The sequence below is a fragment of the Electrona antarctica genome, assembly GCF_951216825.1.
Source record: "Electrona antarctica genome assembly, chromosome: 3".
NCBI classification, from domain to species: domain Eukaryota; kingdom Metazoa; phylum Chordata; class Actinopteri; order Myctophiformes; family Myctophidae; genus Electrona; species Electrona antarctica.
In genome coordinates this window covers 30685081-30815080 of record NC_136808.1, presented here as the reverse complement: position 1 = coordinate 30815080, position 130000 = coordinate 30685081, and the positions used below count along the sequence as shown (strand labels likewise).

The following is a 130000-nucleotide window of genomic DNA, read 5'->3' as shown; positions in this document are numbered from 1 at the left end:
TGCTGTTAGTCTAAGTGCACTACCACTAGTCCCCAGACCCTACTCCTTATGGAGATTCGTCCTTCCTTTCCTGTGTGTGTGTGTGTGTGTGTGTGTGTGTGTGTGTGTGTGTGTGTGTGTGTGTGTGTGTGTGTGTGTGTGTGTGTGTGTGTGTGTGTGTGTGTGTGTGTGTGTGTGTGTGTGTGTGTGTGTAGGCCTACAGTATGTGTGTGTTTGTAAGAGAGACAGGGACAGAGAGAGCAGGGACAGAGAGAGCGAGAGAGAGTTAGAGATGACGCCAGAGATAAAGTACGTGCCTGTTCCAGCACGCTTGTGCATTTAAGAGACAGATTGTGAGAGAGGCTTCATGATAATGATGTATGAAATGTAAACTAGAGGTCATCTGTTCCAATAAAGCATCCTGTCCCTCAGCTTCCTCTCATGGAGGGGGACCAATAAAGGGCTTGCCTTGTTTCATAGTCTGCTCTCTCATTTCACTGCTACATGGGCCAATGAAATAGGATTGCCTAGCAATATGTCTCCCTCACAGTGAAGACACATTGAAAAATAAAAGTGTGGAAAAAGTAGAGTGCCAATAAAGATAGCAGGAATAAAGATAACAGTAATATAATAGCGAGGTTTAGATAGATATCGCATGAATGAGAGATATTGAGGAAGATAGAAGAGAGAGAGAGACAGACTCCAGGTTTCTGATAAGTCTGAATTGAAACAAAACAAGGGATAAATTGTTGGGAATTCCAGCACTAAAGCATTACTGACAAGTTCTGCTGGATTAGGAGATGAGAGGAGAGTATAGCATAGCTCTATACTGAGTGGACTCTCTATTTCATCTCCAGCAGCTGAGCTGCTGGGGGAATGGCAGTGGGAGGACTCACCAGGAGGTCTGGCAGTTTTGATTTGCTGCTGGAAATAATTGACCTTAGCAATGACTTTACCCTCGGCTGTTGGTAGCTTGCACACCAGTGAGGAATACATGTGTCATCATTGGTTCGATATTTAGGGAGAATCATCGGTATAGATATTGGATATTATTATTATTTCTTTTTTTAAAGATATTCTTTGGGGGCTTTTTGCCTTTATTGATAGATTTATAGTATTTTGACAGGAAAGGGGGAGAGAGATGGGGCGACGACACGCAGCAAAGGCAGTCGGGATCGTGACTCTAACCCACAACATGTTGTCAGGCTGGATTACCAGCCTAGGTGCCTGGACCGTTCGGCCGGCCCAGGCCTGGATAACCAGCCTAGGTGCCTGGACCGTTCGGCCGGCCCAGGCCTGGATACTATTTTGTTATTTGGTTTGTCACTGTGAAGTGAAAAAAAACCCACAGTGTTCCGTCACAGTTATTACTTATTACCAAGACTTTTCTGTTTATTGATGTCTTTGATTAACCCAATGAGACATGGAGCTTAAAGAGCATAGTTTAAGGAATTGTTTGGTTCATTTAAATAAAAAATATTGTAACTGGAAACTCCAATTCAGTGAAATAAGTTTGTTATGGACCTATTTCATTAATAGATTCCTATCTACGGTATTAACAGCCCGAAATGCAGTAAAATCAAGATGCACAATTCAAATAACATCAATTCCAACGGATCGATCCCATAAATTAACATAATGCTATGCTTGGTCATTCAGCTTGCCTCTAGAAAGCAATTCCACGACCACTAGCAACATTTGTTATGGGGTTGTCTTAAAAACCCTGCCACAAGAAGTTATTATGTTGCCTTGCCATGGTGGGGAGGCATTTAAAACAATGCAATGACTGCCTGGGGAGCAATTATACCTAGGTCAGGCCTGATTTATGATCCGTTTCAATGACATAACAAACTCACTTGTAGGCACACACTTTCATATATTGACATGCACAAGCACACTCTTTCCACATCTGAAAGTACGACATATGCCTTTTCTTTTCTCGAAGACTATAGCGGACCTCGATCCCATCATAACTGCACAGCACACACTTTGAGGCATGTCTCCACTGAGGTAGTCGACAGACCTGTCACCCTCTGCACTTCTCAAAACAACTCTTGTGTCACACAGCTAACACATGATACCATCCGTTGATTGATCCGGACAGAGGAAACAGGCTGACTTATCGTCTGTCTGAACTTCTGTTATTCAAGGGTCATTGCTCGTGGCCTTGAGGAGTCCAACTGTTTACTCTTACTCTCTGTATATTATCACTCTCTCCTACACTGAGGGGGGAAATATTGATTCACTGAGAAGTTTGCAGGACTGCAAGACGAACTGTAATGCTTCACCAGCATTTTACATGGAACCACAGAACACAGTATATAGTCTAGTGAGTTGAATACGGTTTACGATTGGATAAAAACAAACAAATTAGCTTTAAATATATATGTAAAACTAAGAGCATTGTCTTTGGGCCATGGCCCAAATTGGTTACTACACCTAAACTTGACTTATCCATAGCTGGTGACTTGGTGAGCCCATACAACAGGTGGACAACGCCAAATTGCTGGGCATCGTCCTTGACAGTCAACTATCGTGGACTGAGCATGTAAATACAATAGTCAGCAAAATGGGCAGAGGTATTGCAGTCACAAGAAAGTGACATCATGGGTCAAGTTTGTAAATCGTTAGTTTAGTTGGATTATTGTTATGGTCATCTACGTCTAAAATTAATCTAGCTAAATTACAGGTTGCACAAAATAGGGCAGCCAGACTTGTTCTGGGCTGTTCTATAAGAACTGTATTGTAAATATGCACTCCAGCCTCTCATGGCTCACTACATTTCCTCAAGTTTGGCCACATTTTTCTTTTGTGTTATTAAGTCAAAGATGCCTTTGTTTTTGTTTGAACAAATAGATTATTGTCAAGATAGGCTACACACCCACAAATACAAGGCATGCTGTTAATGGGCATATCGCTGTACCTAGTTCAAACACAAACGAAATGAAAAAAAAAACAGTAATTTATAGAGCTATAGATTTTTGTAACAAGTTAGCACTAACAAATAATAAATCAGCCTTTAAGAAAAAGGTAAAGAGTTATTTACTTGAATGACCAGTTGAAAGAACAACTTTAGGCTAAATACCTTTAAGTTATTCTATACCAGTGTTTGTTTTAATCTGTTTTATACGTAATTGAGAATTGATGTATGTTATTTAATTGTGTTTACTGATATTGATGAACTGAATTAATGCAATTCATGTTGTAGTTTTCTTTCTTTTTTTTAATGTGTTTTGTAATATGGAAGACAAGCTGACTGCCATGGCATCAGCTAATGGGGATCCTTTTCAAATAAACAAATAAACAGTCCATAACTTGTGGTACAAAACAGCTGAGACAAAGGTCAGGTAGGTTAATGGGCCAGCAATGTTTGGATGTTTGGATCTGACAACTGACAATGAGCATGTGAATATTAAGTTAATATGTCAAGATATCACAGATGTCTCTAGGTAGGACATGAGGAGACATCAGGCTATACAGTGATTCTGACCACAGAAGCATGACCAATGCGTTTGGTCCACCTCTCCTTTCCAGGTGATGTTTGGATGACAAGAGCTTTTGTTTCCCCTGTGTCCCCTGACATCATTTATATCACATTATTTATGCAGTACCCATATATTGTAGAATGCAATTTTCCTCAGCAGTTTGCATCTGCTCCAACTTGCTAAATCTGTAATTTAATTAACAGTGTGCTACGATGAAGGCACAGCTGATTCTTAAAAGGTAATGGGAGCCAGTGTTTTGATGTCCAAAACACGCTAATTCAGAGCGCTTAGCAATGTGCGCCCAGATAAGGTGCTGTCATTATAAAGGTCTATCTAATCTGTCTACTAGCACGTCATGCACACTCCCTGTTTTAGATTGTGTACCTAGATCGTCTGATCGCATAGGAATGCCACCAAAATGTGGAACGCCCTACCAACAGTCATTAAGACATGCAAATCCCTTGACTCCTTCAAAACCGCTCTCAAAGGGCACCTACGGACAGATGCAATTCGAAAAATCTGAATCCCCCCCACCACCCACCCCTTTTTCCCTCCTTTATGATGAATTCCTGTTCTGTTCCTTGGCTATATAGGAGTGTCTATTTGTACGTCTCTAAATGTTTAGATGAATTGAACAAGGTGGACCCTCTTGTAAACAAGTGTAATGCTTTATTGGGTCGTCTACTCACAGTTAACAGTCTTTGTATTGAGTTTGTGCTTGAAATGTACTGTAATTCTGCAAACTGTTAATAAATATTTCAATCAATCAATAGGGCCCTTAGTTTTTATTTACAGACATCACTGCTTTTACCAAGTGTATCTGTCATCCACTAGCTATCCAGTTTGTGCAATCAATGTGCTGTTTTCATACAGCACACTGGAGTTGGTATAGCCATTGGGTAAAATTCATTACAATTCAAGCAAGCCCTTTACTGTGACTTGGGTAGTTAATGTGTCCAACATTAACTACCATTAAATATGATCATTATAAAGAAGATGATCATATTATTATCATGGCAAAGAATGTTCTCCTGGCAACAGTTTATGACATCAGCAATGTCATGCCTGGAGTGTGATTAATACTTGATAATGGTTCAAATACACGAATAAAGTGTACTTTTCATTAGGGTTTCCAAAGCACCCACAACTATATGTCTGATCATGTTCCATAGCCTCGGCAGCCTTTGTGATATAACAGCAAAGCCTAAACTTTAAAAGAGAGGCTTCTATGTTCCCTCCGAAAACTGCCAAAGGGCATAAACTTCTACTCGGTATAGTGGTAGATTCTTTAGTTATGTTGGAAAGAAACAGACCTGGCTTTGGATCTTTAAGAGTAAGGTGACGTTGAAGACTTAATGGGCATGTGATTCATTGACTTGGGTTTCATTTTAGGCTTTCTTTTTTGTGTAGGCTACTCAATACTGTACAATATAGCTTTAGGATAAAATGTATGTCACATTGCTCTTTGTCATGCATGTTCATTATAGCACTCATGGTTCTGAAAGTGGGGTCCGGAGACCCCCAGGGGTCCTTGCGGGGGTTCCAGGTGGTCCCTTGCAAGATTAGTTAGTATTATACAGCGGCATCAACCCTATGTTATAGGCTACTTTTACAGGGGTCTCTGGTAGTAGTAGGCACAAACTCTTTTCAGTTTGGGGGTCCTTGACATGAAAATGGCAACTTCAATGTAATGCATTTGTCTTGGTATTTTGATTCCCATCAGTTTTAATAGCATTGCTACAAAAGTCTATTTTGCACCTTGAGTTGTGCAATATAAAAAAATATAGCTGCAAGCAGTGATAAGACAGTGTTAGGTGTTAGTGTAAGTCTGTCAACGCTGTACTTCTGCAGCCAACCATGCCCCTAAATATGAAAACTGAACTATTCCTTTAACAACATACAACTCCCTTGTTGAAATTGTTAATTTACTGTACATGCATAAAGAGTTACAGTAAATCCATTTTAAAGAATATTGTACGCACAGATACAACAGTGAGCCATTGTTAGGAGAGCTAGTGCGGAAGCTCCTAACGGTCTTTCATCCCAGAGATGAGTCAGTTGTTTGTGGCATGTGCCATGTGACTGTCATTAAGGTGATAGCTTGTGGAATGAAAGAAGAGGAGAGACGTAAGATCAGACTGCTTTGCAGAACTGCCAGCAGGGTTTTTTTTTGTCAATTCTGGGGGCTGTATTTTTGGGAAGCATAAAATAAACTAACCAGTAACTCTCCAAAAAGCAATATCCACTCTACCTTAATTAAGTGGCCTTATTGAAATGCAAAACCACACTCCCTCAGTTCCTCACGAAAAATCTGGAGTGATTAAAAGGAAAATACATTATATGCACCATTACGCTACCTAAATCGCATGTTTAAACACCGCCAGGATTTTACAACATTATATAATTATTATAGGCATTATTGGTGTCATCATGAAATATTGCATGAGGCTACTGAAGCTAGGTAGATTAATTATGTGAAATATAACCTATAAAACAGGCTGAGGCTTGCCTCTCTCTCAGTATTCCACTCGTATTCCAATCCATCGATTGCCTCCGTGAAATCATTTCACTGGTTTGTGTTTGGACTAGTAAAATAAGACCATAAGTGTGAATCCTAATGACTTTGACATACATGTTTTTAAGCCTCACTAAGTTCAGGATATTGGGCGTGCATCCTCATATTAAACATTTTCAGATGTTGCCTTACAATATACTATGCATGAAAGTATACAATATCCAGATTATTTGCCCAAATCAAGTGAGATGTTGCTGCATGGGATCATTGAAAACGTCTTTGTCTTCTCTTAAAAGTGCAGTAGCTAGCAATTAGTTTGTATGAACCATCCATATCATGACCTTGAGAAACTAGACGTCAAAGAAGAAAATCTGGATAATTCGAATGTGCCCAAAAAGGCCCTTCTCTGACTATAGTACTAAGATAAGATTGGATCTCCGGGTCCAGGGCCCCTATGCACAATGAAATATAATACCAAAGCAGTATTTCACAGGGATAGAAATATGTAACCACATCTATCATACGAAATGGAGAGGGCATGACTATAAACACTATCTTGTTCCTGGGTCTCTGTCCTGGGGTTTTATTTCATAGGCTTGGATCTCGGTCGTTCTTTATAGCTTGTCAGATAATCATCAGCTCAGTGGAGGTTAAGAAGTACTCCACAGGGAAATTTACATATGCCATTTGTTGTTTCCTAATCAGAGACATATATTTCCATGGGAATGGAAATCGTATATCAATTGGGACAATACTGCTTTGAGCTTCTAATACCGGAAAGCACTTGTAACAGAAATAATTAACAGAAACACAGACTTATTAGAAGAGCGCATATCAAATACACTTTTGAGAGAATTTGAGAGTACACTTAAAATTAAGCAACTCTGAGCTGATAATCATGAATTGCACAATGCGTTTTGAGAGAGAGAGAGAAAGAGAGAGAGAGAGAGAGAGAGAAAGAACATGGCCATTTAGGTTAAATGCAGCGCTTTTCAGTGATTCAGATGACTAAATCAAGTTTTTGTGGCCCAATACACACGCACGCGCGCGCGCGCGCGCACGCACGCACGCACGCACGCACGCACGCACGCACGCACGCACACACACACACACACACACACACACACACACACACACACACACACACACACACACACACACACACACACACACACACACACACACACACACACACACACACACACACAGATTTTATATATATAATCAGTTACTGATTTAGTCAGTCAATCTGAATCACTGAAAAGCTGCATTTAACCTAAATGGCCATGTTCTTTCTTTTCTTGTTCTTTCTTTCTTGTCTAATTTGCCAATTTGTTTGCTAATCTGCCGAGCACATAATTAACACCTGCCCCCTGTACAGGCCGACCTCTTCCACGTGGGACCAGAGACAAGGGCGTGGCTACTCGATACTGAGTTGGACATTTGAGGATGATGCACGAAAGAAGAAGAAGCTAATTTAGCCTTTGTTGAAACCAAAAGCAATTCATGACAGAAGTCCACTCTATTACAAAACATCAGCCACAGCCACATAGTAGTTAGTAGCCACAGCTAACTACTATGAACAAAGCTTTTGACAATTATACTGGTTGTTAGCATTAGTGTTATTTATCACATTAACGTATCTATTCATGCCCCTAAAAATCTATCAACAGAACCTATTTTACTAAATATTAGGTAAAAAACGTAACGATCATATAGGTCATTCACATGTAGTCCTATAACCTTTTATACCATGGTCACGATTTAATTCATTCATTCAATTTTGTAGTACACTAGGATGTCCAGTTGTTCCAGTTTGAGTGTATTTATTGAAAGAAGTTGAGCAGTTGAAATGAACATATGCATAATTGTGTAGCAATTCTATGTTCTCCTCTCTGTCTGTCTCTGTCTGCTTCTGGCTGCTGGTAGGAACAGTGTGAGCTCCCCATTACCTGTGTCTAGCCCAGCCCATCACTGACCCTCTAAAGTTTAGAGGTGACAGCACTGGGTGTGTGTTTAGAGTCTAAACACACACCCAGTGCTGTCACTCTAAAGCCCGCCACCAAGTGTCCAAAATCAGACCTGTGTGTGTCAGATCAGTGTGTGTGTGTGTGTGTGTGTGTGTGTGTGTGTGTGTGTGTGTGTGTGTGTGTGTGTGTGTGTGTGTGTGTGTGTGTGTGTGTGTGTGTGTGTGTGTGTGTGTGTGTGTGCGCGTGCGTTTGTGCATGCGTGTGTGCATTTGTGCGTGTGTGTGTGTGTGTGTGTGTGTGTGTGTGTGTGTATGTGTGTGTGTGTGTGTGTGTGTGTGTGTGTGTGTGTGTGTGTGTGAGAGAGAGAGAGCGACGCTGCACAGTGTCATCCAGTGGTATTGGTGAGGTGTTTCAGCTTTCTGTGCTCGGACACAGAGACAGCATAGGCAGCGTAGACATAGGGACACACATTGCTGTCTATAGGAGTGGCTAGCACCACTCAAAAATAATACTGAAAATAGTCTAATAATAATAATGTCACCATCCTAATGGCTCCTATACAAGCACTATAACAAGTTGCAAGGTTGCCAACAAATTTAAAAACTGTGCTTTGAGGTTATCAGTGATTGTCATGTTATCACGGGGGAATGTAATTTAAATACAGCTTTGGTTCAAAAAGTAATAAATATCTATATTCATATTCTATTATGCAAGAAGATCTTTTCAGCTTTTCAAACTGTCTTTGCTAATCAATGACATTAATGAACCCTTGCACCAAACTGCAGTGCAACATCAATCTAAAATGAAAGCCCGCACCTCAAGGCTTCATAATTGAAACTCACAATTCAATGAGCTAGAAAATCAGAAGAACTGGATTACTGTTCCTTTGCTTCGATGGTGTGAGAATGGTGCATTGGCAAAGCTGTCACAATGATAGGTTCCCAACTAATTCACTACTTCCATCTTAGACTTACTCCTAGAGGCTTTGGGTTTGGGTGTGTCCGACTCCTTAGGTTCAGGTGAGAGGGGTGGCTCACTGGGTGGGCTTGGAGCACCATCTACATCAGACTCTGGCCCGAGGCGTAAAGATGTGGTTCCTGTAAGACAGAAACATTAGGGTTGGGACATTTTACATGACGATACCCACCGATACAGTAGACACCCACCTATTACAAAAACCAAAACAAATACTGTACATTTCAAAATAGTAGCCCTACTAGCCACCCGGTTCCTTTTAAACGGGTGAGGTCCAAATAAACACCCCGGTCCGTACAAATGCCAGGACTATTATTTACAGTTTCTTCAGCCTAATTTGGGTCTGTGCAAACGCCGTGTCCGCCTGGTTTGTTTCATGTGGCCGAGGTCCAAATCAATTTTGCGTATTAAACGCCCGGGCTACTATTTGGAAATATACGGTGTCAACATTCCAGTCTTTGATAATATAAATTATATTGTGTTGATCAGTTCAAATAGTACTGCGGTACTAAGCTAACAGACACAGATGTTATTCCAGAATACTGCACCTGGTATAACTTGATGATCTTGCTGGAGACATGTCCTAGCCCCGTTTGGAACCTCATCCTCTGCTATTAGCTCCGAGAAGAGGTTCTGTGTCAGGATATCCCTGCATACAGGTAGGTCGAAATGGGTAGAGCCCGTCCAACTGCAGCTAAAATCAGGCTTAAATAGCTTATTTAGTCATCCTGTGGCCTGTCAACCCCTATCCACATGCACAGTACTGCTTCCATAAGAATGCATTGGGAAAACATAGCACTGGCTGACTTCATAAGCTATAGCGGTTGTTTCACCCCGCTTCAAAGGTTTTACTTTCCAATAAAAAAACTATCATCTGTACTCTGTAGCTCTCAGGAAATACCTTTACTTTTTGATACGATACCGCAAAAAGGGTTTTCTACACTGCAGTTGGACGGGTTCTACCCATTTCTACCTATGAATGGGTATCCTGACACAGAACTTCTTCTCTGAGCTAATAGCAGAGGGTGAGGTTCCAAACAGGGCTAGGCCTGGGCTGGCCCATGCTCTGATTGGTCCCAAGGCGGGCACCAGGACTTTTGGTGACAGCTGCTTTATGTGGTTTTGACTTGGAATCCTTGGCTGGGTTATTCCCCCCATGACTCTCTGCCACCTGCAGGGCAGCCCCCATCTTCTGAGCCATATCTATCAGCTGTCAGTGAAGTGAACCCTAACCCTGAACAGCCAGAATCAAGATTATGAACTTACTTCCAGCAGGCTGGATGAAACAATGGAGGCAAAGGACTGTCAACAACAACATTATACATTATATATATATACACACATTATACTCATCTGCTGGACACGTGACTTTACATTTACACTGGATCTGACAAACATTTGGATCAACAGTACCTCAGGATCAAACTCCACATTGCTACTACAGAGTCTCTGAGAATGTTGACTTTGCTCTCCATCTCCTGATACTGTTCCAGGGCTCCTTTCTTGTCCCCGTGGTTGTAGAGCAGGATGTCAAAGTTCAGGTTGACCAGTGAATTGGACCTGTAAGACAGATCAGCCAGAGAATCAATAATTCATTGTAACCTCTGACGGGTTTTTTTATGCAGTTTGCTAGTGGGTGTTGTGCTGTGCTGTGACTTTATAATATTTGGTTTCGACAAAGGCTAAAATAGTACACGGTCATATAATGCGTTCTAGTATAAATGTAAATTAAAGACAAAAAAATGTGTGCCAATCCATTTGTCACATACTGTAAGTTCGTCATATGGCTAAAGAGTTTGTTATTGTTATAATTTTAAATACATAATGAATGTGTTCTGATAGCTATGTTCAATTACTCTGGATACGTCAGTACCTGGCTGCTAGCAACATGTACAGCTCTCCCATGGGTAGAGGCTGATGGCTGCTGGAAGTGGAAGAATCATATTGTCAAATGCACCTTGGGCTAAAAACGACCATAGCCGTCATCACAAAATGTGATGGTTGGTTATCACAAATGGGCAAGTTTCTATGGCTGTTTTTAGCCATCATTGTCATCCCCTCTGGGATGAACCTGCCTGTATGTACCAACATACAATGGGCTATTTTTCTACGCCACTATTATGAAGGTATTATGAAGTATAAATGTATAATAAAGTATAATATCATGTCAATTCGTTGATTATAAGAAATACAAGTTAATAATAATAAAAAATTAAAAAAAACTTTATTTGTTATTGTTTCTAAATATCGGTTTTGATATATTTTCGGTTCATTTCGGTTCAGGTTCAGCCATACGAGAGCTATACAACAAATAATGCTGTGGTGTCTCTCTGGCATAGGCTACTGTCTGCTATGATTGAAGATGGTTGAAGGTTTATCATGGGACCACTTCCATGGGGTCCTAGATGAATGAAGTGAACACTATTACTCACAGCTACATATTTCTTCTTCCAGAAAGGCGGTCTCTCTGGCACAGCGCAGGCTGCCACACAGTACTTGTTCATGGCCACATCAAAATCTCCATGGGTCTGTATCGTACTGGCCTAGGAGTAAATTGGGAGAGAGACTGGAGCAAGGATGTCACTTTGAAACTTAACAGATCACATCACTGACTGCGCTGCATTGTTACGGCATGGCTCAAGACTAGCCGTCTGTAGGGGTGTTCTGTCTTGTTTTTCTGTGTGTGTGTGCGTGCGTGCGTGCGTGCGTGCATGCGTGCGTGTGTATGTGTGTTTGTGAGCTAATCTCACAAACCACTGGACCGATCAGCATCACATTGCTTGTGCACATTGCCAGTAGGCAACAGAATTACATGCACTACTTTAATTTTATAATGGAAGACATTGTTCAGACTAAAACCTCAGACGTCATAGTTGACTAATGTCACAGGCTGGCCACATGAACTCCCAGATCCACATGGAGCCACACCATTTCCATGTGGATCTCCACATACATTTTTGGGGTTAGTTTCGAATTGCAGCCGTCCGTAGGTGCCCTTTGAGAGTGGTTTTGAAAGAGTCAAGGGATTCGCATGTCTTAATGACTGTTGGTAGGGCGTTCCACATTTTGGTGGCATAGGAGCGAAAATAATTTAGTCCCTTGTTTGTGCCGAATCTGGGTTGCACATGGTTTGTTGCACTCCCTCTGGTGTTGTGGGTGTGGACTTCGTTAACATTAAGGAAGTATTTAGACAGATACATGGGTATCTTGGTGGTGTATCGAATCTTGTGGACCGGACCCATTGCAAGATGCTGTACTCTGTCGTCGACCCTAAATTCCAGCCTGTCAAAGTGGGCAGGGGTGAGGTGGGTTCTGGGGGTGAGGCCAAGTAGGAGCCTGACCAGTTTGTTTTGGGAGGTCTGGAGCCTTGTTTTAAGGGCCTTTGAGGTGCTGTGGTACCAAGAGGTGCATGCATAGTCGAAGAAACCTTGTACAAGGACTCCTGTTAAGGTCTTCAAGGTGTTTTTGTTGACCAGTGAGGAGAACCTGTAAAGGAATCTTGTTCTTTGATTGACTTTTTTTATTACGTTGGTGGCCATTTTATCACCGGAAAGATTAGCCTCCAGGATGGAACCTAGGTAGGTAATTTCATCTTTTCGTGTGATAATATTGTCACCCACTCTAAACAAGAAGCCATCTGCCTGAGATTACTATTTGATCCGAAGAGAATGGATTCAGTTTTTCCCAGGTGTAAGGATAGTTTGTTATCAGCGAGCTAGGTGCAGATTCTACCGAGTTCAGAGCTGAGGGTCTTTTCAACCTGCAGTTTGTTGATACTAACCAGAGCCTGGAGTCTCCTGGCTCCACAGGTCAAAATGACTAGAGGCCCTGTTCACACTAGTGAGTTGTACAAAGTGAAGCAAAGTTCTACAAATTATGTGCAACTAAAAGTAAGAGATGTGAAATGGAAAATTCCTCAACAGTGCTCAAAGGCTTTTTGCTATTTCCCAAGCTGAAAGAAACAGAGTAAATCATTAATTCCTGTTCTAATGCTTATGTCTACATCAACTGTTTTCAGAAACATCACTATTATATGGCTAATTCTTGTACAACACTTACAAGTACGGTACAGTATGTAACAGTATGTTTCACGCATCCCTTTTCACTACCAATCCAATGTGACAAAAATGAATGATAATTAACAAACCTGTAAAAACAGCCAACCCAGAGTAGTCAGCACTTCAGTATTTTCTGGGGAGAACCTGAATAGAGCATACGATAGCACAAGAATTTGACTAACTATGCATGTCATTACACCAAACACAATTCAGGGGCTGATTATTCAGATGGGCTTTAATTTAGCATAACTGTGGAGTTTTAATTATCTGTTGTTGGGGAGACGAACATGGCTCAAAGAAAAATACTGGTGAAGACAATTGGATGAAGAGTAAAAGAGGGAAAAACAGACAAAGGTGTAAGACGCTCAGGGATTTGGGTACTTGATTCATTCATTTAAACACAACACCCTTGTGTAGATTCCTTTATTTACAGCACTGCAGTATGGATGTCACCAGAACTTTAGGATCAATAATGTTTTTTTCTTACTCAATATGGGACTAGAACCATTACAAATCTTAACTGTTAGTGTGAATTAAAATAATAATTTGATGATTTCCAATGATATCATATTCACGCTCTACTTACTCCACGGCACGCTTATACACTTCAATAGCTTTGTCAGTATTCCCGGTAAGGAAAGGAAAGGAGCCAGCTTAGGTGGTTCAGGCATCTGGTTAGGATGCCTCTCGGGCGTCTCCCTAGGGAGGTCCTCGAGGCACGTCCCACTGGGAGGAGACCCCGGGGCAGACCAAGGCGCAGTTGGAGGAAACACATCGACTCTGGGATCCCGCAGGAGGAAGTCACTAATGTTGCTCTGGAGAGGGAAGTCTGGAGCTCTCTGGTGGAGCTGTTGCCCCCGCGACCCGACTACGGATCAGCGGTTGAAGATGGATGGATGGATGGATGGTATTCCCAGCTTGGTGGACCTTCCCCAGCATCATAAAGGTCCGGTCATGCTTGTTCGTCTGGAGAGCTATGTTTAGATGCTCTAGTCTACAGCCTAGGAGAGTCAGGAAAGAACTGCAGTCAAACCACTAGGGCATGATGATGATGACCTTTAAAAAGGGTATACATTGTTGATGAACTCAGCATACTTGCACATTCAGGAAGGAGTAGCATGCACCTAGATTGTGGCTGATCTCCTGTGGTAGGAAAGGGTCAAATTATACCTGAGGCATTGGCTCATTTGGACTGCATAAGGGACTCATACTGTATTTGACTACAGAATATGGGTAAGTAACATAACTGTGATAAGCTACATGGTATTGGCTCTGTTTCAAAAGGTGCCACTACAACTTTCATCCTTGTAGACAAAACCAAAGTGCCAACACAAACACAACCAGTCTTACAGAACATATGCCACACCATCATTTCACGGCTTGTAGTACCTGTATGTGATTGTGAGTGACACTGAAAACCCTCTTGAATCGTGAATCAACAATAAAGTAATAGTATACAATGTAATTTAGCCATCACATGAGTGATCACCTGTCCTGTCTAACCAGTTCAACACATATAGCTGCCATTCCTGGTTATGCCTGACTGCATGCAAAACCCACAATGATGGGGAGAATAATGTTGCCATTGTCTCTGGCACGCAATGTTAATAAAATCTGTCACGCACTCTGAACTGGAGTGACAGAAGTGTGAATCCTCAGTGTTAATAACATTTTACCCATCCCGTAAACATTTCTTAAACTTGATAATGTACCGTGTAAACAAAAATAATACATTTATTGATTAACAACAGTTAATCAATTTAATCTAACATAAAGAATATTAGATTTTAATAAAATGCGACAGTTATAAAATAAGGCTTGTGGTAAATCAGAATAATTGTTTTAAACAATTTAAAAACAAATGTGAATTCATTGAAACACTTCAGCTCAGAATGACCATTAACCATTTATTGCAAAGCTATTGCATTTAGTATGGCGGTATGGCTCTGCTCATATGATATCATATCATAATATCATATCACATTTGATATCTCAGATTATCTGTGAACCGAGACACAGTTCTGATAGAGAATGAAGGGGGGTTTATATATTAAACCTTCTGCCTTCCGTGTCTCAATGAACTATCGCTGCGCTGGATTTGTTCTATTCTACACGCTTCTCAATTATGATACTTATATGATACAAATATGCTTTGTTTCCCCAAGGAGATCCGCTCAGCCCGTTGCTCTTCGCAATCGCTATTGAACCGCTTGCCGAGGCAATCAGACAGTCTGCTCTGATCTCTGGTGTTCGAATCGGTGAAAGGGAGCACAAAATCACACTCTATGCAGACGACGTGTTAATTTTTATTTCCAGACCTCATTCCTCTATTCCCTGTCTAACTCAAATGATCTCTAGGTTTGGCGCCTTTTCGGGGTACAAAATTAATTTCACTAAGTCTGAAGCCATGCCACTTGGTTCTCTAACATCTATCCCAGACCTGTCCGAACCCTTCCCTTTTAAATGGTCACCTGCTGGTTTCGTTTATTTGGGAGTGACTATAACACCTGCTTATGATACACTGTTCAAGGCCAACTTCCCTCCTCTTTTAGATATTATAAAAGCAGATTTGGAACGTTGGGCCCCCTTACCCCTCTCTTGGCTAGGTAGGATAGCTCTTATAAAAATGAATGTTCTCCCCAGAATACTTTATCCATTGCAAATGATTCCTGTATTGTTGACAAACAAGGTTATCAAGGTACTAGAAGGCTGGTTAAGTACTTTCATCTGGAGTGGGAGGAAGCCTCGGCTGAAATTGGCCAAGCTGCAAATGGATAGCGCAGATGGTGGTCTAGATCTGCCCAATATAAGGCATTACCAACTGGCCGCGCACCTCAGGGTGCTTACGAATTGGCTTAAATCGGATCCTTCCTCGATTTGGCTTGATATTGAATCTTCACAGTCCAAGTGCCCTCTTTGGAATCTATTATTCATAAAGGACCTTAAGTCTATTAGGAAATGTTGTTCTAACCCCATCACGCTATGTTCAGTCAAAGCCTGGAGGTCTGTGCGTACTATTGAAGGCCGTGCTAAATTGACATCTCCCCTTACTCCAGTGGTAGGCAACCCCGACTTTGGGCCGGGACATTCGGGTGTAGGCTTTAGGACCTGGCATGAGAAGGGCATTACCAAACTTGGAGACCTGTTTGATGGCCAGACCTTGATGTCTTTCACACAATTGCAGCAGCGTCATGGGTTGCTAAAATCTGAATTCTTTAGGTATTTACAAATTAGACATTTTATTACTGAGGACACTTCACTTGTAACCAATAGTTCCGCTTCACAGGTAGAACGAGCCCTCTCTTTGCAATTTTCCAAGAAACAAATTTCAATTTTCTGTGACGTATTGAATTCCTACTCATCTATATCCTCTCAGGTTACTAAGCAGTCCTGGGAAAAAGACCTGGACGTCTCTATTCATGATGAGGACTGGGCAGATATGTGGGCCTATGCAAAACAGATTTCAGTTTGTAACCGAACTAAATCCATCCAGTTCAGGATATTACATCGTATACATATAACTCCTGCTCTCAAGAATAAAATGGATGTCAGTGCGTCCCCATTTTGCTTTAAATGCAAGACAGAGATTGGTAATTATGTTCACTGTCTTTGGTCCTGTGTGAAGCTTCAGAACTATTGGTATGACATTGTATCAGAACTCTCTGTTATTTTTGGTGTCCCGATCGATTTAAACCCGTTGTGTCTTTTACTTGGTCTCCCGGATGATCATGTTATTGATGTCAAACATAAGAGGTTGTTCAGCTTATTGACGTTTGCTGCTAGGAAAAATATTCTTTTGTTTTGGATCAAGGATGTTGCTCCATCAAAGAAATCATGGCATAACATTATAATGGACTGTATTCCTTGTGAATACATTACATGCATGGTGCATTCTAAATTGGACACTTTCTACAAAATTTGGGACCCTTATTTAGATCATATTGGACCAACATTGTCTGCCACAATACTTGGAGGTTTTCCGTGCCAGCCTTAGATATCTTATATGCCAGCATTCTTCCCTAGTGTGTGCTCTGCTTTGGGGTGGGGGCTGGTCTGCCCTTTGGGTATGGGGGGGGTGGTCGCCCGGGCAGGGGTCTCGATGCATTGCGTCGGGGCCGCTTCTTGGGGCGGTGGCCCTGCCGCCTGGAGGGGGGGGGCGGTTGCCGCCTTTGAGTGGAGTATGCATGGGTCTGCTCTTGTTGTGATGTTTTGTGCCTATGATAACTGTGTTGTCTGCCTTTTTAACGTGTATTTGTATGGATGTATTTCCTGAATGGGAGTCTATCGGAACTCAGAGTCGTTGTGGTTCATTGTCCTTGCCATGTCTTTGTATGTTCAATCTCTTTTTATTTATAGTGATGTTGTGCCTGAGCTGTTTCTTTTTTTTTTTTTATTGTTTTACTTTTCTTTTGTTGTTTGTTATTATGTTCTTGTTGTGTAATGTCTGTTTGTTGTCTGTAATGTTGTGTAATGTCTGTTTGTAAAAACCAATAAATATACTTTATAAAAAAAAAAAAAAATATGCTTTGTTTACTTAATTGCACAGGGGTTACAGGGATGCTGTGATTACGTGACTGACACAATAACTGAGGCCCCAGTGGGCCCAGATAAAAACAAAACTTGAGCTTTTACAAAACTAAGTACATTTACTCAAATACTTTTTTTTTTTTTTAAATACTCCAGTATTTCAATTTTTTGTAATTTTTCTTCTACTTTTACTTAAGTAATGTGTGAGTACTGTACTTTTCCACCACTGGCTAACTGACCCACGTAAATGTGGCCTTGTTGTTAAAACCTTGACACTTTTCTCGTATAAATGGGAAAATAAACGTGTGTCTAGGCATTGTGTTCTATAGGCATCATGATGCACATGGAGGTCAATTTCCCTCCCGCATTTAGAATGCTATATGCCAGGAGCCTTGTTGATTTTCTCAGATAAATTGTACACAACCTAATAGAGGATTGATTTCTTTCGCTCAGCCAGTCTTTCTCATTGAGCCTCGCAGCTTCATTATAGACCTCAATTGCCGCCCTGTGCTTTCCCAGCAGAAAACTAGGGGGAAGAAAGTTAGACAATAAGTCAGCTTATTATGCGGCAATCATGAAGCTCATAGACAGCTCATAGAAAGCTGAATATTTGGCAACTCCACTCATCTTATGCATCAGTGACAAACACAATCATTGGTGGTGGTGTGGTGGTGGTGGTGAATGGGGTCATTTAAATTGCAACATTAACTAAACTAAAAGCTATCAGTGGCTTTCTGTTTTCTTGTCATCATTGTTTTTCTTCATGTGTGCCTTGTTACAGCATATGATTAAAGACTGTCCACACAGAAGTCTGTGTGGACAGCACTCACAGTGATCTTGCCACTTGTTTAAGGTTGTCAGCACTGCTGGGATTGAGGGCACAGCTCTGGAACAGCTCCAGGCTCTTGCTGGATCTTCCCCTCCAGACACAAGATTAGTGCCATGCAGGCAACACAAAGGAGAAAATGAAGGGCTTTTCATCTGTACGAGGAGGAGTTAAACCAACACATTAAAACTGAGGCACAGCGGGGGTCTGGAGAGCATATTTTGGAGGGGCAATGATGCATTAGAAAGCTTGGATGCTGAAGGCGTGGTTTTGGTGTAAGACAGCTCTATCCTCTATGTGGTGCATTTTGTTAAATATGAGAGCTGCAGCCCCAGTTTAGAAGAACACAGTTGGTGTACCTTGAACATATAGGCCTATGGGATATTCACACATCCCATATGGGTCTCTTGCAGTTACAGAAGCTCTGTAACTGGGTGAAACATTAGGGAAACATTACAGTGTTTAGTCACGTTGTAATTTGTATTATCAGAAACAATACTCTCTCAATGGATTATACTTGCTGGCTTCTCTGAACTGAAATATAGTATCCTGCATGCTCTTAGGGTGACGTTGCCCTTCTAAAGCGGTCTTTTTACACTGTCTATAGGTTGTGTGAAGATATTCCCAAGATATTCTCCTTGTTGCCGAGGTAACAGTGTCTCTAGCAGGTCTATACAACAGGTATTGAAAGGTGTCTCAGCAAGGAGCAGAACAAAGGCAGCTTTAGAAGGGCAGAGTAACCCCAAGAATAATGACACAACTCTAAGTCTCGCTGCTAGCAGGATATTATATTTCAATTTCACTTCAGAAGTCAGAAGCTTTTATAATCCTAAATTGAGTTATCTTGCACCTACTACCTTTCTCTGAAGTGACAAAAAATACCTAAATCTATTTGAGATGAAGCAGGTTTGAGCCTGCAACCGATATTGCACAAGATTGCTGATGAACTCTTGGCCTACAAATACAGCATGATTTACACTAAAGCTTGTTTTGTGTTTTTATGTGCCAGCCCTTAGACCAGGCCTCCACTGTTTCACAGCCAGTACCAGAGCTGGAGCCATGTTCCAAAGCCCTGACAAAAATCCTCTCCATCGCTGAGTAGAAAGCTGCATGGTTCTCGCAAATATTTGCTGCATCAAGATTCGGAATGGCCCCTATTTGAAGTGACTTAATCCGCTTTCCTCCTGCTGAGACAGCAATAATATTCTTGTCTCTGCGTTTCAGCTGTGGCTCTGTGGCACTCCAAAGTCCACAGACTCCACACATACAAAGCAGGGCAGATTTGTCGAAAAGTCAGGGATACATGTGTGACATGTATTCTAGCGACAATAAAAGAGGGATAGAAAAGCAGCAAGGAAGCACAGCATGGGATCTCACAAATATAGCCTGTGAAAAATGACATCCAAAACATGGTGGATTCATTGTTGGCTATTATGATCTGGCTAATTCTGAGACACATTCTCCCCTTTCCTTTCCATACAAATAGCTGTAAAAAAGTGGAAAAGAGGAGAGGTATGTAGAGGAGATATACTGTACAGTATGTATCTACGTATATGTACTGTATACATGACATAATTTAAATAGATACATAGATGAGAGGTATGCTTGTCAAAAATGGTTGAAAATCACAGCTAGTGCCGTAAAAACCTTCTCTTATGGGGGTCCTTGGCATATATTTTCAAATGGGGGGTCCGCAGGCTAATGAGTATCATTTTGGGGGTCCTTGACATGAAAAAGTTTGGGAACCACTATAGAGCATAGCATACAGCTGGGGCCCAGGGGCCACATGCACATGCTATGAATTTTCATGTCGGGATACCAATTTTATTCAAACAGGAGGGAACAATATAAAAACGAAGCAGACAGATAGTCTCTCCTGATTGGCTGAAATTTGGCCACCCACCTGAACATGTTCTGTATTAAAGAGCTGAGAGGGACAAATGAACAAACACGCTAAATAGCCATGATTACTATCAGAAATACTGTAGCTTTAACCTTTGAAAACGTTTTGTTTTAACCAAAAATATCACTTTACCTATATTTAATTACTGACATAACATCATAACATTACTAAATGCATGTGAATATTAATTTATCGAATAATTTATCATCAGCCTTTCGTATGCCCTTTTGACATATGGTTCATATTTAGTTATATTAATACTTTTTTATGACTTGATTTAGTTGTCTCCACCAGGCCGAAGGCATGGGGAGAGAGTATGTTTTGCACTCCGTCCGTCCGTGTGTCCGTGTGTCCGTGTGTCCGTGTGTCCGTCCATCCATCTGTGAACAGCTAATCTCCGGCACCGTTAACCCGGTCGATGCCAAATTTTGCACACACACTCCCTGGATGCCAACGATGAACCTCTGCCCCAAAAATTCCAGAACGGCCTGTTATAGTGCCACCAGGAGAACAAGTTTTTGGACAGTACACCTACAGATTTTGTCCAAACATCACGCAAATTGGTACACAGTCTCTCTAGAGCCATTCAACGAAATGGGCCTTTCAGATTTCTCAGACTCCATCCTGATTGGCTAACAAAGTTCGCAGGAGTGCTCAGTTTCAAACAAAATGCTGCAAATCATGAACACATCGTGTGATTTCCGTGAAATTGTGCACGCACATTCCCACTAGGCCGAGGAAGAAATGCCACATGAACATTTTCAACTCAGCCTCATGGTGGCGCTATAACTGTCCAAAAAGTGTTTTTTACCTCTAACTGCACGGATCTGTGGATAACGTTGTATGCCAACTCCCTAGAGGCCAAAGAAAAACCTTTGCCTGGAATTTTTCACATCTGCTCTTTATAGCGCCACCAGGAGGCCGACATATGTAAAACACATTTTCTAATATTACTCCTTCAGATTTTATCCAAATCGGTACACATGCTCTCCATAGTCATGTGATCAAGACTGGTTTGTTTGATTTCTCATAATCCACCCTCATTGGCTACGATTGGCTTCTAAACTTTTCAGGAGTAGCCCGCTTTGTACCCGTTTTGTACAAATCGCCACAACTACTCAACGCTAGCCTGGCTAATAAGCCAGACCGAATCAGCCAGCCAGGCTAACTCAACGCAGCGTCCGATTGTGGTGAAACTGTGCATGCATATTCCCACTGGGCTGAGGAAGAAATGCCACTTGACAGTTTTCAAATCAGCCTCATGGTGGCGCTACAACAGGCCAAGCATCACACACACTCCTATCCTCCTGGTGGAGACCTGTGCCCAGAAGGGCACTTTTTCTAGTTATACAATATAATTGAGTGCTTTTTAAAAACATCATGCCAAATATATCCGTTCATTTGGTTGTTTCTTGAGCTGAGTTTTAAAATATTAGTATTAGTATTTATTAAAAAACATTACAGACTTCACTCATCACTAAACCTGACAGCACATATAATATGAATAACTGCAAAAAGACACAAATGTACTGACAGAAATGTTCATAGCTGTCCACAGGTTAGGACAAAGGCTTAGGGCGCCCTCTGCAGGATCACTGAGACAAACCCCATCCCACTGAAAAAGATGAATGAGGTAAAGCAAAGCAAAGTTCTTTGTTTACCCAGGGTGAATGGACTAAGCTCGAGATGCTTGTTTACAGCCAGACCCTGCTCATAGAACATTTCATGGTAGGGGTTCAATGCCTTGCTCAAGGGCACTTCAGCGGTGGTAATTTTAACGTGCCGTTCCGGGGATTCGAACTGGCGACCTTCCGATAACAAGACCGCTCCGCAAACCGTTCGGCCACCACTGCCCCCAGGTAACAGTAACAGGGTGGTATGAAGACTGGTAGCCAACTGCGCCACCTGGGGAGTTGCGCCACCTGGGGAGTTGCGCCCTAGGAAGCGAGCATGGAAATGCTGCTGGGTTTGCGTAAGGACGCGCTGTGATTGGCTAGTGCACTTGTGCAAGGATGCGCTGTGATTGGCCAGTAGCCACTTTGAGTGGCAGTCGGGGCAAACGCTCTCGCCAGAACATGATTTACTATTCTGTCCATATCGGCTCGCAACTCGAACAGGGCTGAGTCGGCTAAGCGAACTTCGCAACGTTCGGCACGTGGCTCAAGTTTGCTTGAGAGAGCGCCCCTCCGTCGTGGTCTAAATCTGTACCTTATCCCGTGCTACTAGTAGGAGGGGGCGTGACCATTTACGCAAATCCGGCACCATTTCCATGCTCCCCCTAGAAAATATGGATAATGTAAGCCTACTTCAACTAAGTGGTTCTCAACCAGTGGTTGAGAACCATGTCGTTTTTCAAGTTTTCAAAAAATATAAAATATACAAGCTCACCCAAACATAATAAATACAAGAACACTTATCAATAAACATTTAGTTTCTGCTATTGTTTCAGAAATGCTTACAGGGCATTGTGAATATAATAGGCACGTAAAGACTAGTACAGTCAACTTTTGACAATATTGATAATTTTAACTTATTTACATAATGTGTTATGAAAACAACTGATATTGTAGTTTAGATATGACGTATAGCCTACTTACAGTATTTTAATTGTCCATGAAGTGTTGCTCTGCCTTTTAACTAGTCTATGTTTAGAGTCCAGAGTCATTGAGTTGGCCCTGTGCCAGGCAACTGGACACACTTCACTGTTTCAGTATGATTGGAACTAAATGTATTAGTTTCCAGGTCTGCAAACGTCACATGCATTTATGCCATTGGAACATGAAACAAGGGAGCCGTTGCACTAACCAACATGGACACAGTCCAAGTCTACTCACTTCAGAGACTCCAGTCCAGAGAAATGCTTCAGTCCAGACGTCGACAAGTCTAATTCTCTCAAATGAGAAGGATTAGAGCTGAGAGCTGAGGCCAGAACTTCACAGCATCTCTCTGACAAAGAAAGTTCATCCGTCTAAATGAGAAATAAAACACTGGACGTTTGATTGTCTTCTATGAAAAAATTAATCTTTTTTTTTTTTTTTTAAGATATTTTTTTGCGGCTTACGCCTTTTATTGGTTTATTTTGAAGGGACAGATAGTAGGCTGACAGGAAACGGGAGAGAGATGGGGGAAGACATGCAGTAAAGGCCGTGTCGGGCTCGGGAGTCGAACCTGCGGCACACTGCGACTGGATTACCAGTCGGGTACCCAGACGGTTACGCCACCGCCTGGGCCAGTGTAAATTAATCTGACTTTAAAGTCTCCAGTCTACAGTGTGGACTTCTCAGTGCATCACAGAGCACGTCCAGTGAATCCTTCAGGTTGTTTGAATTTAAATCCAGGTGTCTTAGATGAGATGGATTAGAACTGAGAGCTGAAGCCACAACTTCAATGTATTCCTTACCGAGTTGACAATCAACGAGTCTGTAATTACAGATTAAATGTAAAATCAGAGATGATCACTGTCACTGTCACACACACACACACACACACACACACACACACACACACACACACACACACACACACACACACACACACACACACACACACACACACACACACACACACACACACACACACACACACACACACTTTGATTATAATGTAGCACTCTACGTAAACATAAACAACATAAACAGCTGTGTGCAGATGCAGGAGGGATCTGATTGGCTGCTGCAGGTCTGGTGGTTATCCAGAGGAGAGCTGAGGGGAGCAGATTCCCCTTGATGAGGTTTGTCAACAGCACGTCCACTGATGATGTCACTGTGACATCAGAGATGATGTCATTGTTGTGGAAGTTCAGTGAAAACCTGCTTTCATCGAGACCATCAAAGATGAAGCCAACTTTCCAGACAGCGAGCTGCTCTTCTGTGACCTTCTTTAACGTTGGATGGAAAACATGGATCAGGTTGAGAAGACTGTACTGCTTATCTCTGACCAAGTTAAGCTCCCGGAAAGAGAAGGGAACAAGGAGAATGATGTCTTGATTCTCCAAACCCTTTGCCCAGTCCAGAGTGAACTTACGCACAGAGAATGTTTTTCCGATGCCAGCGATGCCGTTGGTCAGAACTCTTCTGCTGGGTTTGTCTCTGCCAGGGAGGAGGGTCTTAAAGATGCGACAGCACTCGATTAGTTTGTCATGGAGGGTCTTCTTCTTGGAAACTGTCTCAAGCTGCCACACCTCATGTTGGTTATTAACCCCTTCACTCTCTCCCGCTGCGACGTTGAGCTCTGTGTAGATCATATATGTCAAACTCAAGGCCCGGGGGCCAAATCAGGCCCGTGAGTGAATTATCTTTGGCCCGCGGAATGATATTTAATTAGTATTAGAACTGGCCCTCTGGTATACTGCACGGACCACCATAATACTACAAGTCCGACAATGCACTGCGAGTGACACATACTATGAAAGCAGTGCTTGGTGAGGATCATAGAACAGGAAACTGAGCTTAATAATAATGCATTTTCAGTTTTAAATGCATACTACATTTTTGCTGTTTGCCTGGGACCGCGGTGCCCGTGTGTTGAAACACAGTCCGGCCCTCGACCTCGACCGATTTCTTTATTTTGGCCCACTGTGTATTTGAGTTTGACATCCCTGGTGTAGATGCTGGAGAGGGAGGGTGTGATGTATGTGATGTATGTCACACGATCAAGACTGTTCAAACTGATCTTATAATCCTCTAACTCCTCCTGAACACTGACATCTGCAATGAGAAGAGAATTCATAGATTTTAAACATTCAGCTTCCTCATTAATACATTTACATTCTTACAGCTGTGTAATCAAATTATTAATGTGTTGAATCCTACCATAGGAAACACTAAACAGCCAGGAAAATAATACTGTGTGAATTGTTTAAGTCTAGAGTTGACCGGTGTTGTTCTGCCATTTAAACATTTAAGTCATGAATGAATTGTTAATTAGTGCAAATTCTGTCCAGTCTTACTTTGTCCACAGCTGGTTTGACCGGTTGTCTTCAGTCCAGGTGTGGTTGTGAATGTCTCTCCTGAACACCTGGACGTCTGCTCTGTCACAACACAACTACTCCTCTTCCTCTTTCTGTGTAAATGAACAACATTGCTCTGACTTTAGACTTCCATAGAATCCTGGTAACCTAGGTTATGATTCTGATACTGCTTGTGTGTGGAAGACAACTTGAGTTGAATCACTAAAAAATAGATCACTACAGCTGACAGTGAGATACTGTCTACATCTGTGAGCAGATACAAGACATTGTCTGTGTCTTCCCAGTTGCTCATTTTATTGGTTAAAGGTATATTCAGTGATTTGACTTAATTCAAATATCACTTATTTTTTCTTTTTTTCTGGATAATTCTCCCTACTATAGAGTGTGCTGACCATATAAGGAGTTCCTCCCTGTCCCCAGTGAGCCCCTGGGGTCAAAAAACCCTAGTTTCAGTTTTGGTGGTGGGTGGCAAAGCCTTCATCCAATCAGGATGAGAGGGGCCTTCCTCCAATCATGATTGAGTGGGGGCGGGCCTTGGTGCACATGCTGTTGGCCTGTTGCACTTCCCCCCACTGTAGAGCGTGCATGTGCACATTTTGTTACCGGGGCGGACTGGGTGGTTCTCCAAATCACCCAAATCACTGAATGCTCCTTTAAATATTGATATAACCTAGAGACAGATATAAACACCACCTCCATTTTGTTCATGTCATTACTCATTAGGTGTGACATTTTAAAAGAAAATAGCAGCTCTACAAGTTCACAACGCATCATGATGCAAAGTATCGTGAGCTTGTAGATTTTTGCATCACACTAACAGGTGTCACAAGCCACTGTTTTCATTTTCTAGTTCCTCTGTTAATTTTCAGACCAACAACCTTGACCTTGAGTACAGTTTAGGGCTACTCTACCTCTGTGCATGTCCAAGACAGCCTAATAATCACTGAATCAAAGAACACTACAGCTGACAGGGAGATATTCTACTACTGTCTACATTGACAAGACATTGTTGTTTGTGTCTTTCCAGTTGAAGGTCACAGAGATCAGTGATCTTACTTTGTGTCTGGAGGTCCAGGTTCATTGCTGAGGTTAGGAGGTTGTTGTAAAGACCAGTCACTCTTCATAGACACACAGCTGGGTGTTGGAGACTCTGGTCTGTGGTAAACTGTCAGGATCTGCCTTCTGTGTGTTGTTTTTGTTGTTCTTGGAACTTATTCTGAAGTTATGCTATGGTGTTCTTGAATCTTATTTTGAAGTGATGCTTTGTGTTTCCTGTTTTCCTTTGTAGTTGGTTCCTGCCTTGTCTCACCTTCCCTGATTTTTGGTTCTTTGTTTCACCTGTGTCTTGTTTTCCCCCAGCCAATCCTGTTGTTGATTTGATTTGAGTTCACCTGTGTCCTGTTAATCTTGTGCCTATTTAAACCCTGTGTTTGGTTGTGTTCTGTGTTGGATTATTGTATTGTCACCTGAGTTCCTAGTCTGTTTTATGTTTGTTTGATGGTGTTGCTCTCCTGCAAACCTCTGTTTAAATAAACTTCCACTTGATTCTGACTTCCTCGCATTTGGGTCCTACTTGGAAACCACCTCCTGACAGAATAATCCAACCACCATTGGACCCAGCGGGAAGAGTTTTGTTTTTGATTATTTTCAAGATGCCAGCAGTTTGGAGCAAGCCGCTAGTGAGCCCAGGTCTGTCGGTGTACACCCCTGTGACACATGCCTGTACTCTGCCATCTCCTGCCCATGCCTTGCCCACCCAGGGGCTCCACGCTCCTCACCCTGAGCGTTATGGAGGTAATCCTTGTAGTGTTGGCCCAATAAGCAGCTGGAAATGAGCACAGAGTCAGGAGGTAGAATGCAGCCACATCGTGATTTATTTCCAAAAGAAGGTTTACAGCATGGGAAATGGCATCACACCAGCAGCAAACAGATAGGACATGTGGGTGTGCAGCTCCACCATGTCCTCTCACTGATTTTAACACTGAGTGTGTGTGTGCGCGTGCTGGCAGCCTTTTATAGGCAGCTGAACCAATCAGTGCAGACTCTACCATATTACCGGTCAAACATGCAACACTTCTGAACCCCACATAACCCACATCACATAAGCCTATAAATCTATATCACTACACAGGTAAGTAAATATCAATTATGCCCCCTATTGCAAGATAAACCACATATCCCATTATCATTAGCAGCTCCAATGCATAACTCAAACACCCCTGGCCATTTCACTGTGGTCCAGTCCAGACCAATATATGGTGCTCTGGTAGCCTGGGGACTCTTTTGCCCGAACACACTGGAACAGACAGAACAGAAGCAGTAAGTATTCAATTACCCATAACACAGTCTCATATTACATTACGTACTTATATTGCCCTGACACATATTGCATTCTTAACTGTATTGCACTTGCCCATCATGACCAAACATCCCTCTGTTTCCCCAGGTGGTACTGTCCAATGCTGAGTGGCCATCCTGCCGGATAGGAAACAACTCCCATGTTCATAATACTTTCAATAAACCAGTTCAACTCATGACTTTTCCTTTGTGTGCAAATACAACTGACTAAAGTGCATATGCTGTGCAAATATAAATACTTCAATCAAACACTGGTACAATATGTGTGCAAAATAAGCATAAATGTGCCAAATATAAGTAACGGAGGACCACTTCGTTACATTTCCCCCCTCCTCTCAATGCTCCTCAATCTTCATGGATGCGGGAGAGGCAGTCAGCCACCACATTGGACTTCCCTGACCGGTAGTGAACAGTAAAGTCATATGGCTGTAGGGAGAGGTACCAACCCGCAATGCGTATGTTTGCATCCTTCATGCGATTCAGCCACTGCAGTGCACGATGGTCAGTCTCTAGAAAGAAGTGTCGTCCTAACAGATAGTATCTGAGGGTGTCAATGGCCCACTTCATCGCCAAACACTCTTTCTCCACTGTTGAATACCTGGTCTCTCTGTCCTCCAGTTTACGGCTCAGGAATGCCACTGGCTTCCTCTCTCCATCCACCTCCTGCAACAACACCACTCCAAGGCCCACTCCAGAAGCATCCGTCTGCAGGGTGAATGGCTTGTCAAAGTCTGGAGTGTGAAGGACTGGATGGGTGCAGATTGCTTCCTTGAGGTCTTTGAATGCTTTATCACACTCATCAGTCCATCTCACTTTAGTGGGGAATGAGTCTCTCGTGAGGTCTGTGAGCACTGCTGATCTCTCTGCAAAATGGGGAATACATTTCCTGTACCACCCGACAAGGCCAACAAACCCTCTCACCTTCTTCTTGGTGGTTGGAACAGGGAAGGACCGGATGGCTTCAACTTTCCCAACCTGTGGTTTGATCTTGCCATAGCCAATTACAAACCCCAGGTATTGCACTTCTCTTTGTGCAATAGCACACTTTCGAGGGTTGATGGTTAGGCCAGCTGCACGAATGCATTCCAGAACTTGTTGTAGGTGGCCCACATGCTGTTCCCAGGACTGGCTGAAAATGATACAATCATCAAGGTAGGCTGCAGAGAATTCAGACACATCCCTCAGTACATGATCCATTAGTCTCTGAAATGTGGCAGGTGCTCCATGGAGCCCAAATGGCATGACACGAAACTGGTACATACCAAATGGTGTCCTGAATGCTGTCAGTTCTTTACCGTCTGGTGCCAAGGCCAGCTGCCAATAGCCTTTGCTCAGGTCCAGAGTGGTGATGTACCTCGCTTTGCCGACCCGCTCCAACATGTCATCTATCCGAGGCATTGGATAGGGATCAAAAGCAGATACAGAGTTAAGGTACCTAAAGTCAATACAAAAACGTAATGAACCATCTTTCTTCGGCACCAGAACAACCGGACTGCACCACTCACTGCTGGAGACCTCGATTATGCCTCCCTCCAACATAGACTGAATCTCATTCTTCAGTTCGGGGACCAGCCGCTCAGGAATCCTGTAACTCCTCTGACGAGCTGGAGCCTCCCCCTTCAGACGAATCTTGTGCTGTACAAGAGAGGTGAAACCTGGAGTCTCTCGGAACAGCTTTGTGTCCAGGAGGGGCTTAATGTCCTCCTGTTGAGAAAGTGACAGAGAAGACAAATCCACTGGGGTGGACTCAGCAGCACTAGTGGGCAAAAACTTCTCATTCACCTCCTCATCTTGGACTCCACGTGCAAACAACTGCTGCACTGGCTCTGGTCGAACCTGGAATTCCTTCAACAAGTTTACATGGAAAGTCTGATATTTTTTAATTCGCTCTGGCATATGCAGTTCATATGTGACTGTACCCATTCTTCTAGTGACCTCATATGGTCCATGCCATTGTGTAAGCAGCTTACTGTCACTGGTGGGAAGCAACAGAAGTACCTGCTGACCTGGGCTGAGGACCCGCTCTCTGGCCTTCTGGTCATACCATGTCTTTTGGTGGTTTTGCGCCACCTTCAGGTTCTCCTGTGCCAGTGCCGACATCTGCTCCAGCCTCTCCCTCATTTTGACCACATAGGCCACAACATTCTCCCCCTCTGGTTCAGACCTTTCCCAATAGTCTTTCAGTAGGTCTAGTGGCCCCCTCACTTGCCGACCATAGAGTAGTTCAAAAGGGGAAAAACCTGTTGATGCCTGTGGTACCTCTCTGTAGGCGAACAGCAGGTATGGCAGCCATTGGTCCCAGTCAGCACCTGTGCTGGAGACAAACTTGCGCAGCATGCTTTTCAGTGTCTTGTTGTATCTTTCCACAAGCCCGTCCGTTTGGGGGTGGTAAGGGGTGGTCTTAATACCCTTCACACCTAACAACTGGTAAACTTGCTGCAGCAATTTAGACAAAAATTTGTTGCACAATCTGTCAAAATCTCCCTGGCTATGCCAACTCTGGAGAATAGTTGTAAAAGGCAATTAGCAACCTGTCTTGCCTTGATTGACCTAAGGGGAAAACTTCAGGGTACCGTGTTGCATAGTCACAAATAACCAATATGTAGCGATGGCCTGATGAGCTCTTCTCTAATGGCCCCACAATATCCATAGCTATTCTCTCAAAAGGTGTCTCAATGATTGGCAGAGGTTGTAATTGGGCACGTGCCACCCCCCTCCCAGAAGTCAATTGGCATTTCTCACAGGAGCTACAAAACTGAGCAATTTGAGTATACATGCCCGGCCAGACAAAGTGACTAGAAATCCTACACAGTGTTTTGTGGGAAGCCATGTGCCCTGCCCATGGAATTGAATGGCCCCATTCCATCACTTTTTGTCCAAACTGCTGTGGTAGTGCTAAGGCCTCAAGATTTCCCTTTCTCTGGTAGAGTATTCCCCCTTTAATTATATAGGTAGTCTCTTCCAAACAGCCTGCCGTGCCCTGTTTAACTCCCTCTATCTCAGTCACCTTCTCAAACCAAGGTTTTAAAATAGAGTCCTCTCTTTGCAGCCTACCTACATCTGGTGGAATTTCAACATCTAAAGGACATTCTGGTGTTGAAAGCTCTTCTACACCCTTTTTGGCTGTGCCAAGCAACTTCTCTCTCCTTCTCTGGGACTTTGATTTTAGAGGCTTCACTGGGCCCGCCTCCAATTCTACCTCAGCGAATGGCAACTCTCTGAAAACTGTCTGAGCTCTCGTGGTAACCACATTGCAAGGCTGTACTACTTTTGTAGCTGGTTTGCCTCCTTCACCTGAGCTCTGTACCTTGCCGGTCTGTACTGGCTGGTGCACAAGGTCTAGTAGAGTAGGAACATCATTACCTAGAATGACTGCATATGGCAAAGTAGGAGCTAGCGCTACCAACAAAAAAAATGTCTGGCCTCCTACTGTCAAATAAACCTGTGCTGTGGGATACTCATGTTTATCACCATGAACACAGCTAATTGTGGCCTTCTCTTCATTCCACCTTTCTCTTGGGACAAGACTGGACAGTACTATTGACTGAAAACTCCCTGTATCAAGTAGGGCTTCCTCCCGCTGACCATTAACCAAAACAGGTACAGTACTGGCTTTCTCCTGACATGTAACTATGTTGGTTGCTCTAGGGACTGCAGTGAACAGAGCTGGTTTATTGTCACCATTTGCTGGGCAAAAATATTGGGTGTGGCCTAGACCATTACATAGATAGCACCTAATGTCTTGTTTTGAGGATCTCTTAGAATTAGCTGAAGGAAAATTCCTACCACTAGAACCCCTCCCCAGACCAGAGCCCTGTTCACCCCCATTGGACTTACTGGACTGAGCGTTGTGGTTCTCGCGGCCAATGCTGCTCCCCTTCCTGGCTGATGTAAAGACCTCAGCGAGGCGTGCTGCTTCCTCTGCCGTCTTGGGATCGTGTTCGCGGATCCAAACCTCCAGGTCAGGCTGCACCATCCTCAGAAACTGTTCAAGGATCAATGTCTCTGCAATATTTTCCTTTGTAGATTTGTCTGGTTTGACCCATTTTCCAAACAGGTCTTTCAAACGTACGTACAGCTCTCTTGGCGTCTCTCCCCGCTCGATGTTCAGAGACCGGAACCTTCTGCGGTAAGTATCAGCTGTTATTTCATACTTTGACAAAATGGCTTCTTTCACTTTGGTGTAGTTGTCAGAGTCGGCCATGTCCATTAAGACATACGCACTACGTGCTTTACCCGTAAGTAATGGAACAAGGCGAATAGCCCACTCTTCTCTGTGCCAGCGGCATACGGTGGCTATTCGTTCAAATGTGGTCCAAAAATGTTCAATGTCATCCTCTGGAGATAATGGAAGCAACTTGGGTTCCCTGTGGGAAGGCGGCACGCTGTGGGCTGTGGAACCACGCCCCCCACCGGCTTGCCCATCAGGTTCTTCCTCCTCCTCCTCCTGACTACTGGCCTCCTGGTGCTGCTCATGTCCAGGGCCTTCTCCCATGTCATTGATCTGCAGCTGGAGCTGCTGGAAGTGGTGCTGCATACCCTTCCATCTCTGCTCCATCTGCTCGTCTCTAGTCTTCTGTGTCCGGGCAAGACTCTTCACCATCTCTGTGAGCTCCTCCAGACCTGTCCCCGGCTTAGCCGCTGCCATGACCCCCGGGTCAGCTGACGAGCCCACGCCATTCTCTGGTGCCTCCTGGCCGGCATCCTTCTTTGCTAGTTTGGGTGGCATGACTCTGTTCTCTGGTGTGGGCCCCAACCACTGCCACCAATTGTAGTGTTGGCCCAATAAGCAGCTGGAAATGAGCACAGAGTCAGGAGGTAGAATGCTGCCACATCGTGATTTATTTCCAAAAGAAGGTTTACAGCATGGGAAATGGCATCACACCAGCAGCAAACAGATAGGACGTGTGGGTGTGCAGCTCCACCATGTCCTCTCACTGATTTTAACACTGAGTGTGTGTGTGTGCGTGCTGGCAGCCTTTTATAGGCAGCTGAACCAATCAGTGCAGACTCTACCATATTACCGGTCAAACATGCAACACTTCTGAACCCCACATAACCCACATCACATAAGCCTATAAATCTATATCACTACACAGGTAAGTAAATATCAATTATGCCCCCTATTGCAAGATAAACCACATATCCCATTATCATTAGCAGCTCCAATGCATAACTCAAACACCCCTGGCCATTTCACTGTGGTCCAGTCCAGACCAATATATGGTGCTCTGGTAGCCTGGGGACTCTTTTGCCCGAACACACTGGAACAGACAGAACAGAAGCAGTAAGTATTCAATTACCCATAACACAGTCTCATATTACATTACGTACTTATATTGCCCTGACACATATTGCATTCTTAACTGTATTGCACTTGCCCATCATGACCAAACATCCCTCTGTTTCCCCAGGTGGTACTGTCCAATGCTGAGTGGCCATCCTGCCGGATAGGAAACAACTCCCATGTTCATAATACTTTCAATAAACCAGTTCAACTCATGACTTTTCCTTTGTGTGCAAATACAACTGACTAAAGTGCATATGCTGTGCAAATATAAATACTTCAATCAAACACTGGTACAATATGTGTGCAAAATAAAGCATAAATGTGCCAAATATAAGTAACGGAGGACCACTTCGTTACAATCCTGAGTCCTGTGACTCTTTCCTTGCCCAGTGTTGGGCAGTTTTTGAGGACCAGGCACCTGCCTTCTCCACTGAACATTCCCGCCTGGCTTATGTGAGGTACATGCTCACAGGAGAGGCCCTATCCTGGGCTATTGATGTGTGGGAGGAGGAACAAAGTTTTTGCTCCAGCTACAACTCTTTCACAACAGAGCTGAGAAGAGTTTTTGGTTCTCCAGTATCTAGTGTTCCTGAACCTGTGCTGCCCAGCAACACCAAGTCCATGCCTGTGCTGCCCAGCGCACCCCAGCTGCCCAGCGAACCCGAGCCCGATCTGCCCAGCGAACCCGAGCTGCCCAGCGAACCCGAGCTGCCCAGCGAACCCGAACCCGAGCTGCCCAGCGAACCCGAGCTGCCCAGCGAACCTGAACCCGAGCTGTCCAGTGCCACCGAGCCTGTGCTGCCCAGCGCCACCGAGCCTGCGCTGCCCAGTGCCACCGAGCCTGCGCTGTCCAGCGCCTCCGAGCTGCCCAGTGTCACTGTGCCCGGTGCTGCTGACACTCTTCTGCATGGCACCTCGTTGGCCGTCCCTACACCTGCCTGCTTTGTGAACTTCCCTGATCTTGTCTGTAATGACTCGGTACCTGTCTATCCTGAGCCGACTCCAGCCCAAGACCAATTTGAGGGGTCTCGTTTGGTCGTGTTCAGGGGAACCCGTGGGACCTCCAGAAGGGGGCGTGCGCGACATGGTTCCCGACACCGCCAACGCTCCCTGTTGCCCAGCGTCATGTATTCTTCGCTGCCCAGCGCCTTGGAGTCCTTGCTATCCAGTGCCCAGTGTGTATCACTGCCCAGTGTTCAAGAGGCTCCACTGCTGCCCAGTGCTACAGTGACTCTGCCCCAAGTTTTGCCTGATATTGTGTTGGCTGGTCCCGCCAACACCCTGCCTAGTCCCGTCAGTGACCCGTCCGTGTCCTCGTCTGTCCCCGCCTGTGTCCAGTCTGAGTCCTCGTCTGTCCCTGCCTCTGTCCAGTCCGTGTCCTCGCCTGTCCCCGCCTCAGTCCTGTCTGTGTCCTCGTCTGTCCCCGCCTGTGTCCAGTCTGTCCTCGCCTGTCCCCGCCTGTGTCCAGTCTGTGTCCTCGTCTGTCCCCGCCTCTGTTCTGTCTGTGTCCTCGTCGGCTACCCCCGCTTGTGTTCCACATGTTTACCCGGCCGTCGCCATCACCAACGTCGTGCCTGCATAGCCAGCGGACTATGCCGACTCCCGGCCAGACGTCCTGTCAGCTGTCTCTGCTGACAGTCTGCCTGAGACCCTATCCGTTTACCCTGCTGACACTCACATTGAACATTCTGAACTGCCTCTGGTTGTCGCTGTTGAACCAAACCCAGTTTCCCCACAGCCACCCTGTTCTGCCCTCTCAGTGTTCCCCCAGCCACCAGACTCCTGTTCTGTCCTCCCAGTGTACCCCCAGCCACCAGACTCCTGTTCTGTCCTCCCAGTGTCCCCCCAGCCACCAGACTCCTGTTCTGTCCTCCCAGTGTCCCCCCAGCCACCAGACTCCTGTTCTGTCCTCCCAGTGTCCCCCCAGCCACCAGACTCCTGTTCTGTCCTCCCAGTGTCCCCCCAGCCACCAGACTCCTGTTCTGTCCTCCCAGTGTCCCCCCAGCCACCAGACTCCTGTTCTGTCCTCCCAGTGTTCCCCCAGCCACCAGACCCTTGTTCTGTGCTCCTAGTGTCCCCACAGCCACCAGACCCCAGTTCAGTCCTCCCAGTGTCTAAACAGCCATGTGAGGCCTGTTTTGTTCTCCCAGTACCCCTTCAGCCACCTGACCAATATTCTTCTCTCCCTATGCCCCCGTCTCAGTGTCCGCTACCCCAGTCTCTGTCTCCATGTCCTCCTGAGCCTTTGTCATTTTGTCCCTGCCCTCTTCAGCCTCTTTGCCTTAGACCCAGCCCTGCCTATAGTCCCGTTTCTAGCCATGTCCCTGGCCACCTTACTTCCCCAGTTTTGCAGCCTTTCTCCCCTGTATCCCAGTATGCCAGCCCCTTTGTTCCCCAAGTTACTTCCTCTTCCCAGCCTCCTCTGTTCCGTTCTAGAATGTCCTGCCCTTTGGTGGAGGGTTCACTTGGTCTACCTACTGCTCTCCCTTTCTGTTTGTCTGCCTGTCTCCCTCTCTGCGTGTCTGCTAGTTTGTCTGCTAGTCTTTTAGTCCGTCTGTCTACCCCCCAGTCCTCCAGTCTACCTTCTGACTTTCTTTCCCGCCAGATATGTGAGATCACCTGTTTGTCCGCTTGTCTGCCAGTGTGCCAGTTAATCTGTTTGTCTGTTGGTTTGTCTGAGTTGATGCCTGTCTGCTTGTCTATGTGCCTTTCTGCATGTCTGTCTGTGTGTTTGCCTACTTGTCTTTCAGTGTGATTCCGGTTGTATGGTTGTGCCTTCCGCTGTCTCTCCATGTCTGTCCTGTGTCTGTAGCCTGCAGTGTTTTTCTGGTTTCTTGTAGTCTTTCAGCTAGTTGTGTGATGCCTGTTGTGGATGTCTTTGTCCTTGTGTGTGTCTTCTTGATTGCTTGTGTGAGTGATTCCTATTCTCCGTCTTGTCTCTTTTCTGCCTGTTTCTCGTCACCTTTTCCTTGCTAGTGTCCTCTGTCCTCTCTGTTCTGTATTGGTCAGTCTTCCCCAGCCCCTCTCCACCCTGCCTTAGCCCCCAGCCCCTGGCTCTTTGCTCCAGTCCAGTTATTTTCCGCCCTGCCCCCTCTGTCTTGCCCTGTCCCTCCAGTTCAGTCCTGGTCCCTCCGCCGGACCACTTCCCGTTTGTTGTTTTTGTGGGGCGTCTGGGGATCCGCCCCTTTGATGGGGGGTATTGTCAGGATCTGCCTTCTGTGTGTTGTTTTTGTTGTTCTTGGAACTTATTCTGAAGTTATGCTATGGTGTTCTTGAATCTTATTTTGAAGTGATGCTTTGTGTTTCCTGTTTTCCTTTGTAGTTGGTTCCTGCCTTGTCTCACCTTCCCTGATTTTTGGTTCTTTGTTTCACCTGTGTCTTGTTTTCCCCCAGCCAATCCTGTTGTTGATTTGATTTAAGTTCACCTGTGTCCTGTTAATCTTGTGCCTATTTAAGCCCTGTGTTTGGTTGTGTTCTGTGTTGGATTATTGTATTGTCACCTGAGTTCCTAGTCTGTTTTATGTTTGTTTGATGGTGTTGCTCTCCTGCAAACCTCTGTTTAAATAAATTTCCACTTGATTCTGACTTCCTCGCATTTGGGTCCTACTTGGAAACCACCTCCTGACAGGTCTGTGGTAAACACTTCTGGTCAAATAAAAAAAACGTTTATTCAATTACCATACACTGACCATGATGTGTGTTGATGCATTAGTTAGCCTACTAGGTTGACCATTACAGTAAATAAATAGACCATTTTTACATGCATACGACAGTAGCCTACAATTGTTGGGTTTCAAGTCCTTCACATTGCACCAACAAGAAAATCAGAAAATGTCAATAAAATAAATATAAAATAGAAATACGTAAGTTTAAAAAAATAATATTACTAAAAATACATCACAGTTTCTTGGTTAGCACTTTAGATGTATGTCCTGGCCTGTTCCACGAAACTTGGATTAACTAATCCAGGATTTAGGCCAAAACCAGGCTTTTTAAATCCTGGTCTTTACAGCCTGGTTTATTCTGTTCCACTAAAGCCAAGCGAGGCTTAGAATGGGCGGATTTATCAAGCCAGGATCATAAAGCCTGGCTGAATGCAGAGCCTGGCTTTTTGTTTCTAGACCCATTCGGTGGAACACAGTTTTACTGATCCTTCTTCTTCATGGGGTATTATGGCAGTTTGCATCATTAATAGTTGCATTACTGCCCCCTTCTGTATATCTCAGTATCATTACTAATCTATTCAAGACTTACTGATACAAGGATTTAAGCTTCTAAAATAAATACTGCTGCTGTAATTAAAGAGAGAACATACTCTCAACAGTGGATAGACTGAATGATTAACTACCCCAAAAATATAGTTTACATTTTACCACTACTATTAACTTAAAACAGAATTCTTAATATTGTAAGCATAATGATATTGTCGCATTGTGATATTTGGCCATAACTCCCTCCTCTGAGGGAGCTACCTTTGGGGAAGGGGGTTGTTGTCCAGACAGGGGCCAGACTGGTGAACTGTGGGTCATGGGTTCAATAGTGGGTGAAACGTTACAATGGTAATATGTTGTAAAACAATGAGTAATTTTATTTAGTGGTTTTCACTTTTACAAAAAAAATTAAAATATAATATAATATAATATAATATAATAATTCTTCTTAACCGTGCACTTGCACGACAGCAAACCTATTCTCGGGAACATTCACCAAAAGCAGCTGATCTACAAGCTCACAAGCTGTCATGATGTTGTGCAGCCTATATATTTTGTTTTTTTGATTTTATATAGTGCTTAAATTAGTCCTTTAATGCAGACCGCTAAAAATAAGGCAACATAAACCTATAATAATAACCTATAAGAATAAGTGTGGAAAACATCATTGGTTTGTGATCAATTTGACTGCTTAATGAACAGTAAAGACATCAGGATTAGGTTAAACCTGGCTGTTAGCCTGGTCCGGAGCAGGCTAAATCCAAAGCATTAGTTTCCATGGTAACTAATGTAGCATCACTTTCATGAAACCGAATCAAGCCTCAACATATCCAGGTTAACTGGTTAAATTAATCTGGCAAGATTAACCAGCTTTCATAAAACCGGTTAATCGCTGATCCAGGATATATTAAACCAGGATATCTGTTAAATCCCGGCTTAATCTCTAATCCAAGTTTCGTGGAACGGGCCCCTGTTCTAGTGAATATTGTATAGGATTTTTCACATACATTGTGTGTGGAGGTCCAAGTTCATTACTGAAGTGTGGAGGGTCATCTTTAGACACACAGATGGCTGTTGGAGACTCTGGTCTGTGGATGTGATGTTTGTCAGGTCCCTCCTCCTCTCTCTCTGCACACTGACTCATCTTTGGTCTTTATTTAACCTGTCGTATTTACAGACAATACAATAAGCCGGAAAATAGGAAATTAAATTATGTAAACATGTGCACCAGGCACAGGCAAGCGCACCCTCTCTCTCTCTCTCTCACACACACACACTCTAGGTGCTGCCACACGGTCGAAAGAGCTGCGCACGTTCTCGGCTGCGCGCAGCTTAAAGCTTGAGTTTTTAGACAGCTGGTGGATGGAAATTAAGCTCCACCTCCGCTGAATTCTTGCGCGACGGCCAGATTCCCGGAAACGCTCTCCTCCGCTCAAGTCTTCCGCGGAGGTGCTGCCACACGGTCGAAAGAGCTGCGCACGTTCTCGGCTGCGCGCAGCTTAAAGCTTGAGTTTTTAGACAGCTGGTGGATGGAAATTAAGCTCCACCTCCGCTGAATTCTTGCGCGACGGCCAGATTCCCGGAAACGCTCTCCTCCGCTCAAGTCTTCCGCGGAGGCGCAGCTTAAGAAAGTTTTGCGCTATGGTGTGGAGACAGGTACACACACACTGAGTGAGTTTTTAGACAGCTGGTGGATGGAAAAGAAGCTCCACCTCCGCGGACTTTTTGGGCGGAGGAGAGCGTTTCCGGGAATCTGGCCGTCGCGCAAGTATTCAGCGGAGGTGGAGCTTAATTTCCATCCACCGGCTGTCTAAAAACTCAAGCTTTAAGCTGCGCGCAGCCGAGAACGTGCGCAGCTCTTTCGACCGTGTGGCAGCACCTACACGCACGCACGCATACACACACGCATGCAGTCATGATGTTTATTTTGTATAGCTGTTCTACAAGTGTTTTTATAGATTTATGAGTTTCTGTAAATGCATTGTTATACATATTACATGTTAATGCATTATTGTACATGCTATGTAGCAGGAGTGTCATGGCTGAACAGCTGAACAGTAAACATTGTCCAAGGGAGTAGCCTATTTCTGAGAAATGGCCAGACCTTCTCTCTCTCTCTCTCTCTCTCTCTCTCTCTTTGTGAGCAGTAGATCTGCAATTTCCCCCCAAAATGTAACTGTTTGACAAACTTTTAAAGGACAACTTTAGTTTTTTTCAAACAAGATCATGTTTTAGGTTGTTATTAGAGAAAGTAAATGAGTGTTCATTTTTTCATTTGTTGCTTTCTTTCACTTTTTGACAGGGGGGCGGGGGCATTCGAGCATGGGTCTAAATATGTATTTTTTTTTTTACACATTATTATAACGATTTATTTTTGTATTATTTACTATAGTCCTACTAAACCCCAATAAATTACATCTGGCCACAAAAGATCACAGGATCTACTGAATGTGAAGGTAAAGATACTAGGAGGGATGCATATAGTGTTGTAGGCTCAATATGTCAGTTTGACACATTCAGTAGATCCTGTGATCTTTTGTGGCCAGAAGTAATTTCCTGGGGTCTAGTAGGACTATAGTAAATAAAAAATAAAAAATAAATCGCTATAAAATGTTGTAAAAATAAAATACATGTTTCATGCTCAAATGCCCCCACCCCCTGTGAAAAGCAGCTAAAATCCATAAAATGATAGCAAGCAGCATATTTTACTTTCTCTATAATAACAACCTAAAACATATGAACCTGGTTGAAAAAAACGAAAGTTGTCCTTTAAAGATATTTGTACTTTTACAACATAAAAGAATAGGGACGCTAGGTTTAAAGTGGTTAGGACTTCTTCTAGTAAAATTCAAAAAATATTACAATAACTATTAGAAGTTATAGAGGTATATTATTGTATTACAACACTTACCCTACATTAGACTTTATGTGTTGGTTGGTTCTCAGTTCTCTTACGTTGCTGTCTGTGTCAAAATGGAGCTTTTGCTTTTGCTTAAAGTTCTACACAGGGTCCTACAACCGTAAGGAACAATCCTGGTCTTATGCTGCCATCTACAGGTTGCATGTACAACAACATGCAGAATTGAGGTAAACTGATAGTTTTGACGAGCACAAACAGGGCCCTAGGATGTTGGTTCCCCTCCCCTGTACAGGTATAGTATAGGCCATAGCAGTAGGAGTGGTCTTCTGGTTCCACTGAAAAATCGTGTATTCATTTTTCCCATAGAGATTTACAAAATGACTTATATAAATGATTTTAAGCCTAGAATCAAGCCATCCAGGAATCAGATAGGCCTACTGGTGAATCATGATCATAAAACCAGTATTAGGGGCAGAAGAATACGAATACGAACGTTAAGGCATGTGGTGACGCATATGTATGCATTTTCAATTGAGTGCTATAGCGCCACCCTTTGGCTAATAGTTGTGGCCTTCGCGTCCTCACCGTTTGGCATATAGCCCTCTAATATAATGCCAAGTTTCACGAAAACTGATTCAGATAATGGTCCATAGATTGTGTGTAGAACATTTCACGCAAATTGCTCAAAAATCCCAGCAGAAAATCAAGTTTAAGCATTTTTCAAACTGCTCAAAATGGTGGAAAATCTGAGGGCGGAGCTTACTGATCAAAGTGACAGATGTGTTCCACATGAGTCAAGGCACATGTGTAATCAAACAAGTTCCATGGCTTTTGGTCGAACGAGGCATGAGTTATGCCTGTTCAAAGTATTTTTTTTTTTAAATGATTGCTATAGCGCCCCCCTTTGGCCAATTGGAGTAAGACTGGTTTCAGTGCTATTTGGCATTACCCTCTACCATACAGTAAAGTTTCATAAACATGTAACGCTGCATGTATGTATGTATTAGGGGCAGAAGAAGATTTTTCATAAATCAATCATCAATCATTAACTATTTTCACTGTTTTTAATGTTTTTATCCCTTAGCTTTATTTTTCCTAATAAAGATGTTTTAATTTGTTACCACCTCTGCCCCCATGTAAAGCGACTTTGGGTACATAAGTTTGATTTGTTATTATTATTATTATTATTATACAACTGCAACTTTCATTGGCTCATAAAACCTTATTTTTTTCAGTTAAAAAGATGATAATGTTTAGGACACAAAAAACCCTTTCCTGGGGTTATTTATGTGTTTTTAGAAAAAAACACATAATACATAAATAAATCCAAGGGTCTCTAAGTGAAAGGCTTTTGCGTACAGGTGAGTTTTCAGCTGTGACTTAAATCTCACAGGCAGCCAGTGAAGGGAGGCATGCAGTTTGCATGCATGCAGTTTGTTCAACAAGCTTCTTAGGAGACAGACTTTAGGGTTTAAGGAGTTCACAGTAAATCCTTTTTCCACAAATAGGCCTAATTACAGGTACGCCAACAACAGCTTAAGTAGCCTATGCGTGTAGACTACAAGCGCCACACACGTCGTGCGTGTGTCTGCATGGGCATGGGGACGGGAGAGGCGTCTCATTTCAGCACCCTGGACAGCGACCAGCAGACTGCCTGAAGCCATAACAATCTGAGCTTGGAGAAATACTTCAAAGCCTCTACATTTTGTCAGGCTATAGACTTACCTACAGACACACATGGAACTGGATTTTAATAATGGTTAAATCCTAAAAACAATAGTCTATTTTAACTGGTTTGTTTGGGGAAAAGGTAGGCAAAGTTTACATACAAATTGTTGTTAAATCGAATGATTTCCCAGAAAATAGTGGTCCGACAACTCCAGTCCAGTCTGCTAATTTAGATGGTTTAAGTGGTTACATTTTACTGTATTGTTTTTATTGATGTGTTTATGTATTTGTGGCACTGGCAGTAGCCCGATGATATAAAAGTCTAATATCTCCACCGAGCCATATAGGGAATTCCCTTTGGCTATAGTGGATAATATGCTTTCCACGTGGGAGAGGGAAACCTGGGTTCGAATCGTGGGCGTTACATTTGTGCCATGACCTGGGGACCAGGTTTCCCCGTGGGGGAGGGTAAAAGGGTGCTGAGTGTAGCAGAGTGGCTCACAGCCTCAGCCCGATGATGTAAAAGTCTATTCCTCTCCCACTCCCCCGAGCCATATAGGGAATTCCCTTTGGATTAGTGGTTAAAATGTTGGCTTTCCACACGGGAGATCCCGGCCCATGTGTATGTTTATGTTATGTATGCTTCCCCCTCCCCTCTGTTTTGTTTTTGAGAGGTGCCTAACCGTGTGTGTATGTCTGTATGTTTGTTTGTTCTTTGCAGAAACGGACAGACGGAACTACTTTCGTCACTGTCAGGAATAGGCCTAAAACGTTCTGCGGTGCTGCTACATGGGGAAAGCATTGCATTAGTCGATTTTTGTCATTGCCATTCTACGAAGGAATCCCACGTGTTTCTTCTTAAACCATGAATTCTTTCAACGTTACCTCTAACTTCACGGCCGGTAAAGGCTACGGCTTCCCGCCGCCGAAAGAAGAGCCGATCTACAAACAGTACAAGCCAGTGTCCAGGGACCTGATCGATGTGCCCAAGCCCGTGTTGTACATGCTGATGGCCGCGGCGGTCGTCGTGGGGGTGGCCTACGCTATCGTCGGACACCTCATCAAAGACCTGGCCCTGGACATAGCAGGTAGACTATGATGATTGATATGACGCCCAGTGGTGATTTTTGTTTTGTTTTTGAGTGGTGCAACCACTCCTATAGACAGCTATGTGTGTGGCTGTGTCTGTCCCTGTGTCCCTGGCTGTGTCCGAGCACGAAAATAGCGTTATAGCGTTTGTTCACCACCAAGTGTCACTGTTGCACAGCCTAACACAAAGACACAGACACACACAGGCCAGGGAGGATGGCTTGTACAGATGGCTTGTACAGTACAGTACAGTACAGTACAGTACAGTACAGTACAGTACAGTACAGTACAGTACAGTACAGTACAGTACAGTACAGTACAGTACAGTACAGTACAGTACCACTCACTTCAGACGGGTCTGATTTTTAGTAAAAGCATCAATTCTACAATGTAGAAATACTGGATGGTATAGGTACAGGACCAAACATTGGATATGGCAATATAAAAAATATAAGTCTGCACACTGTAACTTTGTAAAGCTCCCAGTCAAATGTATTTATTTATTTATTATAGATTGACGTTTCGACACAGAGTCCTCGTCAGATTCTGTTGAACACTGTGTCCAAATGTTATGCTATAGGTACATTTGTTTACCTGGTATTATCCTATAGTTTCTATTTCAATCCCCCGGAAGTTCCAGACCCACAAGAACGCGGACAGGGTGCCGGCCCAGTTCCGGCGAGCAGTCCCACGTCCTAAACGGTTGAGAAATTACAGTTACCGTGTGGGGGTCACCAGGTGGGCCCTGTACTGTACTGTACTGTACTGTACTGTACTGTACTGTACTGTACTGTACTGTACTGTACTGTACTGTACTGTTCTGTGTGTGTGTGTGTGTGTGTGTGTGTGTGTGTGTGTGTGTGTGTGTGTGTGTGTGTGTGTGTGTGTGTGTGTGTGTGTGTGTGTGTGTGTGTGTGTGTGTGTGTGTGTGTGTGTGTGTGTGTGTGTGTTAGGCTGCGCAACAGTAACACTTGGTTGTGCAAACAAACCAAACGCAATTTTCGTGCTCAGACACAGCCAGCCAGACAGCCAGACACACTATAGCTGTCTATAGGAGTGGTTGCACCACTCAAAAATACTATGTTAAAGCTGTAAATCTCCTCTTCTATCCCGGATTTGAACACGGTTTCTACCTGCTTTCTCAGGGGATAAATTGAATCTTGAAAAATGTGTGTCAAATCCACTGCCTGACACAATCTAAATGTCTCAATAGAAGAGCAGGGAGACAAAATACAACCACCCCAATTGTATAAGTTAAATTGTATTAACATTCTCTACCATCCAGATTGTTTAAGTTATATTGTATTAACATACTCTACTCTCTACTCTACTCTACTCTACTCTACTCTACTCTACTACTCTACTCTACTCTATGATTGCTATAGGGGTTCCAAATGGACCCTTACAGTACGTTTTAACAGCGGGAGACCAACGGCGAGCATCGCTTGAATTTCATTGGCTATCGCCCAATCGCCCACTATCGCCGGGCGACGTCGCCCAAAAGATGAATTATTTTTATCTTTTCAGCTGACGTTCCTCCACCCACTTTTCGACCATCGCCTGTTCGCCTGCTATCGCCTCTATCGCCAGTAGTTGCCGGGTCCCATTGACAAATAATGCACTTCCGGAAAATTCGTCTGGCTGTCGCCCGCTGTTAAAACGCTGTTAGTCTGTAACTATAAGAATGTACACATGGAACCAAATAGACTGGTCCATTTTCTTTCATTTGTACACTCTCAGAGTTCAAGCTTTATTGGTCGTCCACTCACAGTTAACAGTTTTTTGTATTGAGTTGTGCTTGAAATGTTCTGTAATTCTGCAAACTGTTAATAAATACTTCAATCAATCAATCAATCAATCAATCAATCAATCAATCAATCAATCAATCAAATTGTATAGGCCTAGAGGTGAATGGAACCGATTCCCGATTCCTCAATGTTGGATCCTGGTTTCTGCGGTTCCGGATCCCAACCCCTAGTCTTGACATGGAAAAATATTGAAAACTAAAATCTCTTGCAGACTGCGTGATAGGCCCAGTGGACGACGGTGACATGGACAAGAACCCGGGTCCGGCCGCGCCCCGACACCCCCCGCCCTCCATGCAGGCCAACGCCTTCCACGTGTGGGACCAGGAAGGCATGGTTCATGTCCCCCTCCCCTCCCCAGACGAGCACTCCAGCTGCGAAAGCCCCCTGGCCATGGCCGTGCAAGCCGCCATCCCGTACATCCACTCCATACCGTCCATCCCACAGCGCGCCTTGCATTATCACTCGTACCCACAAAGCCCCACCAAGCATCCACTCAGCCCTACTAAGCATCCGCGCAGCCCCTTCAAAGACAGCCCATCACACGCCGGGGAGTTCAATTTCTGATTCCTATAGGTGGATGGTATATGAGGAGGGGACTTTGGGTTTAGGGGCCGTATTTGTCGAGGCTGAAATGTACCTAAGTTAAGAAACAGACCACAAAACACACATCTACAGCTAAAACATAACCACAACACATAATATTGTATAGGACTTCGTAATATATGAGAACTGTTGGTGTTATATGATAGCCTATATAGGCTTCATAATGTTTGTCATATGGAGACATAAATCACATCATCACTAAAACATGTATGTGAACTGCACTGCACTAGTCTATCTGTATTTGAATGTATGTCTTTTGGGGTAAAGTAAAACAAAGATACAGTAAGAAATACAACACACACAGGTGACAAGTGACTCAAAACTCAAACAGTATAGTTAAAAAGAGAGAAAAAAAGAGAAAAGGAGAGAAGGATCCGGGCACACAAAGTTAACAAATGAGGAACGCCTGCCCTGATGAAGACCTTATAGGTCAAAACATGTTGGCAGTTGCCTTTTTAATTTAATAAAGGCGTTCCTCATTTTTTAACTTTGTGTGCCCGGATCCTTCTCTTTTTATCTATGTCTTGATCCCGTTTTTGATCCGTGTGAGCACCTTTTTTATCATTATCACGTTTTGCTATCTCCGTTGAGCACCTGGTTAGTTTTTTCTCTATAACAGTATAGTGTTGGGTCACCACAAGCGACCAGAACAGTTTTCAATGCACCTTGACATACAATTTACAATTTAGGCATTTAGCAGACGCTCTTAACATATAGTCCAAGTCTCTGGAACTCTATGAGGAATGACGGTCTAACATCTCCCATAGGCATAGCCCATAGGTCTTCAGTATAAATATTAATCTGTGTATATATTAATCTGAAAATGGAAAATGTATTCGTTTTTTCAGGTGCTTAGATGTGACATGTAGAAGTCATATTAATGTGATGAAAGGTCCATTGCACCGGTTGATCGACACCTGAAACCTTGTATTTATTTGTTACATTTATTTTATAAATGCCAAATATATAATCTTGCTCTGATAATGATGTACTGTGCATGTTCAATCAAATCAAGTATGTCATTCTTTATTATTTTATTATTTTATAAAGAAATAACGTACCATTTTACCTTGAGGTGCCGACAATGTTTAGATCGCCTACTCAACATGTATCCTGATAAAAAAAACGCTTTCTACTGTCTACATACACAGCTCAACTGTAGCATCTGCATCCCAGAGCCATCTAATAGAAGAGCCCCATGAAGTGAACGCAGTTTGCGTAACTATCTGTCTACACTGTATATCTAAGGCTCTGCTGCATCCCTGCTGTCAGATTAGACGGCAAGCACAAACACAATGGCTCTTTTTGCAACAGTGCCCTCTGTTGGATATTTTATGACACGACGTCACCGGCTCAAGTAGCCTACTCTAAGCACTTGCTGCTCGTCTCCACACAATTTACAAACATGAAATTAAACAACATGTAGTAGCCTATAATAAACCATTTGTCCATTTCCGAAAGGTTTCTAAGCTCGTCGACAGGGTGTCTAAATGTTGGTGGTGCTTTTAGGCAGCGTGCCATATGTGTGATTTTTTTTTAAACAAGCTATTCCCTCGCAAATGCAAAGTCTACAATTGTTCCTTTGTTAGTAAATATCCACTAATTCCAGCTCCGAGTCCATAGCATGGAACGGGGGGCTAAGGGCTTTTATTTAATTATCGTGATATTTTCTACGGTGTATGTAGGCTATACTGTTTCTGAAACTTAGCCTATTCAAGTCACACTGAGTTGCTGCTGTCAGAGTTGCCAAGCCCTCCCCTCTCGGTGTGGGTTCAGCTCATATCGCAGGCAGCATCTATCTGGACCGCTCTCAGGTATTATACCGTATAGTGCTGCGGGAGCCTGCTGGAGGATACACGCGCTGCCTGCTACTGGGAACGAATGGAGGAATAAGCATCGGCATGGCGGACAGAGAGAAGAGAAAACCCAGCCCTCCCCGCGGTCGTCGTAGCGTCCAGGTTGACTCGCCGGCAAGTTTCAGGTAGGAGGCTGTTTCAAATCCGTCTTAAATAGGAGATGGCTGTCCCTAGCTGCAGGCTGCGCCGGAGATTTTTTTTTGTTGCGTTATCCGTGGTCAGAGATTTCTGTCTGTGAATGAATGAGAGATCAGATACTGCTGCTCTGCAGATGGGAAGGAAGGTGCTGATGGTGGTGCTTGTTGATATAGCAGCAGCTTGACTAGGGGCTTTTTTTCCCTGTCGTTTGCAACCGTGGATACTGCAGCGGCACGGGAAGATTTGCTCAGTGAGCCCAAAGCATGAAATCTTAATTTGTTGATCCGTCGTCGCCACATGTTATTTAAGGGCGTGTCTGGCTCCCTGTTTGTTGTCACCGCATTTATAAACGCCTTTTGCAAAGCAGACAAGCAGTGACTTGAAGAACACAACACTGAAAAACAATAAATATAATTCTCGCTCTACCAAACATTGTCTTTGAGAAATAATACGACATATTATAAATGATTAATTATAGGGATTTTAGTAGGCTATTTGCTACTATATAATATAATCCCAAGAGTGCATTTTGATCAGGCCTATATAGCAAGTTCTATCTAATGCTGTAAAATTCCTTCTTACTCAATGTAGCCTGAACAGTAACACAGACAGAAACAGTACTAGGCCGATGTAAAAAAATAAATAAAAATAAAATAAAGAAAGAAAGAAAAAAACTCTCAAATAAGTTAGCCTACATGCAACTCTAGTCTCTCACTCAATGTGTTTATTAGACTGGTGGGTGCTGCATGCTGGTGTGATTGCATCGCAGGCTCGCAGCTGCAAAACATTTTCCTTTAACTTATTTATTTACACCACTTAAATTCTACTGTATAGTAACTGTACATGCAGGGAATGGCGCACACGCACGCACACACACACACACACACACACACACACACACACACACACACACACACACACACACACACACACACACACACACACAGCCTACTACATTATGAGAGATGCATGAAGAGATACTGTGATTAAGTGCTATTAATGAGTGAATATGGATGTGATCAATATTCCCCAGCGAACTGCTTATTATTACCCAGCCGGGCCAGCCCCATGCAGTTCACTTCACCATGTCTATCCCCGTCCTGTCTGCAGTTGGCTGACACCACTCTCTATCTTCACTTCATTAGGCTATAAACCACGCTGAGCCACAATCACCTCACTATAATATTGTATTTTAAAGCAAGCAATAGTTGTACTAACATCAAACTACTGACAACTGTATTAACAACAGAGTAATATGCCTATAACAATTAGCCTGTGATAGAGTGACTCTAACCCAGGGGTGTGTGTGTGTGTGTGTGTGTGTGTGTGTGTGTGTGTGTGTGTGTGTGTGTGTGTGTGTGTGTGTGTGTGTGTGTGTGTGTGTGTGTGTGTGAGAGAGAGAGAGGGGGGGGGAGTGATATGTGTGAGAGAGAGAGACACACACACACACACACACACACACACACACACACACACACACTATAAAGAGGCTAGGAAGGTTTTATTCCTTCCTATCCTCTCTTCCTCTCTACACCCAATGTTCATATTTCTCTTTGCCCTTTATTCCTCTGAGATCATACCCCTGCTGATCTCCCCAGCCACTGGCCCAGGACCAGGGCAGCCATATGCCGTGTTGTTTTTGAGGGGCGCTAGCCCCTCCTATACACAGGTTTAATGTTTGTCTTTAGTTCAATGTTTGTTTTGTAAACGCCATTGACAATGAAGGGAAAATTTACGCCATAATGTGTCATTTACGTCATATTGTCTCTTTATTGTTAATGGCGTTTAATGTTTGTGTTTGCACCGTTTGTTTTACATCACCATTAATGATTAGGTGATTAGGTGATGACCTAATCAACACGAGTTAGACTTTAACATATTAGCGCCCCTCACTTAACACAGGTGTGATTTTTTACTCAGGTCTGACTATAGAGCCTTTAAACACCATTATTTTATTTTTTATTTTTTTGAATGCTCATAATGTGCTCTGTGCTCAAAGTGAGGTTAGAATTAGCAAACGTTTTGGTCCTGGGACTTTCATCAGTAGGCCTACTATCAAACTCCTAAAGTGTATGACTTTAATTTGGCGTAATGTCGATTTAGGCATTTAGGCCGATAGGCATTTAGGCCGATCGGTTTAGGCCCTGGTTTGCTTCCAGATGATGGTAGAGAATACAGTGGGAAGATGGAGGCAGCTCATCCAGTTGGGGACTGTGAGAGTGTGAGTTCAGAGAGGGTACTCGGTTCACTGAAGATAGCTCTACCATTGGCATCAGGGAAGGTATTATCAGCCAAAAATATACCAACATGCTTCACTGCACTGCCACCAGAGGGCATAGCTTCTCCAGCATATGTGTTTTGTGTGTAGTACAGTGTAGTGTGTGGCATGTGCAAATATTGTGTACACATACACTGTGTGTGTGTGTGTGTGTGTGTGTGTGTGTGTGTGTGTGTGTGTGTGTGTGTGTGTGTGTGTGTGTGTGTGTGTGTGTGTGTGTGTGTGTGTGTGTGTGCGTGCGTGCACGTGTGTACGCATCACATACAGTATGTGCGTGTGTGCCTGATAGAGGTAGGATGCCAATGGTGGAGCTGCATGGTCCCCACCACAATGCATCATACTGTAGATCTATGAGTTTTGAATCGATGACAAATGTGCCTGTGACATGTAAACTGAGCTCCCTCTGAGGATTAGAGCAAGCTCTGGTCTGAGCTCTTCACTCTTTTTCTTTCACTTGTTCTCTGATGGTCCCCCTCACTCATTCTCACTCACTCTTCCTCCTCCACCATCTTTATTCACTCTCAATAGCCAGGTACCAATACTCAAACTATCATACATCCTTGCGTCCTCCACTTGCATCATATCATCATAATTTTTCGACCACGGTCGAGATCATGGATTTCACAATGCCATGCCAGACTTCCCGGTCCTTCATTGCCATCCCCAGTTTCTGCTTACTGATGCATGTGTCCCTAGCGATGACATCAGGGAACGACAGTTTTCTACCTCTGGTCTGCTTTCAGGCAGGACTCCAGAGAAGAAGGGAAGATATAACCTCATTTTCAGCTCTGTAGCAGTGGCCGGCAAACTGTGTTCTTCTGGATCGGACTAGTGAAGAAACACAGGGAAGGTTTCCGTATATTATCATATTATCATATGCATCATATACTTGCACCTTCTCCCTGCCTCCGAGAGAGAAGGCAAGGAGGAGAGGCGAGGACAGCCAATCAATCGGGTTCACTTTAGTGCTCCTCGCTCAGTCAGCATCATTTTGAAGTGACGGCAGTTACTTATGACGTGTCACACAGCTGCATCGCTGGATTACTGCACACAGTGAGGAGGGTTGTCATGTGAAGGAGGAGAATTTGTATTACACGGCATTCCGCCAAAAGAACTTCCGCAAATGCTCTCGATTCCTCCAAAAACAAATTAACATTTGGAAGGCGAACGATTTCCGGGTCACACTGGCGGACAGAGGAGTCCAGGGGGCATACATTTGAGTACGCGCTACACTGGGCGCTACACTTCCTCTGCCAACCTGGGGGGGGCAGCGGACTGACCTCATGCCCACCTTCCATGCATGAGGAGTCCAAGCTACTTCTTTTCACCTGACAGGGGAGAGTTTCCCCTGCCGGACGTAGTGCGTGGAAGGAACACGTTATTCCGACCAGTTCCTTTCCCCTCCAGCAGGAGCCCCAGCTCAGATTGATGTTGAACATCAGCAAAACAAAATTCATGTTGTTCTCCAGAGCCAAAAAAACTCCTATAATGACATTCGCATATCTTCTATGAATGGAGCTGATATCGAAAGAGTCACAGAGTATAAATATCTTGGTATTTCGATTGATGAGAGACTTACTTTTAAACACCGTGTAGAGGTCCTTGCTCGTAAATTGCGACAGAAAAGTGGCTTTTTGTATAGAAATAAAGCCAGCTTTCCTGCCATTAGCAGAAAGAGGGTAGTTGAGGCAGTGTTCCTGTCTGTCTTGGATTATGGAGACATATGGCTCCATTTTCGTTACACTGTTATACATAATACACTGTTTGGGGGATTTAGCAGTGGGGAAGGGGTGTTCCCCCACTAAAGTTGGTATTTTGGTTACCTGTCTAAATCCCTAAAACACCTCCGTTACCCGTTACATAAAGCATAGGTGTGGTTTGGGCGTTACAATAATTAAACCAATCACCGTGCCACATGCCATTGCCTTTAAGAGATCCCTTATCCGTTGCCCGTTATGCCCAGTTCTATATTGCTTCATAGCCTTGCGGTCTATAGCCCATGGAAGAGTGATGTGTTGCTGCCTTGAAGTCTCACTCGTGCTGCACCCGCCAACCCGCAACCCAAATATAGACACAGGGGAGCCCAATTATTTTTCCCCAGAAGTTCCAGACCCACAGGAACACGGCCAGGGTGCCGGCCCGGTTCCGGCAAGCTGCCTCACGTCCCGAAACAGTAGAGAAATTACAGTTACCGTGTGGGGGTCACCGGGGGGTCCCTGGGGGTCCCCTGAACATCCAGACCCCCAGGAACGCGACCAGGGGGTCAGCCCGGTTCCGGCGAGCCGCCCCGCGTCCGGAATAGTTGAGAAATGACAGAGTTACCGTGTGGGAGTCCCTCTACTGTACTGTACTGTCGCTGTACTGTATTGTAACACCCCAGATCATACAGTTAATGTGTGTGTGTGTGTGTGTGTGTGTGTGTGTGTGTGTGTGTGTGTGTGTGTGTGTGTGTGTGTGTGTGTGTGTGTGTGTGTGTGTGTGTGTGTGTGTGTTAGGCTGCGCAATAGTGACACTTGGTTGCACCACTCAAAGTGGTTGCACCACTCAAAAATGGGAATGTTGTAGGACATGTAAGAAGACATGTAAGTCTTATTGTTGGTGTTGTCAACACAGATGTGGTGACTGTTGACAACTTTTAGGACACGCTGAGTAGACTGCACACACATGTTGAAGTGAGAAATAGAGTACACACCACATGTAAAAAACAGATTATGAAAAAAGGCGGATGAGGGAGGTGCATTCTGCTACGGAAGAAAAGCGTGTACAGTAGCTTACAGTATATCTATGTGTATTATTATTGACCCTTGTATTTAATCCTCAATTCACCTTCAGATAGAGAGAGGGCCAGAGATAAAATGAGCAGATGCACATGAAGGGTATGGAAATGGAACTGAATTAGAGTTTTACAGCCAGGGAATGGCTAGTAATTGCTGTGATTCCATTTCTGTTGAATATTGACTGTCTGCTAGTTTCTGCTGATGCAAGGAAATTCACGCAATTCCCCTCCCCCATTCTCACACACGCACACACACACATACAGTCACGCACGCACGCACGCACGCACGCACGCACGCACGCACGCACGCACGCACGCATGCACGCACACACACTCTTTCTCCCACACATTTTTACACTATACAATAAAGAAGGGTTGAGTGTCTTTTGTGTGCGGTTCCTGGAAGGAAATAGTCAAACAGCCTCATTTAGGTTTTCACCTTCTTATTAGATACACTTGCTCCAATTGGACTTAACAACTGTTAGAACAGCAAGCTTCTAGCACCATTTCAATGATACTCTAGCTATATTCTAGTTTCGAGACACACTCAACTGTGCTATGTAGGAGTACCATAGTAGGAGGAGTAATATGTGTACAATTTATGCAGTTCATTTTATTTATTGTTTGTATTCACTGAATGTTTTAATGAGGCACTGCACTGTCATGCAGTTTAGCGCCACACCAGGTCAGTTACATCATGGCCAACGATCTGCAGGAGGTCAAAAGCGGAGATATAAGGACCAGCTCAAAACGGCACTGAAAAGGTGTGGAATACAGCACACCCAGCTGGAAAGCTCTGCCTCAGAACGCCCTTTACGGAGGCAACTTTGCCATTCTGGACACCACATACTTAATACTGTGAGTGAGATCACAGCAAATCCTATCTATGGTATTGTTATTGTTTTGTTAAGTTGCAAGATTGCAACACGTTGTGAATGACCTCTAATGACACTGAGTGCACTGTGGACACTGTCCCTTTTCTTTGCATTGCACTGCTTGTACTGCTGGTACAGTTTGACAGCAACCCTTTTTTGTTGTGAGAGTACTGTAATCATTTACAAAAATCTTAAAAGGTGAATGCAGGAGATACAGATACAGGTTTCTGCCTGACAGCAATGATATTATTAAATTATTAAATCATTGCATAATGGCTCATATTGCCAGTTTACCGCCCGAGAGATCTCCAGAGAGCTCCATCAGGCGCCCCGGCTGACATGTGGGAGGGGGGACCAGGAGAACTCCACACAGAAAGGCCATTTCGCCAACCCCACCTAGGGTATGGGTTACGCGGAGAACCCGGCCACAGCGTCCCCGGCGAGAATTGAACCCAGGAACTTCTAGCTGTGAGTCAACAGCGCTACCAACTGCACTACCGTGCATGCCCCTCCAGATTCATTTCTAAATGAACATTTTCTGTAGAGTTCATTCAGCCTCCCTTCCCCTTAATCCTCAGTCGTACAATGGTGTCTTGTAAACACTCTACTCTAGCCTCAAAGCACTCCATGGATGGAGGAATACTGCAATGGAGATTTATTTGAACCAGAATAACACTATACTTAGTAAAATATATTAGATGCACTTTTAATATTTTATTTTACACTAGTTTGCTCAACTGGCATCAACTGGTTGTCTTGAATTTGTCGTGCAAAGAATACAGGGAAAACTATACACACGTGCAGAGCCTGGAATATAGGCTATACAGGTTGATTTGTTTCCATTTTTCCTCTACACATGTTCACAATCATACTGTATGGAAAAGGCAGAGAAGCTTGTGGCATATAATTTATTCAATATCATTTCTTGTTTTCATGCTGGCTGTGGCTAACCAAATCTGGACCAAATGTCACAGAATCCTCCTTCTAATGCCTGCCTCTTTGTCGTCTACACCTTATCGTCTTATTCTCATATTCTCTCAAAGTGTGCCCTGCCTCAAGCGGATAGTTCTGATTTGTGTAAGAATAATCAGTTTCTCCCTCTCTTTCTCTCGCTCACTCTCAGTTATTACATCGTTGTTGCTGTGTGCGTGCTTGCTGTTCTAACATTAATTTTGTTAAAGGGGAAAACCACCCATTTTCAACATTTTACTATTTCATTAATATACCTTAGAGCTGTTGTGTGGAAATAATAAAAAAGTCCCCCCATTCTGTGTTTCCCAGAACTGTAATTATGAAAAAAATCTGATTTTTTTCAGACCTCTAGTTCTAGGAAACACAGAATGGGGGGGACTTTTTTATTATTTCCACACAACAGCTCTAAGGTATATTAATGACATAGTAAAATGTTGAAAATGAGTGGAATGCCCCTTTAAGTCCAGTGTATCTAATAAGAAGGTGAAAACCTAAATGAGGCTGTTTGACTATTTCCTTCCTAGCTATTACACACAAAAGACGCTCAACCCTTCTTTATTGTATGTGTAAAAAGTGTGTTTATGATGGGGGGAGAGTGTGTGTGTGTGTGTGTGCGTGCGTACGTGCGTGCGTGCGTGCGTGCGTGCGTGCGTGCGTGCGTGCGTGCGCGCGCTTATTAAATTATTAAAGGGTACAATTCAGAAAAATGGTGTACTAAGGGGGTACACCTGGCTGACAGATGAGCATTGTGAGGTTTAGCAAAATAACAGGAACAACCCAGACAGGCCTTCTCTGCAGTCAGACTTCATCCTGGTCTTTTTTATAGTTTCTTTCTTTGAAGAATCAGAGAGTCACATCTAAAATAAATAATCAATCTTTAAAACTGTTATGTTGTAGAAAGTTAACCAGTAAGACGCCCTGAGGGCGAGAAAGTCACGCATCCGCCTGGGTGACGGCAGACGGCAGACTGCTGGGCGAGCGCTGGCACGGCTCCATATATGCAGATATAGCTCCAGTATTCTCCATGTATGGTTATCCAGGGTTAGACGAGGTCAGTGTCGTGATCTTCATATTATGGAGACGGCCATATATGGTGGCGTGACGTGTCACGAGGCGTCATGACACAAGGCGTGACCATATATGGAGGTGTGATGTCACGAGGCGTGACCATATGGAGGTGTGACGTGACACACGTAAATGCTGGTTTTCATAGTAAATTGAACTATGAATTGTGAATCATCTATGGTTCACTGGATACTTGTTTTCCTGATTTATTTATTTAATTTATTTATAATTTATTCTTTTTTTTTTTTAACTTTTTTTTTATCCCATGATTTTGTAACCCCTTTTTTCACTCCTGTGTCAATTATCTAATGTGATCCTGGGCTCTACACACCCTCCGCCAACCTGGGGAGAGCAACGGACTTGAATTCATGCTTCCTTCATGTATGAGTGTCTAAGTTGCTCCTTTACACCTGACAGGGGGTAGTTTCCCTGGTTGGACGTAGCGCGCGTTCCTTTCCCCTCCATCAGGCGCCCCGGCTGGCCAGGGGGAGGTAGTTTAGAGACCAGGATTACTGCATGTTTTTTGTGAGGGTACCTACCCTAGGGCACACGGGGAGAACATGCAAACTCCACACAGAGGGGCCCTTTCGCCAACCCCGCCTCGGGTAGGGGAACTGATGACGCGGAGGAGAGAGCATGCCGCCAGCACCCACAGCATCCCCAGCGGGAATCGAACCCAGGACCTTCTAGCTGTGTGGCGACAGCACTACCAACTGTGCCACTGTGCCCCCTATTTATTTTAATTCTGTCATAAATCATACCGGCTTAGCGGTCCAGGCACCTGGCTGGTAATCCAGCATGACAGTGTGTCGTGGGTTCGAGTCCCGATCCCGACAAACTTTACTGTGTGTCTTCCGCCCCATCTCTCTCCCTGTTTCCTGTCCTATACTATACATCTATCAATAAAGGCATAAAGCCAATTCCTAAAAATGTTATCAAGCTACCATAAAACAGTCTATACTCACAGTTGTGAGTATAGGCGTGAAAAGGAACCCAGAAGTTTCTGTCTTCCGGTCGTTCTATTGGCTTAACATGCACAGCCGTAGCAGAGCACATACTGTTGCATCCTTTATTAAACAGGCTGCATGCTGTACAGTATGTGTACTGAGATGTACCTCCCAGTTGCATCTCATGTGGACTACAGTTGCAGATACAGTATGTAGCTAAAAATAGGTCACACACACACACACACACACACACACACACACACACACACACACACACACACACACACACACACACACACACACACACACACACACACACACACACACACACAGGGAAGTGCAGGAGAATGCAAGAAGAGAATGTGATCTCTGGATCTGGATGCATGCAGCATTTATCTCAACTAAACTAAACCTCAACTGTCATGCAAATGAAGCCCATTAAACTGAAAGAGAGAGAGAGAGAGAGAGAGAGAGAGAGAGAGAGAGAGAGGGGCTGTGGTGTGGGTGTGTGTGGGTGTGTGTGCTCGTGCGCCAGGGGAAAAGATGAGAGGGTAATTCTAGCGTGATTGATCAACCTTGTGAATAATTGAGCAGCGCTGTGTTTTTGGAGAGAGAGAGAGAGAGAGATGGAGACAGAGACAGACACAGAGAGAGAGAGTCAGAAGAGGAGTGTCCTCCCTGTATATGCTGATGTTTCTGCTCCTGTTTGGGCTCGTGGACACCGCAATCTACCCACGCCAGCACTTTCCTGCAGTGCTGTATAGTAAACCTGACGCGTGCGCACAGCAGTGTAAACACCGTGGAGATCAGAGGAAGACAGTAGATTATATAACGCGGTACTGTGGGTATAGGTCGCAACTCGCTCCTACGCGGCTCCTACCGCTGCTTACAGAACACACGCTTCCCTTCACTTGCTGTCTTGGCTGCAGCAGCAGGCGGCGAGCAGCGAGCAGGTGCTGCGTGTGCATCGGACAGACCTTTCCCATCCACCCCCGGCTGTTAGTCCTCCTCCTCCTCCTCCTCTCTTCCTGCCCCTCCTACCTCCCTCCCTCTGTTTCCCTCTGTCTCCGCTCTCTATCTCTCTCCTTCGTCTCTCTCCTCTGTGGATGCCCTCCACACTTACAGCATGGACTCAGGAGGGGAAGGAGAAGAGGGCTGGATGGAGGACCAGTGGGAGAAATGGTAGGGCATCTTTCTGTCACTCTTAGCATGCAGATTGCAGACGCGTAGTGTGGTGTGCGTGCGTGTGTGTGTGTGTGTGTGCTGTGTGGATGCTATCTGTCGCTCTCAACCGTAGCGTTGCCTTCATCTTGCAAGCCCGGGACAGGGTTGCCCTTGAAGCAAAGGGGGCGCATGGTGTGTGGGTTGGAAGGGGCGAGATAGGGGTGGTGATGTGTGTGTGTGTGTGTGCGTGCATGTGTGCGTGCATGTGTGCGTGCATGTGTGCGTGCATGTGTGCATGTGTGCGTGCGTGCGTTCCTGCATGCGTGCCTGCGCGTGTGTGTGTGTGTGTGTGTGAGTGCCTGTGCGAAGAAAAGAGAAAAGAGACTATATGAGCCGTAGAAAAGGGAGCTCATACGAGGACCATAGTATTATTGTGTGTGTCATGAGTGGTCATGCTGGCTGTGTTTGCATACGGTTGGTGAGGTGGGGGTGAGGTGGGGGTGAGGAAGGGGGGGGGGGGGGTTCTGTCAGGTGACGCATTTTATTGGACCGTCCTGTCCTTGCCACACTTGAGGATATACGGTGGGGGCCCATTGATGGATTGCTGGCTCTGTGCCACCTAGTGAACACACATTGGGTGCTAAAGATGTGAATTATCATAGGTGGAGTATAACATGCACACACGCACGCACGTACACACACACACACACACACACACACACACACACACACACACACACACACACACACACACACACACACACACACAATAACGTCAACAGATGGTTCTGTGTACACTTTAGAATAAACATGGGAGGATGGGAGTCTGTATTGTGTGAGACAGCAGTTACTTACTGTATCTGGGTGACGTGGAGTGTGACAGCATGCTAAGCAAAGGATTCATGATGCAATATAACATCTAAACACATTGCAGGTAAACAAATATAAATCCAGGCATTATTACTGATGTAACTTCATTTACACAGCAGAATCCTGAGTTTTAATTGAAATGAAAACGGTATCTTTTGATTATTAATATTATTCTTTTTTTTACTGTGCACTTTCACTGCACACTGGCTCTTTGTTTCTCAATTGCCATCACGTCTCACTGCCTGAACTTATCTCATCTCATGAAAGTGCTTCTATATTTGACCTTGCAGGCTGTTTGGTTATTAAAAAGACAAAGAGCAGTAAATAATGTCCTGTTGGAGGCAGGGGGAAGACTAATGTGGTTTACAGAGTGCTGGTCTGATAGTGAGGTCAGACCGCCCTTCATCCAGGGAGAGGAAGAGATGGAGAGAGAGTCACAGGGACGGACGGACGGACGGATGGACGGACGGACGGACGGACGGACAGACAGACAGACAGACAGACAGACAGACAGACAGACATGAGAAAGGGAAAGGGGTGGACAACGTTTGTCAAGTGGTAAATCATTGTTGCGTGACCTGTGTGAACCCAATTGTAAATGGGGGTAGTTTTGTGTTTCTCCTTAAGATGAAATTGAATTTCCATTGATTTCTGAGGGGAGATTTGGTTGTAATAGGATACACGACACGTTACATCAACACAACAGAAGGAGTTGGGTTCAAGCAGTGTGTGTGGGTAATATATAAAATCTTAAACAACATAACAGACAAATCCCCAGATAATTAGATACAACTGCAGTTGTCCAGTGTTCCTCGGTGCTGAGTGTTCATTTAACTGAAATGTAAAATGCGACCCGCAACTGTGGCAGCGAGAGGCAACTGTTTTTATACCCAGGGAGACAGTATAGGATGGCATGGGGGGTCAGATCAACATATGGAATGAATTCTGTACTGGCCATATATGGAGCGTGTCTTGAGTGTACACGGGTTGATCAGGTCAGATCAACATATGGAATGTCAGAACAGGTCAGCTCCATATATGGAGATCTAAGGGTGGCAGCGGGGGGCAGTGTCTAGTGTACAGGGTTTGATAGGGCCAGGTAGGGCCTTAATTTTCAGGCCTGTTTTTGCCGGCTGCCTATTAACTTTGGGGCAGGCCCTTCTAGAGTTTGAATGGACAGGTATCAGTCAAAAGGGAGACATCGTAGGATGGGGAAGCATCAACATATGGAATGTCAGAACAGGTCATGGGTCTAAGGGTTTGAGGTCAGATGTAGAGTTGCTGGCCAATATTGATGGGCATTCCCATATATGGGCTTAATATTGATGACATCAGGGATGCCTGGGGTGACCAACCAAACAACTGACTGACTGACTGATGGGAAACGCACGATTTCATAGTAAATGCAACCTGCAGTCGCAACAAGGAGGATTAACCACTTAAACCCCAGCGTCCGTATTGTAGGGAAAGCTTTTGCAGAAAATAGCCGATCGACAAGCATGTCGACCGGCTATTTTCTGCAAAAGCTTTCCCCACAATACCAGAAAACAGAAAAGGCAGTGGTTACAAACAAACTTTTAATAAAAGGTTATGAAACTAAACATTTTCCACGGACATTGTTAATAGCGTGGAGTGAAATGTGCACAGATTCAATCTTTAATCTTCAATCTATTGTTTATGTTTCAATTTGTCTGTAATGCATTATAAACATTATTGATTAAATTACATTTATTCACGTTACTTAAGCACCCAATGACCACAGTGACTTAGAATCATATGATTATAATGCATTTTCACCTACAGCATGATATTTATAATAAAAGTATGATCCTTACAGGAAATATGTCTTGTGAGTGTCCAGCAATTTTGAAATGACGTTGGAAGTCATAAAATGCTTTATTATGATAAGATCCCATGGGCCATGTCTATAATGTATTATAGACATGGGATCTCTATGGATCGTGTTCGACCACTGAAGCTCAATTATGGAAAATATTGAGCTTTCCAATCATGGGCTATGAGTGGATTGTCATCACGAAATGTGATTTATATTGATAAAATCCCCAGTACTTTTTGCAAAAAAGAGCGACTGATAGTAAGACTACAGTATGTTTGCTATAGCCATGTAGATGTGTGTGGATACTAGTAATGCTATAGCCTTGTAGCAGTATAGGGATGTAGCAGTATGTAGAGGGATGCACAAGGCTGTGCAAGGGAAGCAAGGTCAGAGTGATGTCACAGTTAGATGTTACTATGACCACACTGTGTTGCTCACGTTTCACTTGACAGTGAGTGACACAGACTCTGGGAATCCCTGTGACTGACCTGGACTTCAGATATCTGCTGACTGTGCTGAGTCACCAGTCTCCTGATATGCTGTAATACAGTGTGGGCTGGGCAATTAACTGGAAATATATTGAAATTGGCATTTAGAACCAATAACTGACTTAATCTTGCTCATGTAGGTTAATTAAAGAATCGAGAAGTAGGGATCCTTTTTCATACAATGAATGTTTTTACATTTGTTATGAATCAAGATATATGGTATGTGAATGTTCCCGGCAGAAACTCGCGCTGCAAACATAGCAAATGGTGCCATGTGTGGAAGTGTGGACCCCTTGGGTCGCCTGGTGTCATTCAGTATAGTAGAGGAGGAGGAACTCAGAAAAAAAACATATCGCAGATTACATCATCCTCCTGGTCGAGCAACTCTATACAAATTAATTAGGGGGAGGGGATTTCCGGTGCCCTCTCTATTATTGTTTAAGGGGGGCCTATATTCAGCTCTTAATGTAGATTTTCGTCTTACACAAACATTAAATTCCCATTGACAATGAATGGAGAATTTTACGTCATAGTGTCTGAGCAAATCGGCTTAGTGACTATTTTTGAGTGGTGCAACCACTCCTAGAATCAGCAATGTCTGTCTGTCTGTCGAGGGGCTCGTATATACAGCTTTTGTCCCCACAAAATGTCCGCAACACAAACATTAAATGCCAGGGATGAAGGGAAAATGTACGTCATCTTGTCCTCACAAGTCTCATATTTGCCATCAACAATGAAAGGAGAAATTGGGTCAAATGTCAGCCAAATATGACGTAAATTTGTGGCAACAGGCAACAGGCATTATGATTGGCCAGTATGAGATGATGCATGATGATGTACGATGATAAGAGCGCCCCTCACTTCACATAGGTGTGATTTTTAACTCTATGACCCTATGAACCCAATACTACCTTAAAGGACCACTTCACCACTTTACAACCTACCTTCATATAATTGGTCCTCAGACTCCTCACTAATATTCATGATAAAATGCCACATTTCTTTTCTACTCGGTTTGTGTCTGATAGGAGGGCTGTGGGCAGTTCAGAACTGCTGTGAGCAGTTCAGAAACCCGTCCAACAGTGACATCATCGATGGGGAATCCAAGCTAATAGAAACTGCTGGCTTGGGGGGCACGGTGGCACAGTTGGTAGTGCTGTCGCCTCACAGCTAGAAGGTCCTGAGTTCGATTCCCGCTCGGGGCGCTGTGGGTGCTGGCGGCGTGTTTCCTCCTCCGCGTCATCAGTGCCCATACCCAAGGCGGGGTTGGCGAAAGGGCCTTTCTGTGTGGAGTTTGCATGTTCTCCCCGTGTCCCCTAGGGTAAGTACCCTCACAAAAAACATGCAGTAATCCTGGTCTCTAAACTGCCTCCCCCTGGCCAGCCGGGGCACCTGATGAAGGGGAAAAGAACTGGTTGGAATAACGTGCTACGTCCAACCAGGGAAACTCCCCCTGTCAGGTGTAAAGGAGCGACTTGGATACTCATGCATGAAGGAAGCATGAGTTCAAGTCCGTTGCTCTCCCCAGGTTGGCGGAGGGTGTGTAGAGCCCAGGATCACATTAGATAATAGGGCATGCAAACCTCGCACCTTTGGGGTGGGGTGCGCCATTTTGAATGTGATTAACCTGGCCAACGGATAGGCATATATATAGCAGAACAACAACAGTGCATCAAAAGTATTAAGCCAACAATGTTATGAGAAAGCTTCAAAAACATTTGTCTTTAAAACAAGGCATGTTACTTGTTACTGTTCATAATAAAGGAACACACCCTAATATATATTATATAAAACTAGTCGCTACAGCGAGAGCATAACCTCAGTCTGTTATGCTGTATGCATATGTAGGCTATTAAGATCTTAATAACCAATATAACATTTGAACTCTGTTGCTTTTCTGTTCTAATATGTGTAAAAGAGTCAAAGACTGAACTCGCAAGGCTTGGAAGTCCGATGAGGCTGTGTGTGTGTGCGTGCGTGTGTGCGTGCGTGTGTGTGCGTGCGTGCGTGCGTGCGTGTGTAAAACATAACTCTATGGTTAAACACGGCTCGTTAAAAGAACGCGTGCGATGCGCGTTCGCCACGCTGGCAATGTTTACAACAACTGGACGAGTGGAGTTGGACCCAGTCAATGCATTAAGCTCGGCTATAGGTGGCTAACAACAAAGTTTGCCTGATGATTAGTCACTCTTGTGGTGTTTTCCCCTCTCCCCCTTCCATAAGGATACGTCCACGTGGGTTCCGTGTCGGTCGGAGATATTAAATAATGAAATGACCGCGTGGTTGTTTCTGTTTGACACTGACAGACAGATGGAGCAGCAGCAGGTAGGAAACAGGTCGTAGTACTGCAGTATGAATCGGCCCGTAACGTATAACGGTGTGTGTGAGATATGAAAGAGAGAGAGAGAGGAGTTCTTCCCAAAATTTGAAACAAATTTCCCAGAATTCCGAAGTATGACAGAAAGGGAAAAATTACCACTCCTTCTGGGGGAACAGAAAGAATGTGCAGTTTTGGCTGCAAAATATGTCAATTCCTGTCACAAGAAAAGGGACAACCAGTAGGACACACATACAGTATGCCATGTTTTATTTTCTGCACCACCTGCTTTATTTTATTTTATTTTAATTTATTTTTTCATGTCATTGATATTATGTTGTTATGTTGTTTGTCATATCTGTGATTGTGCTTTGGCAACATTGCAGCTGTACGAAAAGGCTTGAATTATCCTCTTTCTAGTTTTTGTTTCATGAAAATCCACCATAGAAACGTTATGAGCTACTTTCTGTCAAGAAATGCCCTGCATTTGATTATTTTTCCAAGTGTCAGAGTTTGGAAGTGCTTGTTTTCAATAACACAACATTTTGCTGCCTCCTGCATTATGTGACATTTAGAAACAGGTGGTACGCAGGACGGTTGAGTGATTTCCAACAAGCGCTTCCAAACTCCAACACTCCATGCTGCTCAATGTTTTGCCACTCAGTCTAGATGAGGGGGGCGTGTCCTGATGGGAAAATCATGCATGTGCATACTCTCTATAAAGCCTGTTGAATTGAATTGAATTGAATTGAATTGAATTGAATTGAATTGAATTGAATTGAATTGAATTGAATTGAATTGAATTGAATTGAATTGAATTGAATTGAATTCAGAGAGAGAGAGAGTGAGAGAGAGAGAGAGAGAGAGAGAATAAACTGAAAGAGCTCTAGCACTGTGCACTAAACACTCAAACACCAACTTTATACAATTGATGCAGATCTAATATGTAGACCATCACAATCAAAATGGCGCCGGTAGGCCAGTAGGGCTACCGTGACGTCATCCTTGCATTCCCTATTGACACAGGGGTGGGCAAATCGTGGGATAAAATGTTTATTTTTTTAAAGAAAAATACATTGTAGTATTTTATCATGAACATTAGTGAGGACCTATTATATGAAGATAAGTGGTGAAGTGGTCCCTTAACCTTCGGTGCTTGACGCACAAAATATAAATCACCCTATCAGAGATTAAAATAGGGTGCATTTTGCATTAAGGGACGCAATAAAACAACGACCTCTGCATCCACGGGATGCACTACTGTACTACTGTACTGTTTTTTATTCTAGTTTATTTTGCAGCTAGCTTTAGTTATAATAGTAATTTCTTCTTCTGTTTTCTACATGAATATAACCACATTATAACCATATAAAATGAAATGGGAGTTAAATGCTGCAATTTGTAAAAATGGCAAAATATGACTCCTAACGTCGTTGAAGTGGGACTCATAAAATGTCCCTGCGACTCATTACATTGAAAACCTATTTACATTACTGCCTTATAACCATATTGCACTGCAGCAGTGGGGTTACTCTGTCCTGTCCCATGTAGTCATGAGACTCGTTACACCTCTACCACCCGTTCAAACCATACAGTGTGTGTGTGTGTGTGTGTGTGTGTGTGTGTGTGTGTGTGTGTGTGTGTGTGTGTGTGTGTGTGTGTGTGTCTCGCTCTCTCTCTCTCTTGCTCATCCACCTTTGCCTCCCAAGTATGAAATGAGTGCCTCTCCTCTCCTGCTCCTGCCTTCCTCCCTGTAAGTGATGCTGAGAGGAGAGGGGACTTTAGTTTGGATCATATTGATCTGATCCTCCACACCTTTTTCCACGGCTCGGGCCTGCCTGTATGGTAATGAATTCGATTTGTAGGGGATATAAACGCTTACAGTTGTTGTTGTTGGTGTTCCGTAAAAGCATCTCAGGGACCTGCACCTGCTGAAACGAATCCATCTCTTGGCACGACATTATGCCCCACTGGAACATTGTAAACCCATGCTGATGCCCGACTTCTGTCAGGACAAAACCTGGGAGGGAGTCTTGTCAGATTTATTTGCACAGAAAATTTCAAGATTTCATAAACTTGGTCTGTTCCACATTCAATGACAAAATACAGTAAAACTCACGCACGCACGCACGCACGCACGCACGCACGCACGCACGCACGCACGCACGCACGCACACACACACGCAAAATAAAGTATGGAGCAGAGTAGATTTCAACTCAGCTTTGTTGATTTTGAAGTTCTTATAAAGCTCTATAAGACAAATCCTAAGACATCATTTGATGTGTTGTCTGAGTTGACTGTGTTAAAGGACCACTTCACCACTTCTCAACCTATCTTCATATAATAGGTCCTCACTAATAATAATCATGATAAAATGGCATGATTTTTTTCTACTCAGTCTGTGTCTCATAGGAGGGCTGTGGGCAGTTTAGAAACCGTCTTCCAGTGACATCATCATTAGGCTTTTTTTACAAAAATGTTTAGATTTTCATTATCGTGAGAACGATGGCTTCCATTTTCGCATTGCAACTTTTCAGGACTAGTAAGCCTGCAGTTTCTATTAGCTTGTATTCCCCATCGATGATGTCACTGGAAGACGGTTTCTGAACTGCCCACAGCCCTCCCATGCGACACAGACAGAGTAGAAAAAAACTGCGCCATTTTTTCATGATTATTTGTGAGGACCTACTATATGAAGATAGGTTGAAAAGTGGTGAAGTGGTCCTTTAAGGGCCTTGCAAACGGGGACCGAGGAACGCAGGCGTTGTTGCCTGGATCAACACAGGTCTCCTCGTTGAACGTAACGAGCATGCGCGCAACAAATTCACGGGACTTTCCACAGAATGTTTGCCTATTATTGCCCATTGTTTGCCTGCCTGTCATGAATAGGGTTCATGTGGTTAAGTGTCTAGATGGGTGTCTACTGGGGTGGGTGGAAGAGGGTGAGGCTGCTATCTGTGTGTGTATGTATGTATGTATCTGTATATTATTGTCTCCACCAGGCCGAAGGCATGGGGAGAGAGTATGTTTTGCACTCCGTCCGTCCGTCCATGTGTCCGTCCGTGTGTCCTTCCGTGTGTCCGTCCGTCCGTCCGTCCGTCTGTGAACAGCTAATCTCCGGCACCGTTAACCCGGTCGATGCCAAATTTTGCACACACACTCCCTGGATGCCAACGATGAACCTCTGCCCAAAATTTTCAGAACGGCCTGTTATAGCGCCACCAGGAGGCCGCTTTGTGCAAAATAAGTTTCTGGACAGTACACCTACAGATTTTGTCCAAACATCACGCAAATTGGTACACAGTCTCTCTAGAGCCATTCAACGAAATTCTCAGACTCTCAGATTTCTCAGACTCCATCCTGATTGGCTAAGATTGGCTTCCAAAGTTGTGTGCTCAGTTTCAAACAAAATGCTGCAAATCATGAACACATCGTGTGATTTCCGTGAAATTGCGCACGCACATTCCCACTAGGCTGAGGAAGAAATGCCACGTGAACATTTTCAACTCAGCCTCATGGTGGCGCTATAACTGGCCGAAAAGTGTTTTTACCTCCAACTGCACGGATTTGTGGATAACTTTGTATGCCAACTCCCTAGAGGCCAAGGAAAACCCTTTGCCTGGAATTTTTCACATCTGCTCTTTCTAGCGCCACCAGGAGGCCGACATATGTAAAGCACATTTTCTAATATTACTCCTTCAGATGTTATCCAAATTTCACGCAAATCAGTACACATGCTCTCCATAGTCATGTGATCAAGACGGGTTTGTTTGATTTCTCATAATCCACCTTCATTGCCTACGATTGGCTTCTAATCTTCTAAACTTTTCAGGAGTAGCCCGCTTTGTACCCGTTTTGTACAAATCGCTGTGCATGCATATTCCCACTAGGCTGAGGAAGAAATGCCACTTGACAGTTTTCAAATCAGCCTCATGGTGGCACTACAACAGGCCAAGCCGTGTCACACACACACACACACACACACACACACACACACACACACACACACACACACACACACACACACACACACACACACACACACACACACACACACAAAACATGTTTATATTACTCCTAAACATTTTGCCAAACATCACACACTCCTATCCTCCTGGTGGAGACCTGTGCCCAGAAGGGCACTTTTTCTAGTCTGTATCTGTATCTGTGTACTGTATCTTTCTATGTATTTTGTTCATGATTTATGGGTCGTCCTTGAAAATGAGATTCTGCATCTCAAGTGGCTATAATACAAATCTGAAATCATTTCAGCTTCACTTCCACTAAATCTTAGACCTCTATCTGAGTCTCTCTGTTTCTCTGCATTCTCCCTCTTGCACCCATTTGGACTTTCCACTCCATCTCCTGTGTCCTCCAATAGCCCCTCCTAGGCTTCATTATTATTGTGGTAAACAGATGCTTCCTCCCAGGCCATCTCCGTCGTCCGCGGCCCCTACACGTGACAGCTCTAGCTGCAGCAGCTCATTTCAACGTTGGCAGTATGGAGGCAGAGACTGTGCCATTTTGTTCTATCATTTTTTTATTGATGTATTGATGTGCGGCAGCACAGATGCCGAGCCGGGAATCAAAAGCAGGATGTGTATACAACACGACGTAGCCTGAGTCCTGTGGCTGAGTCATCAAGACTCACCAGGCATTGTTGTTCAATTCAATTCAATTCAGAAGGGCTGTATTTGTAATAGTTTTACATTGCCAAAGCAAACATGAAACAAAACAAACAAGAGTAGTTGCATGGCCCCATGATGTTTTAAAATGTCATTCTCTCCTCTCCTCTCCTCTCCTCTCTCCTCCTCTCCTCCCCTCGCTCTGGTGTCTTGCTCTTTATCGCCAAGTGCTACTGATGGTTGTCATGATCATCTTCTCTAATCACATTTTGAGCGGTGCCTCCGATCCATTACGGAGCTACAGTATGTCTGTCCGTCCGTATGTCTGTCTCTGTGTCTGTATGTCCGAGCACGAAAAGCTGCAACATGGTAACTATGTCATTTCTCGACCGTTTCGGACGCGGGATGGCTCGCCGGAACCGGCCCCCCTGGGCGCATTCCTGGGATTGTTCCAGGGACCCCCCGGGGAACCCCATACTGTAACTCTGTAATTTTTCGACGGTTTCAGACACAGGGCGGCTCACGGAATTGGGCCGCCCCCCTGGGCATGTTCCTGGGGGTCTGGATGTTGCGGGGACCCCCGGGGACCGGTTCAGTTGCACCGCTCACTTAACACAGGTGTGATGTTTGCCTCTCTTTGTGCCTCCCATGTGTCTGTCAGCCCCCCCCTCCATTTCTCTCTCTCTCTCTCTCTCTGTCTGTCTGTCTGTCTCTCTCTCTCTCTCTCTCTCTTTCTTTCATACAGAACATTCTCTTTTTTATGTGCACTCTATATGTCTCGTTTTTGTTTGTCTCTAGCTGTCTCTCACTTTCTCTCTCACTTTCTTTCTCTCTCTCTCTCTCTCTCTCTCTCTCTCTCTCTCTCTCTCTCTCTCTCTCTCTCTGTCTGTCTCTCTCTCATTCTATTTCTGTCTCTGTCTGTTTCTGTCTTTTTGTGTGTCTCTATTAGCCACAGGATGCAGCAGGATAAAGAGATAATTATGGCCAGGGAAAATGAAAGTGTTGTTTTCTGGCCTAATTGAATCCAGGGGAAGCCGTCTGGATGATATATTCAGAGTAATGAGCAGCAGTACTACACACCCACCTTATCCTGGCTCACTCAAACCTGATTCTACACGTTGAAATGAGACGTTTTATTGCTCACTTAGCTGCAATATGTGCAGTGAAATACATGTTCTCTGTAGACCATTATAAGTACTATAAAAGTGCTTTTTACAGGGTTTTTTGAACTGGGATGGATTGAGCTTTTATAGTCATGACACAGAGACAGGCCCTGCAGGTGTCCTCCAGCACTGTCATAGAGGCTTAAGTCAGAAGAGCTAGAGATAAGATGAACATGACAGTCCTTCTCCCCCCAAGTCAGTCCTATATTGTTCCAGTGTTATAGTTTAAATTTAGACCCGGAACACCTATACGTTATTATACCTTTCAATCCAGAAAACCCCTTTCACATTTTTTTGGAGGGGTAGCCCCTCCTATGCCTAGCTTTGTGTGTTTGTGTGTGATGATTTGATTGGCTGAGCAACGGAATGTGATGTATGAGTATAAGAGCGCGCCCCTCACTTACACGCACGCACGCACGCACGCACGCACGCACGCACGCACGCACGCACGCACGCACGCACGCACGCACACACGCACGCACGCACGCACGCACACACACACACACACACACACACACACATATACATGCCTGACCATGTCTCTTCTCCTTTCTCTGTCTTCCTCCCTCTTTCTCCTTCTTCTTCTTGTCCTCCCCCATGCGAGCAGGTTGACCCATGACATCAGCCTGGATGAGTTTGAGGATGATGACCTGTCGGAGATCACAGAGATCACAGACGAGTGCGGGATGAGCCTCAACTGTAACGGCCTGGATATCAAGGTAGGGTGAAGTGTCACTGGAGCAAACGAAATACACAAATAAATACATAGACGAAATATACTTACGTTTTAGCCGCAGTATTGAGGCGATCTATCGTTTTAACAGCGGGAGAACAACGGCGAGCGACACTTCAATTTCATTGGCTAATCGCCCACTATCGCCGGGTGACGTCGCCCAAAAGATGAATTATTTTCATCTTTTCGGAGCCGTCTTTTCTCCGCCCACTTTTCGACCATCGCCTGTTCGCCTGCTAACGCCAGTAGTTGCCGGGTCCTATTGACAAATAATGCACTTCCGGAAAATTTGTCTGGCTGTCGGCGCTGTTAAAACATACTGTAAGGATGGCAAGTTGGTCAAACCTTTTTGGTCCAGGTGTGTGTGGCTTTGTCTATGGACTTTTTATGTTTGCTTTTGTGCGTGCCCCCTGTGATGTGTGTCCAAAGGCACCCCTCACTTCACACAAGTGTGATTTTTATTTGTGATATGGTCAAGTATGGGACCTCAGTTGTACTTGTTCAGCCAGACTAGGGAGGGTATTTTTAAATCTGTATCCATAAAAAGTTGCCTGGCCACAGTGTCCTATCATGGTTAGTGAATGGAGTGACTTGCTCAAGGTTACCTCAACAGTTGAAGTGCCCATATCCATATACATGGTCCCAACTCGCCAAGCCTCTGCTCTACTTTTCTCAGTTTGCTTTGCTTTTCAACCTCCCCCAGAGGTTATCGTCATAAAGCAGTGGCCCCATGAAAAGTGGCCCCATGAAAAGTTGAAAACAGCCCTCTGTGCACTGATTCATTTTTCATTTAAAACAGCTAGGTTACGTTTGTTGAGAGGGCCTCCTATGTATATATACAGGTTTAATGTTAGTTTGTTTTAAAAACGACATTGACAATGAAGGGAAATTTACATCATCTAGTCCCTAACACAAACATTAAATGCCATTAACAATAAAGAGAATTATATGTTTGTTTTTCCACCGTTTGTTTTACATCACCATTACATCACCATATCAACATGAGTTAGTGATTTGTAATGGTTCAAGTCCCTATTGTATGGGTCTTTGATTGATTTAATATTTTTTGAGGGGCGCTAGCACCTCCTATGTGCAGCTTTTATTGTGTGTGCAAAAACGTTGTCCTACTCAAACATTAAATTCCCATTGACAATGAATGGACAATTTTGCGTCATAGTGTCTGAGCATTTTACGTCATGATGTGACGTGTAGGATGATAAGAGCGCCCCTCATTTCACACGGGTGTGATTTTTTAACTCGTGACAGACAGAGATTCCATGAATTTATAATAGGATAATGGGCGGCCGTAACAGTATTCACGGTTCACAAGCTTCTCCCTGGCTCCTCCTGGCCGATGTGTCCTTGAGCAAGACACTGAACCCCTAACTGCTCCCGATGAGCAGGTTGATGCCTTGTATGGTTTCCTCCGCTATCGGCGTGTGAATGTGTGTGGATTGTAAAGCACTTTGAAGGGTCGGAAAGACTAGAAAGGCGATGCTATATAAATGCAATACATTTACCATTCCATGGTCTCCATCCATGATTGTGTCTGTCTGTGCATCGCTAGTGGGGATTGTCTGACCAATCAGCAGTCAGCAGCGTTACACGACACCATTTGGCGTTGGTTTAGCCCCACTTGGCCCGCACTATTGTCACCAAATATTGTCAGTGCAAATCAACATTGTTAAGAAAATAACTGCGAAGCGGTTCTGTTTGTAAGTCATACGTTTCAAATTAAAATGACAAGGAATGGCCACTAAAAATATTTTCTGGAGAAAAATATGCCATGTGGTCAATCTACAATACAGTATGGCCTATATTTGGAGAATCTATTTTCAGGCTTTCGAACATGTCTTTTTTTAAATATATTTTATGAATATGAAACATCTATTATTGGTACTCGTCCTCTACAGTACAGAGGACTGGGACATATCCCCAAATAGATTTTTCTATGTCTGTTCTCAGTAATAAGGGGTTAGACTCTCATCCTTGTTATGTTTTGTCCTTACAGGTGTAGTATACTATACACCAGTGCTTCACAAACCTTTTAGCCCCTGTCCCAAGAGAGAAACTAGTGTAAAATAGCAGATTTTCACTACTGCTTAAATGTTTGTTTTCCATTTTTTCTTAGATTTTTCAGGGGCACCAGCCCCTCCTATACACAGGTTTAATGTTTGTCTTTATTTCAATGTTTGTTTTGTAAACGCCATTGACAATGAAGGGAAGATTTATGTCGTCATATTGTCTCTTTATTGTTAATGGAGTTTAATGTTTGTGTTGGCACCGTTTGTTTTACATCACCATTACATCTCCTAATCAACATGAGTAAGACTTTAATATATTAGCGCCACTTCACACGGGTGTGATTTTTATTTTATTTCTTCCTGAAATTACTGAAAAAAATAATTGAAATATAGCAGAATGGCGGCATAAATGTGGTCGGTGCTCCGTGTGTACTCTCCCAATAAATAATTCCAAAGACTTGGTAGTCAGATATGGTCCTCAACTTTATCCATGTGAAAGTTCTGGCATAAAATGTTTGTTTTTTCAAATATCTCCACTTTTTCACGAGCTGCACCTGGACAACTTTCTCTCCGGTCAAAGGGGCCCGGAATGACCGATGGACCGAATTTAACAAAACTTCCTTTGGGAAGCACACACGTCATCACCAATTGACATGGGAAACACAAATGTTTGGGGCACACAATTGACAGGTGTGTTGTGATAGGTGCTGGGTAATTAATCACACCACCTGCCAATTGTGTGCCCCAAACGTTTGTGTTTCCCTGATGACGTTTGTGATGATCAGAGGAAGTCCAGCTGCCAGCTCGTGAAAAAGTGGAGATATTTGACTAAATTATGCCAGAACATTCACATGGATAAAGTTGAGGACCATATCTGACTCCCATGTCTTTGAAATTATTTTTTGGGCGAGCACACACGGAGCACCGACCACATGTATGCCGCCGTTCTGCCGCCGCAACCATAAGTCTATGGAAGTGTTCTATGGCTCTAATATATGTGAAATACTACTTGCATGTATGTAACAACAGAGACATTCTAGGGCTACTTCGGCGTATGCTCCAAAAGTAATTAAAGGACCTATAACATAAAATTCATTTTGTGTTTTTGGGGCTCCCATATGTGTTTTCTATCCCCACAAATCCCCCCCCAATTTTGAACAATCAGGCTTTCATAGCATATAGGTGCTTTAATGGAAATTGCTCTCAGGAACAGCTCAACTGATTTTGTCCTCATCAATGTCACCCTACTTTGTATAATTCCTCCTCTTCTTCAGTCTTCAGTTCCAAATTTGCATTTTCACTTTGTTTACAATGTCCACCATTGTTGATTTTCCAAGCTGGCATGGAATGGAAACAAGCCTGTTTTATCTAGCATCAGTATTATAATGACTCAAATATTAAATAATCTGCATATGAGCAGGACATTGTGGTACTGCAGCTAAAACTGCTTTCAAAGTCCAGAAAGAAATTAGAAGGACTGGTTATATCAGAGTGGTGATTGAGGCTCAAACCATTAGAAATAACTTTGAGGGACATAGACAATATGATATTAAATATTAAAAGCAGTTTTAAAATACATGTTATTTGCGCATTAAACAATACCGGCAGTGACCGTGGCTTGTTATATTAGGCTATTACGCACGGAATGTGTTTCATGCATGTTTTATTCAATTGTTCAATTTAGCACAGAAAAAGGACCAGATCGATAGCAGAGGCAGCAAACCGAACCCTGGTCACATTCAGAGATGTCTGCTCCATACAAAACTAATCAAATGTGATTACTACTGCTGCATCATGGGTAATAATAAATGACATAACAAAATAAATAACAAAATATATTTGTACAGTATAATGCCTTCTCAGAGGACATGTAACAAGATCAAATGAGATAAAAAAAGAGAAAAATGTACAGACAAATCTAAATCTAAAATCTAAAATAACCTTTTAGATGAGTTAGAATAGATTCACTGTGAAGATGAAGTTGAGGCTGTTTACTCTCAAGTCCAGTGCAAGTGGATTTAAAGATATGTTCTTATCAAAGTAGGGAGTAAGATATGCCACCAGCCCACTTGCCCCCCGTTTAGCGGACTCTCTGACGCATAAAACACGAGCAGGTTTAAAAATGGAAACTGGAGCGTTGCTGGAGAGACACACAGGAAGTAAACACAGAGGTGTGCACTGTGCAGCACAATGAACACACCCCAGAGAGAGAGAGAGAGAGAGAGAGAGAGAGAGAGAGAGAGAGAGAGAGAGAGAGAGAGAGAGGCAGAAACATCAGTGGAGGGGGTCAGTGAGTATACAGTATGACAAGATAATTGAATTATTGTCAGTTCTCTCTGGCTCTGTTCCCAAGTCCCAACAATGCCATTATCAGCTCCTCACCTCTACTCGGGTAGCCATGGCAACCTCACCCCTCCCCATTTAATAAGAGCCAAGACGCAGACATTTACTTTTCTGTTACTCCGCGATGTGAACTGTGACCCTGTGAGGAGTAGAAATCGACTTTATATGTGAAAGAAATAATCATGTCACAGAGAGTTAGAAAGTCTAACCTCTCCATCTTCCCCATCCCTTTTACAATCTCTGCTCTCATTCTCATACTGCCTTACTATCCAGGGAGCTAATTATAGCTCAGATTAGAGCATATGACAGCTTTCTGCTGGATGTGTGTGTGTGTGTGTGTGTGTGTGTGTGTGTGTGTGTGTGTGTGTGTGTGTGTGTGTGTGTGTGTGTGTGTGTGTGTGTGTGTGTGTGTGTGTGTGTGTGTGTGTGTGTGTGTGTGTGTGTGCGCGCACGCGCGCACAGTACTGTATGTATTTGCATTATGTATGTGCACACTGTGTTATGAACATGCACGTGTTTTACTCTTTTGTACCTGTACACACAATGTAACAATAAAGTACAACCTTGAGGTGGAGAGGCTGCATGTGGATTTCAATAGCCTTTTTCACATGATAATGTGGCTATTGAGGTGAAGGCTTGTGTGGCTTTTGAGGTGATAATGACTGCTGGCAATGCCTGTTACTGACAAACAAACGCTCTATTGCAATGAATTTTTAAAGATATCTTGTTTAAAACAATTGCCTAATGATGATGTCACTGGCGCCGCCGTGCCAATTATTCTTTTAATTTACAGGAGGTGTCGCTCAACAGCTGTTGTTCCACAATTTTGGCTGTGCTGTTCAGGCATGCACTGTGGTGTATGTTTCTTGTTGATCAGCCATCAACATTAAATCCAAAATGGTCTAAATAGCGTTTAAATTCAGTTCAGTGTGTCCTGTCGTGCAGGGGTCATCTGCTTTTGTGATGTCTTCTTCATCAATTAATGTCTATATGCACAGTATGCTTCTAAGCCCTGCTGTTGTTACGCATGCAGGCAAGTTAGTGTATTTTTGTTGCAATGTAATATTTGACCAGGAGTAATAGTATCCATATCCATACAGTACTTTGACTCAAGTATTGGGGTTGAGTACTTTGTCCACCATTGGACCAGTACAGTATGTGTGCCAGGTAAAGTGAACTGCAGTGAGTCGATGAGTATAGGCTACATTTAGCAGGGAAACAGCAGACTCTGCAGGACAAACAGTTAAACTGGGCTCTTAGCGGCTTTCCTCTCCCTGCTCATCTTAAATGACCATTTTGCAGTACTTCACAGTTCACAATGACTTCATATGAATTTTGGCATTTGTCTTATATAGCACTGTTCATACATAGAATGTTACTCAAAAACAAGAAATATAATATTAGTATAAAAACAAGTAGGAGAATGAATTAAGGTTTAAGCTTTACTGCAGCTTACATTACATGCCCATCAAATTCAAAGAGCACACTGTAAGCCAATTTACAATTACAATGTAGGGCTTTTCTAGGCATTTAGCAGACACTCTTAATCCAGAGCGGTTTACAGTAAGCAAGAACAACACAAGGTGCAAATGCATAGAAATAGTCATCTAGGATCATAAGTAAACTAAGAACCTAACATCCAGAGTAAAATGAAGGAAGCTGTGGGGGCAGATAGCATTTGTACGATATACTGGGCAACAAACTCACATTTGTGGTGCCTACTATGGCCATAAGAGAACGTGCTTTTGGAGGTGCGCTGTACAGAGGCCCCTCAACATATGGCGTTTGGAAGAAATAGGCCCTGCCCACTAATTCTTTAAGCTAATTACAGGCAAAGTATACCTCATTGTACCTCATTTGATGGAATCATGTTTCTGCACCAGTTGTAGCAGAGGATTTCAATAGCCAATCAAAAATAAGTTTTACTCTTATGTACCTGTATACACGATGTAACAATAAAGTACAACCTTGAACCTTAAGGTGGAGAGGCTGCATGTGGATTTCAATAGCCTTTTTCACGTGATAATGTGGCTATTGAGGTGAAGGTTTGTGTGGCTTTTGAGGTGATAATGACTGCTGGCAATGCCTGTTACTGACAAACAAACGCTCTATTGCAATGAATTCTAGCGCCAGAAACGTACCTCCCAGTCCCGGCAGAGTAGATAGTTCCAACGGATTGTGTGGCCCTGGTCTTGCCCTAATGGGACTGATCGAGGGTAGCTACTGTCCCGGTAGGGTAGCTACCGGGACTTGATCAACCCCGGCTGGGTCGCCTGAGTGAATGGTATGATGTTCGACAGACCCGAAACCCCGATGACCATTGGATACATCACTGAGGATACGTCCCAGGTGCATCCATGCAATGTTTTTTTTTTAGTTCTAGCAGAATACTACTTACTTTTTGTAAACCAAAACACATAACTTACCCTACCTGTGGTTATATTGCATCCTGTTCATTGGTAAAATGACACCATAATGAATTATGGATAAACTATTACCTTTTTTTATTTAAGAGACAGTATATGGATCAGAGGAAGCATGTACACACGCACGCACACACATACACAATCTCACTCACACGCACACACACACACAGAGTGCCACACCCGTGCAGTGTAGAGAGTGGTGACCTCATCATTGAGCCTGGGGAATTGTGGGACGCATCCTCCTATCTCATCAATAATGGACAGCACAGGGAAAGAGCATGACACACGCCAGACAGCCCAGCAGGGGGCAGGGGCGTGTGTGTGTGTGTGTGTGTGTGTGTGTGTGTGTGTGTGTGTGTGTGTGTGTGTGTGTGTGTGTGTGTGTGTGTGTGTGTGTGTGTGTGTGTGTGTGTGTGTGTGTGTGTGTGTGTGTGTGTGTGTGTGTGTGTGTGTGTGTGTGTGTGTGTGTGTGTGTGTGTGTGTGTGTGTGTGTGTGTGTGTGTGTGTGTGTGTGTGTGTGTGTGTGTGTGTGTGTGTGTGTGTGTGTGTGTGTGTGTGTGTGTGTGTGTGTGTGTGTGTGTCTTTTCATACCAGACAATGGATTTCAGAGCAGTTATTGTCTCCACCAGACCGAAGGCGTATGGGGAGAGACTGTTTTTCACCCTGTCCGAGTGTCCGTGTCCGTCTGTGTGTCCGTCTGTGTGTCCGTCTGTGATCAGCTAAATCTCCCTGGATGGATGCCACAGCTGAACCTCTGCCCCAATATTTTCACATGGGCCTGTTATAGCGCCACCAGGAGGCTGATTTTTGTGTGTGTTGTGTGTGTGTGTACGCGCCTGCACACACACACACACACACACACACACACACACACACACACACACACACACACACACACACACACACACACACACACACAGCGATTGAAAGGCCAGACTTCTGGCTTGTGTTGTTTCACTGGTACAGACCTCTATTGTGTTAATGTGGTATCAGCAGAGAGAGAGGGGGGGGGGGGGGGGGGGGGGGGGGGGTGGGGGGGGGGGGGGGGGGGGGGGGGGGGGGGGGGGAGGGGGGGGGGGAGAGAGAGAGGGGGGAGAGAGAGAGAGAGAGAGAGAGAGAGAGAAGAGAGAGAGAGAGAGAGAGAGAGAGAGAGAGAGAAAGCACATGACTCCAGCAAAACATCAGGGGGGAAGAGGAAACCTATTTCCATGGCAACTGTGTTTTTCTCACCTACTCCATGCATCACAGCTGAAAATACATGCAGCGTTAGTTAGAGCATGTATCTGTGCACACACACACAAAACCACCCTTATGGATACTGTTCAGTGTTCACGCATCTCTATGATCGGTAACAATAGTGATATCAACATTCCAACATTCATGGACAAAACTTGTGTATGTGTGTCTCACCCTCTGACCGAATGGCCTCAAATTTACGTACAGTATGAAGAAGTTGGAAGTACTCTGGGGTAGTATGTTTGGTGGAGAGTGACCTTTAACTCTATCTCTACCGCTAGCTGTTGCATAAACCCCAGTTCCAGGGGCCAGCATACACGTTCACTTTAAAAGACGGTGTTTGCCCACACAAATTAAATCCGAAATGTGGATGGCAGAAAATCCACCAAGGACAGAGATTCTGGTGTCCGATTTATGGAGGGTTGAAAATCCTCCTTTCCACTGGTTTGCACGGTGAATATATTTGCAATCCTATAGTTGGAACGGTGGGACGTTGCTATAGGAACTGGACCAATGTTAAAGGCTTCCGTAGGCATCAACCATTATATAGACGGAGTATACGTTGGGGTACGTATCTATACGGACTTGGGAAAAAAGAGTTAACATTCAATTCCCAATGCACTTTTTTTTAAGCTGCCCTACAGAAAACGTAAAACAAAGCATACCAAGTGTACAGAGCAGTGGACTGAGGTTGAGGACGAGGCCACAATAGCACAAACTCAATGCCATCATAGATTACAATAATCACAAAAAAACGGCAAATTGTGATCAGTTTAAATAAGATAAGATAAATCTTCAGTGTAGTAATAGGTGTTGTTAATGTTCTTTTCTCCCTGCATGACAAGAAAACTGTAACCTATAAGCAGACTCAGAGTCTGTATTTGTGTCTGAGACCTGTTGGTTGTTATTGGTTGTTATGTTCCTCCCCCGGTGGTCGTTCTGATTGGTCGAGGTTACCGAGCATCAGAGATCGTCAGGCAGTGTCTCCTCTGTCGCTAAGACTCTCATGTCTCCTAGCAACAGAGGCCAGGGCTCTTAAAGGAGCCAAACGTAATTAAGGTCATGAAACAAGCAGTTCACAGTCACATCCTCACTGTTCAGTTACGGGTCTGTGGGTTGGCAGTGATGCATTCACACCAGGCGAAGAGAGAAAAAAGCGCACTCACACACACATGCACACTAAAACATGCGATTGCGTGTGCGCACACACACACACACACACACACATTTGAATTATTTTATTTGGATCTGCACAAAAGGCGCAATACAATAGACCCAAACACTGATCAGAATTAGGTTACATTATATGGTCCAACCAGATATAACTGCTGCACATGCTTAACACACAGAGGGAAAAGAAAAAAAAGAATATATAGCACATTGATGACATACTATTACTTGACACTACTAGACAGGATGTTTTTTTTTTTTTTTTTAAGCCACACACACACACACACACACACACACACACACACACACACACACACACACACACACACACACACACACACACACACACACACACACACACACACACACACACACACACTCCATAATCATGGAGTATGCATTCCATCCAGTACAAGCATTTTTTTCTTCTTCTTTTTTTTACCAGCCATTCAGACAATTACTTCATGGATCCATATATTCAATGTCATAAATCACACCTACATTCAATGATGTAGTTTGCATGGAGTGAGATTTTGTGAGAGTGAATGAGAGAGAAGGTGATGACCTGGTGAAAGTATCCTCTGACTGGAGAGAGACAGAGAAAGAGAGCCACACAGTGACAGAGTTTATGGCTATTTATAGGAAGGAGGGAGGGATGGAGGGAGAGGGAGAAGGATGGATGGATGTGTGGGCGACAAGCCATATTGAAAACAGTATATTTATTGAGGCTACTCCTCCATTCCTCTCACAGCACATTTTTCTCATTAATTCTTTCTGCACTGCAACATATCTTTCGTAAGGTTAGGGTCAAATGCAGAATTACATTAAAATCGTCAATTGTTTGACTCTCCCAATGTCCTTGCTACAGAATACCAAACCTGGTCCTGGGACAACCATCAGTATAGCCTTGATAGTCCAGGTCCTAGCATATCCCTGCATCACCCTGGGAGTCTTTTCCCGTTCCAATTCTGTCTTGTAGTCAGTAGTCTAATCTATATTCTAGAGAGCTCTGTCCCTATAGAGAAAGTGAGGAGAGCAGACTAGAGGAGAGCCATTCCTAGCTGTTAGTGGAATGTGATTGCTGTGTCCTGTCCAGCATACAAATCTTCTCCTAGTCTCCAGATTAGGCATTTGATCACCTCCCTGTTCCCATTCATTCTCACTCAGTGTAGCATACTCCGATTATACTTGTCTATGCTGTGCTCACACATAAACCTGTTCTTAGAGCGTGTCTAAGAAAACCGTGTCAGAGAGAGAGAGAGAGTCTGATCTGGTTGATTTTTCTTTATACTGTAGCTGAGCAGAAATAATACTATTTATAAGGCATTTGTACTGAGCCACTGATTTATGACAAGTGCACATGCACAGTCACACAAACAACACATACCTTATACTTCTATTCTGTCATTATCCAAATTAGCATTGCTTTTTGGATTTATTTTTGCTTTGAGGCGACTATATGATTGAAAAGTAGGATCATTGATTAAAGAAATGTCTGTTTGTTTGTTTAGACGGAAGCTCTGTACAACCTAACATCATAAATAAAGCACATCGTCTTCCTTCTGTCACTGACTAGACTAGAGGGAATACTGTTCTTATTCTGGATACAGCCAGATGTTCTCCCCCTCCCACCACCTGGATTTAAACACAATTAAGCCTTCTGAAGTGCTGCTGTACAGTACCTTCACTTCCTGTTAGAAGCTTAGGTTTAGCTTATACTGTACATCCACACATCATCATCCCACCAATTCATATATCAATTCCATATCAGAGTGTAGAAATTACGAGGGGTGCCCCACCTCCTTTTTTGTGTAGAAACAGGAACTCGGTTTGGCTCCTCCCCTTTCTTAGTCCACTTCTGATACATAAATAATGTAGATAACAGATAAGGGAAGGCCACTTAGTTGCATATAAAATGCAGAAGGGACAATTAATGATTCACCAAAGATATAAAGGACTGTATAACTGAATTACTGAGCTGCACAGAGCTAAAACTATAAAAATACTTTTAAGAAAGTAATCCAAAAGTACTGATAAATACTCAGCACCACAACACTAGGCAGAGAGCCTCTGACAATGGTCAAAAATGGTTACCAAATCTTTTAGATGACCAAGTTCACAATTAGCTTTAACAGGATTACTTTAAGCAGAAAGATCAACATCCAAATGTTAATCTGAGCAGGAAATACTCTTTTAGAAAAATACCTTAAGTACACAATAAAAAGATGAGACCACCAGGAAGAAGGATTGTCCAGTCCGAGCAGAATATGATTAATGTCGATTCATTTTCAGATCAGAGAGACAGAACAGACACCCACATACAGCCAAATTACAAAAACTCTCACCCTGTGCGACAAACTGCACAGGGTTCTCTCTCTGCCGGACACGGACATGTGCCAGGCATTAATACTGTAGATTACGTCAGTTGTTGATACACATTCATTGGCTGAATAGACAGTTAATTTCCGCACTAGGCCACACTGGTACTGGTTGTCAAGCGCTCATTGGACCAGCACCTGGATGATGAGACTGGTATCATGTCAGCTTCCTTGGTTCCGTCATTGAGGGCCCTAAACCGGGAAAGCTCAGAGGCTGGCGTTGCTATGGCAACCTGAAGATAACATTCTTTCCCTGTTAGCTGTAAACTTTCGACAGAGAGAAATACTACTATCTACTTTCTCACTAGACACCAAGGTCAACTACATGCAGTTCTCCTATCAAAATAGACCTCTCAGTATGCAAGTTAACTGGGGACAGACAGACAGTATGGAGACTGAATAAGATATTAAATCTGAATGTGGCGTCAGGAAATCCATAATATAAATATGATAAAATAATATAAAGGATAAGATGAACAACCCGGAGTAAACAGGCAGTAGGCTAGGAGTACTGATGATAAAAGGGCAAGATGACAACATATGACCTATAAGGAACACGGTCTGGGCCAAAGGGACATTTAGACAATTCCATCCACCAAACTAACTCAAAATTATCTATCAACTTCCTCCCATGTGCTTTTGTGTTTATTCCTAGTAACAACAACAACAACAACAACAGCACTACATGTTCAGGACAGTGGTGTTGACAGAGTCTGCTGTTAGCAGAATTGTACTGTTAGCAGAATCTGCATAGCCTACAAGAGAACTGTTGATTGACATTTTGTCCTATGCCAAAGTATTGGCTCTTAATGTGAGTATGTGTTTTCTTGATTAGTGTTTCATTTCAGGCAGCAGACATGTCTACTTTGAACGTTGATTACTCAACCCATAATGTTGGTGCTGTGTGCTGTGCACACTACGAGCTGCACTAGGCTCATACAGTCTATTTCAGCCATGCTTGCATGATTGATTTCAGGATTATACAGGTTTCATGATGATGTAGTTTCCACTGATTGTTGGATTAGGGTGATCGCTATTTGTAGCAGTATAGTGGAGCAGATTAAGTCAATATATCATAAGAATCGTTCACTTGATGGTACAAGCACCAAAATTGGCACACAAGTGCTTCGGAACCTACTCTCTCAGAAAAGTACGTTGTCCACTTGAAAAAAACAAAATGGACACCATTTTTCAAGATGGCCGCCATTCGAGGTCGTTTTAAACCGTGTTTGAGCTATATTGAGCTATACAATCCTATTTTGATGGCCTATACATCGAAATATATGTTTCTGAGTATGATAAATCCAATTCTGCATTTAGAACATCAAAACTATTTAATATTATGATGATACAATGGGAATTCAACGATATAATGGGGCATATTAAGTCCATATTCCATAATAATCCTTCACTTGGTGGTACAAGCACCACATTTGGCACAAATGATGTCCAGGATGTACTTTCTAAGAAAAGTACGTTATCCAGCTGAAAATCCAAGATGGCCACCAGTTTTCAAGATGGCCACCTCGTCAAATAAATACGTATAACTTTAATGAACAGAAATGTGTGATCCACACATTGATCCAAACATCAAAATGAATGTATTCTGACTGGAAGAACTCAATGGTGTCAATTATTTAATTCCAATATGGCCGCCAGTTTTCAAGATGGCGGCTATTACGCAACTCAAAATTAGCGTTTTTGGAAGCTGTCTGATCACCGATATTGTTGAAGGGCAACATCATTCATTGAAATGCTGTGATCAAGCTCTATTGGTTTGTAATTTTGTATATAAGAGTTATATCAAAGCACAACCAGGACACACTGGTGACATCACTGCTGTGAGACTCAGCATGGGGTTCAGTGTATGCTTGTAGCGTACTAGCTGTAGTTGTGGTTTACTAACTGTTGTAGTGGTGTAGCTACTCACTGTAGTTTGTAGTATACTTTAGTGTCCTAAATGCTATCTAATAAGCCCCTGTGTATATCTCAACTAGAAGTTTAGTTAGTTGTAGGATTGTAGTTGATAGCCGCACCTGAATTGACAGGATGTGTCAGCATGGGAGAGCTGAGACAAGGGTAACAGGGATTCAGTTACCTGGATGGTGTACAGATCGCAGAGGACTTGCACTGGATGAATGGTCGGGCTAGGTGTAGGGCACCAGATGCTTGAACCTAGATGCATCCCATATTTCAATGTGCTTTGATGTTTTGTACGGTTGGGTGGTACAAGGATATAGCCCTCAGCCTTTAACCGTATAACACAAGATGTTCCGCTACTAAAACTGATTGGAGGAAGTGTGTCAAACAGATACGAAAGAGGAGTTGAAGTCTCCCCGTATTTCCACCCCATTCGACCGTTATCTCTGTATTGGATAGGCGAAATCCTCCGTTATCAGCACCTTTATACGGCCAATATGGCCATACTGGCATACTCACTGTTTCAGTATGTCATTATCACCTATTGTGACGGGTGATAATGGTATTTTTGTGTCACTGATGTCAATGACGGAGGTGCGCTGTGTCTGGTGGCCTTGAGCCACGTGAGACAACGTGCCGAGCGTTGCGACGGCCACCAGACCCGGCACCGCCTGAGTTACGTCCCGATAGGCAGAGGATAGTATAGTAGCCCCTAGTTTCCATGCGCTGACAATAGAGTTGGAAATGAAACGTTCAGCCAAGGGTGAGTATGCCAGTATGGCCATATTGGCCGTATTCCAAGGTGCTGATAACGGTTGATTTCGCCTATCCGATACAGTGATAACGGTCGTGCCCATCATGTTAGACTCATCCAGATTGGATGATGGAGGTGGCAGTGAAGATACATTGAAGCAAAACAGTACAAAGTTAGTTAGTACCAAAAAGTACCAAAATTGTCGGCCAAATGTTTAGCAACGGAAACTCCAGTTTTCCACTAAGAGAGCAGCTGAAATTCAGAATGATCCTGGTGACGGACATGCAAAACTTCGAAGAGTGCAGTGGATGTGATCTCCCCCCATCGAAGCCCTGTATGACGATCGTTGTGTCAGCAAAGCTCGTGGACTTATGAGGGACCCAAGCCATCCCAACCGCAGAGATGCTTGCGGATGCTGCCACATGGAAAACGTTTTCAGTCTCAAAGCCACTGGAAATAGACTGCAAATAAGCTTCTTTCCCCAAACAATCAGATACATGAACGAACTGATAAGAACCGGGGCGAAAGTTTACCTAACTTTGCTACTACAGGGAAAACATGCACATATATATGTTACTATTTTTCTAGCACTCTTTATTCTATCCCTTTGTTTGCTGTGCTTGCTGTGTTTTTTGTTGTTTGCCATCTATGCCGCTGCATTGTCTGTAAGGAAGCCAAACTAAAATAAGTTTTACTCGTATGTACCTGTCCTGTACACAAGATGTAACAATAAAGTCCAACCTTGAACCTTGATCTTGGTTCAAGCATCTGGTGCCCTACACCTAGCACGACCGTTCATCCAGTTCCATTTAAGTCCTGTGCGATCTGTACACCATCCAGGTAACTGAAGTTCCGTTACCCTTGTCTCAGCTCTCCCACGGTGGCACATCTTGTCAATTCAGGTGCGGCTATCTAACTACAATACTACAACTAACTAAACTTCTAGTGGAGATATATACAGGGGCTAATTAGCATTAGGACACTAAAGAATACAACAAACTACAGTGAGTACACTACAACAGTTAGTAAACCACAACTACAGCACTGAACCCCATGCTGAGTCTAACAGCAGTGATGTCACCAGTGTGTTCCTGGTTGTACTTTGACATCACTCCTATATAATAAAAAAAATACAAACCAATAGAGCTTGACCACAGCATTTCAATGCATGATCAATGAATGATGTTGCCCTTCAACAATATCTATGATCAGACAGCTTCCGAAAACGCTAATTTTGAGTCACGTAATAGCTGCATCTTGCAAACTGGCGGCCATATTGGAATTAAATTCCAACACCATTGAGTTCTTACAATCAGAATACATTCATGTTGATGTTTGGATCATTAACACAATTTTACTTCGAAAACCTTTTTGTTGTTTTGTTTTTTTGCATTTGACGAGGCGGCCATCTTGAAAACTGGCAGCCATCTTGGATTTTCAGCTGGATAACGTGCTTTTCATAGAAAGTACATCCTGGACATCATGTGTGCCAAATGTGGTGCTTGTACCACCAAGTGAAAGATTCTTATGGAATATTGACTTAATCTGCCCCAGCTTTTTGTTTAATTCCCATTGTATCATCATAATATTCAATAATTTTGATTTGCTAAATGCAGAATTGGATTTCTCATACTCAGAAACATACATTTCCATGTATAGGCCATCACAATAGGATTATTCAATCAAACTATAGTTCAAACACTGTTTAAAACCATTTTGAAAAATGGTGGCCATTTAGTTTTTTCAAGTGGACAACGTACTTTTCTGAGAGAGTAGGTTCTGAAGCACTTGTGTGCCAAATTTGGTGCTTGTACCATCAAGTGAACGATCGTTTCAGTAATCTGCTCCACTAGTACCAGGAAACATGATGTGTGTGTGAGACCGAGAGTGAGAGAGGAAGAATGAAAAGCACTTTGAAACACAATTTAAGTTTGATTTACTATTGTTAGTTATTATTTGTCACGTGTGTGTGTGTGTGCGTGCGTGCGTGCGTGCGTGCGTGTGTGTGTGTGTGGTGGTGGGGATTTCAGGTATGTGACAATGTGTATGACAAACCCCGACAACATCAGATTGTTTGTGTAGGCCTACAGTGGTTCTCAAACTTCTTAATTTCAAGGACCCCCATAACTCTGACAGTGTACAAATGGAACCAAAATTGGACCCGTAGGGGGCCATTTGGAACCCACTCAAGGACACTTAGAGACCCACTGGTGTAGCAGTGTTTCCAGAGAGCCAACATGCAGTTAAGTTTGACAGCTAATTCTACTTTAGTCTTACTCTTTTGAGTAGCATACCATTTTTAGTCCTATTTTGTCATCTGAAATAGTTTAGTCTTAGTCTAGTCTTAGTCAACTAAATATCAAAAACCTTAGTCTTGAAGTCTTAGTCTTAGTGTTAATTTTGACAGCCAATTCTGCTTTTGGACATACCATTTAGTTGTAATATGAAATATATCAGGATGAAATGATCATTAGACTCAACCTATCTCCAAGACTCCCTCCCCAGGCAGTTTGAATGAATGTAAAATTATGTGCAGGATGTACTGTAATTTATATATGTGAGGGGACATAATTTAATTTACTAAACCTTTTTTAAATATTTAATGTTAATTTAATGAAAAAAAACTCACATATGCCAGTGTGCCAGTGATCACGCTCCCCTGTGCCAATGTTGGCGCCCGTGGTTGCCTACCCCTGATTTTGATGACTTGAGCTTGGTTAAACGATATAGCTTGAGCACCAGTGACTCTATCATTGGTGTTTAAGAGTAAAGGTATGTGTGATTCATTCTCCGCCTGGGATATGACCGCCCATGACTGTAATGTAGGTTAATGCCGTCACATTCAGTACACAGAATGATGCCATTTTCCTGCCCCCTCTCTCTTTCTCTGCCAAGCTCTCATCCACAATCTGTTCCTTTTACCCACTCTCCCTCTCCCTCTCTCTGTCTCTGTCTCTGTCTCTCTCTCATTGATGCTCCAAGCGGCTCAGCGTCAGCAGCTATAGCGTTATAGGGGCTGATTTGTCTGTATCTCTCTCTCTCTCTCTCTCTCTCTCTCTCTCCTCTCTCTGTCTTTCTCTCTGGCACTCGCTCATTCCCGCCCCTCTCACGACTGACTCGCTCATCCTCCAATCTGCCGCAGGGCCAGGTGAGGAGAGGGACCAATAGCCTATCTGGGAGGGCGGAGCTAGGCGCAGTCGGACAGTTCCAGGCTGAGATGCTGCATTTGGACCTCATCGACGGAGACGACAGTTACCACGACGACAAGGAGTCCTGCAAGGCGTCGGCAGTCGTACCAGCGCCGGGGACCAAAGACCCTACGGCACCCGCCACCATGGATACCTACCGACCCAAGAGACCCACGACCCTTAACCTCATCTCCATTGTGCCACGCACTCAGGTGAGCCCTCGTATATGCTTCTACCCCCCTGTCTGTCTCCCCTCTGACCCCTGGCACATTCGTTGACACCAACACCCTCCCTATAGCTGAGGCTGTTGATGGAGGGAAATGAGAGTGACGGGACCGATCTGTGTTGTTCGTTTGTCCACAATGTTTCTGCCAGAGTAGGAATATATGAAAAATATAGTGTGACACCGTTGCTGTACAGTATATCACCACACATATTCCACTGTGTGTGTGTGTGTGTGTGTGTGTGTGTGTGTGTGTGTGTGTGTGTGTGTGTGTGTGTGTAGTGCAGTGTGCACACGTGCATGCGTGCGTGCGTGCGTGCATGTGTTTGTCTGCTTGAACAATATCTGGTATTGTAAGTCGGAAAAAAGAAAGGGAGACGGAGAGCTGTTGTTCTGTGCCCGTCTCCGTTAGCTCGTGACTCGTGACTCGTGTGTGTGTGTGTGTATGTGTGTGTGTGTGTGTGTGTGTGTGTATGTGTGGTTCTGTGCATACAGACACTGTATGTGGGTTTGTTGTTCACCTGACAGAGGTCTTAGTCAAGGTGCCAATGCTGTCATTGATTGTCTCGGATGAATTACCCTGTCTCTGTGAGCGTCAGTCCATGTGTGTGTGTGTGTGTGTGTGTGTGTGTGTGTGTGTGTGTGTGTGTGTGTGTGTGTGTGTGTGTGTGTGTGTGTGTGTGCGCATGTGTGCGTGCGTGCGTGCGTGCGTGCGTGCGTGCGTGCGTGCCTGCCTGCCTGCCTGCCTGCCTGCCTGCCTGCCTGCCTGCCTGCCTGCATACACATGCGTGTGTGTCATCATGACTATGTGGATACAAAGAAAAATAATTGCTCTGTATCACCCCTAAGATATGTTACGCAACCTCTGGTGAGGAGTTCCTGTCACGGTAGAGACAGTCTCAGCTCTCCATGGACAGTAGTGATTCTCAGTGAACAAAGTGATTTTCACACAAAGAGATGAAACGCCACAATCTTAAACACAAATAACAATTCTATTTTTATATCAATCGTATTGTTATTTCTGGTGCTCCGGAAAGAAATAGGTCGATTGTTACACTGCATTAAATTAACACTCTGGATCTTGATGTGTAGTACGAGAGAGAGAGAGAGAGAGAGAGAGAGAGAGAGAGAGAGAGAGAGAGAGAGAGAGAGAGAGAGAGAGAGAGAGAGAGAGAGAGAGAGAGAGGGTATTGAAAAAAGGAAGTGCCAGCACAAAGCATATGTCCTTTTCACATGTTTTATTACCTCTGACGAGACAACGGACACGTTTCGGCCAGGTGGGATTTCCTCAGCGTTGTCAAGGAGAGAGGTTCAAACTACCAACCTCCTGAAAAATAGTTTAACATAATTATACAGGGTCCCCAGGGTTAAATATTCTGGAAAGGTTTTGAAAATTCATTGGTCAAAATATAAAACATTTCAATTTAAAATAAAACATTTTAAAATTGGCCAATTGTGTGGTGGGCCGTAGTAGCAACTTCACCATGTGTATCCAATCCAAATGATAATTCATAGGTTATTGTTGATGTTACATGCATAGAGAGATTTCCTGGAAATAACTTTCAGTGAATGGTGCTGCTGAGTCTGCTGACATGAGGATTATGCTTTACATAATGGCCATTAGCAGTGGGACGCTACGCTAGTAGATCACAGGATAAGCTGAGCACCACTCCTCCTTTTGTGGTGTCACACTGTAAAGTCGTGAGTGTTTAATTGATCTCTGAGATGGTGAAAATGGAATGGGTTTGCATGCATTTGTTGCATTGTCATTTGATTGTTCAGTTATATGTGCACAAGAGTGTAACAAAACCCAACTAATATGTGGTACACCCTGGTGGCTCAATCAGTTATTGTCACCAACCCCTAGGTCTCCTCTCACTCACTGACGGGTAAAATCCAGAGTTAGAAGTTAAAGATGGAGTGCCGTGATTTTTTTCCACCCTAAAACATGATCATCAGTTCTTATTGTTATATAAGGAGGTATAATTTTTTCAAAAAAGTGTACAGTATTTGTTAAAATGTTTCATAGTTCTGCGCCAGGTGGTTTTGGGCCTCCCAGGTTTTCTTTTGCCTGGTGGTGTCCATCTTAAGGCCACCTTTGTAATGCAGTCCTGCTCCATGTATGTCCTAGCCATCTCAGGTGTCTGTGTGTAATGTCCTTGGTGATGTTCTGGCTCCCTGTTTGTTTGTACAGTTCATTGTTTGATATTGTATTCGGCCAAAAGATCTGGCATATACGTCTGAGGCATCAACTGGTGTACTGTACAGAATCACAATCTTTTGTGCTGAGGACATTTTCAAAACCTCTGGGGCAGGGGACTGCTAATGGCCTGATATGCCCACTTTTTAAAAACAATGGAATATTGACTTAAGGAAGGTTTCCGATGCATTGTCCCAATATAAAAATAAATGTTTGCCTCTTGTTCTGTCAATGTTGTAGTCAATGTTTGCACATTGAGTTTAGAGAGAGAGGGTGGGGGGGAGAGAGAGAGACGGCGAGAGAGAGAGGGACAGAGAGAGAGAGAGAGAGAGAGAGAGAGAGAGAGAGAGAGACCAAGAGAGCGACAGAGAAACCGCCAGAGGACTGCCAAATGGCTTTTTCCAGGTCAGTGCATTAGTTGGCAGGGAAAGACATCACATATCTTTATTCAAGACTAGCTCAGAGCTTTGTTGTTGGCTCACCACACTAGACTAGCTCAGAGCTTTGTTGTTGGCTCACCACAGCAGACTAGCTCAGAGCTGTGTTGTTGGCTCGCCACAGTAGACTAGCTCAGAGCTGTGTTGTTGGCTCACCACACTAGACTAGCTCAGAGCTTTGTTGTTGGCTCACCACAGTAGACTAGCTCAGAGCTTTGTTGTTGGCTCACCACAGTAGACTAGCTCAGAGCTTTGTTGTTGGCTCACCACAGTAGACTAGCTCAGAGCTGTGTTGTTGGCTCACCACACTAGACTAGCTCAGAGCTGTGTTGTTGGCTCGCCACAGTAGACTAGCTCAGAGCTGTGTTGTTGGCTCGCCACAGTAGACTAGCTCAGAGCTGTGTTGTTGGCTCACCACAGTAGACTAGCTCAGAGCTGTGTTGTTGTGTTGTTGGCTCACCACAGTAGACTAGCTCAGAGCTGTGTTGTTGGCTCGCCACACTAGACTAGCTCAGAGCTTTGTTGTTGGCTCACCACAGTAGACTAGCTCAGAGCTGTGTTGTTGGCTCACCACAGTAGACTAGCTCAGAGCTGTGTTGTTGGCTCACCACTGTAGACTAGCTCAGAGCTGTGTTGTTGGCTCACCACAGTAGACTAGATCAGAGCTGTGTTGTTGGCTCACCACTGTAGACTAGCTCAGAGCTTTGTTGTTGGCTCACCACACTAGACTAGCTCAGAGCTTTGTTGTTGGCTCACCACAGTAGACTAGCTCAGAGCTGTGTTGTTGGCTCGCCACAGTAGACTAGCTCAGAGCTGTGTTGTTGGCTCACCACACTAGACTAGCTCAGAGCTTTGTTGTTGGCTCACCACAGTAGACTAGCTCAGAGCTTTGTTGTTGGCTCACCACAGTAGACTAGCTCAGAGCTTTGTTGTTGGCTCACCACAGTAGACTAGCTCAGAGCTGTGTTGTTGGCTCACCACACTAGACTAGCTCAGAGCTGTGTTGTTGGCTCGCCACAGTAGACTAGCTCAGAGCTGTGTTGTTGGCTCGCCACAGTAGACTAGCTCAGAGCTGTGTTGTTGGCTCACCACAGTAGACTAGCTCAGAGCTGTGTTGTTGTGTTGTTGGCTCACCACAGTAGACTAGCTCAGAGCTGTGGTGTTGGCTCACCACAGTAGACTAGCTCAGAGCTGTGTTGTTGGCTCACCACAGTAGACTAGCTCAGAGCTGTGTTGTTGGCTCACCACAGTAGACTAGCTCAGAGCTGTGTTGTTGGCTCACCACTGTAGACTAGCTCAGAGCTGTGTTGTTGGCTCACCACAGTAGACTAGATCAGAGCTGTGTTGTCGGCTCACCACTGTAGACTAGCTCAGAGCTGTGTTGTTGGCTCGCCACAGTAGACTAGCTCAGAGCTGTGTTTTTGGCTCGCCACAGTAGACTAGCTCAGAGCTGTGTTGTTGGCTCGCCACAGTAGACTAGCTCAGAGCTGTGTTGTTGGCTCACCACAGTAGACTAGCTCAGAGCTGTGTTGTTGGCTCACCACACTAGACTAGTTCAGAGCTGTGTTGTTGGCTCGCCACAGTAGACTAGCTCTCAGAGCTGTGTTGTTGGCTCACCACTGTAGACTAGCTCAGAGCTTTGTTGTTGGCTCGCCACAGTAGACTAGCTCAGAGCTGTGTTGTTGGCTCACCACAGTAGACTAGCTCAGAGCTGTGTTGTTGGCTCACCACAGTAGACTAGCTCAGAGCTGTGTTGTTGGCTCACCACAGTAGACTAGCTCAGAGCTGTGTTGTTGACTCACCACAGTAGACTAGCTCTCAGAGCTGTGTTGTTGGCTCACCACACTAGACTAGCTCAGAGCTGTGTTGTTGGCTCGCCACAGTAGACTAGCTCAGATCTTTGTTTTTGGCTCGCCACAGTAGACTAGCTCAGAGCTGTGTTGTTGGCTCACCACACTAGACTAGCTCAGAGCTGTGTTGTCGGCTCACCACAGTAGACTAGCTCAGAGCTGTGTTTTTGGCTCAGCACAGTAGACTAGCTCAGAGCTGTGTTGTTGGCTCGCCACAGTAGTACACCAACATTAAAATTATATTTTTGTCCCCAGGGGGCTCTTTTCTGTTGTTAAAGGGTGAGACCACTTTTTTAGAGGTTTGGGTTGTTTTCTTACCTTATTATGGGCAAACTAGTCCATTCCATGAATTATTTCGCTCCGTTGCGTTGTTTATTAGCAATTTAAGAAATAAAAAATCACACCCGTGTGAACTGAGTGGTGTAAGGTCTGTCTGACGTAATGAAATCATGTCTGACGTAATGAAATCACACCCGGGTGTGATTTCATTACCTGGCTTTGTTTGTGCAGAAAAAATGAGCATGGTTGCTATGTTCACCCTGTTCACCCGGGTGTGATTTCATTACGTCATTACAACAGGGTGAACATAGCAACCATGCTCATTTTTTCTGCACAAAAAAGCCAGTTGTAGGAGTGGTTTACACCACTCAAAAATAGGGTCTCATTGACTTCCATTGTAACGGGGAAACAGCTCTCAAAGTCACTCTTTTAGCACATAAACGAACGCAACAAAAGCAGATTCTGACAGTTTATGACATCAGGAAAACTCATGCAGTTTTATTTTCGTCTTTTAAGATAGATTTATAAAGGTACTATTTTGGTTGGAGATATACTGAAGCAGTACTGCGGCATTCCCAACTCTCGCAGGGACATCTTGCGAGGTTTCATTTGTAAACAAGTCGCCATGCTGTTTGAGATGCACCCAGCTGCAGCCTCGCATACGAGCAGTCCCAGACACTTTTTTTAAAGTGTCTTCTAAAGTGTCTCCCTCAAACACGTCCATTGTGTATGTTTTTTGCGACAAGCGGACGACATCAAATCCGTTTGTTTACATCCAACGGCATTCCAATAATACGCTTCAGGAGTGGGTGTACAGATTTGGACCAATCAGATCGTTTGATCAGCTTTTGTTGCGTTAGTATAACTCTTAGAGCTGAATGAAATATTATTATAATTAAGCCTCCTGCAGAGTTCGCTGCACCCCAACGATCAGTATCATGGTCAGTATGGCAGTATCATGGTCAGTAGCATGGTCAGTATGTCAGTATCATGGTCAGTAGCATGGTCAGTATCATGGTCTGTATCATGTCAGTATCATGGTCAGTATCATGGTCTGTATCAAGGCCGGTATCATGTCAGTATCATGGTTGGTATTAGGTCAGTATCATGGTCAGGTCAGTATCATGGTCAGTATATCAGTATCATGTCAATATCATGGTCAGTATGTCAGTATCATGGTCAGTAGGTTAGTATCATGGTCCGTATGTCGATGTCATGGTTAGTATGTCAGTATCATGGTCAGTATCATGTCAGTATCATGGTCAATATTATGACTCATACACAGAGCGGAAATACATTTAGTTATGTCCGTATAGGCCTGGCCACATTTGATGGTTAAATAGCTTTGGAGACTACACTCAAGGCAGGCAAGAGAAGACAATGCACACAAGTAGCCTAATTTACTGTCACAATTCAAGAAACTTTCATAATGACAATGAAAAGTTAAGACTACTACAGCATCGGCCTGCGATTCTGTCCTCACATCTACAGATCGGCCTGCGATTTCGCCCTCGCATCTAGAGATCGGGCTGCGTTGCGGCCCTCACAGCTACGTTGCACCAGTGATCCAACTGATATGGAGATCTCTATCTGTTGGTCCTTTTATGGGCATATATGGGATGTGCAGGCTTTTCTACTTGTTGGCTATATCTGCACCTGTGCCTCGCCCACCTGCTGCATCATATGCGTTGGTGCGGCAACAGACTGTCTGGCAGCACATGAGTATCAGCAGTGAGTCAGTGAGGGGATCAGTGTGGGTTGGTGCCCGAGGGAGGAGGGAAGGTGGAGGACAGTGGTGGAAAGTAGAGTGACTAAGTACATTTACTTAACCCATTTAGGCCTGACGTCGAAATAAAAAAAAAGTCTTCTAAATCATGACAGTTTTCTAAAAACTATGCTTCTATATCAGTGTTGCTCAATATTTCATGTCAAGGACCCCAAAATTATATGTAACTGTCCGCCGACCACCATCTGAAAATATGTTGTTCCAGTGACCCCCTTCAGAATATTGTACTTTTACTCCACTAGATTTACCGGTATTTGAAAACATTAGTTACTAGTTAGTAGTTACTAGTAACTAGTAATCTACTACTGTAGATTTGATGATGATTATTATTACAAAACATACATGATTGATTGATTGATTGATTGAATACATGAATACTTCATTGAGACACACACACAGCTCTGATATCAGATAATCTGCGTATACCGAGACACAGGTCTGATATCACATTTGATATCCGATTATCTGTGCACCGAGACACAGCTCTGATATCAACGACCCCCCAGAGCAGAGCGAAAGATACAATAATCCATGAACAACAATACACAGTAATAACACATGATTCAACACAATGAATCTACACAATCGCAAACAATACAATAATATCCCATAACGCCTGGACTAAGAACTACAGGGAGGAGGCCGGGGAGGTGGGGGAGATTTTCACGCAGACGCCGCACAAGCTGCTTGACAGCTCAGCATGGAGAAAGAGTAGTGAGCTGAGGCTGCTTAAGTAGGCCGCCTGAATTGCACTGTGGGAATGAGGGCGTGGCCTGGAGAGGCAGCTGATTTAAAGATGGAGTGCCACAATCTTTGTATTTTTCCAGTTTTTCATGTGTCTATGAGGTGACAGTACTTAATTAGATTTGTATGTGCAATGGTGTATTAACTTTGTATTTAGGGTTTCTTCCTGGAGGCTGAACCCTTGACAGTCAAACGGGCCAATGAAATAAACAGTAATATATTGACACCACACTATCAGCCCCTCCCCTAACCCCTCCCCCTTTATCATACAACTACAGCTGTGGGTGCGGCTTCAGTTCAGGTGGATCACTACCCATCACCACCCACCAGGCAAACCAGGCATACTTAATGAACTGGTGGGCGTGCCCACATAAAAACAACATTTTAACAAATACTGTACACTTTTTAGAAAAAATTATACCTCCTTATATAACAATAAGAACTGATGATCATGTTTTAGGGTGGAAAACAATCACGGCACTCCATCTTTAAAGAAGCAGAATGAATGACTATAGAGAATGAATGAGGGGAACTATATATATACACACACACACATATATAAAAACCATCTGCCTTCCGTGCCGCAATGAACTAACGCTACGCTTGATTTTATTGGCAGAAATATAATCAGTACAGGGTACAGTCAAACAGAAATGTAATCAGTACAGGGTACTGTCAAACACACTTCCAAAGGGATCACCGAAAAAAGTCCTTGCGGTCTTGTTTCCATTCAGGTCCTGGAAGACATGACATGAAAAACAAAATTCAAATCATCATAAAAGGTAAACATAATGTACAGGTTGGAAGGGGGTTATATAGGGAGGTGGGGTGGGGGTAGTCACTAGACTAAGGCATAGAGGGCAAAGATGCATTTACAATTTTAAATGTCAGTCCCAATTTCAATTGCTTAACTCTGTTTTCTACTCGGAGCCACCCTATGCCTAAGATGGGTCATGGGCCCCAGACCGAGGAGTAGTCAAATTAGTTTGTTTTGGGAGGTTTGTAGCTTGGTCTTCAGTGACATAGAGATGTTTGAGAACCAAGAGGTGCAAGCATAGTCAAAGTAGGGCTGTATTAGGGCTCCAGCTAGAGTCTTGAGAGCACTTTTGTTGACAAACGAGGAAATTCTGCCCAGAAATCTTGAAAGTTCTTTGGTTTACTTTTTTGATTACCCTTGTTGCCATGCTTTCACCTGTCAGTTTGTTGTCAAGAATACAGCCACGATATGTAATGTCTTCTTTGCTGGAGATTACTATGTCGTCAACTCTGACCTTGAAATCATTTACATTTACTTTACTGAGAGCATGTTTGCTCCCAAAAATAATGGATTCAGTTTTTCCGAGATATAGTGAGAGTTTGGATTTTGGTGCATGCACCATATGCATTTCTGACATTTGAAAATAGCCGATCTACAAGCTCCGCGAGAATGTAGATTCTATGCTATGTCGCGATAGACATGTCCTCCACCACTGGTGGAGGACATGGTCTTATGAAACATCAACACGGATAGCCTCACAGGAGGCGACATATATACTGCATGGGTCATCCTCTGTCTGTTTCTGTTTCTCTCTCTCGTCTATGTCCACACAGAGGAAATTGCAAACAAGGACATAAATAGGTGCAGCAAAGTTACATCCACAAAATCAAGGAATGTGTCCTCAGTCATGAATACAACAAGCATGGCATGTCACCCAGCATTGCATGGGCACAAGTAGTGTACTGTAGGCATCCTAAGTTCGAAACCCGCTCCAACAACCAGTCCGTGGGTATGTCCCAGGCTGGACCACCAGAGGAAACAATGTCCCAGTCCACTCCTGCGCTTTGCCACCCGGTGTCATATCGTTCTCCGTAGCGTGGCTGTTCCCATGGGCCCAAACTCCACCCACTATTGTTCCGACAGCGGACGACACACCGCTAGAAGGCCAGGTCCAACGCCTCTCTTCTCGGTAGCTGCTCATGGGAAGGGCCACCAAGCAGCACCGGCTGTCGGTATACTCCATACTCCATCCTTGTAGTATGCAAGCTTGCGATCGTGTTGAAGCATACAGTCCACAGAGGTTGCAAATGCATCTTAAATCTGCACCCACTACATTAACGGTGGTAGTTACAACGGAGCAGTTTAACGTCATGCTCAGGACACTAGATAGAGGTCATTTCAATTAACATAGGTAACGGTAATAAAAAAGTAGAATTGAATAAATGTATACACACACACAGTCACACACACACACACACACACACACACACACACACACACACACACACACACACACACACACACACACACACACACACACACACACACACAGAGAGATTAGGATCATTATAGGCAAGTCTAGTTCCAACTGAGGTAGAGGTGATTTTGAATGGGTTTCTGGAAGTGGTCTGACCCCCATCAATTAAACACCCTACAACGTGTGTGTGTGTGTGTGTGTGTGTGTGTGTGTGTGTGTGTGTGTGTGTGTGTGTGTGTGTGTGTGTGTGTGTGTGTGTGTGTGTGTGTGTGTGTGTGTGTGTGTGTGTGTGTGTGTGTGTGTGTGTGTGTGTGTGTGTGTGTGTGTGTGTGTGTGTGTGTGTGTGTGCGTGTGTGTGTGTGTGGGCGCCCAGTAGCTTGGTAGGAGGCCCAGTTCCCTTTAAATGCACACCACGAAACACAGACAAAAGAATCCCTGGTCATTCAGCTGAATAAAAGCTTTGTTGTGTGTGTGTGTGTGTGTGTGTGTGTGTGTGTGTGTGTGTGTGTGTGTGTGTGTGTGTGTGTGTGTGTGTGTGTGTGTGTGTGTGTGTGTGTGTGTGTGTGTGTGTGTGTGTGTGTGTGTGTGTGTGTGTGTGTGTGTGTGTGTGTGTGTGTGTGTGTGTGTGTGTGTGTGTGTGTGTGTGTGTGGACTGACAGACAGAGAAAGAGTCAGTAGAGGGGAGCTGTACATTGAGTTTCTGTATCAAGAATTCTCCCAGAAGGCTAACCTAACCTTCTTTCATTCATCGTTTTTCTCTCTGACAGCGTCTCTGTTTCACTGTATTCTTATCGCAGTTTTTCATCTCTCCTCTCTTTTTTGCCAATGCACAGGACACTTTAAACAACAACTCCTTTGGAAAGAAATACAGTTGGCAGGAAAAGGTTTCACGGTCATCCTCCCCGCTCAAAACAGGTGAGCTGTTCATTCACATTTGTAATGTTTACAGGCTGCTGGGTCAGACCACTAGTTCACTGTCTTTAGGGGTCTAGCTGAATTAGTAGGTTTGTGTAAGGATTTTACAACTTCAACTGAGCGTACTGTTCCTCTGGTGTCATTCACTATTTATGACTAAAAATGACTATTCATGATTTATGAAAAATGGATTTCTATGATTACTCTCAGGGATGTTTTCAAGGCTTTCGTATCCAGTACAATGCTATGCTAAGTGAAGCTAGCAGCCAGTTGAGGCTTAGCTATAGCTCCCCGGCTGTCACAATTCATTGCCACAGCTCTTTTGAACAGTCCCTCACAAAGACTGACTCTACAAACCAGGCTGACTGCCAGTAGGCTACACATAGCTATAAAATAAAACTAATACATACACGTATATTTTTAAGCGATATAAGATGTCATTTCAATTAACATAGGTAACGGTAATAAAAAAGTAGAATTTATAGATCAACAAAACGGCAAAGAAAATGTGTGATATGATAGATGTGTGTGTGTGTGTGTGTGTGTGTTTGTGTGTGTGTGTGTGTGTGTGTGTGTGTGTGTGTGTGTGTGTGTGTGTGTGTGTGTGTGTGTGTGTGTGTGTGTGTGTGTGTGCGAGTGCGTGCGTGCGTGCGTGCGTGTGTGCGTGCGTGCGTGCACTGTATGTCTAATTTGTCCATGTACAATATACAGTGTAAAGTATACCGTAGTTGTACAGTAGCTGACATGTACAGTAATTATCCATCAGAATGCATAATGTATACATAGTACCTCTATTGAATGCATACTGCATAATAGTACGGTGCAATAATAACCAGGACTATTTATTTTATTTTATTTTATTTTATTTTATTTTATTTTATTTTATTTTATTTTATTTTATAAGGGTGAAGTCATTTTGAGATATTACAGAGATTGAAGTTGCCACCTTGCCATAATACATTTTTTGTGGAAGGTATATCTTGTCTATGGGTTATGACAATACTACAATTATACATTTTTCCTTGCTGACTGTCCACCAAATGTGATGACTAATGGAGATTTATCTGCATAATCCCTATGTTCATTACCTAACCACTGATCTCTCTTCTCCTATTTCCATCTGTCTGTTTGTGTCCATGGTATATGGTGTGTGTGTGTGTGTGTGTGTGTGTGTGTGTGTGTGTGTGTGTGTGTGTGTGTGTGTGTGTGTGTGTCTTGTATGTTTGTCCGTATGTGGATGTGTCCCGTGTGGTTTTCATTTTCTGTTAAAATGTTGTTGTTTTTCTAATCTTTGTGCTGCACGTCTGCGACCATGTTTGTCTTCATATGTCTCTCTGTGTCTGTTTGCTTGTCATCTCTCCATGTTTGCTTGTGGCTTTGTTTATCGCTGTACGCATGCTTGTTCTGTATTTGCGTCTGCCTGGTATTTGCTTGCGTGTGCTGCTGTGCATGCGTGTGCGTTTGCGCGTGGGAATGCTTGTCCTTCTGCGTGACTTCACCTCCCCTCGCAGGCGAGCTCACCTCTCCCCATGAGCACAGCTGCCTGAGTGACGAGGACAAGGTGCACGGCGCGCAGACCAAAGACCGCGGCACCTCCACGGACGCCCCCTGCCGACACACGCACTCCTCCGGACACACACACTGCGGCTCCTCTGCTGCGGCGGGGACTCGCTCCAAAGTCCAGGAGAGGCCCCCTGCCCCGCCGCCACCTCAGAACTACACCCCAGCCCCCCTGCACCCCGCGGGGAAGGTGGATGGGGGCGGCGGGCACCACAGGGAGAGGATCCGTTACCACACAGACGTGCGCCTAGAACCCACCGAGGAGATCTACTTGACGCCCGTGCAGCGCTCCGCCGACCCGCTGGAGCCGTCGTGTGAGCAGGACCGCCCGTTCCTCTCCCAGCAGGTGGAGCAGGGGCGCATGTCCATCAGCTCGGACACGGAGGGCCCTCCGCCCTACCAGCCGCCCCTGCCCGACCGGACAAACCCCTCCATCCACGAGGAGGACGACGAGGTCTATGTGCCCCCGCCTTCCTACGCCTCCTGTGTGGAGGCCCTCATCACCCCGCCGGCCGGCATGACGCCGTCGGCGCCTCCGGCCCCCTCCTCCCAGGCCCTGGACCTCAGCTTGAGGACAATGGGAGGAGGAGGAGGGATGGGCGCCGGGGCGGTCCTACGGGCGGGCACCGGGGTGGAGTATGTGGACGCCAGCGACGACGCCTACGGGCCAGAGGACGAGGACGTCGACAGGATCATCATGGACGGGATGGCGAGGAGGGGCGGGGGGAAGGGAGAGGCCGCCCCGCCACGGACTTCCATGAGCTCGGAGGCCAGTGGGCTATCGTACGACTCGGTCAAGTACACGCTGGTGGTGGACTCGCACTCCCAGCTGGAGCTGGTCAGCCTGCGGCAGTGCTACCAGGGATACAGCGACGACAGCGACTGCGCCACCGTGTACGACAACTGCGTGTCGTCGCCCTATGAGTCGGCCATCGGGGAGGAGTACGAGGAAGAGGGGGAGGAAGACGAGGAGGCTGAGGACGAGGACGGAGAGAGGCTGGGCAGCGTGCAGAGGGAGGCCACAGCCTGCCTGTCGGATGACTCCACCCCGGAGGCGGACATGAGCTTCTCCAAGAAGTTTCTCAATGTCTTCATGAACGGACATTCGCGATCCTCCAGTAAGTCACCGCCCCCATGACATTCTAGCTACTAGAGCAGCTGGAGCAATGTTTGCACATATATATATAACTTGAAATATATACAGTATAGAAATTAAACAAATCCTATGATTCTATTTTAAGCATCGGTGCTCAGCAGGCATATTGTAATTCCAGTTTATTATATAAACTCCTTTCACCTGTGCAATTTCCAGCCTCTGCCTCAGCCAATTGAGGCTCAACCAATCAGGCTCTGCCAGTGGGCCGAATTGATTGCCAAGTATACTTTTCAGTTTGCAGTCTTCACACACAGGCACATACACAGATCTCCATGTGGGACACCGGCTGACAGTTAAAACGGGTGCTATGACAACGTATATCATTAGGTTCCCAAGTTGCATCGTTCCCAAGTAGGCCGGTGGCCGACTGTGACGGGCACGTATAGGTCTAGTTTGCATAATTCGCAGAATATTGCAATATTTACATAGATGTACGGTACAATATAGGTGGTTGCACACCGGCCGCGTTTTTCGGAAAACCGATGGAGAAACGCCGCTAAAATCCGAATTCGCATCCGATTCGCGCCCGGTGTGTGGAGACCTTAACCGCAGCTTTACTGCTTGCTCTGTGGACAGGCTGAGCGCTGTGTGGATTATCAGGTTCGATCCAATCAGATGGTAGGGTGATAACTGATGAATATACAATATTAGATAGATTGTATATAATGAATATACAATCTGTAAGCAGTAAAACATTTGCAGCAGTTATCCTCCTAAGCAGGATATCTGTTATAGTAATTTAGTGTACATCCCAGTAGTCCACTCCAAATGTGCCAGAGAAAAGAGGAGTCATTAATCCAAGAACAAAAGCTTTGAGAGAAGTGCAAACAAAAGTGGGATATAGACGGAAAGAAATGGAACAGAGAAAGAGAGAGAGAGGGAGATTTTTAAGACTGCTTTTTTATAACTTTTTCTAAAGCCACTTATTGTAGTACACATGACGATCAAATGATTCTATCCATTCACAGAGGACCTATATATGATTAGACAAGTAAAATCACAGAAGCAAACTAAAAATATATATTACACAAAATAGATTACAAAATATATATATTTTTTAGAAAGCAACCTGTATAGCCCAAACCACACCAAAGGGTTGAGACGGTGTTAGTTGTGATTGTCCATGTCGGTGCACGGTGGTGCTTGTATTTGCAAGTTCAAGCACCATTCTGTCGCAAGTCGGCGCAAGTAGATGCATGTTGCAAGCTGCAAGGAGTTGCACGGCGACCCTTTGGTGTGGTTAAGGTGCCTAGTGGCTCAAACCCCCCAATCAGGCTGTAGTAGGCCAACAGACAGGCAGTCAGGCAGTCAGGCAGTCAGACAGTCAGGCAGGCAGGCAGGCAGGCAGGCAGGCAGACAGGCAGGCAGGCAGGCAGGCAGATGTGTGGGTTGTAGTTTCCTCTAACAGTCCTTATCTTGGATGTGCTCGATGTTTTTAAGAGGCTGTTAGAAAGCAGAGATCACAGAGTCATTAGAATCACCCAGGCGTTGTATATCAGATGGCCAGAGCATCATGGGGGCCATAGGTAGAAATGCACAAGGCTCACCAGTTTCATGCCTTATTAAAGCTGATTAATAGACTGAAATATCTGTATTGAGTTGAATGTAATTTGCCCATTGAGTTTAACGTTGCACAGTGAAAGGCTTTATTGAGTTCTCAATGGGTTAATCTTCCCTACTAGCATGCTACGGTGCCTGAAATCACAACTCTTCATTTTTTTATAATTCCTTGCCCTTTTTTCCTTGCTTATTTTAAAGGCGCAGAGTCTTTTGGTCTGTTTTCTTGTCTTGTCAACGGAGAAGAGAGAGACCAGACCCACAGAGCTGTGTACAGGTGAGATAGAAGAACTACCCTTGCACAGTCAAATCAGCAATCAGTCAAATCCACTCTCACAGTTAAATCATCACCATCATCAATGTTCTTTCAGTGCAGTGGCCAGTGGGCCTCATTTATCAAGCATGAGCCAAGCAAACTAACATTTAGCTGCTGTCGGGCAGAAACCAGCTAACTCCAAAATTTAATTTTTTTCAGGAAAGGAAAAAAACATCCAGCTCAAATGAGTTAGGAGGTTTTGTGCATCATTGATAAAAAATAGCTGACAATGGATTTCCAAGCTAATGCATGCCGTGGTGGGGTGCGCAGTTTGCGCACGCTTATCCGACACACCAAAGGTCCGACATGCGGAAATCACCCGTCGCTCCCGACATGCGCTGCGTTGTGCTTGCGGTTACAGTAGGGTAAGGTTAGGGTTTGGGGTAGGTTGTCAGTCTAATGACTGTCGGCCCTTTGGTGTGTCGGAACTAAAGCCTGTACCCACCTCTGCAGCTGCTCTGCTACGCAGAGGAGAGGCCTTAACCAGCTAACTGCAGACCACCCCCTCTGATGCAGTTAGCTGGTTTGGCAGACATTTTATCTCTCCAGGGTAATTCCAGACAATTCTAAGAATTTGTCCATTGTGGACAACTTGGCAAAGCTCTGACCTCCTCATGTGGCTGACAACAAAGAAATCCATGTTTCTTTTGTGGTGTTTTCCCCCCTTTGCCTCCAGTTTTATGTCAAAGCATTTCTTTTTACGTGTTGAAGTGTACCAACAGACTCAGCATGAGTCACAACAAACTGATCAACAAACTGATTAGAAAGGCGTTGTGGTAATATTGCTGAACTCACAGAAAGAGCACATTCAGTGCGAGACTCATGGCAAATTGCACCGCTGATTGTCACAGGAGACAATTCCCGCCTGTGGACATTAAAGTCAGTTAATGCTTAGTGTTGTTATGGGAAAACAATGTTTCCACAGAAGGGTCAGGGATTGACAAAATGTATTCATAGATGATCATCACAGCAGGAGCTGGCCTGGGCTCCACACCCCTCTAGCCTCAGTAGGGCAAAACACCCCTGGGCCAAAGCCCCCTGAGGTGTCATCTTAGACACCCTTTATGCCTGGTATGGACTGAGAGACACTACAACAAAATGCTGACAGGTCAAGAATACAGAATCAGATGTTACCAAATCTCAACAAACTGACAACAGGAGAGAATAGTGAAGTAGAAAATAGCCCTTGGAACAGCTGCTGACAAAAACAACAGGAGCCTGTGACAAGACCCCCTGTCATGAAGTTAAACACTTTACAGTCCAAATCAGATACAACAGAAATTACCAGGTAATTAACGGTTAATGTACACATTGGCCTTGTATAAATTCTATAACAGTGGACATTCATTCATTGACTTGATGTGAAATATAGGCCTACAGATGACACCAGATTTACTTTAACAGTTATTTCTTGCAGGCTTTGGTCTTCCCCGGCCAGACACTCTTACACTACATTACTGACACTCACTTCATCCGTCTTTTGTCTGAAATATTACAGATGCTAAATGTGTATATCCATGAGGTGCATTAGGTGTGTCGTTTTATGTTGGTATCTAAAGTTTAATTTGTCAAGCAACAACGTGAAAAGTGGCCAAGAAATTAGTGTGCTTTGATAGCCATAATATACAACAACGTAACTAATGTAGGATAGGAACTGCCATGCTAGGATACTAAATTGTGTTCGCTATTATATATACAGACACTATGTATATATTGCGACGGTAGGTCGCATTTACTATGAAAACCTCATTTCCTGTTAGTTAGTTAGTTCGATCTCCATTTACTGTATGGTTGTCAGAACCACTGTGGTTGCCGCGATGTGACTCAGACTTGCAAATGAACCATGTTGGTACAACACATGGATCTCCATATGTGGAGCTGACTATCATCACCTGGATCTCCATATACGTATGAACATCACGACACTGAGCTCATCAAACCCTGGATAGCCGTATGGAGCAGACCGTGCGTGCGTGCGTGCGTGCATGTGAGGGTGCAAATTGTGCTGGCTGTATTTATATGTAGCCAGTAGGCTAGATTATATACAGTCATACGTGTAGATAATGGTGTGTTGTGTAAGATTCATCAAATGGTAAACAATGATTACACAAGGCTCTTCGCCATGGGAAACCAAACCTCTACTGCTCAAGCATTCACAGTACAAATTTATTCCAATTTGTATCTTGGGACTGTGAAATTGTATTCTCAGTATGCGACAGAATCAAAGTGCAATACTCGAACTAGAATATGTTTTTCATTTGTGGCTGTGGCAGGTTTGTTCCCCGACATGATGACGAGTTAGAGCTAGAGGTGGATGACCCACTGCTGGTAGAGGTCCAGGCAGAGGACTTCTGGTACGAGGGCTACAATATGCGCACGGGTGCCCGCGGCGTCTTTCCTGCATACTACGCTATGGAGTTGAACAAGGACTCAGAGAACTACAATGGTACGTTACCACTGTCTGTTTTATTCCCTGAACCCATGACACAAAAGGTGGGCCATTTATTACAGGGGGTCGTTTCTTTTTCTTTTCTTTTCTTTTTATTTTGTTCTTTTCTTTTTGTTGAAGAGCACTTCAACAGATGGTATTTAATGGGGAGGCAGGGGCAGGGGAGGATTGCTCATTACATTTCAGCACCCAGATTGAATCGGCAACATTCCGGTCACAAGCACGCTCCTCTAACCTAAAGTCATCACTGCTTTATTCATTCATTCAAGTTTTATTTATTCTCGAAATTACACTGAGTAATCAAACTCATTTTCAGTGTCGTCGAGTAATACAATCACACACAAAACATCACAATACATCAGAAGATCAGGAAAAGAAAAACAAAAGGTATACATGTGAATTACATACTGTAGGTTTACAAATAAAAAGCTAAAACAAATTTCAAAATGATCTAAAAACAGTTACATATTGTGGGGGTCTGTATGCTCACCAAGGTTAAACAATGATGATAAATTAACCAAAAAGGAACAATGAAATACAGTATGGTTAAATACCTATTTTACAAACATGAAAAATACTGTAGATTGATGAGTTGAACCAAGAAAATGAATGGTGAGATTTAATGTCAGTGTAGTGTACAAATTCTGTGACATGACATGATCCATCAGTGCAGTGGTTGAAATGAAAATCACTGTATGGTGTAAAAATGCGGTTGGCACCTTCATGTGAGTCAGAGTCAAAAGTCAAGTGTATCAGGTTATGCCGGGGCTCCACCGGACGCGTTGCGTCTCCGTCGCGTGCGTCAAAAAACGAACCGGGGCAATTTTAATGCAGTCACGCAACGCAACGCAGGCAGTGGAGCCACCCTTCATTGATTAAAAAGGGAACATTCCCTAACGGTGACAGAGACGCGACGCTGACGCGCCCGGTGGAGCCCCGGTGTTATGGATTAACCGTCCTTGTTGTTGCTTATTTCCTTTTCCTTTTTACAGTAAAGAGCAGTGAATGGATGGATGGATACAGACTTAAATTTCTGGGTTCAGTCCAGGTGCCCTATCACAAAGGAAATGATGTTCTGTGTGCAGCTATGCAGAAGGTATAGTGTACGAGACTTACATTATGTGAATGCAATTGTGTGTGTGTGTGTGTGTGTGTGTGCGTGCGTGCGTGCGTGCGCGTGTGTGCGTGCGTGCGTGCGTGCGTGCGTGCGTGCGTGCGTGCGTGCGTGCCTGCCTGCCTGCCTGCCTGCCTGCCTGCCTGCATACACATGCGTGTCATCATGACTATGTGGATACAAAGAAAAAAATTGCTCTGTATCACCCCTAAGATATGTTACGCAAGTATACAGTATGTATGTGTGTATGTGGACTGTACAATATTTGCATGTGTATGTGCACTATGCAGACTTTCGATAAATAAAATAAAACGAGATGGAACACATCCAACCATCAATTTCGTCTGAGAAATACTGTAACGCACAAGAAGGATAGAAAACGAGTCCAAATGTAAGAACATAGTACTCGACCATACTTTATTACTGCAGGCCTAATCCACTTCCTTAATAGCCTGGCTAATAAGCTCAAATCACACTGGTATGGCAATTCTTTTTTTGCCAACGGCTGATTCGGTCTGGCTTATTAGGCAGGCTACTTCCTTAAGCCATGGAGGATGCTGTCACACTCAAGACTTTTTAACATGAGATTTATTTGTCATCTGTGTGACTGCCCACAGATTGCCACCAACAGGAGGATGACAGTTCAGTACAACCCACCTTCTACTTGTATTGTGGAAATCAGCGTGAAAGGCATCAAGCTGGCGGTGCAGGATGATTACTATGCCTGTGACAGGGTGAGACATGAAACTTCTGTCTTTCTGTCTTTCACATGCACGCACGCACGCACGCACGCACGCACGCACGCACGCACGCACGCACGCACGCACGAACACGTCAGACCATTAAAAGTGCATTGCCCTCCTGTGGGCATTATTGGGGTATTCCAAGGAAAGTTGCTAAAAGCCTTTATTAAAGCACTATGCCACCGTATTAAAATATGGAGTCAGGTGCTAAATGTCTGTTTTGGGGTCTGGAGTAAGGGTTTTATGTCACACTACGCTCTGTTTGAACTGTTATGTTTTGCTTATCTCTGCCCACAGAGTAATGAGTGCAGTCACTTCTTCCACTTGAAGAACGTCTCCTTCTGTGGCTATCACCCCAAAAACAGCAAGTGAGTAAAGGGCAGGAACCGTTTTCATATAACATTCAAGGAGTTTCAGTAGCTTAGGTAGTAGCCTGGCCCAGCAGTGTGTGTGTGTGTGTGTGTGTGTGTGTGTGTGTGTGTGTGTGTGTGTGTGTGTGTGTGTGTGTGTGTGTGCGTGTGTGCGTGCGTGCGTGCGTGCGTGCGTGCGTGCGTGCGTGCGTGCGTGCGTGCGTGCGTGCGTGCGTGCGTGCGTGCGTGCGTGCGTGCGTGCGTGCGTGCGTGCGTGCGTGCGTGCGTGCGTGTACTGTATATGCCACACATCATGAATGCAGGACCTGCTTGCTGGGAAGCATGGTACTGTAACAGAGTTACAGTACCATGTGGGGGTCCCCGGGGGGTCCCCAGAACATTCAGACCCCCATGAATGCGCCCAGGGGGCCGCCCCAGTTCCGACGAGCCTTCCTGCATCCGAAACGGTCGAGAAATGTCAGAGTTACCGTATTGCAGCTTTCCGCGCTTGGACACGCATAGGGAAAAAAATGTGTAATGGAGCGGAGGCACCGCTCAAAAAGAAATCTCCCCATGGTGGCCTATAACTCTTTGTTTTTTTGTTTAAGTTGAATAACTCCTGGTGTGCCTGGTTGTGTATCAAGAAGAGTTGAGAACATATTTTTATCGTGCTGATGAACCTGTTTGGAGTCAAATAAATTGTATGTCTTGTCTGCAGGTATTTTGGCTTCATCACCAAGCACCCAGCAGACCAAAGGTTTGCCTGCCATGTCTTCGTTTCTGAAAATTCCACCAAACCCATGGCAGAGTCAGTAGGGTGAGTTTGGCTTCCTCACAGCTTCAAACCTTCATTTGACATACATTTGTGCATGTTTTAAAGTGAAATTCTAGAGCCACATTTACTATTTGGAACACCCCGCACAACAAACTGGTAGCATCCCAACAGGTCGAAATGGACCGTGACAGTCCACTACAAAGTAAACATTAACCAAACCACAAAGGTTTTGTACATTACTCATACTCATAGTGCATGCTGCCTCTGACTAGCCAAGTTTAGCCATAATGTTCTTAGGTGTAATAAAAGGCAGAAAGTGGGACTGAGAGAGAGTAGCTTTCAAATTCAAACTGGTTAGGACATTTGACACAATTTTACTTCTATATTTCGAATAGCCAGAATGTTGTCCACAAAACACATTTAGGCTACAAGCTCTTTTGACTGCTGTAGATGTTTGCTAGGTAACTTAGACATTTAAATTGAGGTTGAAGATCATTGGAATAACTGTCTGCCTGCATATTATACTGGTCCGTACCTACCTACAGGTATTGTAGAGTTGAGTATCACTGCAAGCTCTAAGACTAACTGTAAATGTTCTCTTGACCTCCAGGAAAGCCTTCCAGTTATACTATAAGGAGTTTGTGGAATTCTCCTGCCCAACAGAGGATATCTACCTGGAATAGCTCCACCCTGCCTTACACCCTGTACAGTACACTGTATCATAACATAATGTTGCATGGAGGACCAACATATCTTTAAAAGAAAAGATAAATCACAAATGAATACTTTGTAGAAGGAGAGACATGGGCGGTGTTAGGATGCTTTGTTCGAGACTAAAGCCTGCAGCATACTACAAAGTACAAACAAAGTTAAACTTATCTCGGCTTTGGCAGGTCTTGCTGAGCCAAACAAAGCTCTCTCGAAGACAAAACTGTTTTATACTCGATTTGAACGTTAGACCCCGCCCACTGTATAAAGTGCCGGAACAGCGATTGGACTATGGATCTCTGTTTACATCAACCTCCAAAGTGCTTTGACATAAATTATCTTGTAGATGTTGACATTTCTGGAGACAGACAGTGGACAACGTGTAATCTCTCTGCATTAATGAATTGCCATCAGACAGGGATTGGAGAGGTTTGTAGTTTCTACCTCCTAAACTCCTGACTCAACCTTTCTTTCTCAAAATTGCCCATGGTTACGTTGCTGGCAGATTGCGATAATAAAGCAGTATAAATGACGAGCGCATTGAGTGTCTGACCAAATCACGCACGATGTTCGCTTCGGTGTCTCTGCTGTGGCGTTCGGCTAGTTAGAAACGAACTTGAACAAGGCACTGCGTTTGTTTGCTCTGCAATGACCTAATTGTGTTCTTGTTGACCTGCATTGAAGCCTTCATATGGAGTATGCTGCAGAATTTAGATGTTGATAAGAATTCAGCAGAAAGAGCTCAAGAGCCATTATGAAACATTATGCTAAATCCCAAGGGAGGTGGTAATCTCAGACTGAGACTGTCCACAATAAAGCAACTATCATGTCAACACAGCCACAGTGATGGTTAGGCCTGGGAGCAGAATAAAATAACTTACAATGCATAGCTACAGTATGTATCAAAGAAATCAAAGTTTCAGTTAAAAGGGTTTAAATAGCTTCAGAAATAGGATAGCCCATTGTGCCCCTTAACCTGACAGTGGATGGAAGTACACTTTTCTCTATGGTGAATGGTGTATGGCCTTTCTGGTGCCACTATTTCTACAATAGTGCAAGTACAACAGCCTCCATTAATAGCTATTTGTCTCCCTTACAGAGACCAGGCAACCAGGCTCAACCACATGAACCCTAGCAACCCTTTTTTTTCTCCTATATTTGGCAAAGATAGGCAAACATTCGCAGAAAATAGCTACAATCTTAAAAGGCATCGAAACACTTGTAGATCGGCTATTTTTGGCTAAGAGATTTGATATAGAGGGGAAAAAAGGACCAAGGTACAGACCCATGGAACTCCATCAACATAGTATATATTATAGGGGTTTAAGTCGTTAGGAACTCGAAGAGTCTGGGTTTGAAATCTATTGAAACAAATTTGGAGTAGAGTAGACATTTTCCCTAACTAGTTGAAGATTGTTGGTTGATGAGGTGATCAGATTCTCCTCCATTTTTGCAACACCAGAAACAAATAGACATTCTACTTGTCATATCCACAGCAAAAATCGAACACGGGTTGAATGCGACCATATGAGAGGATATTACCCTCTGTGCAGTCCAAACGGTGCTGATAAGGAAGCAAAAGCGAGGAAGACTTTGGTGTCTTTCAGATCTTCACTAGTAGTGCCTCTTTTTCTTACCATCTGATTATTGTAACTTTACCAAGTTAACATTATTACAATATTTTCAAGCAATTACCACAAAGTGTGTGTGCTGCATTTTAGAGATGGGAAACAAATTGCGTTCCGGCAGGGTGTGTGTTTGATGTGGCAAAGACAAAGGCAAAATGGCTGACAAAGGGGACTTCTTACTGCCTTCTCCATGATTTAACATTAATTAAGTATATAGCAAAATAAACATGTGATCTACTGCTAACAAGAAATGGAATTTCTGTAAAAAAAAAAAGAAGAAAAAAAAAATAAAGACAAAATTCTCAGCGCAGTCATATCACAAACCCCTCCCCCTTGTTTGTTGTTTTCAGTGGTCTTTGTCAAAAGACAGCTTCCTAAAGTCTACAAGGAAGTCAGCCATTGTTACTGATTGCAGCCGTTATCTTGTATCTTATCTACGAGTTTCCTTATCCCAGTAAATCAGGCAGACGTGTGTGAAATGTTATGCAGCAGGAGCTTTGACAAAATGGTGTACAGACAGGCCATATATAAATAAATAATTTAATAATTGTAATTACAGATATTGTATGGAATCAATCTGTTGTATGTGAAATTCTCTCTTATTTTATTATTTTATGATGTGTGAATTATTCTTTATTTAAAACTTTTAATGCAGAATATTGTGTCCTGTCATTATTCATTGTTATGTTAATGTCGTAGTATGCACACGTGGACTAGAGAGGGCTGATGTAATCGATGCAGTTCCATTTCCACAAGGAAATGATAAATTCAATAAATACTGCCACACAAACGAAATATTTAGTACATCCAATGATTTAGAATTTATAATTTATTTACAGTACAAGGATACATTGTGATAAATAAACATGAATTCAATAGTGAACAACACAGTAATTTTGTATGTAATTGTTTAGAAAACAGCAGATAGCGTTGCATCAGAAACAAGGGGTGCATGCACAGGTGGAAAGTAAGTAAGTACATTTACTCAAATATTGTACTTTTTTGCCAGCTGCATGTTGATCAACCTCTACTAGCGAACTTAGTAGCGACCTAGTAGTGACCATTGGGAGGCTTACCTATATAAAACCCATAGTCTGAAAGGCATAAAACCCATACTCTGAACGCTGCAACGTGAAGCCATGAGGCAGAGGCTGAGGCATGCAAACTGATTATAGCAGTTCATAAACGGAGGCTTAATTGCTACAGCTCGAAATTGTGAGTCATTCGGCCTCATAAACACGTATCAAACACGTATCAAACAAATGTTTGGTGGGGGGGGGGGAGAACACCACCAGCAATCAGCAATCAAACACAAATGTTTGGTCAAACCATACACTGACACCACGCTAGACAGGAACGCCCAAAAACGTCACATCCGGTTTTAGCCTGGGGTAAGAATTTTCTATGGCTGCCAATGCAACTTGGTCCAATCCTTAATCACATACGGACAAACATCTATGCCGATGCTATCTAACTTGCGGAGGTAGCGTGCCTTGTCCACGGGCAACAGATCTTTCAACGTATGGCATTGCAAATACGTTTCGCTACTCTGCTCAATATTGTTTTGAAAATGCCGCAAATTGCATTACAGTGAACGAGCGCAAATCACAACTTCCCCCGGGGGTGGGCGGAGTCACAGTTTGAGGCGCTGATTACGCGCTGTGGTGTCAGTGTATGTGACTCCCATTGGAAAAACATTGTGGTGGCCTTAAAAAAACAAAAAAATGACCAAACATTTGTTTGATGGTGTTTGATACGTCAGTCATTCTTGTTTTTGGTTTTTACTTTACTAGAGTAGGCCTATCTTCAATTTTCAATACTTTTACTTCCACTCCACTACATCTGGGAGCCAAATATTGTACTTGTAGGCTACTCCGCCACTTTAGTTACTATAGTTACTTTGTAGATTTGGATTATTATTACAAACATACATGAACCACTTCAGCACTATATCTACTTGGGCTATTTGAAAGTAACCGATCTACAAGTGTGCAGATCGTCTATTTTCAAAAGATTTGTATACATTTAGAAAACTTACTACTTTTACTTTTGATACTTAAAGTATATTTTGTTGCCAATACTTGTTCTACTTTTACTCAAATGCATTTTGAATGCTGGACTTTTACTTGCAACAGAGTATCTTTATATTTTAGTATTGATACTTTTACAAAATCTCAGTGAATGATCAGCATTTCTTCCACCAGAGGTTGCACATGGAACACTTTCAGGCCGTTGTTGTTTCTGTCTCAAACAGCTTCTTCCTGCCGTCCATGCCAGCCTTGTCCTCCACGTTCTTCCTCCAGTCACCTGCCACTTCCTGGGGGGAACACAAATGAAACTCTGGGGTGTTAATTCAACACTGTAAGTGTCAAAATGAACCTCAATTGTTGTGCTCTCACAGAGTTTGATTAACGCAAGCATAGCACAAGTATAATTCATCTGCTATGCCTTCATGGTGTACGTACGCACGCACGCACACACAAGCACACACACACACACACACACACACACACACACACACACACACACACACACACACACACACACACACACACACACACACACACACACACACACACACACACACACACACACACAGAGAGAGAGACTCATTTTAGTTCTTTATTTGGGCACCTAAGGATACACAGGGCACCTTCTCCCTCACAAAGACAAACTGCCTATAACAGCCGAAACAGAGCAGTATTTAATTGGCAGGTTGTTTGGCTACTTTGTCAGTATGGCAAATCTATATCGGTACCAAAGGATTGTTATGATTCTAAGTAATGGTTAGTAGTGGTACTTAGAATGTTTATCTTGAAATGCCTGGTCCATGTACAAATCAAAGACACAGCCTACCTCCAGAATCAGGATTGCTGCACTGGATGGCATACATTTTTTAACTGCATCAGTGGCTCAGGTGTAGGGTGGCTGGTAGAGTGGCCGGATGGGAACCACAAGGTTCCTAGTTTGATCCCGGGTTCCCCCAAAGTATTAATGTTAAAGTGTTCTTGGGTAAACCCCTAATGTGAGTGTGAACCCCTAATTACTCCTGATGTGCAGGTTCATGGTGCCTTGCTGCCTTTCCTCCGCCATTGGTGTGTGAATGGGTGAATGTAATGCACAATCTACGGTGCACACACACAGAAACAAACACAAGGCCTAATATGCCTTGCATTATGATGACTTGTATGATAGGAAGAAGAATGTTTTCTTGGTTGATTTTTATTGTGACTTTCTCTTGTTTTGTGTGTTGTCTGTTAATGTGATTTTTGTCAGAAAATGATTAAAAAAATAATGAAGCCTGATGAGTATGACTTTGTAGATCAGCTATTTTGGTTCCTGGTGATCGATAAGCCTACTGTCGTAGCCATAGGACATAAATATAAATCAGGCTTTAGGAAATTAAATCAGAATCACTTTTATGGTTCCACTCACCTCCTCCTTAGCTTCTTTTTTGACCGTTTTGAGGTTGGACCTCATATCCATCCGTGTGTTGTGTTTGGAGCCCAGGAGCGCTGCCAGCATTTGATCGGCCGACATGCGCACTTTCTTCAGCGCTGGCTTCTTAAACTTCCCATTCAGGTCCCGGATTTTCATCTTCAGTTCGTCAATCTGACAGACAAGACAACAACAACGACCGCTCACACCAGCTTATAGCATTTTGTCCTGCATGGACATTCTGTATATTTCAAGATAATGCTTTCTGTTGGTGTGCAAGTGTTGTACTACTACACAGAATTCTGTCTCTGGAGTTAATCTTTTTGCAGGGAAATAGTTTAGGCTACATTACTTTGTACTATTGGTATGCTACTTTTTAACGCTACAAAAACCACAATGCATGATCCCAATTTACGTGTACATGTACACTCTCAGAATTTCATATAATCTTTGTCCTGTATGACAAATTGACAATGGGGGAGACCAAATGACCAATAGGAGACATTGTAGTGACTCCTACTCACATCCTTATTGTTCTTTGTCGACTTGGTTTCGGAGTCGTAGCGCTCGTCGTCAGCTAGGTCAATTTCCTTGTGGAACTTCTTGCACAGCTCCTGTCGAGGTGAGGAAGAGAAGATACACATTAGATTAAAAAAACTCTGGGTGCACTCCAGGACATTTCTCCTCCAAAAATGCCAACTATGGAATTTTAAAAAGAGAAAGAAAGAAAGAAAGAAAGAAAGAAAGAAAGATTAAGTTATACAAGGACAGCATGGTGCTCATTTCATTACCATGAGCTCCTGTTGAGAAGCAGGGATAGAGAGTGGAGGGCAGTTCTCCTCCATGTATCTCCTCTCCTCCTCCACCAGCTCCAGTGCTTCCTGCTCCACCAACTGCTCACCGATCTGAAGCATCAAGCTCTGCCAGAGAGAAATTATCAACATTTAATTTAGAGTTAGTTAACTAGAGTTAGATTAATTTCAATTAAAATCAAATTCAACTTTTACTTCTGCTCCACTTAGATTTCTGACCACATGGAATATCAGCCCTATTCTGGGCTTGTAATAGGCAAGCATTTGGCATAAATAGCTAAAATAATAGCAGATCTACAAGTGAAGATTCAGTGCAAATAGGAGATCTACAAGCTTAGAATGCATCGCGTTGTGAACCTATACACTACAGTATATACTAAATTGACCGGGCCTCCCAGGAGTCTGTAATTTCCTTCTTTTCACACCAGAATCTCTTTGCAGAACATGGCTGATCTACAAGCAAATTGTGAGCTTGAGGGGTGAATGGTGAAATGGTGAAAGCATATCACACAACCTTTTGTAGAGTGCCATGATCAGCACTGTCTCAACATACCTTCAGTTCATAACGGCGGCTTGATGACATCCTTTTGCTGTGGAGAAAGACAAAAGGGTTGGGAGTAAGAAACAGGCACAACAGGCAGAATGGCCTTTAGAACTCATGTGTGAACTCATCCGCTGCGTTGATATTCAATTAAAATGTATTTTGTATTTGTATTTATTTATTCAGCACAGTATAAAAAAACAACACAGTGAACATATAAATATAAGAAGGGTAAAGTGCTAGGCTGAGGCAAAAAAGCCCAAGGGGCTTATACGAGGCCTCTACCTATGTAAATCAAAATGAAACATTGTACAAGAGATATAGAATATCCAGAAGACATAATTGCAGTATATAAAACAAGAACAAAACAACAAAACAAAAAACAACAAGAACATGATTAGAATTATTGGTTATCTACATGATTAGAGAAAAGAAGAGATGATACAAAGAAATATAATTAAGTAATCTGGTCAATTAAGTGGGTCCTAAACTTATGTTTGAAATTATTTAATGAAGTAATGAAAAAGAAAATAGCACTTACTTGTCCATCTTGTCCAGAAAGCTGATTTCCAACCCTCTGACTGGGGAAAGAGAAGTTATACTGTAGCTGCTTGTGATCAGTCCTCCTTGCCCAGTGATCTACCTGCCTTGGCTATCACAACAGGATCTGAGCCTTGTGAGGACTTGCCTGCCTTGCAGTCAGATAGTCCAGCCTTTTTCTGAGGGAGGAGCACAATGTCTTTCTATATTTGACCGGTGAACAGGCCACCAGGTGTCTTCAGATGCTGCTCCTTCTGTTCATCCCAGAGGGGGGTCTCGGGGGCGTGGTCTTACAGTATACCCCCGAAACCAAGCATCTAACAGCTGACACTGTAGCTGGTCTGCTTCCGGTATTTCCCTTTGATACGAGAATAAGAATACCTCAAAACTCTTAAATACCTCACTGCAAGATTCTTGTTTAGATTACATCAGCTATAGGCTGGCAGCCAATAACAGTGATACGTTGTTTTACAGATGTTATTGTTGTTTAATAAATAATATTTCATATTCTAATATTTTGTCATGGGGTCTGGAGTTCCAAGCAGCTCCCATGCATAAAAAATGCTGATTAATGGTCATGCATACTATAAAACACATAATTAGTTATTTTAATGAAACTTCACTTAAACTCTATAAGACTGAGGCTAATACTATAGTAGCATAATAGTATGTACTGTTATTCATAACTACTGGCTAGTGTAATAATTTCAATTGGGAATGGTTAAAAAGCTTAACATACAGCATGTTATCTTCATAGCCTGTCCCTGGGAATGGCTTAAGCCTTAAAGGACCACTTCACCACTTTTCAACATCTCTTCATATAATTGCTCCTCACTAATGTTCATGATATAACACCACCATTTTTCCCTACTCAGTCTGTGTCTCATAGGAGGGCTTTGGGCAGTTCGGACACGCGTCCACCAGTGACATCATCATTAGGCAGATTTTTTTTTAAACAAGATTTGTTTTAAAATATATTTAGATTTTTATTATCGTGAGAACGATGGCTTCAACTTTTGCATTGCAACTTTTCAGGAAAAGAAAGCCTGCCGTTTCTATTAGCTTGGATTCACCATCGATGATGTCACTGGTGGACGGGTTTCTGAACTGCCCACAGCCTTCCTATGAGACACAGACTGAGTAGGAAAAAATGGTGGTATTGTATCATGAACATTAGTTAGGACCAATTATAGGAAGAGAAGTTGAAAAGTGGTGAAGTGGTCCTTTAAGGTGACTGGTCCCTCATCAGCTGATGTCCCTTGTGGGTGATGGTGGTGCTGGTGCTGTGTGTGTGTGTGTGTGTGTGTGTGTGTGTGTGTGTGTGTGTGTGTGTGTGTGTGTGTGTGTGTGTGTGTGTGTGTGTGTGTGTGTGTGTGTGTGTGTGCGTGTGCGTGTGCGTGCGTGCGTGCGTGCGACAGCTGCCCTGATCTAGGTGGCTCTCTTTGTTGATGTTGTCACTTCTGACTCAACAGGTGGTCAAGGAGCCCCCACAGGGCTGGATCACTGAAACAGAAGTACATTCACAATCATACAGTACTGTACCACTGTAACCATGCACCAAATAGCCGGTCTACAACAGCTCGCAACGTGGCGCAAAGCAAAGCATTGTGCGCTTGGAGATTTGCTATTTTCACTAGTTTGTGTCCCGGGCAAACGTCCAAAAGAGAGAGCGCTCTTTTGGATCTCGACCTGAAAGGTTTAGGAACCATGCACTCCTGTAAACAGTTGGAGAGAGGTTGAAGGTTGTTGATATATCCAGGAATTCAGGAATGATTTGACTTTTTTTTTTTTTTACAATATCGCTGATGTGTCCCGATTTTTTGATGTGTCCCGATTTTTTTTCTATGAATATTGAAGTTGTGCTCCATGGTTGTGAGGTCGTGAGTCATGATGATGATGATGATGATGATGATGATGATGATTAATATTACGGGATAATACAACATATACAGTATGACAAATTAGAGAACTGAGAGAGAGAGAGAGAGAGAGAGAGAGAGAGAGAGAGAGAGAGAGGGGGAGAGGGAGGGGATGAAAGTAAAGAGGCAAGGAAAGCAAATGGTCAGGATCCCCCCATAGCAGAGTGCTGAAAGGGGGGGTGACTGTCAGATACTGTCAGCCATATCTGAAATAGACACGTTTATCCTATTCTTCCTCCCTGAGGGATAGGAGCACTACTGAATTTGGTGACCCCTTTAACCTTTCCTTTAGCACCAACTTAAGGGCCATTTTAAAAATAATTAAAAATTATAAAAATGTCAAGTGTTACAGTTATAACAAATGACAATGGTGAACAATAGTGCACACTCAGTGTGAACAGCTTCAGGCCAAAAGGCAGCTTATTTTCTTTTTAATGCCTTTTCTGTTGTTACATAATTTCTTCAGTGAATGTACAATATGAAATACTAATAACATGTAGGCCTATATACAAATGTTAATTTGCTTTTTGTTTTTTATGTCATAAGTCTCCCAACTTGCCTATATGTGCTTGATTGGATGAAATTGGTATCCCGACGTGAAAATCAGACCTGTCTGAAGTGAGTGGTGCAACAGCGCCCCCTGTTGGTACTCTAAACATACTGACAGACAGACAGGGACGGACGGACATTGCTGGTTGTAGGAGTGGTATGTTGCACCACTCAAAAATGTATTTTGCTTACTAAAGAGCATGGAGAGATGGCAAGTCCCCTGTGTATGAACAAAAACTAGCCTAGGAATATATTATTACTTATTTTAACAAAGAAAACCACTTATACTACATGTAACCGAAACCCCGATGACCTTGGGATACATCACTGAGGATACGTCCCAGTTGCATCCATGCAATGTATTTTCGTTCTGAGGTATTCTATTTATAGTGACTCATAGGAATAGACAACCAGGTATAGTCTGGTGACCACCGAAGAGACGGGTGGTCCCGGGAGCAGTATGGGTTGGCGCCCCAGCCTGCATCCTCCGTAGGAGGGGCCCGGACAGGAGTCAACCCACAGAGCCTAGTCCCTCCACATGCCAGAATGGTACCTCTCAGTCCCGGCATAGTAGTTCCGGAGTGGTTCCAACGGATTGTGTGGCCCTGGTCTTAATTCCCTAGTGGGTCTGATCGAGGGTAGCTACTGGGACGTAAGTCGGGACTTGATCACCCTGCTGGGTCACCCGAGTGAGGGGTATGATGTTCGCGAGACCTGAAACCCCGATGACCTTGGGATACATCACTGAGGATACGTCCCATTTGCATCCATGCGATGTACGGTATTTTCGTTTCGTTCATGTCTGTAACTCTGAGAGTGTACAAATTAAAACAATGTGGTTTCATTTGTACATTGTCCGTGTCTGACTCTGAGCAGTGGTGTAAAGTAAACATTTACTCTATTGTAATTTTTAGGTATATAGTAGGCCTATTTTTACTTTACTGGAGTATTTCCAATTTTCTGTACTTTTACTTCTACTCCACTACATCTCAGGGGCAAATATTATACCCTACTTTTACTCCACTATACAATTATTTGAAAACTTTAGTTATAGTTTCTACTAGTTAGTAGTTACTACTACTATTATTATTTCCAATCTTCAGCCCTACAGTATACATTTTGGCCATTTGAAAGTAGCCGAATGAGCCGATCGATCATATTTTTATATATTTGAAAACTTGTGAAATGGAACATTCTGCATAATAAGTAGGCTACTTTGTACTTTATTCTTATTAGATTTTTTATTAATTGTGTTAATTGTTTTGTTTCTTTATGTTTCTTTTCTCTTTTGGTGATGCAGTTTATTGGACCGTTAATTAGCCTATACAATTAGGGACTCACTGGTCAACAAAAACACCTTGAAGACCCTAACAGGAGCCCTCGTACAAGGTTTCTTCGACTATGCATGCACCTCTCGGAACCACAGAACCTCAAAGGCCCTTAAAACAAGGCTCCAGACTTCCCAAAACAAACTGGTCAGGCTCCTACTTGGCCTCACCCCCCGAACCCACCTCACCCCTGCCCACTTCGACAGGCTGGAATGGCTTAGGGTCAACGACAGAGTACAGCATCTTGCAATGGGTCTGGTCCACAAGATTCGATACACCACCAAGATACCCATGTACCTGTCTAAATACTTCCTTAATGTTAACGAAGTCCACACCCACAACACCAGAGGGAGTGCAACAAACCATGTACAACCCAGATTCGGCACAAACAAGGGACTAAATTATTTTCGCTATATGCCACCAAAATGTGGTGGTCATTAAGACATGCGAATCCCTTGACTCCTTCAAAACCGCTCTCAAAGGGCACCTACGGACGGCTGCAATTCGAAACTGGCCCCCGTAAATTCGGAATCCCCCCCCTACCCCTTTTTCCCCTCACTGTATATGTTTCTTTTCCCTTTTTACCTCCTTTATGATGAATTCCTGTTCTGTTCTTTGGCTATATAGAAGTGTCTATTTGTACGTCTCTAAATGTTTTGATGAATTGAACAAGGTGGACCCTCTTGTAAACAAGTGTAATACTTTATTGGGTCGTCCACTCAGTTAACAGTCTTTGTATTGAGTTGTGCTGGAAATGTACTGTAATTCTGAAAACTGTTAATAAATATTTAAATAAATCAATCAAAACTCTAAACAAACTAAAATAAAAGTAAGGCAGACTGCCACGTGCAGTGCCAGTTCTGGATGTGCTTGGAGTTGTGGAGCTGCGACCTCCCTACGTCCTACAAATGGGCCTTGGGCTTGTTTGAGGGTCCTAGCGGGGAAGTGGAGCTACCATCAACGATGAGCCAGGGGGATGGAAGGTCCTCTCTGACACCGAGCGCGGAGCTTCGGGAGTGGACACACTTGGAATGGCGAGGGAGAAGGGAACAACCGCCTAACCAGCCAGATCAGCCGAATCAACCCAGACAGATGCCGCCGCAGATCACCCTCACATCCGACAGTGTACATTCATCCCCCAGGTATATGTGCTTCTGTATTTTTCTATCCTATCACCCACGGTTTATATATATTATATTTCAAAAATATAAACAAAACAAAAAAATAACATTGACCGATTCGCATACAAAGTTAAATGTAGTTCTATAATCGTTTTTCTTTTTAAACAGTAACTTAGGTTTTAACAGAGGTTTGTCCCATAATGCATTGTTGAATATTTTTTGGATTGGTTCCCACACACCACATGGAAAGTTGGAAACACTCCCATCACAGTATTTCTACATTGCAGTAGGCCTGAGTACTTTTTCCAGCACTGACTCAGAGAGTTGGTTTCACCACAGGGAGGCGCTGTAAGTCACTGAAGTATCGAACAGTACATTAACGTTAGGAAATTAAATGCCAATAGCAAAGATAGCAATACGTCTCTATCTACACTAAAAACATCTGATCAGACAACAGATCTCCTCCTGGTTTTTATAGTAGGGCCTACATTAACAATGGTAAATCTATTAAAACACAGGAATGGTAAAAAATACATTTTGTATGTGCAGAACTATAGCCAGTGCAGAACACGGTCGCGGAACTCAATCGTCAAGTATCCGTGTTGCACATCGGACGTATATATCTGTGCATCAGTAAATTCAACTTGCTGCTGCAGCGGTGGATATGTATTAATCGCTGATCTAATATATTTAAGTTGTATGCATGTGGAAAAAGATATCAGAGTAATATTCAAGGTGTCTTGCTGTTTATCCATGTGCATGTTTGCGTCAGAAAACTCAGAAGGCATGTATTACATTGAGTGCACAACAACTTCGCAGACAATAGATCATTGATTGAATAACACTCAATCTTTCACTTCTAACGGTAAGTAGTAATAAATCAGTGCCAGATTATAATACTGGGTTATTATTACGTGTAATAATTCAGCATTGGCTCGGCTGTACTTATTTTTTTATTGTGCGTGCTTGTGTGTATGCGCGTGCGTCACGTGCGTGTGTGTGTGCGCGTGCCACCACAACAACATCAAACAAATTCCCTTTCTGATCTGCATCTTTGATTGATTGATTGATTGATTGAAATATGTATTAACAGTTTGCAGAATTACAGTACAATTCAAGCACAACTCAATACAAAGACTGTTAACTGTGAGTGGATGTCATGTCAACATGTCTGTAACTTACAGAAATCTAAAATTACTGACTGTAAGTAACCTATCCACAAAGTGCTTCTGAGTTAGCCTGGTAAATCATCCCAGTGGGCGTTTTGCAGAAAACCAAAAAGTGGAAGAGCCAAACGGCATCTGCGCTCAGTGATTCACAAACACCAATTGACTCTGACTTCCAGTTTTTGGTTTCTGCAAAACTGCCCGCCCAGTGCTATGTAGCCTCGGTCCCAGGCTTACTCATCTGCAAAGAGAAAAGCCTGGTCACAACCTAAGGCAGAGACGCTATAAGCGGAAGTGTCGGTCCGGAACATCCGACAAATTTCCCCCGGATACGATAGTAGTTCGACCAATCACAACACTTGTTTCATTCATGGAGAATGTAAACTGATTTGTAAAGCATCAACGTCATTTCCTTGAGCGGTACTTCCGCCAAAATCCTGCAACTTCCACCCAAAACAAATGATAGCCTCTACAGCTTAGGTCTTGCCCAGTGTGAGTGCTATGGGGCCTGACTGACCTGCAGAACACTAATGAAGAATAATGTGAATTCATGCAACCGGGATGGTTTACCAGGCTACTTCTGAGTCATTGTCAAGTGATGTTTTCACTTTTCAGATGTGGCTTAATGTTTACTGAACTGGCTCTCTGATCTCCCCCTTTCCTTCTGTCAGCCATGTCTCAGGAGAGCCAACATGGCAAGTGGTCTGTCTCTAGCAGTGATGACGATGATGAGCAGCTCAGCTCAGCTCAGCCTTCCAAACCTGCAGACTCTACCTCTCATCACCTGGCTTCGGTCTCCTCTACCTCTCGTCACCTGGCTGACTCCACAACCACACACAACCTTCCTCCCACACCCACGACAGTCGTGAAAACAGAATCCAATTTGTCACCGGTTAGGACGGCCCCATCCACTCTTGTCATCGGCTCTGAAGCGAGGCAGATGACCCATACCAGCCAGTTGAGGGACTTGAGGCCGGTGAAATACGAATCCAGTCCCTCACTAGCCGGAAAGCGGAAGAAGGAGGCGGACGACTCGGGCTGGGCTCTTTCGGATAGTGGCGATGATGATGGTGACGATGATAATGGTCGGAATGGAAAGGAACGTAGCTCAGATCTACCCTCAGATCCACACCGGTCTAGTCCAGTTCCTAGAGCCAAGAAGCCGAAGGTGGAGTCGAAGCAAGAGCGCCCTCCCAGTCCCCACGGGAGAGTTGACTACGTAGATGAGCCAGAGGACTTCTTTGAGAGAAGTGTACCTTGCTCTAACGATACTTACAGGTTTTACCTCAACAAGGTGACTGGACTGGACAAGAAATACAACACTGGGGCTCTGCATATCAAAGGTGAGCATCTACCATGTAGCTGTGGGGTCCTCATCCTGGCTTTGGCTTTGGTTTGTTTTGTTTTTTATTTACTTTATAGTTTACTTTAGTTTATTGTTGTGATGTTTATTTGACAGTTGAAGGAAAGCAAAATTGTACAGGCATTTTTAAAGTGACATTTGTAACTCGGTTTAGATGTGTTTACATTAGTTCAGTTCATTTACATGTAGTTTTGCTTAATTGACCATATAGGAAATCATGCATATATGAAAGTGTTGGCAGATGGAAGGTGAGCTTAGGTGACTTTGGTTGAAAGCTGAATATGAATTGCTTCAAATCCCTACTTTTGTTCAGTTTATTTCTCTGACACGAAGATAAAAAAAAACATTATTATAATTAACACTTAATCATGGATTTATCTTCAATCAGACATCCTGTCTCCATTATTTGGGACATTGAAGGAGTCAGTTCAGGTAAGAGATTCTTCATGCTGTTGTATCATCTTAAAATCCTCTTTTGCATTTTGCAGGTTTAATGATAAGAATTAAAAGTATTTTTTCTGTAAGGTATAGCCTTACTTAGCCTGAAATAAACGAGTTGAATTGTTCTCATTGCTCTTTTCTAGTTTAACTACTGCTTTGATATTGCCTGGATGGTTCAGCAGTATCCACCAGAATTTAGGTAAGGCCTGTTCTTTATCAGCTATCACATACTACTCATCTACAATGTCTACCGCTCAGCCTTAAGTTCCTACGGTCTGTCTCTCCTACACTGTCTGCCTCTCAGCTTTCCTACGGTCTCTCTCCTACACCGTCTCCCTCTCAGCTTTCCTACAGTCTCTCTCCTACACTGTGTATACTGTCTTCTGTCTTGTCTTTCTGGTGGTGAAGCAGTAAAGCATTCAGTGTGATGTTGATTGTTCAGGAACAAGCCAGTTCTGATAGTCCACGGAGACAAGAGGGAGGCCAAAGCTAGATTGCTGCAGCAGGCTAAACCCTACAGTCACATCAGCTTCTGTCAGGTACACAGCTCACCTCACACACTACATGGAAACACTCCCATCACATTTTTTTCATATGTGCTAGGGCTGGCCAAGTAACCGAACATCTAAACCAATATTTAGAAGAACCAATATCATCTTGCTCATTAGGTTAATCGAATACTCGAGAAGCATTTATTTTTAAGTCTTATATATCAACAAATCAACATGAAGAAAATATATCTTTAGTTTATTATCGACTAATGACAACATAAGCCTGTTTTGTATTATACTTTGTACAATGGTGACGTACAAAAATAGTGAAAATAGACACTTGTTGTTGCCTGTAATGACATGCGCAAAATAGACGTGCCAAGTTTAAAGTAGTTAATGAGATATATTTTGTCCTTGCAGGCTAAACTGGATATTGCTTTTGGAACTCATCACACGTAAGCCTTCTCTCTGCTCCTGTGTGCCATGTCTGTCAGTTCTTCGGATGTGTCAACTATGACATGTTGATTAATCTGTTTCCCTGGCATTGTCTTAAAAGTTTCAAAACTGGTCGAATATAAGGCGATCGTACCCTGCCTGTCCCTGGCTTCTCTATGTTAGGGTGACAGAGAAACCTCTGTGCCTCCTGGGAAATAGTGTAGGAGAGACAGACTGAGAGTGAGACAGTGTAGCTGAAATAGACAGTGGGGAAGCTGAGAAGGAGTACAAGGGTCTGAGCCACAAAATTAACCATTAACAGATATGAAACTCTTCACAGGAACAGTATGCTAATATTCCTGAGATTCCTGATACCAATTATTTAGGAGCCCACTTGAAGTACCCTCACGACCCACCAGTAGGCCCTGGCCCACAGGTTGAGAATCACCAATGTAGCAGACAGTGTAGTCATGGTATGTATACTAGTGCCTTGCCTTTGTATTGATACTGCTGTAGTTCATCTTCCATCTTTGTTCTTGGTTCAGGAAAATGATGCTGTTGTGGTACGAGGAGGGCTTCAGGGTCGTCATTACCACCTCCAACCTCATCAGAGCCGACTGGTACCAGAAGTCACAGGGGTCAGTCCACCTGAACAATTCTTTATTCACTTATATTATTATTAGAATTGGCATAGTTATAGTATGCTGCAGAACGTACGTGTTTCGGCTTATAGCCTTCGTCAGCGTTGCATGCAGTAAACAACGAATATGTCACATTTATAGTGTCCATAGGTGTGACACCTTCCCCTGTCCGTGCGATACAAACAACATTCAGCCAACCAGAACCAAAAATGCAATCATAATACAGAAAGATTCACAATATTTATATATAAGAAAATTAGCACTAATTGCCAGTCTCTGAGTCCTTTAGCCAATATTATAAGGTTGAGCAACGAACAGCATGTCTTAGGGCCTTTTTTCTCAAGGAATATTCAATTGAAGTCCACCCCTCTCTCAAAAAGGTTGTCATTTTATCTACACAAAAGACAACGGGACAAATAGTAGCCTGAAGAGTTTACTAATTTGCGGCCTCGTCTCGATAACCATTAATAAAAGGAGCAACTCCATAATGTTCAATACATATTTTAGAGATGCTCCGATAATCGGCCAGCGATCGGTGATTGGCCATATCGGCCAATATTCACTCTGATCGGTAATTGGCATTTTCCCTATCTGATCGGCAATTTACCCTATCTGAAGAAACTGATCTTTTATACCATTTAAGTGGTATAAATGTCAATCAGATATATAGTATAACATCATTTTGCATTTTTGTGACAGCCCTAAACATTCTCCCCTTCCTACCCACACACAGGAACAGTTTTGACGTGGCTTTTGACATATAATCATTTTGGAAATATTAAAATTTGCAACATTTCACACGATCAGTATCGGTATCGGATCTATCAGTATCGATCGATCATGCGGAAAACAATCAGTGATCGGTATCGGTCCCAAAAAACCTGATCAGAGCATCCCTTTTCTAAGACATTTTGCAAACACACAAATACATAATAATACATCATTAAATCCATGCAAGATACATGTACATTTCATCCAATGTCTCTATAATAGGCTACTGGTGTCTTTAGGCCTTGGCTCGGATCTTCACTAGTCCTTTTTTTAAGTAATAATTAGGTAATTGCATGGATATTCAAGAGTGTTCAAAACGTGTAAAAGCTTTCACGAGACAGAACCAAGGAAGCTTTCAGAGGGAAAGGAGATTTGACTGACAGACAGGAAGCGTTTGGAAGTCTTGCGATACTTGGTACGTTCAGAAAGGTGCTTTGTGCTCTTTAGATACCATACCTGTTAGGCTGTATAAAATGACAGTGTACAGTACACAACGAAAAGCAACACAGCAGACAATAATGTGTTACATGTCTTCTGTTATTTTCCAGAAGCGATTACTTTACAAAAGGTCTCAGTCATTCAGAAATAGTGTTTGTTCATGAGCTAGTCACTGAGTTCTCATTGACTCAAGTGCATTCTACCGAACTTCCGGGTGTAGTTTGGCTCCCATGAAAGCATCCATGAAAGTGTCATGGCGCAGCCCAGTCACGTGACCATGTCCTTTCCTTATAAGCTTCCTTGGACAGAACCTGGAACGTTTCATTGATGTCATCCCAAGTTTCATGGTTCTTTGTCCAACCGGAGGTGCGTTCTCCTTCACAAGGTTTATAATAAAGTGCCTTAAAGGACAGTACTGTGAGTGCTGGCATTGAATATTTTTTTAGTTTCTAACTTTATCTTTGAGTAAATAGTATTAAATAATTTGAATTTATTTCTATATTGTTACTTTCAGTGTAATGTAACAACCTCACAGAGACAATGTGCAAACATGCCTGTCAAATTAATAAAACAAATTCAGATCTTTAGTAGTTACTCTAGTTCTTAGTGCTGTGTGGTTATGCTATATATTTTATTGATCCAAGTGGGGAATCTTATTTCTGCCCATTCTAATGTTTATCTTACCTGATCTAATGTTAGTTTTGACATTGTCACTGCTCTCTTGTGGACAAATGTGCAGGCAAAGAGACAGACAACCTTGTTATAATATGTACATGTTGGTGTTGGCAACTTACCAAATGTCCCGTTCAAAACATAAAAATAACGGTAGTGGGTCGCACACACCAAGGCCCTCATTTATCAATCGAGTGTAAAATCTGCCCCAAATTCGAGTGTAGGATTCGTAGTACACCCACGTCGGGTCGGCATTTACAAAGTGATCGCAGACAGCTGTTTCTTCCTTAATTTCGTTCGGACGTTTATAAATGTGACGGCTGAAATCTATCTGGCACGCCCTATGAAATCAAGCCTCGCCCTCGTTTTTGCAACATGAACAACTGCAATACGACCTGGAAACCATGGATACAGGAAAAACGTACTGCCCGCCTCACCCCCCTCTCTCATACACACACACACACACACACACACACACACACACAACTTGCAAGCCCAACTAACTGGTGTGTTGTATCTTAAATAAATAAAGAACGAACACCTGCATGAATTAAATAATTCCCTCTCACCTGTTTCCCTCTCACCTCGCTTGCCTTTCTGTCATGTCCACGCACGCACGCACCTCAAGGCTACATGACACATCGCATCGCCATGAATGGAATACGTTTGTAGGCCTATAATAATTTTACCCATTCGTGCGCAGTGCACGGCGAAGGCGATCAGTGAGACTGCATGCGCACTGCTGTGATAAGTCCTGTGGGTGAGTCAGTGATGCCTGCATGAGAGATAGGCTACCATGTCGTCAAGGCAGTCATAATCAACGTTTATGGAGTGATTTGATCATTGATGAACGAATCATAAACATATGGATGAAGGTTTGCATGTGTGCCGGTATGTGCTGGCCTGGGCTGGCGACGCACGCCTCCCGACCCCCGAAAATGATCTCGCTTTTATCTGAACTGTCAAAGCGCTTATTTAAATGGTGAATGATTAAGCCCCTTACGCCTATAGCCTGCTACAATTGCAAATAGGCAAGCTGTATGATTGTCATTGTCACTTGGAAATAAAGGCGTGCAGTCCATGTGCCTTTTTTTAAAATAATATCACAGTGATTCTATAGGCATCTGATGTCACGCTCATGCCGCATGCGATGCGCTCCCAAATCATCTCACAAGTGCGCTCGCATAACAAGGCCAGTAAAGCACTGTTTGATTAAGCACAAACTAATACATTGTAAACATTTTATATTGTTTTTAATTGCGCGATTTTACTTACTTGTAAAGTTGGAAATCTCTCTTTTTCTTTTTCTTTTTACATGTATATACATACAGTTTTATATTAACATTTTAGGAGTGAAAACATATGTTTAGATGCCTGTGACAGCGTGTCAGCAGTTCAGACAATGCTGCTCCGCTGTTCTACGACAGAAAAACAGGTGAGGACAAAGCGTACGACAGCTCCCGACCAGACGTGAGTTTTGTCCTGGCTCAAGTTCAAAATCAAACGTTGGCGCAAATGGTAAATGCCGAAAATTGCGGTAATTTCGGCGTACACCCATATTTTGGCGTACGCACGGTTGATAAATGAGGGCCCAAGACTTCAGTTCAAAACATTTATTTCATTTTTGAACAGGGACAAACGTTTCGGCTATCCAGCCTTCATCGGTGTGGAGAGTGACTGCCTACATTCAAAAATGAAATAAATGTTTTAAACTGAAGTCTTGGAGTGTGCGACCCACTACCGTTATTTATTACCAACGTGACGATTAAATAAATGTAAATTTGAGGTGTAATGAATTTCTTTGCTGTGCTGACCTCTTCCCAGAATGTGGATGAGCCCATTGTTTCCACGTTTACCGGAGGGCAGCGCACCAAGCGACGGTGAGTCTCCAACCTTCTTCAAGAGAGACCTGCTGGAATACCTTGCAGCGTATCGTGCACCCGAGCTCACTGACTGGATGCAGAGAATCCAAGAGCACGACTTGTCTGAAAGCAGGTGGGTACTATATGCAGTGACTTACAATGTGCAAGATCTAAGTACATTGAAACAAAGTATAATACACGGTGGTTAATCAGACTAATCCGTTTCGTTAATTATTAAAACACTTTTTTTGCCGGGGAATTCTTCATAATAAAGGCGCTAGAGTGCCACACAGATGAGGCAGATTTTACTCTGAAAAGCCCCGCCATTCCATTAACCCCCAAAACCGGGAGGCATAATTTTCCCTTAGTACCTCACGCTACCTCGTCTTATGTCTCTCTAGAAGCGTTAATATTCGAAATGAGGTGCTTGCTGAAGTCAGAAATGACCACAGAACATCTGAGTTATGATCAAAACCATGGGGAGCGTAGATTTTAGAGTTATGAGCAACTTTTGTCAGCCCGTAAACAAGGAAGTGAATGGCAGTGTGCATGCGCGAAACCGGTCTAGGATCGCAGCTTCGCGGAAGAATGAAAGGCAAAAAAAACATGGTTTGATATCAATAAAAAGGACCTAAAGACACATATACATATATATATATATATATATATATATATATAATATATAAACCTGCTTTTTAATTTTGCGGGAGAGAACAATGGACATACAACTTTGAAATCCAGTGATGTAAGCCGTTCATTTTGTAATCATTTAGCTCAGAAATACATACGTAATATCTCCGGAATTAATCAGTTGCTGCTGCAGGCAGGGTTTGGTTAATTTCAAAGTTTTCATTCTACTGATAATTCAAGTTCATTGTTACTAACTCCATTAATAATTCTGCTGTCTATTGCCAGAGTCTATGTGATTGGTTCTACTCCAGGGAGGTATGTTGGTAAAGATATGGACCGCTGGGGACACCTGAGACTCAGGAAGGTAAAGACCCTTCTGTCTGTCTGTCTGTCTGTCTGTCTGTCTGTCTGTCTGCCTTATTCAGACATTTCATGACTTGTATTTATTTTTCTTTTCTCTTTCTTTTTTTTTTTAAAGTTATTGTATGAAAACACACGTCCCATTCCCAATGAAGAGACCTGGCCTGTCATTGGTCAGTTCTCCAGCATTGGCTCCTTGGGAGTGGACAAGACCAAATGGTTGACAGGGGAGTTCCTGCGCACGATGAGCACACTGGGTAAAACCTCGCTCCGGTCAGACCCCCCCCTGCACCTGGTACGTTCCACTCGCCTTATTGCAACAATGCAACCACTGCCACAATTGGATACTACATAGGACTTTGATGACACCCGAGGGTTGCTAGAGTAGCCAGTAATAGGATGCAGATTTAGATAAAAGACACAATAAAAACAATATAATCGCTAAATATATTAAACTCTATACATTTAATAATGGAACAATGGACTGTGTGAATGGAATACACAATCTTGACACTGGATTTATACGCACACATGATAGCAGTCAGTGTGTAGTAGCAGCAAAAAGAGACCGGTTTCTGACAGATTTAACAAAATTCTTCCCTGACTCTTTCAAATTTGCTCACCCCCTCCTATGGTTCCCAGTTCCCACAACTGCGTACTGGGACATTTCCCAGCACAAGATGGTTTCTAAGAGCACAATATTTGGCTAAGAGAGAGAAGAAAAAACCCCAGTAACAGTTCAAACAAAGTATTTTTGCAAAAGGTTAAAGCACTATATTTTTTATAGTAATCATTGCTAGCGTTTGTTCAGTAACAGGGA

At 43.6% G+C, this 130000-nt stretch overlaps 4 protein-coding genes and 1 pseudogene across 6 annotated transcripts in view; 2 read left to right on the top strand and 3 right to left on the bottom strand.

Annotated features, from left to right (window-relative positions):
- Window positions 1-8894: 8894 nt before the first annotated feature.
- On the bottom strand, window positions 8895-18453 carry LOC306919733 (BBSome complex member BBS4-like; annotated as a pseudogene). The gene is made up of 12 exons: window positions 18340-18453; window positions 17934-18035; window positions 16034-16149; window positions 13910-13983; window positions 13756-13762; window positions 13569-13635; window positions 13072-13126; window positions 11357-11467; window positions 10781-10848; window positions 10338-10484; window positions 10014-10134; window positions 8895-9046 (listed from the first exon to the last, which is right to left on the bottom strand). The product of its transcript is annotated as a BBSome complex member BBS4-like (transcript).
- A 3357-nt stretch (window positions 18454-21810) lies between these two features.
- Window positions 21811-24481, bottom strand: LOC306919732 (protein NLRC3-like; the record flags this gene model as incomplete). The annotated part of the gene is made up of 2 exons (XM_079496286.1): window positions 21811-21833; window positions 23875-24481. The coding sequence occupies 2 exons, from the start codon at window positions 24479-24481 to the stop codon at window positions 21811-21813; spliced, it is 630 nt and encodes a 209-aa protein (XP_079352412.1).
- A 22490-nt stretch (window positions 24482-46971) lies between these two features.
- Window positions 46972-110311, top strand: mapk8ip1b (mitogen-activated protein kinase 8 interacting protein 1b). Its single transcript, XM_079497709.1, has 12 exons — window positions 46972-47075; window positions 69074-69185; window positions 86593-86850; window positions 97225-97306; window positions 98818-99984; window positions 101781-101856; window positions 104169-104341; window positions 105337-105440; window positions 106076-106192; window positions 106499-106569; window positions 107270-107368; window positions 107937-110311. The coding sequence occupies exons 1-12, from the start codon at window positions 46996-46998 to the stop codon at window positions 108007-108009; spliced, it is 2412 nt and encodes an 803-aa protein (XP_079353835.1). The 5' UTR covers window positions 46972-46995; the 3' UTR covers window positions 108010-110311.
- A 1171-nt stretch (window positions 110312-111482) lies between these two features.
- Window positions 111483-115074, bottom strand: LOC306920504 (troponin I, fast skeletal muscle-like). Its single transcript, XM_079497298.1, has 6 exons — window positions 114995-115074; window positions 114466-114502; window positions 113892-114020; window positions 113625-113714; window positions 113098-113274; window positions 111483-111979 (listed from the first exon to the last, which is right to left on the bottom strand). The coding sequence occupies exons 1-6, from the start codon at window positions 115000-115002 to the stop codon at window positions 111887-111889; spliced, it is 534 nt and encodes a 177-aa protein (XP_079353424.1). The 5' UTR covers window positions 115003-115074; the 3' UTR covers window positions 111483-111886.
- A 5439-nt stretch (window positions 115075-120513) lies between these two features.
- Window positions 120514-130000, top strand: part of tdp1 (tyrosyl-DNA phosphodiesterase 1) — a 14821-nt gene continuing 5334 nt past the window's right edge. For both annotated transcript variants that reach the window (XM_079496586.1, XM_079496585.1), the window contains exons 1-10: window positions 120514-120775; window positions 121748-122419; window positions 122828-122871; window positions 123024-123079; window positions 123323-123419; window positions 123792-123826; window positions 124352-124444; window positions 128153-128323; window positions 129106-129184; window positions 129299-129475. In XM_079496586.1, coding sequence (XP_079352712.1) covers window positions 121750-122419; window positions 122828-122871; window positions 123024-123079; window positions 123323-123419; window positions 123792-123826; window positions 124352-124444; window positions 128153-128323; window positions 129106-129184; window positions 129299-129475 — 1422 coding nt within the window. In that variant the 5' untranslated portion in view covers window positions 120514-120775; window positions 121748-121749. The remainder of the gene's footprint in view (window positions 120776-121747; window positions 122420-122827; window positions 122872-123023; window positions 123080-123322; window positions 123420-123791; window positions 123827-124351; window positions 124445-128152; window positions 128324-129105; window positions 129185-129298; window positions 129476-130000) is intronic.

Excerpts from the sequence above, each read along its gene's own strand:
- LOC306920504 (XM_079497298.1), bottom strand. Across the intron at positions 114,021-114,465 it reads GCCGCCGTTATGAACTGAAG|AGCTTGATGCTTCAGATCGG; the intron begins GTATGTTGAGAC and ends TCTCTCTGGCAG. Across the intron at positions 111,980-113,097 it reads AAAAAGAAGCTAAGGAGGAG|GAAGTGGCAGGTGACTGGAG; the intron begins GTGAGTGGAACC and ends TGTTCCCCCCAG.
- mapk8ip1b (XM_079497709.1), top strand. The coding sequence starts at position 46,996 with ATGGCGGACAGAGAGAAGAGAAAACCCAGCCCTCCCCGCGGTCGTCGT. Across the intron at positions 105,441-106,075 it reads TGTGTGCAGCTATGCAGAAG|ATTGCCACCAACAGGAGGAT; the intron begins GTATAGTGTACG and ends GACTGCCCACAG. Across the intron at positions 106,570-107,269 it reads TATCACCCCAAAAACAGCAA|GTATTTTGGCTTCATCACCA; the intron begins GTGAGTAAAGGG and ends TCTTGTCTGCAG.